A 144,179-nucleotide genomic window follows, 5' to 3' on the forward strand; every position below is an offset into this window, starting at 1 on the left:
TCCCCATTGTTAGTATAGCTGTATTACATTTTCAACATGGTGGATAGTGTGTGCAATTTGCAGTGAAGAGCATCTTCATTCATTTGTCTGAAACGTTTAGGTTCCATCTTGTCTTCTCGCAAGATAGAATTTCATTTGTTGCTCACGCGAGAGCGGTGTTCTTAGCAGACTCACCACGTCACTGACAAACGACGAAAGCCTTGCGTAGCACGTGGTTTACTGACGAAAATGGCAGATAGTAAACAGAGACAGGTGACAACAGGAGACGGGAGTGAAGACGTTAATAGTATTCCATACCCTTTACGATCGCGAACGGTAGGTTCCCGTGTGGAAACTGAACTAACCATGTCTGTAACAGGGGAAAGTGACCCTAAAGTCCAAATTCTTCCCGCTGCAGCTACAAATGACCTCGGTGCGTTAATGGAAATGCTGAAACAACAGTTTGACGCAGTAAATGAGACTATAAAAACACAAAATGAGACTGTTAACGCCCGATTAGATGCTGTAAGCGAATCAGTAAAAACACAAAATGAGACTATAAAAACACAAAATGAGACTGTTAACGCCCGATTAGATGCTGTAAGCGAATCATTAAAAACACAGCTAGGCACAATCAAAACAGATCTGCATAAAGAAATTACGGCTGAATTAAATACTCATTTGGGTGAGGTGCAAACTAAGATCAGTGATCAAATTCAGAAAATGCAGAAACAGGTGAAAAGTGAAATAGCTGAAGTATCTGGAACATTAAACACAAAAATTCAGGCAGCTACCAAAGAAATAAACTCAGTTAGAAATGCAGTATCTGACATTGAAGGTGTAATGGAGGATCTGTCGAGGCAGATAGACTCAATCAATATTGAAGAACAGGTTAAGAGCACCGTGAAAGCACACACGGAGGCATTGTCGGAACACTAAGGTGAATGGATAAAGGATAAAGATATTTTTATCGAAAAGAAGGTCAGGGAGGAGCTTAGGGAGACTGTCAAGGATGTAACTTATGAAATCTTAGCTGCTCCTGGTAAGTCTGGAGACACAGTGGTTTCTGAATTGGGACAGATTCGGAGGACACTTACACGGGATCTTCCCGAGTGGAAGCAGCAAGTAGTGGACGAAGTCAGAATGCTGAGAAACTGGGTAGAAAATCCGCACACACATACGCAAACTATAGGGAACAACTCTTTTGACGGTGACGAATGTCAGTCAACTCCTTATTGTTCACCGCCTGATTACATGCAAAACAACAGTCCTGTTGAGTCCCGAGTAGGGAAAATAAATGATCCGCCCACAATCGTGAGTTTAATGCAAGAGGAAAGTGTGATTAAGCATCGCACTTTTCCTGTTTTTCATCCGCAGAAGCGAGAAATACACCCCATCGTGTTCCTAAAGAATTTTTCCGGCATATTTCCCAGGAGCTGGACAGACAGACAGCGTATTCAGTTCGTCACTGGCTTTATTTCTGGTGATGCAGCATTATGGGGAACGGAAATGGTAGACACGTGTAGGAATTATGAAGAGTTTGAGAAAATGTTCTTGGCAAAATTTTGGAGTAATGGGGTACAGCAAAGATTAAGGAAGGAGGTGTATGGTGCGGAAATTTTCAATGAGAAGCATGGAAGTCTCCGGCGATACTTTGAGAAGTATCTAGCAAAAATTAAATTCTGGGATTCTCCGATTTCTTCCAAGGACGTAATTATGATTCTCAAAAGCAAACTCCCTGTGTCTATTAGAGAGAAATTAGTAAATGTGTCCGAAGAAGACACGGATGTATTCCTTTCTGTGCTGGATTCCTTAGATTTAATTAGCGAGGATGTGCGCTCCAAGGTTGGCAGCGGCAAATTCTTCCCTGGCAGCCAGCAGAATGCATCGCACGCGGACAACAATGCGCCCAAGGAGAGAGCGAGCTACTGCGACCGCTGCTACCAACCTGCCAGCGGTTATCAAAACGCAAACGGCAATAACTTTAAACGGAAGCAGAAAACCAATTACAGTAATCAGCAGAGATACCACCCAATTTACAACCACCAGGTACAACATCAGTACGGAAACCCACCCTTTAATTCTGCGCCTGAGCAGTATGGAAATTCTCCACAAACTAGTGGTAATTTTTCAAATGGGCCAGTGTACAATCAAAGTTATAGGTCGAAATATAGCAAGTGGCATGGGCAAGGCGGAGGCCACCCAGCACATCAGAACAACTTTTCACAGAATAGAGGACCGCGGAACAATTTTCAAACGGTACCAAATGCGAACTTTCCTTCACAAGGAAATGGTTTTGCCGGCAACCAAAAGATCGGGCGACATCAGCCTTCTCAAGTATTTTATTCACAGGTGAATGCACCCAGTGGATTTTACCCCTCTACACCGGCATTTGTACCACATAACCAGCACCAATATGAAACGGAACAAACACTTAAGGCCATGAATGACAAACAGGCTAAACATCCTGCGGAAAATTAGAGGCAGCACCTTTCAGCCTCCTAGAGGTCGCTGCCGGTTCCAGTGGGGGTACTAACGAATACTCTGATGCTGAGTACGTTAATGCGATACGGTACGACCATGAGACCGACTTACGAGATGACCTTGCACGTGACAAAGAAGCTCAAGACATTAACGACATTTATGATGAACAGGTCCAGGCTTCGATTAAGATTTCTATTGCCAACATTCCTTTCACAGCAGTTGTTGATACAGGAGCAAACATGAATGTCATGTCACCATGTCTCTTCAGACACGTGTCTTCTGTTTCAAAAGTTTTATCATTGCCGATTCAGGGCTGCTCCATATCGGGAGCGATTGGTCCATTGAAACAGAGAGTTAGTTTACAGACACAGCCTCAACTGCAGATAGCATCTGTTTTGGTTTCTTACCTCTTGCGTACTGGAAATTTCCTTGTGTGAACTGTTAATGATAAGTATTGTGTTGAACAGCGCACTGACTACATGGTAACGGCTACTACATGTCATCTTTAAGTATTAAATGCTATGTATGGAAAAATTGTTTATAGTGATGGACATGAACTGATATTTCTTCAACAAGCTGAAGCAGGAAATTGAGGTTGCACCAAGAATTTCAATTTAATTTTAAGTTAGTATTAAAAAAAAAAAAAGTGCTTGCGAGGCGATTGCCCGGAGCTATATAAATATGTAAAGGTGAGAAATGGAGAAGGATGCGTAAATAAGCACTTCTCTCAAGGTACAAGAAGATTTATAGATTTATTTTTAGTAATGTAAGTACTTGAAGTTCTGTTGTAAAAGCCCAAATTACCGGCTTAAAAAAAAGGGTACATGTTCAAACACTCCAGACAGTGGACAGGAGTAGAAGAAATAGCTTAAAGTTCAGTTAAAGCGTGCTGTTAAATGGAAAAACAAGTGGTAACCCGCATGTGTTCACGCAAGGAGACAATAAGCTGTAGTAAACTAAGTAAGGTGAAATACAGTACAAATGGAGGCAAACCATGAAGCATCAATAATGTAGCGTAAGTACTCCACGAGGCCATTAATTGCTATGAAAGTAAACTATTTCCCTGTGATCTGAGCCCAATGTAAAGAGTATATGAGGAATGTTAGCTGACGAATTGATTTCAGTAGAATCGAGGTACTAAATAACCACACAGCAAGCCCCCTGTATCATAAATAAGTCCAAGTAAAGATCTTCAGAAGATCTGTAGTGTAATCTAGCGACCATTCAATACCCTAATTGAAGGCTAATCTAAAGAACAAGCAATGCAGTGATATTTAAACTTAATATTGACTATAACCAGAGTAAGACGTAGAAGTAGCAAAGCTTGCTGTAATGAAAGACGTTGAAATTTATATATGTGCCTATGTTTATTATGATAATTTTATTTACATGCAGATTTTATTGTAAAAATGTCTCCTAAGACACTCCTCTTATGAAATCCATTTTCCTCGTGCCCGTTCCTTTTGATCCTGGTTCATTAACCCAGACCAAGGGTCGACTTGTAAAAGGCACGTGTGCTTCGAGGCAAAGCAGTGCTTATGAGAAATGAGACACGTAGCGTGATGAACTTCGCTAGCTTTGGTAATGTTTGTTATGGACCGGTTGCGTAAACCCAGTGAACTGTCGGTAATTCCATTCATGCAAAAAAATAGTAGACACGCGTTACCCTATTTTTTTTTAACAGAGAACGATTGCTGAGTACATGAGGCGAAGAGGGAGACCTATTGTTATCCAGTCTGCCCTCAAATTTATATATATATAAAAAAAAAAAAAAAAAAAAAGATTCAGCGTTAAATGCGTACTCGTTATGTAGTAGATATGCTGCGTGGCAGTAGAAAATGATCTTGGGTGCACTAAAGAATAAATGCAACGAGTGTTGCGAAACCTGTAGTTTTCATAATGAGGAGATGAGCACTTAAAAGAAAGTTTGGAAGAATATTTTTAGGTTCACTAGTGAAAGCAAATCTTGAGATATAAAGAGTCCATTCATAAAGCAGTTGTTCACTGGACTTAACAAAAGGAGTGACCATTAATTGTAAATATTAGCTCGTAAGTGATCTTTTGTAAATAGTAGAATATAAGTCTTTCTATACCAGTGGAGGAAACGTGCAAAATTGATTGTTTTGTAAATGAACTCCATCGGCGAAGGAACTAAGCACGAATGCTGTGTGAAGATGCACACTAAAGTGCGACGTGCATAATAAAAATAACTCTTCACTGTATATTAGTGGTAGTGTTGTACTGCAAGTGTAAAAAGAAGTCAAGGTTACGACCACAGGTGCAACGTAAAGTTCAGTGTTGTTCTAAGTGCAGCGACAGCTAAAACATTCGTCGTCACTTACCTGTGAGCCTCATGGGAGGCAGTTGACAGAGAAGTATGGAGGCAGCTTCAGTGTCCGGCTCCTCCGATGGAAAACGCGCGCGAGGTGTGTGTATCGATGCACTCGCGTGTTACGAAGTTCACAAAAAAAAAGGGAGCAATCGACGACCAGCAGCTCTGTTACAGCCTGAGCGCGAACGGATACTAAGTATTGGAGCTCACGCAACACTGTGCAGCCGCTGTGAGTGGCTGACGTGTGGGTGACGAAACAATCCGAACTTTAAACTGCTAACCGCCATGACTTCAATCGTACATACTGGAGGTAAGACATTTGTACACTTGTGTGACTACATTTTCATATGTAAATTAAACAATTTTCTTGAGTTGAAGTTAAGATGAGTGAGAAGTAGATTGTTAGATTACTCAGGCCTTAAAGCCATTAATACCGGCACTCCTGAACACTGCTAAAATGAATTATAATCCTGTCTCTTGATGGACAAAGAAAATGAATGTGCACTATAGGAAGACCCTAAACTCCAGACCAGTCCCGATCCTTAACAAATGTATCCAGTAGCTTGTAAGTCATACTAATAATTTTCCACTTCTTCTGTTTCATATTGTAAATAAAATCCCGGGAAGCCACTTGAATTCCTGGCACCACAATGGAAAGGACAGATGTACTGCATGATGAACGCCGTAGACAGCTAACACAGAAAGTGAAAGCATCACGAAGTGTAGTGCTACGTTATTAAACTGTAATTGAACCACAAGGAGTCAACAGATGCTCGAACATTGTCCACTCTAGTTTAGTGAAAATAAGCACTCACTGTACTTATGTATTAGTTGTTAAGCTCAAGAGAAAGTAATTCCTGAATTCTAACCCCTGAAGTGCGAAATGAACGTTCACTTATTGTTATAAGCAAATATGGACCAAACTTAAATATGCACATAAATGTTAATCTTGGTATTATGGAATGAAGTGACTGATGAACAAAGAATGAAAAACTTTATTTTGAAAAATGATAAATATCTGATATATGTTTATAAATGTAATTTCAATTTAAGTACATGGTACGCCAGTAACATTATGTAAATGTCACACCAAAAATCACGAATATCTCATGAGGACATGAGGATCGAGGTAATCCTTTGGCATTCCCTCTCTCCTCATGGGAGGCAATGAGATATTCGCTATTTTTGACTTCATTAAAACAGCAAATACGAGTAGTTAATACTTTCAGCCAGAAGGCAAATACTTGTTTGTAAATAATGATTAATGTATAATGAGGCGTCGCATAGCGACGGTGGAATTTTCTAGTGATGTAATTTGTCGTCTTTGGGCGGCAATAAAAACAGAAAAATACGGATAGATATACGATCCTTCACTGTATTGTTCGCGGGAGAACAAATGAAGCCTGGAGCGCTAAGAAGACTTGTACTGTTTTTCTCAAGTAAGACGGACGCAGATTTGTGGCGGTCTGATCTAATTATTTTTACTAAATAACTAAAAACGTGTTCCGTCTAAGTTTTGAGTGAAGTGTAGGAAGAAGAACTGTTGTAACTTACCGTGACGAAGCACGAGCGACTCAAGAGGACAATGGCTATATAAAAGAGCGCTCAATGGACATGATATGGACATAAAAATCTACCGTCATTGTTGTATTAAGCTTAAGGTACGATATATGTTTTAGTTATAATAAATATTTGTTCTGGGAATACTGAATCATTCAGCAGTGCTCATTTCTATTATCTCCTCAGTATTATTTTCATTTTAATTATGCATTTTGCTAATATTACAGACTCCAAGATCAGCAGTCCAATGTGCGTGTTACACTGATAAAAAGAAAACTGTTTTATCGTCTTCTTGCATCAGCTTTAATATTGAATTTCTCTTTTGTGTGATGTTACAGTTGTTTTTGCGCCCTTAAGAACTTTCTGGTCCCTTAGGAAATTGTTTTGTCATAACAATAACTTCACAATCGGGTATGATCGTATCTACGATCATGAAGTAATTAGAAAGACGATAACGCAATTTCTTAATCAATAGCACGCTAGTTGAGACTGCCTCAAGCCACGCGAAACTGCAAGTAGAAACTATTCACATCTCATAATGCAATATTTTATGACAATGGTCAATCCATGATTCTTACGCCAATTGCGATTGATAAAACAGTAAGCTAAATCTCAATTTCCAACTTTCCATTGAATAACAACATCACTTTTATTTTGTAACATAACAACCCTCGCGCCGATTATAACACCACGCTCAGACTTGCTCAAATCTCAATAACCCGCCATTGTAGCAGCAGTAACCGATCTAACAACTGCGCCAGACACTTGTTGTCTTATATAGGCGTTGCCGACCGTAGCGCCGTATTCTGGCTGTTAACATATATCTGTATTTGAATACGGGTGCCTATACCAGTTCGTTTTGCACTTCAGTGTAATTGCAGTATGCACAGGGTGTCACAGAATTCGTACTCTGCAATGTCTCAGGCGTCTTTCCTAAAAGCAGATCAAAAAAAGAGCACCACTTTGCGTTACAGTTTTATTTAATAAGCGCATGGAGATTCCAGCGAACTCCAGTGGCAGACGCTGCAGGAGAGGCTTGCTACATCACTGTATAGCCCTCTATTATAGTTCCACATGGAGGCCAACCGACAATCGTTCTTCCAGCGAAGTGTATGTGGCTGGAACGGGTAAAGGCAGAAGTGAGGCTGGTTGAGAAAGAACCTTCTGCCACACACGATAAGGTGGTTTCGGAGTATAGCTGCAGATGTACTACAAATTTAGTACCTTTCATTTTCATTCAAAGACGGTATATTATAATTATGTATAGTGATGTAATTCTTGTTCACTGCTGCCTATCTTATCAGCACAATCTGTAGGAGGTGTGTATGCAACACAAATCGTTTAAAGTATGTGGCAAAAGTTACTGTGTATTGTACTAGGTGTTCTGTCCCATTCACTTGCTTTCACAGACGGAATGCGATACTTGCTGCTGCTTGTCTAGTACTGCACCATCTCTAGAAGGAAGACAGGGTCCGTTCCGATATTAGCGATAAGAATAAATATACAAATTTCTTAAGGTTTTTGTCAGATTAGAACTGCGGACGACTATAACTGCGCCAGCCGCAGTGGCCAAGCGCTTCTAGGCGCTTCAGTCTGGAACCGCGCGACCGCTACGGTCGCAGATTCGAATCCTGTCGCGGGCATGGATGTGTGTGATGTCCTTAGGTTAGTTAGGTTTAAGTAGTTCTAAGTTCTAGGGGACTGATGACCTCAGAAGTACCGTAGTGCTGAGAGCCATTTGAACCATTTTACTATAACTGTGAGCCGCACAGTAATTCTTACCAGTTGTGGCCTGTGTTGCGAGAATGTACCCCAAGGAGTCTATTGTTGCTTAGGTTGCGTAATTTAACATTTTCTGTTTTCGTTTGTCTTTGCTTTTATACTCATTGTCAGAATTTTTCGTAAATAATATGAATAAATCTCTGCATACTTCCCCGTCTATCCTAAATTCGTACACCCTAAAGAAAAAAGAGAAGGATCAACTCGAAGCTATTGTCCAAATCAGGCGGAAATTGGAAGATGTTATGTACACGTACAGACAAACAAATGATTACAATTTCAGAAAAAAATGATGATTGCTTCAAGAGAAAAAGCTACACAAGTTGAGCAGTCGACTACGCTTTGGTCGACCTCTGGCTTGGCACTTATTGATACTGTTTTTGGAAGTCCTCCTAAAGGATATCGCGCCTTAATTCTGTCCAGTTATCGGGTTAGGTCGTCAAAACTTCAAGCCAGTTGGAGGGTCTACCCTTAATACTTGTAACTTTCTCAATTGGAGATAAAATCTGTGGCTTTCCTGGCGAAGGTCGGGTTTGGCAAGCAAGAAAAGAAGCATTAGAAACTCTCGATGAGTGCGGGTGGGCATTATCTTGCTGAAAAGTAAGCTCAGGTTAGGTGCCCTCGAGGGCTAACAAAGAGAGGAGCAGGATATCGGGGACGTAAAAGCTGTGCTCTAAGTGTGCTGCGGATGACACCCAAAGGGGTCCTGCTACCTAAAGGAATGCCACGCCACACCATTAGCTCTGGTTTTAGGGCCGTGCGGCTGGCGACAATCAAGTTGGTACCTCAATGCAGTCCGGGCCGTCTCCAGACACATCTTCGACCTTGAATATCATTGACTGGAGCAGAAGTGTCTTCAGTGGTTCGACCCCATGGCAGTTGTTCTTGACTGGAATTCAGGAATATTTACTTAGTATTTTTTGGTGAAGGAGTTTCGGAAAATCGTGTTTCATAACTCTGCTTTAGTGGCACAGGCTTCAGTGACTTCAAGGTTGTTATGGCGCAGTGATGATATTGATTGCGTCTTGCCACAGGGGTGCTTTATGTATGACCAGAATCTCTCTTGGTTTTCTGCCAGATTTCGAGACAGAGTTTCGTTGTGGGAATTATTTAAAGCATCTCACATTGAAGTTGTTGTTGTTGTGGTTTTCAGTCCTGAGTCTGGTTTGATGCAGCTCTCCATGCTAATCTATCCTGTGCAAGCTCTTTCATCTCCCAGTACCTACTACAACCTACATCCTTCTGAATCTGCTTAGTGTATTCATCTCTTGGTCTCCCTCTACGATTTTTAACCTCCACGCTGCCCTCCAATGCTAAACTTCTGATCCCTTGATGCCTCAGAACATGTCCTACCAACCGGTCCCTTCTTCTAGTCAACTTGTGCCACAAACATCTCTTCTCCCCAATCCTATTCAATACCTCCTCATTAGTTACGTGATCTACCGACCTAATCTTCAACATTCTTCTGTAGCACCACATTTCGAAAGCTTCTATTCTCTTCTTGTCCAAACTATTTATTGTCCATGTTTCACTTCCATACATGGCTACACTCCATACAAATACTTCCAGAAACGACTTCCTGACACTTAAATCTATACTCGATGTTAACAAATTTCTCTTCTTCAGAAACGCTTTCTTGCCAGTGCCAGTCTACATTTTATATCCTCTCTACTTCGACCATCATCAGTTATTTTGCTCGCCAAATAGCAAAATTCCTTTATTACTTTAAGTGTCTCATTTCCTAATCTAATTCCCTCAGCATCACCCGACCAAATTCGACTACATTCCATTATCCTCGTTTTACTTTTCTTGATGTTTATCATTTATCCTGTCTATTCCGTTCAACTGCTCTTCCAAGTCCTTTGCTGTCTCTGACAGAATTAAAATGTCATCGGCGAACTTCAAAGTTTTTATTTCTTCTCCTTGGATTTTAATACCTACTCCAAATTTTTCTTTTGTTTCCTTTACTGCTTGCTCAATATTCAGATTAAATAACATCGGGGAGAGACTACAACCCTGTCTCACTCCCTTCCCAACCACTGCTTCCCTGTCATGCCCCTCGACTCTTATCACTGCCATCTGGTTTCTGTACAAATTGTAAATGGCCTTTCGTTCCCTGTATTTTACCCCTGCCACCTGTAGAATTTGAAAGAGAGTATTCCAGTCAACATTGGCAAAGCTTTCTCTAAGTCTACAAATGCTAGAAAGGTAGGTTTGTCTTTCCTTAATCTTTCTTCTAAGATAATTCGTAAGGTCAGTATTGCCTCACGTGTTTCAACATTTCAAAGGAATCCAAACTGATCTTTCCCGACGTCGGCTTCTACCAGTTTTTCCATTCGTCTGTAAATACAGTAGTTCGCGTTAGTATTTTGCAGCTGTGGCTTATCAAACTGATAGCTCGGTAATTTTCACATCTGTCAACAACTGCTTTCTTTGGGATTGGAATTATTATATTCTTCTTGAAGTCTGAGGGTATTTCGCCTCTCTCGTACATCTTGCTCACCAGATGGTAGAGTTTTGTCAGGACTGGCTCTCCCAAGGCCGTCAGTAGTTCTAATGGAATGTTGTCTACTCCCGGGGCCTTGTTTCGACTCAGGTCTTTCAGTGCTTGTCAAACTCTTCACGCAGTATCGTATCTCCCATTTCATCTTCATCTACATCCTCTTCCATTTCCATAATATTGTCCTCAAGTACATCGCCCTTGTATAGACTCTGTTTATACTCCTTCCACCTTTCTGCTTTCCCTTCTTTGCTTAGAACTGGGTATCCATCTGAGCTCTTGATTAAATCATACAAGTGGCTCTCTTTTCTCCAATGTCTCTTTAATTTTCATGTTGGCTGTATCTATCTTACCCCTAGTGATATCCGCCTGTACATCCTTACATTTGTCCTCTAGCCATCCCTGCTTAGCCATTTTGCACTTCCTGTCCATTTCATTTTTGAGACGCTTGTATTCCTTTTTGCCTGCTTCATTTACTGCATTTTTGTATTTTCTCCTTTCATAAAATAAATTCAGTATCTCTTCTGTTACCCAAGGATTTCTACTAGCCCTCGTCTTTTTACCTACTTGATCCTTTGCTGCCTTCACTATTTCATTCCTCAAAGCTACCCATTCTTCTTCTACTGTATTTCTTTCTCCCATTCCTGTCAATTGTTCCCTTATGCTGTCCCTGAAACTCTGTACAACCTCTGGTTTAGTCAGTTTATCCAGGTCCCATCTCCTTAAATTCCCACCTTTTTGCAATTTTTCAGTTTTAATCTACAGATCATAACCAACAGATTGTGGTCAGAATCCACATCTGCCCCTGGAAATGTCCTACAATTTAAAACCTGATTCCGAAATCTCTGTCTTACCATTATATAATCTATCTGATACCTTTTAGTATCTCCAGGATTCTTCCATGTATACAACCTTCTTTTATGATTCTTGAACCAAGTGTTAACTATGATTAAGTTATGCCCTGTGCACAATTCTACCAGATGGCTTCCTCTTTCATTTCTTCGCCCCAATCCATATTCACCTACTATGTTTCCTTCTCTCCCTTTTCCTACTGTCGAATCCCAGTCACCCATGACTGTTAAATTTTCGTCTCCCTTCACTACCTGAATAATTTCGTTTAACTCATCACACATTTCTTCAATTTTTTCGTCATCTGCAGAGCTAGTTGGCATATAAACTTGTACTACTGTAGTAGGCATGGGATTCGTGTCTATCTTGGCCACTATCATACGTTCACTATGCTGTTTGTAGTAGCTTACCCGCACTCCTATATTTTTATTCATTATTAAACCTACTCCTGCATTACCCCTATTTGATTTTGTGTTTATAACCCTGTAGTCACCTGACCAGAAGTCTTGTTCCACCTGCCACCGAACTTCACTAATTCCCACTATATCTGACATTAACCTACCCATTTCCCTTTTTAAATTTTCTAACATACCTGCCCGATTAAGGGATCTGACATTCCACGACCCGATCCGAAGAATGCCAGTTTTCTTTCTCCTGATAACGACGTCCTCTTGAGTAGTCCCCGCCCGGAGATCCGAATACAGTAAAGCTTCATGCCCTCGGGAAAAATTACGGCTGTAGTTTCCCCTTGCTTTCAGCCGTTCGCAGTACCAGAACAGCAAGGCCGTTTTGGTTAGTGTTACAAGGGCAAATCAGTCAATCATCCAAACTGTTGCCCCTCCAACTACTGAAAAGGCTGCTGCTCCTCTTCAGGAACCACACGCTTGTCTGGCCTCTCAACAGATACCCCTCCGTTGTGGTTGCACCTACGGTACGGCTATCTGTACCGTTGAGGCACGCAAGCCTCCCCACCAACGGCAAGGTCCATGGTTCATGGGACGAGGCACATTGAAGTACGCACTATATTTCGAACTTCTGCAAAACTTTGCCAATCTTAGGGATTTGGCGTTCTTTTACATGTGGCATGCTATTTTGACTGCTTTTGCAACAGCGAGCTGACCCGCTTTGTGTACCGTGAAGAATCTGTAGCACCACTTATTAATTTATGTGGTATATATCTCTCAATTACTGTCGATACTATCTCTTTGAAGTCATTCCACAAGTTTTCACGCTTACATGGTCAGACTGTCTCTTAATAAGGCGTTAAGAGCATTATTATCATCTTTTTAAAATAGATATACTTTGCGTTTCTTTTTTATGGTTGTAGGAGTTACGGTATTCAGCCTAGCAGCTACTGGCATTGGTCGCTAATCCCTGTATTCGTCACGATATCCACTATTTGTGTAGGATTATTTGTTGCTAAGAGGTCAAATATGCTTTCGCAATCATTTACGCTTCGAGTGGGCTCATGAACTAATTGTTCAAAATAATTTTATGAGAAAGCATTCAGTACAATTTTGGATGAGGTTTTATGCCAGCCGCCGGCTTTAAATGTTTAATTTTTCCAGCATATCGAGGGTAGATTAAAGTCACCTCCAACTATAATTGTAAGAGTGGGGTACCAATTTGAAATGAGACTCAAGTTTTCTCTGAACTGTTCAGCAACTATAGCTTCTGAATCGCGGGGTCGGTAAAACAACCCTGTTAATAGTTTAGTCCGATTGTCATGTATAACCTCCACCCATACTATGTCACTACAAGGAAAACATCTTCTGACAGCAATAAATACTCCACTACAAATTGCATTTAATCTATCCTTTCTGTACAGTGTTAGATTGTTACAAAAAAATTTCTGATGAGTTAATTTCCGGCTTTATCGAGGCTTTCTGTACCTATAACTATTTGAGCTTCAGTGCTTTCTATTAGGGCTTGGAGCTCTGGTTCTTTCCCAACACAGCTACGACAATTTACAATTACAATACCGATCGTTTCTACAACTAACATACTGTCTTTTACCTGCCCACTTTGAGATGGACACCCTTTCTGTGGTTCCCTGAGGCCCTCTAACCTAAAAAACCACCCAGTCCCTTCCATAAAGTCCCCGCTACCCAAGTAGCCGCTTCCTGTGTGTAGTGGACTCCTGACCTATTAAGCGGAACCTGAAAACCAACCACCCGACGGCGTAAGTCTAGGAATATGCTGCCTACACGGTCACATAACCGCCTGAGTCTCTGATTCAGACCCTCCACTCAGCTCTGCACCGAAGGACCACAGTCGGTTCTATCGACGATGCTGCAGATCGGTGACATCCGCCTTAATTCGCAAGCAAGACTGGCAGCCCTTACCATTTCCGCTAGCCGCCCAGAACCAGAGAGAATTTCCTCCGATCCAAAGCGACATATGTCATTGGTAACGAGCCACCACCAGCGGTTGGCTGCTCCCTGTACTCTTCATGGCATCCGGAATCAGCCGTTCCGCATCCGGAATGACTCCCCCCGTTATGCACATGATGTACACACTAGCTTCCTTCCCCTATTAGGCAGCTATGTTCCTAGGAATCCCCATTACACGCCTAATGGTGGAGCTCCCAAATGCCGGCAAACCCACACTTTGTGAATGCCCAGATAAATGATGTGTATATAAATTTAAAAAAAAGGTGAAATGCGATCAGAAGGACTAAATACGTAGAAAAAAGCAGAGGGAATCTTTCAGCTGAAGGTTAGTGACAACAAACCGTCGCATACTTACGGCTTTCATATTGGCTTGCTGAAATCGTGTGTCGGCTAGCAACGTGTTGGATCACGGTGTGTGCCTTCCTCTGGAGACGTCTGCTCTTTTATACTCATTCGGCCGCTTTTACTGGCCTCAGAATGCTGATTCATTGCCACAATTCAAAGGCTGGAGGGGAAGTGCGCATTTGTTGCCATTGTGTGCTTTACTTTCCGCCTTCCCCGCTTCCCGGTACGGAGTCAGTTCCCGCGTTTCCGCATACCGGTACTCGTTGCTTAGGCCGAAATCTGAGCAGTATAACTGAAGGACGCCATACACTCTACTGCCGCATCGCAGAAAGAAGAACTATATAATGTGTGTGTCAATATGGAGGTGGCGCAGCACAGTAATAATGTTCACATCTGTACGATGTATGTATGGGTGATAATTTTGTGGTGTGGTGTGAGATAGTATGCCATAGATTTTCAGGCTCACATGCGGTTCCTCTTCGTCCAAATGTCTTGGCCCAAACTCGTCTAGGGGTTGAACCGGACGTGTCGTATTACACGCCCTAAATTAGAGACTTGTGACCCTTTGGTTAAGCCGGCCGCATTGGCCGAGCGGTTCTAGGCGAAACAGTATGGAATCGGGCGACCGCTACGGTCGCAGGTTCGAATCCTGCCTTGGGCATGGATGTGCGTGATGTCCTTAGGTTAGTTAGAAGTAGTTCTAAGTTCTAGTGGACTGATGACCGCAGCAGTTAAATCGCATAGCGCTCAGAGCCATTTGAACCAACCCTTTGGTTAAATTGTCTGGCTGATGGAAAGTTTGTGAAATACAAATTTAATAACAGTAATAATAATATTGGTAACTAATATTTACAACTAAATTAACGACCCTAAAATATGATGGCCACACAGTTACGATTTGGTTAGAATAATGTTCATTCAGAAAGCAAACTAATAGCGAAAGTGGTCGTATCTAGAGTTACAATTACACTCGAGTGTATAACCATTTGACACAGTTCCGTCAGTTTCAGTCTCATCGCGAAATACAAGTCCAATACTCTAACTCGCTAGCAACATGAAAAGTTTGAGCTTACAACAGACACGCGGCTGCTCACTGCTCAGAGACTAAGTCCCGGTTTAACACACAACGCGAAATTCTCTAAGTCGTTTCACTTCCTAGCTACCTAAAGACCGACCGTCCGCTTACACGTCTCCACCAGCAGTGTACCCTTTGGAGTCTAGACCAGGACTGTCCCACTGCCCTTCCCCGGCCGAGTCACCCCCGTGCCGATCACCGTTGCTCCACTGACTAGGGCAGTTCCCTTTCCTGAAGCCGTCCTTCTGATTGGCTACAGCTTATTGTACATTATTTTACATTAACTATTATGCACTAAATTTTACAAGAAATATTCTACTACCTAATGATTCAATAAGGGGTCATGCTGTCATCGTTCGATGTGTTTCATGTGGAGGAAATGAAGATATAATGCTTAACTGAAAGTACTGATAATTTAAAATTAACTATTCTTTTAGACAAATAAAGTTACAGAGTTGATATTTACAACATTTGTCATTTTAATGATGCCCTTCTATATGAAATGTGGATCTTTAAGATCGACCAAAACGTTCAGATTTTAGCATTCACGTCTTTCTTACAAAGCTGATTGATTTCACTTTAACGGTAAATTATAAACTATTATAGATATGATCAATATTCCAGTTTTATTGGGATCGCCATGAAAATTTATGAAGGGTGCAAGATTAAAATTACTGTGGCTTCGTGCCCTGAATTACTACATAATTAAATTGTTTTCATAAATGTTTCCGTTTATGGCTGATCTTAGGTGCGCCATATTTAACACTGCTACATCTCCTTGGCCACAAATTGCTTCTACGGGGTTTCCCTATGACAGAGGTTCTCGTCTGTCTCACTCCCACACTGCAGCACCTAGACCTCACTCAGAACAATAGATGCCTGTAAATTTCCCCGTCTGTTGGCGAATCTGCACTCTGCATGGTCTTGAACGACAGGGTTCGTTTCTCAATTCCTGAAGGCTGACTCTTTTAGCCATAGACTTATATGAGAACGAAATTCTCGTTAAGTCATAGTAGCCGCAGGAACTTGATACTCGACCTACGTTTCTTCAGCATCTAAATTCGCTCCACCCGATTATAAATTTCACAATGGAAGTGGAGAATGATGGTACTATATCTTTTCTTGATGTTTTCGTACGAAGGGAAGCAGATTTAACCTTGGGACACAGCATATACAGCAGGTCAACTCATACAGATCTATATCTGCCGGCCACAAGTTGCTATCATCCTGCACAATCCTGTAGTTAATTACGTACGTCAGTTCACGGAGCACTTGTGGTATCTGATCCTGAAAGTCTGTCGAACGAAATACAGCACTTGAAGACAGTGTTCGACAAAACGGTTAGTATGAGAGACACACACGTAATTCATTCAGACCCAAGCGAGTTCTATCCAAGGAGCGAATTGAAGATACTAATACACCCATCACTTTGGCCTTTCTGCAGTATACTACGGTATATTGATAAGTTTCACTTATGGACTGTCTGACAGCAACTGAATAAAACACAATTTTAGTGCCATACGCGTTTCGCCTTTATTTTCTGCAAGGCATCATCAGTGGCCTGGAATATGTACATGTGTTAGCTATTTTCTTTACATTTTTGTCACTGTGCCTATAGGTTATAAACAGTTCTGGTGGTTGGTATTTCTTATTAAGTAGTAGTGTTTTGAACTGTACTTACGGGTTGCGTAGACAGTTTCTTACATATTACGCTCCTGTTGCATTTTTGGTGTTGTTCTTCTTCCTACGAGCGCCAGTTTGCTGTTTTTTCCACATTCCACAGCACTATGCACTGAATGCTTGTTTTAATGCAATGTTTGGTTTCTGTTGCCGATTGTCAAATGTTTTTTGCCAAAGATCGAATATTACTGCCAAACTTATGAGTGTACTTATTGAAGTATCTGTGGTCTGTCCGTGTATTCGTTTGTGTGTGTGTGTGTGTGTGTGTGTGTGTGCGTGTATGTGTGTGTGTGTGTGTGTGTGTGTTTTCGTGTGGTATTAATTTAATTTCATTTAATTTTATTGTATTTAGTTATTTATTTTTGTTTTTGTCCTGTGTATATGTGTGTGTGTGTGTGTGTGTGTGTGTGTGTGTGTGTGTTTGGTGTGATATGTATTTTTTTGTGCTGTGTGTGTGTGTCTGTCTGTATTTTGGTGTTATGTAATTTTTTTTTTTTTTGGTGTTGCTGTGTGTGTGTGTGTGCGTGTGTGTGTGTGTGTGTGTGTGTGTGTGTGTGTGTGTGTGTGTGTGTCTGTCTGTCTGTCTGTATTTTGGTGTTATATATATATGTATATATTTTATGTTATCATTTCCTTTATTAAATGTAGTAGGGAGCCTGTGCTGATGTGTGTTTGTTCATTTATCACATGTTTGTTTTCTGCTATGGGTTTCTGGATGTGGAAGTTTTTTTGCATTTGTATAAGATGTTTGTCATGGTTGCTTATTCTCATTATTTTCATTTCTTGTTCCATGTTAGTAGGATGATTGTTGTAGTGTTTTAAATGCTCTGCAAATGTGGAATGGTTTGTTTCATACTTCCAACATCTGATATGTTCTTTGTATCTTGTTTCAAAATTCCTGCATGTCATGCCTATGTATACTGCATCACAACTTTGACATTCAAGTTTATATATTCCTTATTGTTGGAACTTGTCCCTCTTGGTAGCTGGCTGGCTTAGGTGTGATTGAAGGGTTTGCCCAGGCTTATATGCTACTTTGAAGCCCTGTCTTTTTAGGATGTTTGCAACTCTGTGTGTTAGTTTATGTGTGTAGGTCATGGTGTACCATCTGGTTCTTTTCTGTGTGGTGTTGTCATTGTGTGTGTTTGTTGAGTGTGTTTGTAAGTTTTCAGCTTGTGAGTTCTTTTGTATTGTGGAAATGTTGTGTTTGTTTTTTATTTGTGTTTTTATTTTTTGATTGAGCCTGTGTACCACATGTGTGTCATACCCGTTGTTCTTAGCTATTTGTATGATCGTGTTCATTTCTTGTTCATAGTTTCTGTTGCTGAGTGGGATTCTGTTTAATCTATGTAACATGTGTCTTAGTGCTGCAAGTTTCTGGCTTTGGGGGTGGTTGGATGTGGAATGTATTATTGTGTCCGTGGCTGTTGGTTTTCTAAAGATGTTAAATGTATGTTTTCCATTTTCTTTTTTAATTGTAATGTCAAGAAATTTTATTTGATTTTCTTTTTCTTTTTCAAGTGTGAATTTTATGTTCTTATGAGCATTGTTTATTTCTGAGTGGAGTTCATCTATTTTTTCACTTGGCTCGTCTACCAGACAAATAATGTCATCCATGTATCTGTGCCAATATATGATTTTGAAACTTTCCTTTGTGGTTATCTTATCAAATATCTGATTTTCAAGGTGACTGATGAAAATGTTTGCTAGTGTTCCTGATATTGGGGATCCCATGGGCAGTCCATCAGTTTGTAGATAATATTCTTCCTCAAACTGAAATTAATTTTGTTCAGTTGTCAGTCTCAGCATATCTGTTATTTCTTTTATTGCGTCTGTGGTGAGGTTGCTGTGGGATGAGAGATTTTGTTCTATGATTTCTATTGTTTCTGTGATAGGGATGGAGGTATACATATTTTCTATATCGAATGAAATCAGTGATGCTGTGTGTGGTATCTGTATGTTCTGTATGCTTTCTATTAGGTTTCCTGTGTTTATCACTGTTCTGTTGTTTTCTACTTTATAGTGGTTTGTAACTAACTTTTGGAGGTGTTTGGCTATGCGGTATGTTGGGGCTTTCTTGAAGTTGATAACAGGTCTCATTGGCGTTCCGTCTTTATGTACTTTCGGTTGGCTGCGGAGTGTTGGTGCTTGTGGGTTTTTCTGTGTTAAGTAGTATTTCTGTTTGTCTGTGAGTGTGTGTTCAATGTTTTTCAGTGTTCGTTTCACATTTGCCTGGAACCGTGTAGTTGGATCTGACTTCAGTTTTTGTATAGCGTTGGTGTTTATGTATTCCTTGGTTTTTGTGATGTATTGCTCTTTATCCATGAGTACTGTTACATTTCCCTTGTCTGCTCTTGTTATTAATACGTTGTTGTTTCTTAACTTTTGTTTTAACCTTTTCATAGTAGCTGCTTCTGTTTGGTTGTTCTTATTGTGTGTCGGCTGTGTTTGTTTTATTATGCCTTTTATTTCTTCTTTTACTAGTTCTCTTGTCAGTCCTATGTTTATTACACAATTATTTTGTTGTTCTTCACGTGTAAGGATGTGTTCGGTTTCTACTATGAGATTTTCTATGTATTGGACGTGTCAAGGAGTCACAGCTATTTAAGCTACATTTAATGATCATTAGCATTGATTACTAGATCCCTCCTCATAACAGCACAAAGGAATGTGAATTTAAACTCAAACATGTGCTATAGCTTGGTGAAGTTGATTTACAATACCTCACATTCTCTCGACAGGAAAAAATTATCGTAACAAAATTAGAGGTATATTGAAGTATTGAGATTTGGGAACGTATATCTGTGTCACACTAATCCTTGCTCTGAATGTTTAATCGCACAGGTTATGAGAACTTTGTCGAAGAGGTGGAGCAGCCTGGTGCTGACTTCCGAGTTTGGAACTGATCTGTGTTATTTTACGCTGCAGACTGGACAGTAGCAGGTCCCAGATTTTAAAGTCCCGCCACCTACAGCACCATACAAGCTTTAAAGTGTCGCTGTCAGGTTGCTGTTTTCGTCTCTTTCTACTGGTAGCGGGTCGGATACTGACTCTTCTCAATCTTGGCGTGCAGTACAGGGAAACTGTCCGACAGAATGGTCCTTCTCTGGCGGTTGTGATAATCAATTTTCCTCCCTGAATTGCTAAGACCTGAAGTCACGAATGTAGAAAATACTGACCTTTAACTAAATGCAAATTTTTGAAAGTTAATGTAAAAGTCACACATTCAGGCAAACCCAGCAGTTGCTTTAATTCATTTTGCCTCATATGACTCAAAAGGCCATTCAAGGAACTCAAAAACAACACAGAAAATTTAAGAAATTTCAAGTTTACATTCTATAATGCACACATTATCAGTCTGAAACACTTTTTACTTACAATAATCGTTTTACAACATTCATTTCTGTAGAACCAGAAGATGGTTTCATTGAATAAACACTGAATATTATATCTTCCTTAGAGATTTACTGGCAACTGGGTATCATGTACGGTCTCCAACACCAATGTCTATAACGAATCGTTTTCCACTTTCGTCCTTTGTGAGAATGTTAGTGTAGTCCTGAATGAGTTCGGCACCGATTACTGAAATGTTATTCATAAGAAGCATCTTCTTAAGTTTTTTAATTTCTTTAACGGGACTCATCTTTTCTCGTTGGAGGGCCTTTGTAGAGAAAATTGGTCTTGATCGAAAATTTTATGAAGAAATTTTTGTGACATGGGTTAAAAAAGTTGATAGTCAATATTTGTAAGAGAAGAAAGATAACTTTTGTGTATATTGCTCCTTGCCACTTGACTTTTTTTCTTAATCTTAGTCATTTTTTTATATTTCCAAGATAGCTGTGGCTATAACTGCCCTGAGTTTCTTTGGAGCATTGCCATCCAACAAAGCTAGGGCCACAGTTTCTGCACCTAAGTACCAGAAGCGGTTTTAGCGTTTTTTTGCATCTACCTTACTGATTACTGAATCAATATCGCTATAATTTATCAGTTACTCCCAGATGCGAAATTATGGTAATATGTCTTAATTGCTTCTACTGACTGAAACGATGCACTGACGCCCACGTGTCCAAGAAAAATAAATATCTTTGTTAATGAGTTCTTATACATGGCAGATAAGAGAAACTGATGTTGACACACATGTAACGAATGTATATATGGCCTGAGCCATCCACCTAGAATAACGTACAGCTCTGGAATGCGAAATGGTATCCCAGTCTTCAAAATACCGTCAAGGGAGATTATCCAGCTGTTGTTTTCCCGAGTGAACTTGGTTTTATAGAAAACCGAGACAAATACACCGTAAGTCATCAGGTCCTTCACTGGTACAGGTTATGCCAATTTTCTTGTCGACTTTCGACCAAATTACTCTACAGTTCTTGAAAAGATCGTGTATGGGCCGGAAATTGTCTTCATCAGTAAGATGAGAAAAGTCCTCAAGACCAATTCAGAAATGTGATGATGACGAGAGAGGTGTAACAAGTCTTACGTGAACAATTGCTAAATACTGGTAGTGCTACAATTTACTCATCCAGTATCACTTGCTGCTGTATCACTGCAAAGTTCCTGAATTTAGTCAGCTGTACCCCACCTTTCTGAGGCCTGGTGAAAAGTGTTGATTCCATCTCCTCCGGAAGCTGTTAGGATTTCAGGGAAGAGCAACAACTAGTCCATGGCCGGTGGGAGTGGCCGAGCGGTTCTAAGCGCTACTGTTTGGACCCGCGCGACCGCTACGGTCGCAGGTTCGAATCCTACCTCGGGCATGGATGTGTGTGATGTTCTTAGGTTAGTTAGGTTAAACTAGTTCTAAGTTCTAGGTGACTGATGACCTTAGAAGTTCAGTCCCCTAGTGCTCAGAGCCAATACTGCCAATCGATTTTGTTTTTTAACAGCTTTGGGCACGGGGAACAACTTTCCGTGGTAGTGCAGCACAAAATTTAAAATCAGACGATCGGATGTAACTATCACCACGAATTTCACTGACGGTACCGCGGTTATCTTTTTTTTTTGTTTTGTTTTAAGCGTTTAGGGCTAGGCTGCAGTATTCTCCAAAGCAGTAAAAGGAAGATGCACTTTCACTCCCATCTAGCTATTACAGCCATTTTTATTAACACTACTAATGTTTCACTAGTAATAAAATAATGGCATGTATTATATGTTAAGATGTGGACAAAAGTATTAAAGCTGGAGTTTTACAAATAAGTATCTTTAATAGCAAAACTTTACTTAATAATAATGATAATGAGAAACTGCGTAGCACAATTCACACAGTAAAAATTCAAAAGCTCGCGGTCGATGAGGGTCGCTTTGCAGTTGTTCGGTTGAGCTGAAATTTTGGACATAGCGTGTTTTTCATTGATTATAACAAGTAGAAGCGTAGATGATAAACAGTTCGAAAACTGAACAAACGGTTTCACCCTAAGTAGATGTGACAGCATGTCATGGCGCCGCCATGTACAGCAGAATTGTGGAGTACGTTGTTCAGTGTTGTACTAACAAGGGAAACTCCCCATCGCACGCCCATCAAATTTAATGGTAAGGTGGTCCAGTGAGCAGCCGAAGAAAATTTGAACACAGATCAAGCATGGAAACAGGAAGAAGGGGTACTGGACTGTGAAAAGAAAAGCAAGATAGAGAACGTGAACAGTCAAACGAGAAGAAGTGCAAATGTAGAGCAGCCTGTAACAGCGATGGAGTCGTGGTTAAGTGGTTACGGTGTAGGGGACCCAAGCGTGCGAGTAGTGATAAAACCTTTCTCGTGCCAATTTTTTTTTCGCTTTATTCAAATTTGTGTCTGCGTCGTGGTGTAAGATCCGTTTACAAAAGCCAGGTGTAAAGTGGAGACCTACAATGACGGTTGATTGTGCACAACTACCCCATTAGCAGCCGAAAGGAAGTGGCTTTCGAATGGAAACCGTAAACATTTCATGACAAGTTCACAACTCAACCGAATCCTCCAACGGAAAACAATTCTGGTGTTTTATAAACAGCATTAGTGACAGCACATATGCCATATGATAGGAATCTCTTACGGACGTACCTAATTTGAACGACTGGTATGTGAGTGAGATTTTCTCACTTCTTGCCCGATAAGGGTGTTCTTATGAATGTGCCTGTGATAACTCCCAAGGAAATGATGAAAACGTGATAGCTTATCACATAAGCTGCAACTAATGAACGTAACTCTTTCACAATCAGCGAGCTTCTCCGTGCTCTGTCAAAATATATATTATAACGTTTTTGAAACTGTGTTCCGTTTTGGAAGTCTTGACTCATGAATTCCTTTGTTGTAACGTAGGTTACACCCATTTATATGTTGTTTTCATTTCTGTGAGACGACAATGTGGTATCTTGCCTGTTCTCACTAGTCATGACATTTACATGCGACAGTAACGTATGCCTACCACATGACTCCTTTTCTATATCAAATGTATAGTATGACAACGGCCAAACTACAGAAAGAGAACAAACATTTCAATGACCGGACGGACAGTTCATAACCTTGTGAAAGAAAAAAGTTTACATCCATTAACGGCACGTGGAAGTTTTGAAACACGGCTGGTCCACTGGGTAGTCCAACACGGTGACCACTTACCCAACACACAGCTCATTTTTCAGGCTGTCCTTGGACCGTTCACTGTTTCTGTTTTGCTGTTTTTCACAGTTCAGTACACCTTCTTCCTGTTTTCACACTTGACCTGTGTTCAATTCGTGATGTGCTGTTCACTGGGCCATCTTACCACTAAACTTGAAGGGGGTTGAGATGGGGAGTTTCGCTTGTAAGAAGCGGAATGAGTAGTTCTCCGTTGCTAGGGTTGCCCACTTCGGCTAGAGTTGTTGTATGCAATCTGTTGTCGTTAATGTTTGCTTTCTCTTGTACGTACTGCCAAGCTGACTTCTGCGTGGTTTCGCAGTCGGTTTAGTAGAGCGTGTGCGTCTAGTTAATTTGGTATCACGTTTTCCGACAGTAATTTTCGATGGCTTGCCAGTGTTTTCGCATTGACGTGTGATTTGTGATTGGTGGTTCTTGGTTTTCTTTGTATGTTCACCGCTTGAAGTACTATTTATAATATTTGCCTTCTGTTTGGGCCACCGGTCGGACACCTTATGTGTTTCTAGTTGGTGCAATGCCTAGGGAAACAGGATTCGGCTCGTATGCGAGTGCTTTCACAGTGAAGTGTGGTTACTAACTTGGAACGTTAACTTTATATTTGTTTTATGTGTGAAACGTGTGGGAAGTCGTGGACCAATAATTAATTGGTCAGATGCTAAGTAGCACGAACTGTCAACTGAGATCTTTCAGCGGTGAAATTCAATGAATTCTTGTATTGATTTCTTGTATCTCTGATTGCAACATCCCTTATGTGTTTAGTGATGAATGAAATATACATGGAGCTAGGTACTAAATACTGCACTACTGAATGTGGAAGTGTTTCTGAGTCCTAGTTTCTCAGCTGTCACATTGCATACCTCTGTAGTTTTCCAGTCACCAAGGACTTTATAAAATCACCAGCATTCGTTGAATAAATATCAATGCACAGAGTGCCCTCACACTTAATAAGATCTTTAAGTTTTTTTTAAATCCGCTTGAAGCACGTCTAATGTTATGAAGTCAATTGTCTTATTGTACTGGTGTGTCACGTGTCCTCTGTGTGTTGTGCAGATTCATGTTTTATCTATTGTACGTCATTGATGAGTAACCCATACTACTATATAGCACAAGTTCTTGTTTATCATTGTTTCCAAAAATCTCCAAAAGTACTTAACTGATTCATTTCAGATTTGTGCACCGTACTCTAATGAACGTTAAGACGGGCAAAGGATGTGAAAAAGTTATCAGTAAAAATCAGGAAAAGTTCTTGACCATTTCAGCTCGAAAATACATAGACTACATATTTCATTTACGTATAAGAAGATGTCGAACAGTTCTCGACCCATTTAGTTGAATTTTAAATTTAATAAACATCAAGTCGGATCCCTTGCACAATTATAATTGAATGACAAAGACTACTATTTAATTATTAGCTTTTAGTTCATCAATCCTTGCGTTTTCCTTTAATGTTCTTGTGTGTTTGTTAAATAAACTGTTTCGATATTGTGAACGTAAGTTGAATAAAATTTTGTAAGTGTACTTTTTTCTAAATGCAATACGTCGCCTTCGGCGCAGTGTTGCCAAATGTTGATGGCCTATAAACTGCATTGTATTCTGATTCCTGGTTTCTGAATTTTCATCAGGAATTTAAAAATGGTTAGCTAATGATATTTTGACTAAAAAGAGAAATATTTGTAACCGTAGGTTAAATAGCTTACTGCAGCTCCTGTTATAATATTGAATTTTTAAAGTGATTTAAAGAAAAAGAGGTTATATGTTGATCTTTGGATAAATAGCTTCTTGTACGTGTGTGCTTAACATTTTGCGATAAAATCTGGTGCGGTTTCCCGGCAAATAAATTTATAGCTTTCAGTTTCCATTCAATTGATCACCCCCACCCTCACCTCTGGAACTCCGCCGTCAGTAGTATATGACGATAAACTATTGTTTTAAATATATCACCAAGGATAGTCAGCTTAAAACCGCACTATCGTTCGATTCACACATAATACAAGACATTGATATCTGAGCAGTTGTTTTATTACCATATAAAACCTAAAATGAAACATAGCACTGAATTCCAAAGTATTTCTCGAGGTGCTGAAATATTCAGTGTATTGGAAGGTATGTACATCGAGATGATTACAAGTAAACGATGACGCTCATGTGAATTTGGTGATTTCTGTGGGAGGGATAAACTTGGCCCACCAGTCTCTTAGTTTACGATCTTTGAATGTCTGTACAAAGATGCAATGCCTTACATTCTCCTTGTATTTTTCTCCCTGTCTCTGTTCCCTCCTACTTGTTACTCTCCTTCCCGATCCATTTCCCACCCTCCCACTAACCACTTCTCCCTTCTGTTTCTTCATGTTTTTCGCTCCATATCGATGTAGCCCTGTGAATCTACCTCACACTATTTTTCTCTCTCACTCTGGCCAGCGCTGTCATTTGACCGCTCCACTGTCTATCTTTCTTTCTTACCTCCCTCTCTCTCGCTTTGCGTTATCCATTCTTTTCTTGTTCTGCAACTCTCATTCTCTGCTTTTTGCACCTCTTACCTTTCTTCTCTCTGTCTCTCTCCCTGTTTATGTACCTACATGTGGCTGTGAGTACTATATACAAGTATACAAGCGCATTGATTGTGTTTGCCGTCTTTCCCAGTCTGGTCGTGCAAAGCAAGACTGGTGATGGTTTTTCATGGCTGTGTTGTTGGAGCATTGAGTGTTACCCCTCTATTAAGATCAGATTACGTGGTTCTGCAAAAAGTCGAGAAAAATAATGGATGTCACCTTAAACACGAATTCAATGAAAACTCTTTCACTATAAAGGCACAAACACAATTTTATTCACACAAAGTACATACATGCCTGCAGATAGGTTAATCCAGAATATATTATAAAAGGATATTTGAACTTACTACTGTAAGCAGAGGGAACAACAGCACTGGGGTCGACGTCACGGCATTAGATATAGCTGAGTTTATTGACAGACGGGAGTTCGCTGCTTGTTACAGGGCAGGGGGTGGTAGGTTCCGATGGGTACGTGAACAGGGGGGTAGGCAGTGTTGTTTATATTGACGTTGGGGTTGAAGCTGCCAACGCCGAAGTTCACCCTACCCACTCCAGAGTCGCTCGATGCACCTGGTGAAGGATAATGCTTGTTATTTACATTGACGTTGGGGTTGAAGCTCTTATCGCCGAAGTTCACATCCCCCACTCCGATATCGCGTCTCTCGTTAGGCTGATGTTGCTGGCGCTGCTGGCCGGTACTGCCGGTGCTGGGATTGGTGGGCACTGCAGTAGCAAAGCCGGCGGCTGCTGCGCCCAGGACCACCACGGCGAGCACCTGCGGAACAACAGGTAAAGGCTTAAAGCCGACTCACACCAGATATCAGTGAAGAAGGGACGGAACGCTAGGTGGGGTCACGGTCAGAATTTGGTCTGGCCATACTAGACGCAATGTGAGTTCAAAGTCACTTCACCTTACCACAATTATTGGAGAGGTCAAAGTAACGTTATGATATACTATCTGCGACACTAAAAGTCGTACTATAATATCAGAATTAAGGAATTGCCAGTGATAAAGTTTATTACTGCAAATGAAAACGTCATAAAGTATGATCAGCAAAGAATTTGCGTGGTAAATAGATCAAAATTGGAACAACAGGGCAAGTTTCTTCTGAACATTTCGAAACGATGACTTTACTTGCCAGAGAAAATATATATATATATATATATATATATATATATATATATATATAGTGCTATTCGTTGTATTTAGTTACTTATTTCTAAATAACAAATAACATCAAATACAAACGTAATATTCTCCTTCAAGAGAGACAAAATTTTCCACAGTTGAAAAAGTTATTTCATGGAAATTGGTTCATTCATTTACGTCCTTATTTGTAGACAATGCATATTCTGCCCAAGAGTAGCAAAACATAAATTAGTTTTCACTCTCAGCTATGTGGCGTCCCTTGTGCAAGAACACTCAATAGAAAAAAATATCGAAGCTTTCATGGGCCTTCTGTGCGTATCACAAAAAGCAAAGCAAGAGAATCGAATACAGTCTAAGAAGGTACAAAAACGAAAAGTTCACAGCTGTTGAGTTGAGAGAGTGCAGATAAAGTAAGGTAATTTACAATTTTAAAAGACGATGACGGCAATGCCAAAGCTCTCTTCCCGAGACATCTTGGCTCTAAGGTCCCGTCGGCCTGGTACTGTTCTATTGACTGCCTCAGTGAATCCTTTCATTTGAAATGCATAGTGGATATTACTGTCCTATCGTTCCCTACGAGAGCATTACATCAAGTGTGAATCTACGTTTACATAGCCTTCCACCATGTAGGAATACAACTCAGGGAAAATTCTAACTGTGTCTGGTTTTTTCTCATGAACAATATCTCTAAGCTACAATGCATTTAAAGAAATGCATAATGCAACCATCAATGGCTTTTCTAATGAGTGTATATTCTCCAGCAATCCGTTTAAGTGAAGAGATCATCTTTAAATCAAGGATTAACACCATATAAAGTAAAAGACACCTATTTAAACGTTTTCATTTGCACCATATGTTGCGAGTGTTTATATGTAAAACTTCGAATTAAAAACAGTTACTTTAGCGACCCCAAGAAACATATTCCTTTAACTTGATGTAGTGAAGACCTGTGACCTGAATTCAGTCTCATGACCGAATCTAAATCTCTGAGAATAAAAGCATATCACAGTAATTTTTGGACGTTCTGGGACACCGTACTAATGTCACTTTCTTCTAACCACGTTTTGCGTTTCAGAAATATACTCGGAGAGCCAAAGAAACTGGTATATCTATCTAATATCGCGTAGAGCCCCCGCGAGCACACAAAAGGGCAACAATACGACGTGGCATGGACTGGACTAACGTCTGAAGTAACGCTGGAGGGAACCGACACCATAAATTCTGCAGGGGTGTCTGTAAATCCATAAGACAACGAGGGGTTGTAGATCTCTTCTGAACAGCACGTTGCAAGGCAACAAAAATATGTTCGTGTCTGGGGAGTCTGGTTGACAACCGAGGTGTTTCAACTCAGAGGAGTGTCCCTCGAGCCAATCTGTAGTAGTTCTGGACATGTGAGGTGTCGCATTGGCCTGCTGGAATTGGCCAAGTCCGTCGGAACGCACAGTGGACTTGAATGGTTGCAGGTGGTCAGGCAGGATGCTTACTTACGTGTCACATGTCAGTGTTGTATCTAGACGTGTCAAGGATCCCATATCACTCCAACTGCACAAGCCCCACACCATTATAGACACTCCACCAGCTTTAACAGGTCCCTGCTGACATGCAGGTTCGACGGATTCATGAGGTTGTCTTCACAGAAGTATTAATTCATCAGCACGATACAATCTGAAACGAGACTCGTCCAACCAGGCAATATGTTCCCAGTCATCAACAGTCGAACGGAGGTGTAGATTGGCCTAGGCGATGCGTACAGCTCTCTGTCGTGCGGTCATCAAAGGTACACGAGTGGGCTTTCGGCTCCGAATGCCCTAATCGGAGATGCTCCGTTGAATGGTTCGCGCGCTGACACTTATTGATGGCCCACCAGCATTCAAATCTGCAGCAATTTGCGGAAGGGTTGCCCTTCAGTCACGTTGAGCGATTCTCTTCAGTCGTCATTGGCCCTGTGCTTGCAGAGTGTTTTTCCGGCCGCAGCTATGTCGGTGATTTGATGTTTTACCGGTTTCCTGATATTCGCGGTGCACTAGTGAAATGGTCGTACCGGCAAATCCCCAGTTTATCGCTACCTCGGAGATGCTCTGCCCCAACACCCGTGCGCCGATTATAACACCACGCTCAGACTTGCTCAAATCTCAATAAACCGCCATTGTAGCAGCAGTAACCGATCTAACAACTGCGCCAGACACTTGATGTCTTATATAGGCGTTGCCGACCGTAGCGCCGTATTCTGGCTGTTAACATATATCTGTATTTGAATACGCGTGCCTATACCAGTTCCTTTTGCACTTCAGTGTAATTACAGTACGCACAGGGTGTCACAGAATTCGTACTCTGCAATGTCTCAGGCGTCTTTCCTAAAAGCAGATCAAAAAAAGGGCACCACTTTGCGTTACAGTTTTATTTAATAAGCGCATGGAGATTCCAGCGAACTCCAGTGGCAGACGCTGCAGGAGAGACTTGCTACATCACTGTATAGCCTTCTATTATAGTTCCACATGGAGGCCTACCGACAGTCGTTCTTCCAGCGAAGTGTATGTGGCTGGAAGGGGGAAAGGCAGAAGTGAGGCTGGTTCAGAAAGAACCTTCTGTCACACACGATAAGGTGGTTTCGCAGTATAGCTGCAGATGTACTACATATTTAGTACTTTTCATTTTCATTCAAAGACGGTGTATTATAATTATATATAGTGATGTAATTCTTGTTCACTGCTGCCTATCTTATCTGCACAATCTGTATGAGGTGTGTATGCAACACAAATCGTTTAAAGTATGTGGCAAAAGTAACGCTGAATTGCGCTAGGTGTTCTGTCCCATTCACTTGCTTTCACAGATGGAATGCGATAATTGCTGCTGCTTGTCTAGTACTGCACCATCTCTAGGAGGAAGACTGGGTCCGTTCCGATATTAGCGATAAGAATAAATACACAAATTTCTTAAGGTTTTTGTCAGATTAGAACTGCGGACGATTATAACTGCGCCAGCCGCAGTGGCCGAGCGGTTCTAAGCGCTTCAGTCTCAAACCGCGCGACCGTTACGGTCGCAGATTCGAAACCTGTTGCGGGCATGGATGTGTGTGATGTCCTTAGGTTAGTTAGGTTTAAGTAGTTCTAAGTTCTAGGGGACTGATGACCTAAGATGTGAAGTCCCATAGTGCTCAGAGCCACTTGAACCATTTTACTATAACTGTGAGACGCACAGTAATTCTTACCAGTTGTGGCCTGTGCTCCGAGAATGTACCCCAAGGAGTCTATTGTTGCTTAGGTTGCGTTATTTAACTTTTTCTGTTTTATTTTGTATTTGCTTTTATACTCATTGTCAGAATTTTTCGTAAATAATATGAATAAATCTTCGCATACTTCCCCGTCTATCCTAAATTCGTACACCCTATGGAAAAAAGAGAAGGATCAACTCGAAGCTATTATCCAAATCAGGCGGAAATTGGAAAATGTTATGTACACGTAGAGACAAACAAATGATTACCATTTCAGAAAAAAATGATTGCTTCAAGAGAAAAAACTACAGAAGTTGAGCAGTCGACTACGCTTTGGTCGACCTCTGGCTTGGCACTTATTGATACAGTTTTTGGATGTCCTCCTAAAGGATATCGTGCCCTAATTCTGTCCAGTTAGCGGGTTAGGTCGTCAAAACCTCAAGCCAGTTGGAGGGTCTACCCTTAATACTTGTAACTTTCACAACTGGGGATGAAATCTGTGGCCTTCCTGGCGAAGGTCTGGTTTGGCAAGCAAGAAAAGAAGCATTAGAAACTCTCTATGAGTGCGGGTGGGCATTATCTTGCTGAAAAGTAAGCTCAGGTTCGGTGCCCTCGAGGGCTAACAAAGAGAGGAGCAGGATATCGGGGACGTAAAGTTGGGCTCTAAGGGTGCTGCGGATGACACCCAAAGGGGTCCTGCTACCAAAAGGAATGCTACGCCACACCATTAGCTCTGGTTTTAGGCCCGCGTAGCAGGCGACAGTCAAGTTGCTACTCCACCGCTGTCCGGAACGTCTCCAGACAGATCTTCGACCTTGAATCTCATTGACTGGAGCAAAACTGTCTTCAGTGGTTCGTCCCCATGGCAGATGTTCTTCACTGGAATTCAGGAATATTTACTTAGTATTTTTTGGTGAAAGAGTTTCGTAAAATCGTGTTGAATAACTCTGCTTTAGTGGCACTGGCGTCGGTGACTTCAAGGTTGTTATCGCGCAGTGATGTTATTGATTGCGTCTTGCCACAGGTGTGCTTTATGTATGACCAGAATCTCTTTGGGTTTTCTGCCAGATTTCGAGACAGAGTTTCGTTGTGGGAATTATTGAAAGCATCTCACATTAAAGTTGTTGTTGTTGTGGTTTTCAGTCCTGAGTCTGGTTTGATGCAGCTCTCCATGCTAATCTATCCTGTGCAAGTTCTTTCATCTCCCAATACCTACTGCAACCTACATCCTTCTGAATCTGCTTATTGTTTCCATCTCTTGGTCTCCCTCTACGATTTTTACCCTCCACGCTGCCCTCCAATGCTAAATTTGTGATCCCTTGATGCCTCAGAACATCAGAACATGTCCTAACAACCGGTCCCTTCATCTAGTCAAGTTGTGCCACAAACATCTCTTCTCCCCAATTCTATTCAATACCTCCTCATTAGTTACGTGATCTACCCACCTACTCTTCAACATTCTTTTGTAGCACAACATTTCGAAAGCTTCTATTCTCTTCTCGTCCAAATTATTTATTGTCCATGTTTCACTTCCATACATGGGTACACTCCATACAAATACTTTCAGAAATGACTTCCTGACACTTAAATCTATACTCGATGTTAACAAATTTCTCTTCTTCAGAAACGCTATCCTTGCCATTGCCAGTCTACATTTTATATCCTCCCTACTTCGACCTTCATCAGTTATTTTGCTCCCCAAATAGGAAACCTCGTTTACTACTTTAAGTGTCTCATTTCGTAATCTAATTCCCTCAGCATCACCCGACTTAATTCGACTACATTCCATTATCCTCGTTTTACTTTTGTTGATGTTTATCTTATATCCTCCTTTCAAGACACTGTCCATTCCGTTCAACTGCTCTTCCAAGTCCTTTGCTGTCTCTGACAGAATTACAATGTCATCGGCGAACCTCAAAGTTTTTATTTCTTCTCCCTGGATTTTAATACCTACTCCGAATTTTTCTTTTGTTTCCTTCGCTGCTTGCTCAATATACAGATTGAATAACATCGGGGAGAGGCTACAAGCCTGTCTCACTCCCTTCCCAACCACTGCTTCCCTTTCATGCCCCTTGACTCTTATAACTGCCATCTGGTTTCTGTACAAATTGTAAGTAGCCTTTGCTCCCTGTATTTTAGCCCTGCCACCTTTAGAATTAGAAAGAGAGTATTCCAGTCAACATTGTCAAAAGCTTTCTCTAAGTCTACAAATGCTAGAAACGTAGGTTTGCCTTTCCTTAATCTTTCTTCTAAGATAAGTCGTAAGGTCAGTATTGCCTCACGTGTTCCAACATTTCAAAGGAATCCAAACTGATCTTCCCCGACGTCGGCTTCACCAGTTTTCCCATTCGTCTGTAAATAATTCGCGTTAGTATTTTGCAGCTGTGGCTTATTAAACTGATAGTTCGGTAATTTTCACATCTGTCAACACCTGCTTTCTTTGGGATTAGAATTATTATATTCTTCTTGAAGTCTGAGGGTATTTCGCCTGTCTCGTACATCTTGCTCACCAGATGGTAGAGTTTTGTCAGGACTGGCTCTCCCAAGGCCGTCAGTAGTTCTAATGGAATGTTGTCTACTCCCGGGGCCTTGTTTCGACTCAGTTCTTTCAGTACTCTGTCAAACTCTTCACGCAGTATCGTATCTCCAATTTCATCTTCATCCACATCCTCTTCCATTTCCATAATATTGTCCTCAAGTACATCGATCTTGTATAGACCCTCTTTATACTCCTTCCACCTTTCTGCTTTCCCTTCTTTGCTTAGAACTGGGTTTCCATCTGAGCTCTTGATATTCATACAAGTGGCTCTCTTTTCTCCAAATGTCTCTTTAATTTTCCTGTGGGCTGTATCTATCTTACCCCTAGTGATATGCGCCTCTACATCCTTACATTTGTCCTCTACCCATCCCTGCTTAGCCATTTCGCACTTCCTGTCGATTTCTTTTTTGAGATGTTTGTATTCCTTTTTGCCTGCTTCATTTACTGCATTTTTGTATTTTCTCCTTTCAACAATTAAATTCAGTATCTATTCTGTTACCCAAGGATTTGTACTAGCCCTCGTGTTTTTACCTACTTGGTCCTCTGCTTCCTTCACTATTTCATTCCTCAAAGCTACCCATTCTTCTTCTACTGTATTTCTTTCCCCCATTACTGTCAATTGTTCCCTTATGCTGTCCCTGAAACTCTGTACAACCTCTGGTCTAGTCAGTTTATCCAGGTCCCATCTCCTTAAATTACCACCTTTTTGCAATTTTTCAGTTTTAATCTACAGGTCATAACCAATAGATTGAGGACAGAGTCCACATCTGCCCCTGGAAATGTCCTACAATTTAAAACCTAGTTCCGAAATCTCAGTCTTACCAATATATAATCTATCTGATGCCTTTTAGTATCTCCAGGATTCTTCCATGTATACAACCTTCTTTTATGATTCTTGAACTAAGTGTTAGCTATGATTAAGTTATGCTCTGTGCAAAATTTTACCAGACGGCTTCCTCTTTCATTTCTTAGCTCCAATCCATATTCACCTACTATGTTTCCTTCTCTCCCTTTTCCTACTGTCGAATTCCAGTCACCCATGACTATTAAATTTTCGCCTCCCTTCACTACCTGTATAATTTCTTTAATCTCATCATACATTTCTTCAATTTCTTCGTCATCTGCAGAGCTAGTTGGCATATAAACTTGTACTACTGTAGTAGGCATGGGCTTCGTGTCTATCTTGGCCACTATAATACGTTCACTATGCTGTCTGTAGTAGCGTACCCGCACTCCTATTTTTTTATTCATTATTAAACCTACTCCTGCATTACCCCTATTTGATTTTGTACTTATAACCCTGTTTTCACCCGACCAGAAGTCTTGCTCCTCCTGCCACCGAACTTCACCAATTCCCACTATATCTAACTTTAACGTATCCATTTCGCTTTTTAAATTTTCTAACCTACCTGCCCGATTAAGGGATCTGACATTCCACGCTCCGATCCGTGGAATGCCAGTTTTCTTTCTCCTGATAACAACGTCCTCTTGAGTAGTCCCCGCCCGGAGGATCGAATGGGGGACTATTTTACCACCGGAATATTTTACCCAAGAGGATGCCATCATCATTTAACCATAGAGTAAAGCTTCATGCCCTTGGGAAACATTACGGCTGTAGTTTCCCCTTGCTTTCAGCCGTTCGCAGTACCACAACAGCAAGGCCGTTTTGGTTAGTGTTACAAGGCCAGATCAGTCGATCATCCAGACCGTTGCCCCTGCAACTACTGAAAAGGCTGCTGCCCCTCTTCAGGAACCAAATGTTTGTCTGGCCTCTCAACAGATACCCCTCCGTTGCGGTTGCACCTACGGTACGGCTATCTGTATCGTTGAGGCACGCAAGCCTCCCCACCAACGGCAAGGTCCATGGTTCATGGGGGGAGGCACATTGAAGTACGCACTATATTTCGAACTTACAGCGATCTGACCCGCTTTGTGTACCGTGAGGAATCAGTACCATCACTTATTAATTTATGTGGTATATATATCTCTCAATTACTGTCGATACTATCTATTTGAATTCATTCCACAACTTTTCTACGCTTACATGGTCAGACTGTCTCTTAATAAGGCGTTAAGACCATTATTATCATCTTTTTAAAATAGATATACTTTGCGTTTCTTTTTTATGGTTGTAGGAGTTACGGTATTCAGCCTAGCAGCAACTGGCATTTTTCGCTAATCCCTGTATTCGTCACGATATCCACTATTTGTGTAGGATTATTTGTTGCTAAGAAGTCAAATATGCTTTCGCAATCATTTTCGCTTCGAGTGGGCTCATGAACTAATTGTTCAAAATAATTTTATGAGAAAGCATTCAGTACAATTTTGGATGAGGTTTTATGCCTGCCGCCGGCTTTAAATGTTTAATTTTTTCAGCATATCGAGGGTAGATTAAAGTCACCTCCAACTATAATTGTAAGAGTGGTGTACCTATTTGAAATGAGACTCAAGTTTTCTCTGAACTGTTCAGCAACTATAGCTTCTGAGTCGGAGGGTCGGTAAAACAACCCAGTTAATAGTTTATTCCGATTGTCAAGTATAACCTCCACCCATACTATGTCATTACAAGGAAAACATCTTCTGACAGCAATAATTACTCCACTACAAATTGCTTTTAATCTATCCTTTCTGTACACTGTTAGATTGTTACAAAAAAATTTCTGCTGAATTAATTTCCGGCTTTAGCGAGGCTTTCTGTACCTATAACTATTTGAACTTCAGTGCTTTCTATTAGGGCGTGGACCTCTGGTTCTTTCCCAACACAGCTACGACGATTGACAATTACAATACCGATCGTTTCTACAACTAACGTATTGTCTTTTACCTGCCCACTTTGAGATGGACGCCCTTTCTGTGGTTCCCTGAGGCCCTCTAACCTAAACAACCACCCAGTCCCTTCCATAAAGTCCCCGCTACCCATGTAGCCGCTTCCTGTGTGTAGTGGACTCCTGACCTATTAAGCGGAACCTGGAAACCCACCACCCGACGGCGCAAGTCTAGGAATCTGCTGCCTACACGGTCACATAACCGCCTGGGCCTGATTCAGACCCTCCACTCAGCTCTGCACCGAAGGACCACAGTCGGTTCTATCGACGATGCTGCAGATCGGTGAGATCCGCCTTAATCTAGCAAGCAAGACTGGCAGTCCTTGCCATTTCCGCTAGCCGCCCAGAACCAGAGAGAATCTCCTCCGATCCAAAGCGACATACGTCATTGGTAACGAGCCACCACCTGCAGTTGGCTGCTCCCTGTACTCTTCATGGCATCCGGAATCAGCCTTTCCGCATCCGGAATGACTCCCCCCGGTATGCACATGATGTACACACTAGCTTCCTTCCCCTATTAGGCAGCTATGTTCCTAGGAATCCCCATTACGCGCCTAATGGTGGAGCTCCCAAATGCCGGCAAACCCACACTTTGTGAATGCCCAGATAAATGATGTGTATATAAATTTAAAAAAAAGGTGAAATGCGATCAGAAGGACTAAATACGTAGAAGAAAACAGAGGGAATCCTTCAGCTGAAGGTTAGTAACAACAAACCGTCGCATACTTACGGCTTTCATATTGGCTTGCTGAAATTGTGTGTCGGCCAGGAACGTGTTGGATCACGGTGTGTGCCTTCCTCTGGAGACGTCTGCTCTTTTATACTCATTCGGCCGCTTGTACTGGCCTCAGAATGCTGATTCATTGCCACAATTCAAGGGCTGGAGGGGAAGCGTGCAGTTGTTGCCATTGTGTGCTTCACTTTCCGCCTTCCCCGCTTCCCGGTACGGAGTCAGTTCCCGCGTTTCCGCTTACCGGTACTCGTTGCTTAGGCCGAAATCTGAGCAGTATAACTGAAGGACGCCATACACTCTACTGCCGCATCGCAGAAAGAAGAACTATATAATGTGTGTGTCAATATGGAGGTGACGCAGCACAGTAATAATGTTCACATCTGTACGATGTATGTATGGGTGATAATTTTGTGGTGTGGTGTGAGATAGTATGCCATAGATTTTCAGGCTCACATGCGGTTCCTCTTCGTCCAAATGTCTTGGCCCAAACTCGTCTAGGGGTTGAACCGGACGTGTCGCATTACACGCCCTAAATTAGAGACTTGTGACCCTTTGGTTAAGCCGGCCGCAGTGGCCGAGCGGTTCTAGGCGAAACAGTATGGAATTGCGCGACCGCTACGGTCGCAGGTTCGAATCCTGCCTCGGCCATGGATGTGCGTGATGTCCTTAGGTTACTTAGGTTTAAGTAGTTCTGATTTCTAGGGGACTGATGACCGTAGCAGTTAAATCCCATAGCGCTCAGTGCCATTTTAACCAACCCTTTGGTTAAATTGTCTGGCTGATGGAAAGTTTGTGAAATACAAATTTAATAACAGTAATAATAATATTGGTAACTAATATTGACAACTAAATTAACGACCCATAAAATATGATGGCCACACAGTTACGATTTGGTTAGAATAACGTTCATTCAGAAAGCAAAGTAATAGAGAAAGTGGTCGTATCTAGAGTTACAATTACACTCGAGTGCATAACCATTTGACACAGTTCCGTCAGTTACAGTCTCATCGCGAAATACAAGTCCAATACTCTAACTCGCTAGCAACATGAAAAGTTTGAGCTTACAACAGACACGCGGCTGCTCACTGCTCAGAGACTAAGTCCCGGGTTAACACACAACGCGAAATTCTCTAAGTCGTTTCACTTCCTAGCTACCTAAACACGGACCGTCCGCTTTCACGTCTCCACCAGCAGTGTACCCTTTGGAGTCTAGACCAGGACTGTCCCACTGCCCTTCCCCGGCCGAGTCACCCCCGTGCCGATCACCGTTGCTCAACTGACTAGGGCAGTTCCCTTTCCTGAAGCCGTCCTTCTGATTGGCTACAGCTTATTCTACATTATTTTACATTAACTATTATGCACTAAATTTTACAAGAAATATTCAATAAGGGGTCATGCTGTCATCGTTCGTTGTGTTTGATGTGGAGGAAATGAAGATCTGATGCTTAACTGAAAATACTGATAATTTAAAATTAACTATTCCTTTAGACAAATAAAGTTACAGAGTTGATATTTACAACATTTGTCATTTCAATGATGCCCTTCTATATGAAATGTGGATCTTTAAGATCGACCAAAACGTTCAGATTTTAGCATTCACGTCTTTCTTACGATACTGGTTGATTTCACTTTAACGGTAAATTATAAACTATTATAGATATCATCAATATTCCAGTTTTATTGGGATCGCCATGAAAATATATGAAGGGTACTAGATTAAAATTACTGTGGCTTCATGCCCTGAATTACTGCATAGTTAAATTGTTTTCATAAATGTTTCCGTTTATGGCTGATCTTAGGTGCGCCATATTTAACACTGCTACATCTCCTTGGCCACAAATTGCTTCTACGGGGTTTCCCTATGACATAGGTTCTTGTCTGTCTCACTCCCACACTGCAGCACCTAGACCTCATTCAGAACAATAGATGCCTGTAAATTTCCCCGTCTCTTGGCGAATCTGCACTCTGCATGGTCTTGAACGACAGGGTTCGTTTCACAATTCCTGAAGGCTGACTCTTTTAGCCATAGACTTATATTAGAACGAAATTCTCGTTAACTCATAGTAGCCGCAGGAACTTGACACTCGACCTACGTTTCTTCAGCATCTAAATTCGCTCCACCCGATTATAAATTTCACAATGGAAGTGGAGAATGATGGTACTATATCCTTTCTTGATGTTTTCGTACGAAGGGAAGCAGATTTAACCTTGGGACACAGCATATACAGCAGGCCAACTCATACAGATCTCTATCTGCCGGCCACAAGTTTCTATAATCCTGCACAATCTTGTAGTTAATTACTTACGTCAGTTCACGGAGCACTTGTGGTATCTGATCCTGAAAGCCTGCCGAACGAAATACAGCACTTGAAGACAGTGTTCGACAAAACGGTTAGTATGAGAGACACACACGTAATTCATTCAGACCCAAGCGAGTTCTATCCAAGGAGCGAATTGAAGATACTAATACACCCATCACTTTGGCCTTTCTGCAGTATACTACGGTATATTGATAAGTTTCACTTATGGACTGTCTGACAGCAACTGAATAAAACACAATTTTAGTGCCATACGCGTTTCGCCTTTTTTTTCTGCAAGGCATCATCAGTGGCCTGGAATATGTACATGTGTTAGCTATTTTCTTTACATTTTTGTCACTGTGCCTATAGGTTATAAACAGTTCTAGTGGTTGGTATTTCCAATTAAGTAGTAATGTATTGAACTGTACTTACAGGTTGCGTAGACAGTTTCTTACATATTACGCTCCTGTTGCATTTTTGGTGTTGTTCTTCTTCCTATGAGCGCCAGTTTGCTGTTTTTTCCACATTCCACAGCACTATGCACTGAACGCTTGTTTTAATGCAATGTTTTGGTTTCTGTTGCCGATTGTCAAATGTTTTTTGCCAAAGATTGAATATTACTGCCAAACTTATGAGTGTAACTATTGAAGTATCTGTGGTCTGTCCGTGTATTCGTTTGTGTGTGTGTGTGTGTGTGTGTGTGTGTGTTTGGTGTGGTATTAATTTAATTTCATTTAATTTTATTGTAATTAGTTATTTATTTTTTTTGTCCTGTGTATGTGTGTGTGTGTGTGTGTGTGTTTTAGTGTGATATGTGTTTTTTTTGTGCTGTGTGTGTGTGTGTCTGTCTGTATTTTGGTGTTATATATATATGTATATATTTTATGTTATCATTTCCTTTATTAAATGTAGTAGGGAACCTGTGCTGATGTGTGTTTGTTCATTTATCACATGTTTGTTTTCTGCTATCGCTTTCTGGATGTGGAAGTTTTCTTGCATTTGTATAAGATGTTTGTCATGGTTGCTTATTCTCATTATTTTCATTTCTTGTTCCATGTTTGTAGGATGATGGTTGTAGTGTTTTAAATGCTCTGCAAATGTGGAATGGTTTGTTTCATACTTCCAACATCTGATATGTTCTTTGTATCTTGTTTCAAAATTCCTGCATGTCATGCCTATGTATACTGCATCACAACTTTGACATTCAAGTTTATATATTCCTGATTGTTGGAACTTGTCCCTCTTGGTAGCTGGCTGGCTTAGGTGTGATTGAAGGGTTTGCCCAGGCTTATATGCTATTTTGAAGCCCTGTCTCTTTAGGATGTTTGCAACTCTGTGTGTTAGTTTATGTGTGTAGGTCATGGTGTACCATCTGGTTCTTTTCTGTGTGGTGTTGTCATTGTGTGTGTTTGTTGAGTGTGTTTGTAAGTTTTCAGCTTGTGAGTTCTTTTGTATTGTGGAAATGTTGTGTTTGTTTTTTATTTGTGTTTTTATTTTTTGATTGAGCCTGTGTACCACATGTGTGTCATACCCGTTGTTCTTAGCTATTTGTATGATCGTGTTCATTTCTTGTTCATAGTTTCTCTTGCTGAGTAGGATTCTGTTTAATCTATGTAACATGTGTCTTAGTGCTGCAAGTTTCTGGCTTTGGGGGTGGTTGGATGTGGAATGTATTATTGTGTCCATGGCTGTTGGTTTTCTAAAGATGTGAAATGTATGTTTTCCATTTTCTTTTTTAATTGTAATGTCAAGAAAATTTATTTGATTTTCTTTTTCCATTTCAAGTGTGAATTTTATGTTCTTATGAGCTTTGTTTATTTCTGAATGGAGTTCATCTATTTTTTCACTTGGCTCGTCTACCAGACAAATAATGTCATCCACGTATCTGTACGAATATATGATTTTGAAACTTTCCTTTGTGGTTATCTTATCAAATATCTGATTTTCAAGGTGACTGATGAAAATGTTTGCTAGTGTTCCTGATATTGGGGATCCCATGGGCAGTCCATCAGTTTGTAGATAATATTCTTCCTCAAACTGAAAGTAGTTTTGTTCAGTTGTCAGTCTGAGCATATCTGTTATTTCTTTTATTGCGTCTGTGGTGAGGTTGCTGTGGGATGAGAGATTTTGTTCTATGATTTCTATTGTTTCTGTGATAGGGATGGAGGTATACATATTTTCTATATCGAATGAAATCAGTGATGCTGTGTGTGGTATCTGTATGCTTCCTATTAGGTTTCATATGTTTATCACTGTTCTGTTGTTTTCTACTTTATAGTGGTTTGTAACTAACTTTTGGAGGTGTTTGGCTATGCGGTATGTTGGGGCTTTCTTGAAGTTGATAACAGGTCTCATTGGCATTCCGTCTTTACGTACTTTCGGTTGGCTGCGGAGTGTTGGTGCTTGTGGGTTTTTCTGTGTTAAGTAGTATTTCTGTTTGTCTGTGAGTGTGTGTTCAATGTTTTTCAGTGTTCGTTTCACATTTGCCTGGAATCGTGTAGTTGGATCTGACTTCAGTTTCTGTATAGCGTTGGTGTTTATGTATTCCTTGGTTTTTGTGATGTATTGCTCTTTATCCATGAGTACTGTTACATTTCCCTTGTCTGCTTTTGTTATTAATACGTTGTTGTTTGTTAACTTTTGTTTTAACCTTTTCATAGTAGCTGCTTCTGTTTGGTTGTTCTTATTGTGTGTCTGCTGTGTTTGTTTTATTATGCATTTTATTTCTTCTTTTACTAGTTCTCTTGTCAGTCCTATGTTTATTACACAATTATTTTGTTGTTCTTCACGTGTAAGGATGTGTTCGGTTTCTACTATGAGATTTTCTATGTATTGGACGTGTCAAGGAGTCACAGCTATTTAAGCTACATTTAATGATCATTAGCATTGATTACCAGATCTCTCCTCATAACAGCACAAAGGAATGTGAATTTAAACTCAAACATGTGCTATAGCTTGGTGAAGTTGATTTACAATACCTCACATTCTCTCGACCAGGAAAAAATTATCGTAACAAAATTAGAGGTATATTGAAGTACTGAGATTTGAGAACGTATATCTGTGTAACACTAATCCTTGCTCTGAAAGTTTAGTCCTACAGGTTATGAGAACTTTGTCGAAGAGGTGGAGCAGACTGGTGCTGACTTCCGAGTTTGGAACTGATCTGTGTTATTCTACGCTACAGACTGGACAGTAGCAGGTTCCAGATTTTAAAGTCCCGCCACCTACAGCACCATACAAGCTCTAAAGTGTCGCTGTCAGGTGGCTGTTTTCGTCTCTTTCTACTGGTAGCGGGTCGGATACTGACTCTTCTCACTCTTGGCGTGCAGTACAGGGAAACTGTCCGACAGAATCGTCCTTCTCTGGCGGTTGTGATAGTGAATTTTCCTCCCTGAATTGCTAAGACCTGAAGTCACGAATGTAGAAACTACTGACCTTTAACTAAATGCAAATTTTTGAAAGTTAATGTAATAGTCACACATTCAGGCAAACCCAGCAGTTGCTTTAATTCATTTTGCCTCATATGACTCAAAAGGCCATTCAAGGAACTCAAAAACAACACAGAAAATTTAAGAAATTTCAAGTTTACATTCTATAATGCACACATTTTCAGTCTGAAACACTTTTTACTTACAATAATCGTTTTACAACATTCATTTCTGTAGAACCAGAAGATGGTTTCATTGAATAAACACTGAATATTATTTCTTCCTTAGAGATTTACTGGTAACTGGGTATCATGTACGGTCTCCAACAACAATGTCTATAACGAATCGTTTTCCACTTTCGTCCTTTGTGAGAATGTTAGTGTAGTCCTGAATGAGTTCGGCACCGATTACTGAAATGTTATTCATAAGAAGCATCTTCTTAAGTTTTTTAATTTCTTTAACGGGACTCATCTTTTCTCGTTGGAGGGCCTTTGTAGAGAAAATTGGTCTTGATCGAAAATTTTATGAAGAAATTTTTGTGACATGGGTTAAAAAAGTTGATAGTCAATATTTGTAAGAGAAGAAAGATAACTTTTGTGTATATTGCTCCTTGCCACTTGACTTTTTTTCTTAATCTTAGTCATTTTTTTATATTTCCAAGATAGCTGTGGCTATAACTGCCCTGAGTTTCTTTGGAGCATTGCCATCCAACAAAGCTAGGGCCACAGTTTCTGCACCTAAGTACCAGAAGCGGTTTTAGCGTTTTTTTGCATCTACCTTACTGATTACTGAATCAATATCGCTATAATTTATCAGTTACTCCCAGATGCGAAATTATGGTAATATGTCTTAATTGCTTCTACTGACTGAAACGATGCACTGACGCCCACGTGTCCAAGAAAAATAAATATCTTTGTTAATGAGTTCTTATACATGGCAGATAAGAGAAACTGATGTTGACACACATGTAACGAATGTATATATGGCCTGAGCCATCCACCTAGAATAACGTACAGCTCTGGAATGCGAAATGGTATCCCAGTCTTCAAAATACCGTCAAGGGAGATTATCCAGCTGTTGTTTTCCCGAGTGAACTTGGTTTTATAGAAAACCGAGACAAATACACCGTAAGTCATCAGGTCCTTCATTGGTACAGGTTATGCCATTTTTTTGTCGACTTTCGACCAAATTACTCTACAGTTCTTGAAAATATCGTGTATGGGCCGGAAATTGTCTTCATCAGTAAGATGAGAAAAGTCCTCAAGACCAATTCAGAAATGTGATGATGACGAGAGAGGTGTAACAAGTCTTACGTGAACAATTGCTAAATACTGGTAGTGCTACAATTTACTCATCCAGTATCACTTGCTGCTGTATCACTGCAAAGTTCCTCAATTTAGTCACCCGCACCCCACCTTTCTGAGGCCTGGTGAAAAGCGTTGATTCCATCTCCTCCGGAAGCTGTTAGGATTTCAGGGAAGAGCAACAACTAGTCCATGGCCGGTGGGAGTGGCCGAGCGGTTCTAAGCGCTACTGTTTGTACCCGCGCGACCGCTACGGTCGCAGGTTCGAATCCTACCTCGGGTATGGATGTGTGTGATGTTCTTAGGTTAGTTAGGTTTATCTAGTTCTAAGTTCTAGGTGACTGATGACCTTAGAAGTTCAGTCCCCTAGTGCTCAGAGCCAATACTGCCAATCGATTTTGTTTTTTAACACCTTTGGGCACGGGGAACAACTTTCCGTGGCAGTGCAGCACAAAATTTAAAATCAGACGATCGGATGTAACTATCACCACGAATTTCACTGACGGTACCGCAGTTATCTCTTTTTTTGTTTTGTTTTAAGCGTTTAGGGCTAGGCTGCAGTATTCTCCAAAGCAGTAAAAGGAAGATGCACTTTCACTCCCATCTAGCTATTACAGCCATTTTTATTAACACTACTAATGTTTCACTAGTAATAAAATAATGGCATGTATTATATGTTAAGATGTGGACAAAAGTATTAAAGCTGGAGTTTTACAAATAAGTATCTTTAATAGCAAAACTTTACTTAATAATAATGATAATGAGAAACTGCGTAGCACAATTCACACAGTAAAAATTCAAAAGCTCGCGGTCGATGAGGGTCGCTTTGCAGTTGTTCGGTTGAGCTGAAATTTTGGACATAGCGTGTTTTTCATTGATTATAACAAGTAGAAGCGTAGATGATAAACAGTTCGAAAACTGAACAAACGGTTTCACCCTAAGTAGATGTGACAGCATGTCATGGCGCCGCCTTGTACAGCAGAATTGTGGAGTACGTTGTTCAGTGTTGTACTAACAAGGGAAACTCCCCATCGCACGCCCATCAAATTTAATGGTAAGGTGGTCCAGTGAACAGCCCAAGAAAATTTGAACACAGATCAAGCATGGAAACAGGAAGAAGGGGTACTGGACTGTGAAAAGAAATGCAAGATAGAGAACGTGAACAGTCAAACGAGAAGAAGTGCAAATGTAGAGCAGCCTGTAACAGCGATGGAGTCGTGGTTAAGTGGTTACGGTGTAGGGGACCCAAGCGTGCGAGTAGCGATAAAACCTTTCTCGTGCCAATTTTTTTTTTTCGCTTTATTCAAATTTGTGTCTGCGTCGTGGTGTAAGATCCGTTTACAAAAGGCAGGTGTAAGGTGGAGACCTACAATGACGGTTGATTGTGCACAACTACCCCATTAGCAGCCGAAAGGAAGTGGCTTTCGAATGGAAACCGTAAACATTTCATGACAAGTTCACAACTCAACCGAATCCTCCAACGGAAAACAATTCTGGTGTTTTAAAAACGGCATTAGTGACAGCACATATGCCATATGATAGGAATCTCTTACGGGCGCACCTAATTTGAACGACTGGTATGTGAGTGAGATTTTCTCACTTCTTGCCCGATAAGGGTGTTCTTATGAATGTGCCTGTGATAACTCCCAAGGAAATGATGAAAACGTGATAGCTTATCACATAAGCTGCAACTAATGAACGTAACTCTTTCACAATCAGTCAGCTTCTCCGTGCTCTGTCAAAATATATATTACAACGTTTTTGAAACTGTGTTCCGTTTTGGAAGTCTTGACTCATGAATTCCTTTGTTGTAACGTAGGTTACATCCATTTATATGTTGTTTTCATTTCTGTGAGACGACAATGAGGTATCTCGCCTGTTCTCACTAGTCATGACATTTACATGCGACAGTAACGTATGCCTACCACATGACTCCTTTTCTATAACAAATGTACAGTATGACAACGGCCAAACTACAGAAAGAGAACAAACATTTCAATGACCGGTCGGACAGTTCATAACCTTGTGAAAGAAAAAAGTTCACATCCATTAACGGCACGTGGAAGTTTTGAAACATGGCTGGTCCACTGGGTAGTCCAACACGGTGACCACTTACCCAACACACAGCTCATTTTTCAGGCTGTACTTGGACCGTTCAATGTTTCTGTTTTGCTGCTTTTCACAGTTCAGTACACCTTCTTCCTGTTTTAACGCTTGATCTGTGTTCAGTTCGTGACGTGCTGTTCACTGGGCCATCATACCACTAAACTTGAAGGGGGTTGAGATGGGGAGTTTCGCTTGTAAGAAGCGGAATGAGTAGTTCTCCGTTGGTAAGGTTGCCCACTTCGGCTAGAGTTGTTGTACGCAATGAGTTGTCGTTAGTGTTTGCTTTCTCTTGTACGTACTGCCAAGCTGACTTCTGCGTGGTTTCGCAGTCGGTTTAGTAGAGCATGTGCGTCTAGTTAATTTGCTATCTCGTTTTCAGACAGTAATTTTCGATGGCTTGCCTGTGTTTTCGCATTGACGTGTGATTTGTGATTGGTGGTTCTTGGTTTTCTTTGTATGTTCACCGCTGGAAGTACTATTTATAATATTTGGCTTCTGTTTGGGCCACCGGTCGGACACGTTATGTGTTTCTAGTTGGTACCATGCCTAGGGAAACAGGATTCGGCTCGTATGCGAGTGCTTTCACAGTGAAGTGTGGTTCACTAACTTGGAACGTTAACTTTATATTTGTTTTATGTGTGAAACGTGTGGGAAGTCGTGGACCAATAATTAATTGGTCAGATGCTAAGTAGAACCAACTGTCAACTGAGATCTTTCAGCGGTGAAATTCAATGAATTCTTGTATTGATTTCTTGTATCTCTGATTGCAACATCCCTTATGTGTTTAGTGATGAATGAAATATACATGGAGCTAGGTACTACATACTGCACTACTGAATGTGGAAGTGTTTCTAAGTCCTAGTTTCTCAGCTGTCACATTGCATACCTCTGTGGTCTTCCAGTCACCAAGGACTTTATAAAATCGCCAGCATTCGTTGAATAAATATCAATTCACAGAGTGCCCTCACACTTAATAAGATCTTTAAGTTTTTTAAATCCGCTTGAAGCACGTCTAATGTTATGAAGTCAATTGTCTCATTGTACTGGTGTGTCACGTGTCCTCTGTGTGTGTGCAGATTCATGTTTTATCTATTGTACGTCATTGATGAGTAACCCATACTACTATATAGCACAAGTTGTTGTTTATCATTGTTTCCAAAAATCTCCAAAAGTACTTAACTGATTCATTTCAGATTTGTGCACCGTACTCTAATGAACGTTAAGACGGGCAAAGGATGTGAAAAAGTTATCAGTAAAAATCAGGAAAAGTTCTTGACCAATTCAGCTCGAAAATACATAGACTACATATTTCATTTACGTATAAGAAGATGTTGAACAGTTCTCGACCCATTTAGTTGAATTTTAAATTTAATAAACATCAAGTCGGATCCCTTGCACAATTATAATTGAATGACAAAGACTACTATTAAATTATTAGCTTTTAGTTCATCAATCCTTGCGTTTTCCTTTAATGTTCTTATGTGTTTGTTAAATAAATTGTTTCGATATTGTGAACGTAAGTTGAATAAAAATTTGTAAGTGTACTTTTTTCTAAATGCAATAAGTCGCCTTCGGCGCAGTGTTGCCAAATGTTGATGGTCTATAAACTGCATTGTATTCTGATTCCTGGTTTCTGAATTTTCATCAGGAATTTAAAAATGGTTAGCTAATGATATTGTGACTAAAAAGAGAAATATTTGTAACCGTAGGTTAAATCGCTTTCTGCAGCTCCTGTTATAATATTGAATTTTTTAAGTGATTTAAAGAAAAACAGGATATAAGTTGATCTTTGGATTAATAGCTTCTTGTACGTGTGTGCTTAACATTTTGCGATAAAATCTGGTGCGATTTCCCAGCAAATAAATTTATAGCTTTCAGTTTCCATTCAATTGATCACCCCCACCCCCCACCTCTGGAACTCCGCCGTCAGTAGTATATGACGATAAGCTATTGTTTTAAATATATTACCAAGGATAGTCAGCTTAAAACCGCACTATCGTTCGATTCACACATAATACAAGACATTGATATCTGAGCAGTTGTTTTATTACCATATAAAACCTAAAATGAAACATAGCACTGAATTCCAAAGTATTTCTCGAGGTGCTGAAATATTCAGTGTATTGGAAGGTATGTACATCGAGATGATTACAAGTAAACGATGACGCTCATGTGAATTTGGTGATTTCTGTGGGAGGGATAAACTTGGCCCACCAGTCTCTTAGTTTACGATCTTTGAATGTCTGTACAAAGACGCAATGCCTTACATTCTCCTTGTATTTTTCTCCCTGTCTCTGTTCCCTCCTACTTGTTACTCTCCTTCTCGATCCATTTCCCACCCTCCCACTAACCACTTCTCCCTTCTGTTTCTTCATGTTTTTCGTTCCATATCGATGTAGCCCTGTGAATCTACCTCACACTATTTTTCTCTCTCACTCTGGCCAGCGCTGTCATTTGACCGCTCCACTGTCTATCTTTCTTTCTTACCTCCCTCTCTCTCGCTTTGCGTTATCCATTCTTTTCTTGTTCTGCAACTTTCATTCTCTGCTTTTTGCACCTCTTACCTTTCTTCTCTCTGTCTCTCTCCCTGTTTATGTACCTACATGTGGCTGTAAGTACTATATACAAGTATACAAGCGCATTGATTGTGTTTGCCGTCTTTCCCAGTCTGGTCGTGCAAAGCAAGACTGGTGATGGTTTTTCATGGCTGTGTTGTTGGAGCATTGAGTGTTACTCCTCTATTAAGATCAGATTACGTGGTTCTGCAAAAAGTCGATAAAAATAATGGTTGTCATCTTAAACACGAATTCAATGAAAACTCTTTCACTATAAAGGCCCATACACAATTTTATTCACACAAAATACATACATGCCTGCAGATAGGTAAATCCGGAATATATTATACAAGGATATGTGAACTTACTACTGTAAGCAGAGGGAACAACAGCACAGGGATCGACGTCACGGCATTAGATATAGCTGAGTTTATTGACAGACGGGAGTTCGCTGCTTGTTACAGGGCAGAGGGTGGTAGGTTCCGATGGGTACGTGAACAGGGGGGTAGGCAGTGTTGTTTACATTGACGTTGGGGTTGAAGCTGCCAACGCCGAAGTTCACCCTACCCACTCCAGAGTCGCTCGATGCACCTGGTGAAGGATAATGCTTGTTATTTACATTGACGTTGGGGTTGAAGCTCTCACTGCCGAAGTTCACATCCCCCACTCCGATATCGCGTCTCTCGTTAGGCTGGTGTTGCTGGCGCAGCTGGCTGGTACTGCCGGTGCTGGGATTGGTGGGCACTGCAGTAGCAAAGGCGGCGGCTGCCGCGCCCAGGACCACCACGGCGAGCACCTGCGGAACAACAAGTACAGGCTAAAAGCCGACTCACACCAGATATCAGTGAAGAAGGGACGGAACGCTGGGTGGGGTCACGGTCAGAATTTGGTCTGGCCGTACTAGACGCAATGTGAGCTCAAAGTCACTTCACCTTACCACAATTATTGGAGAGGTCAAAGTAACGTTATGATATACTATCTGCGACACTAAAAGTCGTACTATAATATCAGAATTAAGGAATTGCCAGTGATAAAGTTTATTACTGCAAATGAAAACGTCATAAAGTATGATCAGCAAAGAATTTGCATGGTAAATTGATCAAAATTGGAACAACAGGGCAAGTTTCTTCTGAACATATCGAAACGATGACATTTACTTGCCAGAGAAAATATATATATATATATATATATTTATATATATATATATATATATATGTATATATAGTGCTATTCGTTGTATTTAGTTACTTATTTCTAAATAACAAATAACATCAAATAAAAATGTAATATTCTCCTTCAAGAGAGACAAAATTTTCCACAGTTGAAAAAGTTATTTCATGGAAATTGGTTCATTCATTTACGTCCTTATTTGTAGACAATGCATATTCTGTCCAAGAGTAGCAAAACATAAATTAGTTTTCACTCTCAGCTATGTGGCGTCCCTTGTGCAAGAACACTCAATAGAAAAAAATATCGAAGCTTTCATGGGCCTTCTGTGCGTATCACAAAAAGCAAAGCAAGGGAATCGAATACAGTCTAAGAAGGTACAAAAACGAAAAGTTCACAGCTGTTGAGTTGAGAGAGTGCAGATAAAGTAAGGTAATTTATAATTTTAAAAGACGATGACGGCAATGCCAAAGCTCTCTTCCCGAGACATCTTGGCTCTAAGGTCCCGTCGGCCTGGTACGGTTCTATTGACTGCCTCAGTGAATCCTTTCATTTGAAATGCATAGTGGAAATTACTGTCCTATCGTTCCCTACCAGAGCATTCCATCAAGTGTGAATCTACGTTTACATAGTCTTCCACCATGTAGGAATACAACTCAGTGAAAATTCTAACTGTGTCTGTTTTTTTCTCATGAACAATATCTCGAAGCTACAATGCATTTAAAGAAATGCATAATGCAACCATCAATGGCTTTTCTAATGAGTGTATATTCTCCAGCAATCCGTTTAAGTGAAGAAATCATCTTTAAATCAAGGATTAACACCATATAAAGTAAAAGACACTTATTTAAACGTTTTCATTTGCACCATATGTTGCGAGTGTTTATATGTAAAACTTTGAACTGAAAACAGTTACTTTAGCGACCCCAAGAAACATATTCCTTTAACTTGATGTAGTACAGACCTGTGACCTGAATTCAGTCTCATGACCGAATCTAAATCTCTGAGAATAAAAGCATATCACAGTAACTTTTGGACGTTCTGGGACACCGTACTAATGTTCACTTTCTTCTAACCACGTTTTGCGTTTCACAAATATACTCGGAGAGCCAAAGAAACTGGTATATCTATCTAACATCGCGTAGAGCCCCCGCGAGCACACAGAAGGGCCACAATACGACGTGGCATGGACTGGACTAACGTCTGAAGTAACGCTGGAGGGAACCGACACAATAAATTCTGCAGCGGTGTCTGTAAATCCATAAGACAACGAGGGGTTGTAGATCTCTTCTGAACAGCACGTTGCAAGGCAACAAAAATATGTTCGTGTCTGGGGAGTCTGGTTGACAACCGAGGTGTTTCAACTCAGAGGAGTGTCCCTCGAGCCAATCTGTAGTAGTTCTGGACATGTGAGGTGTCGCATTGGCCTGCTGGAATTGGCCAAGTCCGTCGGAACGCACAGTGGACTTGAATGGTTGCAGGTGGTCAGGCAGGATGCTTACTTACGTGTCACATGTCAGTGTTGTATCTAGACGTGTCAGGGATCCCATATCACTCCAACTGCACAAGCCCCACACCATTATAGACACTCCACCAGCTTTAACAGGTCCCTGCTGACATGCAGGTTCGACGGATTCATGAGGTTGTCTTCACAGAAGTATTAATTCATCAGCACGATACAATCTGAAACGAGACTCGTCCAACCAGGCAATATGTTCCCAGTCATCAACAGTCGAACGGAGGTGTTGATTGGCCTAGGCGATGCGTACAGTTCTCTGTCGTGCGGTCATCAAAGGTACACGAGTGGGCTTTCGGCTCCGAATGCCCTAATCGGAGATGCTCCGTTGAATGGTTCGCGCGCTGACACTTATTGATGGCCCAGCATTCAAATCTGCAGCAATTTGCGGAAGGGTTGCCCTTCAGTCACGTTGAGCGATTCTCTTCAGTCGTCATTGGCCCTGTGCTTGCAGAGTGTTTTTCCGGCCGCAGCTATGTCGGTGATTTGATGTTTTACCGGTTTCCTGATATTCGCGGTGCACTAGTGAAATGGTCGTACCGGCAAATCCCCAGTTTATCGCTACCTCGGAGATGCTCTGCCCCAACACCCGTGCGCCGATTATAACACCACGCTCAGACTTGCTCAAATCTCAATAACCCGCCATTGTAGCAGCAGTAACCGATCTAACAACTGCGCCAGACACTTGATGTCTTATATAGGCGTTGCCGACCGTAGCGCCGTATTCTGGCTGTTAACATATATCTGTATTTGAATACGCGTGCCTATACCAGTTCCTTTTGCACTTCAGTGTAATTACAGTACGCACAGGGTGTCACAGAATTCGTACTCTGCAATGTCTCAGGCGTCTTTCCTAAAAGCAGATCAAAAAAAGGGCACCACTTTGCGTTACAGTTTTATTTAATAAGCGCATGGAGATTCCAGCGAACTCCAGTGGCAGACGCTGCAGGAGAGACTTGCTACATCACTGTATAGCCTTCTATTATAGTTCCACATGGAGGCCTACCGACAGTCGTTCTTCCAGCGAAGTGTATGTGGCTGGAAGGGGGAAAGGCAGAAGTGAGGCTGGTTCAGAAAGAACCTTCTGTCACACACGATAAGGTGGTTTCGCAGTATAGCTGCAGATGTACTACATATTTAGTACTTTTCATTTTCATTCAAAGACGGTGTATTATAATTATATATAGTGATGTAATTCTTGTTCACTGCTGCCTATCTTATCTGCACAATCTGTATGAGGTGTGTATGCAACACAAATCGTTTAAAGTATGTGGCAAAAGTAACGGTGAATTGCACTAGGTGTTCTGTCCCATTCACTTGCTTTCACAGATGGAATGCGATAATTGCTGCTGCTTGTCTAGTACTGCACCATCTCTAGGAGGAAGACTGGGTCCGTTCCGATATTAGCGATAAGAATAAATACACTAATTTCTTAAGGTTTTTGTCAGATTAGAACTGCGGACGACTATAACTGCGCCAGCCGCAGTGGCCGAGCGGTTCTAAGCGCTTCAGTCTCAAACCGCGCGACCGTTACGGTCGCAGATTCGAATCCTGTTGCGGGCATGGATGTGTGTGATGTCCTTAGGTTAGTTAGGTTTAAGTAGTTCTAAGTTCTAGGGGACTGATGACCTAAGATGTGAAGTCCCATAGTGCTCAGAGCCACTTGAACCATTTTACTATAACTGTGAGCCGCACAGTAATTCTTACCAGTTGTGGCCTGTGCTCCGAGAATGTACCCCAAGGAGTCTATTGTTGCTTAGGTTGCGTTATTTAACTTTTTCTGTTTTATTTTGTATTTGCTTTTATACTCATTGTCAGAATTTTTCGTAAATAATATGAATAAATCTTCGCATACTTCAGCGTCTATCCTAAATTCGTACACCCTATGGAAAAAAGAGAAGGATCAACTCGAAGCTATTATCCAAATCAGGCGGAAATTGGAAGATGTTATGTACACGTAGAGACAAACAAATGATTACCATTTCAGAAAAAAATGATTGCTTCAAGAGAAAAAACTACAGAAGTTGAGCAGTCGACTACGCTTTGGTCGACCTCTGGCTTGGCACTTATTGATACAGTTTTTGGATTTCCTCCTAAAGGATATCGTGCCCTAATTCTGTCCAGTTAGCGGGTTAGGTCGTCAAAACCTCAAGCCAGTTGGAGGGTCTACCCTTAATACTTGTAACTTTCACAACTGGGGATGAAATCTGTGGCCTTCCTGGCGAAGGTCGGGTTTGGCAAGCAAGAAAAGAAGCATTAGAAACTCTCTATGAGTGCGGGTGGGCATTATCTTGCTGAAAAGTAAGCTCAGGTTCGGTGCCCTCGAGGGCTAACAAAGAGAGGAGCAGGATATCGGGGACGTAAAGTTGGGCTCTAAGGGTGCTGCGGATGACACCCAAAGGGGTCCTGCTACCAAAAGGAATGCTACGCCACACCATTAGCTCTGGTTTTAGGGCCGCGTAGCAGGCGACAGTCAAGTTGCTACTCCACCGCTGTCCGGAACGTCTCCAGACAGATCTTCGACCTTGAATCTCATTGACTGGAGCAGAACTGTCTTCAGTGGTTCGTCCCCATGGCAGACGTTCTTCACTGGAATTCAGGAATATTTACTTAGTATTTTTTGGTGAAAGAGTTTCGTAAAATCGTGTTTAATAACTCTGCTTTAGTGGCACTGGCGTCGGTGACTTCAAGGTTGTTATCGCGCAGTGATGATATTGATTGCGTCTTGCCACAGGTGTGCTTTATGTATGACCAGAATCTCTTTGGGTTTTCTGCCAGATTTCGAGACAGAGTTTCGTTGTGGGAATTATTGAAAGCATCTCACATTGAAGTTGTTGTTGTTGCGGTTTTCAGTCCTGAGTCTGGTTTGATGCAGCTCTCCATGCTAATCTATCCTGTGCAAGTTCTTTCATCTCCCAATACCTACTGCAACCTACATCCTTCTGAATCTGCTTATTGTTTCCATCTCTTGGTCTCCCTCTACGATTTTTACCCTCCACGCTGCCCTCCAATGCTAAATTTGTGATCCCTTGATGCCTCAGAACATCAGAACATGTCCTAACAACCGGTCCCTTCATCTAGTCAAGTTGTGCCACAAACATCTCTTCTCCCCAATTCTATTCAATACCTCCTCATTAGTTACGTGATCTACCCACCTACTCTTCAACATTCTTTTGTAGCACAACATTTCGAAAGCTTCTATTCTCTTCTCGTCCAAACTATTTATTGTCCATGTTTCACTTCCATACATGGCTACACTCCATACAAATACTTTCAGAAATGACTTCCTGACACTTAAATCTATACTCGATGTTAACAAATTTCTCTTCTTCAGAAACGCTATCCTTGCCATTGCCAGTCTACATTTTATATCCTCTCTACTTCGACCTTCATCAGTTATTTTGCTCCCCAAATAGCAAACCTCCTTTACTACTTTAAGTGTCTCATTTCGTAATCTAATTCCCTCAGCATCACCCGACTTAATTCGACTACATTCCATTATCCTCGTTTTACTTTTGTTGATGTTTATCTTATATCCTCCTTTCAAGACACTGTCCATTCCGTTCAACTGCTCTTCCAAGTCCTTTGCTGTCTCTGACAGAATTACAATGTCATCGGCGAACCTCAAAGTTTTTATTTCTTCTCCCTGGATTTTAATACCTACTCCGAATTTTTCTTTTGTTTCCTTTACTGCTTGCTCAATATACAGATTGAATAACATCGGGGAGAGGCTACAAGCCTGTCTCACTCCCTTCCCAACCACTGCTTCCCTTTCATGCCCCTTGACTCTTATAACTGCCATCTGGTTTCTGTACAAATTGTAAGTAGCCTTTCGCTCCCTGTATTTTACCCCTGCCACCTTTAGAATTTGAAAGAGAGTATTCCAGTCAACATTGTCAAAAGCTTTCTCTAAGTCTACAAATGCTAGAAACGTAGGTTTGCCTTTCCTTAATCTTTCTTCTAAGATAAGTCGTAAGGTCAGTATTGCCTCACGTGTTCCAACATTTCAAAGGAATCCAAACTGATCTTCCCCGACGTCGGCTTCACCAGTTTTCCCATTCGTCTGTAAATAATTCGCGTTAGTATTTTGCAGCTGTGGCTTATTAAACTGATAGTTCGGTAATTTTCACATCTGTCAACACCTGCTTTCTTGGGTATTAGAATTATTATATTCTTCTTGAAGTCAGAAGGTATTTCGCCTGTCTCGTACATCTTGCTCACCAGATGGTAGAGTTTTGTCAGGACTGGCTCTCCCAAGGCCGTCAGTAGTTCTAATGGAATGTTGTCTACTCCCGGGGCCTTATTTCGACTCAGTTCTTTCAGTACTCTGTCAAACTCTTCACGCAGTATCGTATCTCCAATTTCATCTTCATCCACATTCTCTTCCATTTCCATAATATTGTCCTCAAGTACATCGATCTTGTATAGACCCTCTTTATACTCCTTCCACCTTTCTGCTTTCCCTTCTTTGCTTAGAACTGGGTTTCCATCTGAGCTCTTGATATTCATACAAGTGGCTCTCTTTTCTCCAAATGTCTCTTTAATTTTCCTGTGGGCTGTATCTATCTTACCCCTAGTGATATGCGCCTCTACATCCTTACATTTGTCCTCTACCCATCCCTGCTTAGCCATTTCGCACTTCCTGTCGATTTCTTTTTTGAGATGTTTGTATTCCTTTTTGCCTGCTTCATTTACTGCATTTTTGTATTTTCTCCTTTCATCAATTAAATTCAGTATCTATTCTGTTACCCAAGGATTTGTACTAGCCCTCGTGTTTTTACCTACTTGGTCCTCTGCTTCCTTCACTATTTCATTCCTCAAAGCTACCCATTCTTCTTCTACTGTATTTCTTTCCCCCATTACTGTCAATTGTTCCCTTATGCTGTCCCTGAAACTCTGTACAACCTCTGGTCTAGTCAGTTTATCCAGGTCCCATCTCCTTAAATTACCACCTTTTTGCAATTTTTCAGTTTTAATCTACAGGTCATAACCAATAGATTGAGGACAGAGTCCACATCTGCCCCTGGAAATGTCCTACAATTTAAAACCTAGTTCCGAAATCTCAAATTATATAATCTATCTGATACCTTTTAGTATCTCCAGGATTCTTCCATGTATACAACCATCTTTTATGATTCTTGAACCAAGTGTTAGCTATGATTAAGTTATGCTCTGTGCAAAATTTTACCAGACGGCTTCCTCTTTCATTTCTTAGCTCCAATCCATATTCACCTACTATGTTTCCTTCTCTCCCTTTTCCTACTGTCGAATTCCAGTCACCCATGACTATTAAATTTTCGCCTCCCTTCACTACCTGTATAATTTCTTTAATCTCATCATACATTTCTTCAATTTCTTCGTCAGCTGCAGAGCTAGTTGGCATATAAACTTGTACTACTGTAGTAGGCATGGGCTTCGTGTCTATCTTGGCCACTATAATACGTTCACTATGCTGTCCGTAGTAGCGTACCCGCACTCCTATTTTTTTATTCATTATTAAACCTACTCCTGCATTACCCCTATTTGATTTTGTACTTATAACCCTGTTTTCACCCGACCAGAAGTCTTGCTCCTCCTGCCACCGAACTTCACCAATTCCCACTATATCTAACTTTAACGTATCCATTTCGCTTTTTAAATTTTCTAACCTACCTGCCCGATTAAGGGATCTGACATTCCACGCTCCGATCCGTGGAATGCCAGTTTTCTTTCTCCTGATAACAACGTCCTCTTGAGTAGTCCCCGCCCGGAGGATCGAATGGGGGACTATTTTACCACCGGAATATTTTACCCAAGAGGACGCCATCATCATTTAACCATAGAGTAAAGCTTCATGCCCTTGGGAAAAATTACGGCTGTAGTTTCCCCTTGCTTTCAGCCGTTCGCAGTACCACAACAGCAAGGCCGTTTTGGTTAGTGTTACAAGGCCATATCAGTCGATCATCCAGACCGTTGCCCCTGCAACTACTGAAAAGGCTGCTGCCCCTCTTCAGGAACCAAATGTTTGTCTAGCCTCTCAACAGATACCCCTCCGTTGCGGTTGCACCTACGGTACGGCTATCTGTATCGTTGAGGCACGCAAGCCTCCCCACCAACGGCAAGGTCCATGGTTCATGGTGGGAGGCACATTGAAGTACGCACTATATTTCGAACTTACAGCGATCTGACCCGCTTTGTGTACCGTGAGGAATCAGTACCATCACTTATTAATTTATGTGGTATATATATCTCTCAATTACTGTCGATACTATCTATTTGAATTCATTCCACAACTTTTCTACGCTTACATGGTCAGACTGTCTCTTAATAAGGCGTTAAGACCATTATTATCATCTTTTTAAAATAGATATACTTTGCGTTTCTTTTTTATGGTTGTAGGAGTTACGGTATTCAGCCTAGCCGCAACTGGCATTTTTCGCTAATCCCTGTATTCGTCACGATATCCACTATTTGTGTAGGATTATTTGTTGCTAAGAAGTCAAATATGCTTTCGCAATCATTTTCGCTTCGAGTGGGCTCATGAACTAATTGTTCAAAATAATTTTATGACAAAGCATTCAGTACAATTTTGGATGAGGTTTTATGCCTGCCGCCGGCTTTAAATGTTTAATTTTTCCAGCATATCGAGGGTAGATTAAAGTCACCTCCAACTATAATTGTAAGAGTGGTGTACCTATTTGAAATGAGACTCAAGTTTTCTCTGAACTGTTCAGCAACTATAGCTTCTGAGTCGGAGGGTCGGTAAAACAACCCAGTTAATAGTTTATTCCGATTGTCAAGTATAACCTCCACCCATAGTATGTCATTACAAGGAAAACATCTTCTGACAGCAATAATTACTCCACTACAAATTGCATTTAATCTATCCTTTCTCTACACTGTTAGATTGTTATAAAAAAAATTTCTGCTGAGTTTATTTCCGGCTTTAGCGAGGTTTTCTGTACCTATAACTATTTGAAATTCAGTGCTTTCTATTAGGGCGTGGAGCTCTGGTTCTTTCCCAACACAGCTACGACAATTTACAATTACAATACCGATCGTTTCTACAACTAACGTACTGTGTTTTACCTGCCCACTTTGAGATGGACGCTCTTTCTGTGGTTCCCTGAGGCCCTCTAACCTAAACAACCACCCAGTCCCTTCCATAAAGTCCCCGCTACCCATGTAGCCGTTTCCTGTGTGTAGTGGACTCCTGACCTATTAAGCGGAACCTGGAAACCAACCACCCGACGGCGCAAGTCTAGGAATCAGCTGCCTACACGGTCACATAACCGCCTGAGCCTCTGATTCAGACCCTCCACTCAGCTCTGCACCGAAGGACCACAGCCGGTTCTATCGACGATGCTGCAGATCGGTGAGATCCTCCTTAATCTCGCAAGCAAGACTGGCAGTCCTTACCATTTCCGCTAGCCGCCCAGAACCAGAGAGAATTTCCTCCGATCCAAAGCGACATACGTCATTGGTAACGAGCCACCACCTGCAGTTGGCTGCTCCCTGTACTCTTCATGGCATCCGGAATCAGCCTTTCCGCATCCGGAATGACTCCCCCCGGTATGCACATGAAGTACACACTAGCTTCCTTCCCCTATTAGGCAGCTATTTTCCTAGGAATCCCCATTACGCGCCTAATGTTGGAGCTCCCAACTACCGGCAAACCCACACTCTGTGAATGCGCAGATAAATGATGTGTATATAAATTTAAAAAAAGGGTGAAATGCAATCAGAAGGACTAAATACGTAGAAGAAAGCAGAGGGAATCCTTCAGCTGAAGGTTAGTAACAACAAACCGTCGCATACTTACGGCTTTCATATTGGCTTGCTGAAATTGTGTGTCGGCTAGGAACGTGTTGGATCACGGTGTGTGCCTTCCTCTGGAGACGTCTGCTCTTTTATACTCATTCGGCCGCTTGTACTGGCCTCAGAATGCTGATTCATTGCCCCAATTCAAGGGCTGGAGGGGAAGCGTGCAGTTGTTGCCATTGTGTGCTTCACTTTCCGCCTTCCCCGCTTCCCGGTACGTAGTCAGTTCCCGCGTTTCCGCATACCGGTACTCGTTGCTTAGGCCGAAATCTGAGCGGTATAACTGACGGACGCCATACACTCTACTGCCGCATCGCAGAAAGAAGAACTATATAATGTGTGTGTCAATAGGGAGGTGGCGAGGCACAGTAATAATGTTCACATCTGTACGATGTGTGTATGGATGATAATTTTGTGGTGTGGTGTGAGATAGTATGCCATAGATTTTCAGGCTCACATGCGGTTCCTCTTCGTCCAAATGTCTTGGCCCAAACTCGTCTAGGGGTTGAACCGGACGTGTCGCATTACACGCCCTAAATTAGAGACTTGTGACCCTTTGGTTAAGCCGGCCGCAGTGGCCGAGCGGTTCTAGGCGATACAGTATGGAATCGCGCGACCGCTACGGTCGCAGGTTCGAATCCTGCCTTGGGCATGGATGTGCGTGATGTCCTTAGGTTAGTTAGGTTTAAGTAGTTCTAAGTTCTAGTGGACTGATGACCGCAGCAGTTAAATCCCATAGCGCTCAGAGCCATTTGAACCAACCCTTTGGTTAAATTGTCCGGCTGATGGAAAGTTTGAAAAATACAAATTTAATAACAGTAATAATAATATTGGTAACTAATATTGACAACTAAATTAACGACCCATAAAATATGATGGACACACAGTTACGATTTGGTTAGAATAACGTTCATTCAGAAAGCAAAGTAATAGCGAAAGTGGTCGTATCTAGAGTTACAATTACACTCGAGTGCATAACCATTTGACACAGTTCCGTCAGTTACAGTCTCATCGCGAAATACAAGTCCAATACTCTAACTCGCTAGCAACATGAAAAGTTTGAGCTTACAACAGACACGCGGCTGCTCACTGCTCAGAGACTAAGTCCCGGGTTAACACACAACGCGAAATTCTCTAAGTCGTTTCACTTCCTAGCTACCTAAACACGGACCGTCCGCTTTCACGTCTCCACCAGCAGTGTACCCTTTGGAGTCTAGACCAGGACTGTCCCACTGCCCTTCCCCGGCCGAGTCACCCCCGTGCCGATCACCGTTGCTCAACTGACTAGGGCAGTTCCCTTTCCTGAAGCCGTCCTTCTGATTGGCTACAGCTTATTCTACATTATTTTACATTAACTATTATGCACTAAATTTTACAAGAAATATTCAATAAGGGGTCATGCTGTCATCGTTCGTTGTGTTTGATGTGGAGGAAATGAAGATCTGATGCTTAACTGAAAATACTGATAATTTAAAATTAACTATTCCTTTAGACAAATAAAGTTACAGAGTTGATATTTACAACATTTGTCATTTTCATGATGCCCTTCTATATGAAATGTGGATCTTTAAGATCGACCAAAACGTTCAGATTTTAGCATTCACGTCTTTCTTACGAAACTGGTTGATTTCACTTTAACGGTAAATTATAAACTATTATAGATATGATCAATATTCCAGTTTTATTGGGATCGCCATGAAAATATATGAAGGGTACTAGATTAAAATTACTGTGGCTTCATGCCCTGAATTACTGCATAGTTAAGTTGTTTTCATAAATGTTTCCGTTTATGGCTGATCTTAGGTGCGCCATATTTAACACTGCTACATCTCCTTGGCCACAAATTGCTTCTACGGGGTTTCCCTATGACATAGGTTCTCGTCTGTCTCACTCCCACACTGCAGCACCTAGACCTCATTCAGAACAATAGATGCCTGTAAATTTCCCCGTCTCTTGGCGAATCTGCACTCTGCATGGTCTTGAACGACAGGGTTCGTTTCACAATTCCTGAAGGCTGACTCTTTTAGCCATAGACTTATATGAGAACGAAATTCTCGTTAACTCATAGTAGCCGCAGGAACTTGACACTCGACCTACGTTTCTTCAGCATCTAAATTCGCTCCACCCGATTATAAATTTCACAATGGAAGTGGAGAATGATGGTACTATATCCTTTCTTGATGTTTTCGTACGAAGGGAAGCAGATTTAACCTTGGGACACAGCATATACAGCAGGCCAACTCATACAGATCTCTATCTGCCGGCCACAAGTTGCTATCATCCTGCACAATCCTGTAGTTAATTACGTACGTCAGTTCACGGAGCACTTGTGGTATCTGATCCTGAAAGTCTGCCGAACGAAATACAGCACTTGAAGACAGTGTTCGACAAAACGGTTAGTATGAGAGACACACACGTAATTCATTCAGACCCAAGCGAGTTCTATCCAAGGAGCGAATTGAAGATACTAATACACCCATCACTTTGGTCTTTCTTCAGTATACTAAGGTATATTGATAAGTTTCACTTATGGACTGTCTGACAGCAACTGAATAAAACACAATTTTAGTGCCATACGCGTTTCGCCTTTATTTTCTGCAAGGCATCATCAGTGGCCTGGAATATGTACATGTGTTAGCTATTTTCTTTACATTTTTGTCATTGTGCCTATAGGTTATAAACAGTTCTGGTGGTTGATATTTCCTATTAAGTAGTAATGTTTTGAACTGTACTTACAGGTTGCGTAGACAGTTTCTTACATATTACGCTCCTGTTGCATTTTTGGTGTTGTTCTTCTTCCTATGAGCGCCAGTTTGCTGTTTTTTCCACATTCCACAGCACTATGCACTGAACGCTTGTTTTAATGCAATGTTTTGGTTTCTGTTGCCGATTGTCAATTGTTTTTTGCCAAAGATCGAATATTACTGCCAAACTTATGAGTGTAACTATTGAAGTATCTGTGGTCTGTCCGTGTATTCGTTGTGTGTGTGTGTGTGTGTGTGTGTGTGTGTGTGTGTGTGTGTGTGTGTGTGTGTGTGTGTGTGTGTGTTTGGTGTGGTATTAATTTAATTTCATTTAATTTTATTGTAATTAGTTATTTATTTTTTTTTTGTCCTGTGTATGTGTGTGTGTGTGTGTGTGTTTTAGTGTGATATGTATTTTTTTGTGCTGTGTGTGTGTGTGTGTCTGTCTGTATTTTGGTGTTATATATATATGTATATATTTTATGTTATCATTTCCTTTATTAAATGTAGTAGGGAGCCTGTGCTGATGTGTGTTTGTTCATTTATCACATGTTTGTTTTCTGCTATCGCTTTCTGGATGTGGAAGTTTTCTTGCATTTGTATAAGATGTTTGTCATGGTTGCTTATTCTCATTATTTTCATTTCTTGTTCCATGTTTGTAGGATGATGGTTGTAGTGTTTTAAATGCTCTGCATGTGGAATGGTTTGTTTCATACTTCCAACATCTGATATGTTCTTTGTATCTTGTTTCAAAATTCCTGCATGTCATGCCTATGTATACTGCATCACAACTTTGACATTCAAGTTTATATATTCCTGATTGTTGGAACTTGTCCCTCTTGGTAGCTGGCTGGCTTAGGTGTGATTGAAGGGTTTGCCCAGGCTTATATGCTATTTTGAAGCCCTGTCTCTTTAGGATGTTTGCAACTCTGTGTGTTAGTTTATGTGTGTAGGTCATGGTGTACCATCTGGTTCTTTTCTGTGTGGTGTTGTCATTGTGTGTGTTTGTTGAGTGTGTTTGTAAGTTTTCAGCTTGTGAGTTCTTTTGTATTGTGGAAATGTTGTGTTTGTTTTTTATTTGTGTTTTTATTTTTTGATTGAGCCTGTGTACCACATGTGTGTCATACCCGTTGTTCTTAGCTATTTGTATGATCGTGTTCATTTCTTGTTCATAGTTTCTCTTGCTGAGTGGGATTCTGTTTAATCTATGTAACATGTGTCTTAGTGCTGCAAGTTTCTGGCTTTGGGGGTGGTTGGATGTGGAATGTATAACTGTGTCCGTGGCTGTTGGTTTTCTAAAGATGTGAAATGTATGTTTTCCATTTTCTTTTTTAATTGTAATGTCAAGAAAATTTATTTGATTTTCTTTTTCTATTTCAAGTGTGAATTTTATGTTCTTATGAGCTTTGTTTATTTCTGAATGGAGTTCATCTATTTTTTCACTTGGCTCGTCTACCAGACAAATAATGTCATCCACGTATCTGTACCAATATATGATTTTGAAACTTTCCTTTGTGGTTATCTTATCAAATATCTGATTTTCAAGGTGACTGATGAAAATGTTTGCTAGTGTTCCTGATATTGGGGATCCCATGGGCAGTCCATCAGTTTGTAGATAATATTCTTCCTCAAACTGAAAGTAGTTTTGTTCAGTTGTCAGTCTGAGCATATCTGTTATTTCTTTTATTGCGTCTGTGGTGAGGTTGCTGTGGGATGAGAGATTTTGTTCTATGATTTCTATTGTTTCTGTGATAGGGATGGAGGTATACATATTTTCTATATCGAATGAAATCAGTGATGCTGTGTGTGGTATCTGTATGCTTTCTATTAGGTTTCATATGTTTATCACTGTTCTGTTGTTTTCTACTTTATAGTGGTTTGTAACTAACTTTTGGAGGTGTTTGGCTATGCGGTATGTTGGGGCTTTCTTGAAGTTGATAACAGGTCTCATTGGCATTCCGTCTTTATGTACTTTCGGTTGGCTGCGGAGTGTTGGTGCTTGTGGGTTTTTCTGTGTTAAGTAGTATTTCTGTTTGTCTGTGAGTGTGTGTTCAATGTTTTTCAGTGTTCGTTTCACATTTGCCTGGAATCGTGTAGTTGGATCTGACTTCAGTTTCTGTATAGCGTTGGTGTTTATGTATTCCTTGGTTTTTGTGATGTATTGCTCTTTATCCATGAGTACTGTTACATTTCCCTTGTCTGCTTTTGTTATTAATACGTTGTTGTTTGAAACTTCCTGGCAGATTAAAACTGTGTGCCCGACCGAGACTCGAACTCGGGACCTTTGCCTTTCGCGGGCAAGTGCTCTACCATCTGAGCTACCGAAGCACGACTCACGCCCGGTACTCACAGCTTTACTTCTGCCAGTATCTCGTCTCCTACCTTCCAAACTTTACAGAAGCTCTCCTGCGAACCCGTGAGTACCGGGCGTGAGTCGTGCTTCGGTAGCTCAGATGGTAGAGCACTTGCCCCCGAAAGGCAAAGGTCCCGAGTTCGAGTCTCGGTCGGGCACACAGTTTTAATCTGTCAGGAAGTTTCATATCAGCGCACACTCCGCTGCAGAGTGAAAATCTCATTCTGGAAACATCCCCCAGGCTGTAGCTAAGCCATGTCTCCGCTTTATCCTTTCTTTCAGGAGTGCTAGTTCTGCAAGTTTCGCAGGAGAGCTTCTGTAAAGTTTGGAAGGTAGGAGACGAGATACTGGCAGAAGTAAAGCTGTGAGTACTGGTGAGTCGTGCTTCGGTAGCTCAGATGGTAGAGCACTTGCCCGCGAAAGGCAAAGGTCCCGAGTTCGAGTCTCGGTCGGGCACACAGTTTTAATCTGCCAGGAAGTTTCATATCAGCGCACACTCCGCTGCAGAGTGAAAATCTCATTCTGGAAACATCCCCCAGGCTGTGGCTAAGCCATGTCTCCGCTTTATCCTTTCTTTCAGGAGTGCTAGTTCTGCAAGGTTCGCAGGAGAGCTTCTGTAAAGTTTGGAAGGTAGGAGACGAGATACTGGCAGAAGTAAAGCTGTGAGTACCGGGCGTGAGTCGTGCTTCGGTAGCTCAGATGGTAGAGCACTTGCCCGCGAAAGGCAAAGGTCCCGAGTTCGAGTCTCGGTCGGGCACACAGTTTTAATCTGCCAGGAAGTTTCATATCAGCGCACACTCCGCTGCAGAGTGAAAATCTCATTCTGGAAACATCCCCCAGACTGTGGCTAAGCCATGTCTCCGCTTTATCCTTTCTTTCAGGAGTGCTAGTTCTGCAAGGTTCGCAGGAGAGCTTCTGTAAAGTTTGGAAGGTAGGAGACGAGATACTGGCAGAAGTAAAGCTGTGAGTACCGGGCGTGAGTCGTGCTTCGGTAGCTCAGATGGTAGAGCACTTGCCCGCGAAAGGCAAAGGTCCCGAGTTCGAGTCTCGGTCGGGCACACAGTTTTAATCTGCCAGGAAGTTTCATATCAGCGCACACTCCGCTGCAGAGTGAAAATCTCATTCTGGAAACATCCCCCAGGCTGTGGCTAAGCCATGTCTCCGCTTTATCCTTTCTTTCAGGAGTGCTAGTTCTGCAAGGTTCGCAGGAGAGCTTCTGTAAAGTTTGGAAGGTAGGAGACGAGATACTGGCAGAAGTAAAGCTGTGAGTACCGGGCGTGAGTCGTGCTTCGGTAGCTCAGATGGTAGAGCACTTGCCCGCGAAAGGCAAAGGTCCCGAGTTCGAGTCTCGGTCGGGCACACAGTTTTAATCTGCCAGGAAGTTTCATATCAGCGCACACTCCGCTGCAGAGTGAAAATCTCATTCTGGAAACATCCCCCAGGCTGTGGCTAAGCCATGTCTCCGCTTTATCCTTTCTTTCAGGAGTGCTAGTTCTGCAAGGTTCGCAGGAGAGCTTCTGTAAAGTTTGGAAGGTAGGAGACGAGATACTGGCAGAAGTAAAGCTGTGAGTACCGGGCGTGAGTCGTGCTTCGGTAGCTCAGATGGTAGAGCACTTGCCTGCGAAAGGCAAAGGTCCCGAGTTCGAGTCTCGGTCGGGCACACAGTTTTAATCTGCCAGGAAGTTTCATATCAGCGCACACTCCGCTGCAGAGTGAAAATCTCATTCTGGAAACATCCCCCAGGCTGTGGCTAAGCCATGTCTCCGCTTTATCCTTTCTTTCAGGAGTGCTAGTTCTGCAAGGTTCGCAGGAGAGCTTCTGTAAAGTTTGGAAGGTAGGAGACGAGATACTGGCAGAAGTAAAGCTGTGAGTACCGGGCGTGAGTCGTGCTTCGGTAGCTCAGATGGTAGAGCACTTGCCCGCGAAAGGCAAAGGTCCCGAGTTCGAGTCTCGGTCGGGCACACAGTTTTAATCTGCCAGGAAGTTTCATATCAGCGCACACTCCGCTGCAGAGTGAAAATCTCATTCTGGAAACATCCCCCAGGCTGTGGCTAAGCCATGTCTCCGCTTTATCCTTTCTTTCAGGAGTGCTAGTTCTGCAAGGTTCGCAGGAGAGCTTCTGTAAAGTTTGGAAGGTAGGAGACGAGATACTGGCAGAAGTAAAGCTGTGAGTACCGGGCGTGAGTCGTGCTTCGGTAGCTCAGATGGTAGAGCACTTGCCCGCGAAAGGCAAAGGTCCCGAGTTCGAGTCTCGGTCGGGCACACAGTTTTAATCTGCCAGGAAGTTTCATATCAGCGCACACTCCGCTGCAGAGTGAAAATCTCATTCTGGAGACGTTGTTGTTTGTTAACTTTTGTTTTAACCTTTTCATAGTAGCTGCTTCTGTTTGGTTGTTCTTATTGTGTGTCTGCTGTGTTTGTTTTATTATGCATTTTATTTCTTCTTTTACTAGTTCTCTTGTCAGTGCTATGTTTATTACACAATTATTTTGTTGTTCTTCACGTGTAAGGATGTGTTCGGTTTCTACTATGAGATTTTCTATGTATTGGACGTGTCAAGGAGTCACAGCTATTTAAGGTACATTTAATGATCATTAGCATTGATTACCAGATCCCTCCTCATAACAGCACAAAGGAATGTGAATTTAAACTCAATCATGTGCTATAGCTTGGTGAAGTTGATTTACAATATCTCACATTCTCTCGACCAGGAAAAAATTATCGTAACAAAATTAGAGGTATATTGAAGTACTGAGATTTGAGAACGTATATCTGTGTAACACTAATCCTTGCTCTGAAAGTTTAGTCCCACAGGTTATGAGAACTTTGTCGAAGAGGTGGAGCAGACTGGTGCTGACTTCCGAGTTTGGAACTGATCTGTGTTATTCTACGCTACAGACTGGACAGTAGCAGGTTCCAGATTTTAAAGTCCCGCCACCTACAGCACCATACAAGCTCTAAAGTGTCGCTGTCAGGTGGCTGTTTTCGTCTCTTTCTACTGGTAGCGGGTCGGATACTGACTCTTCTCACTCTTGGCGTGCAGTACAGGGAAACTGTCCGACAGAATCGTCCTTCTCTGGCGGTTGTGATAGTGAATTTTCCTCCCTGAATTGCTAAGACCTGAAGTCACGAATGTAGAAACTACTGACCTTTAACTAAATGCAAATTTTTGAAAGTTAATGTAATAGTCACACATTCAGGCAAACCCAGCAGTTGCTTTAATTCATTTTGCCTCATATGACTCAAAAGGCCATTCAAGGAACTCAAAAACAACACAGAAAATTTAAGAAATTTCAAGTTTACATTCTATAATGCACACATTTTCAGTCTGAAACACTTTTTACTTACAATAATCGTTTTACAACATTCATTTCTGTAGAACCAGAAGATGGTTTCATTGAATAAACACTGGATATTATTTCTTCCTTAGAGATTTACTGGCAACTGGGTATCATGTACGGTCTCCAACAACAATGTCTATAACGAATCGTTTCCCACTTTCGTCCTTTGTGAGAATGTTAGTGTAGTCCTGAATGAGTTCGGCACCGATTACTGAAAAGTTATTCATAAGAAGCATCTTCTTAAGTTTTTTAATTTCTTTAACGGGACTCATCTTTTCTCGTTGGAGGGCCTTTGTAGAGAAAATCGGTCTTGATCGAAAATTTTATGAAGAAATTTTTGTGACATGGGTTAAAAAAGTTGATAGTCAATATTTGTAAGAGAAGAAAGATAACTTTTGTGTATATTGCTCCTTGCCACTTGACTTTTTTTCTTAATCTTAGTCATTTTTTTGTATTTCCAAGATAGCTGTGGCTATAACTGCCCTGAGTTTCTTTGGAGCATTGCCATCCAACAAAGCTAGGGCGACAGTTTCTGCACCTAAGTACCAGAAGCGGTTTTAGCGTTTTTTTGCATCTACCTTACTGATTACTGAATCAATATCGCTATAATTTATCAGTTACTCCTAGATACGAAATTATGGTAATATGTCTTAATTGCTTCTACTGACTGAAACGATGCACTGACGTCCACGTGTCCAAGAAAAATAAATATATTTGTTAATGAGTTCTTATACATGGCAGATAAGAGAAACTAATGTTGACACACATGTAACGAATGTATATATGGCCTGAGCCATCCACCTAGAATAACGTACAGCTCTGGAATGCGAAATGGTATCCCATTCTTCAAAATACCGTCAAGGGAGATTATCCAGCTGTTGTTTTGCCGAGTGAACTTGGTTTTATAGAAAACCGAGACAAATACACCGTAAGTCATCAGGTCCTTCATTGGTACAGGTTAAGCCAATTTTCTTGTCGTCTTTCGACCAAATTACTCTACAGTTCTTGAAAAGATCGTGTATGGGCCGGAAATTGTCTTCATCAGTAAGATGAGATAAGTCCTCAAGACCAATTCAGAAATGTGATGATGACGAGAGAGGTGTAACAAGTCTTACGTGAACAATTGCTAAATACTGGTAGTGCTACAATTTACTCATCCAATATCACTTGCTGCTGTATCACTGCAAAGTTCCTGAATTTAGTCACCCGTACCCCACCTTTCTGATGCCTGGTGAAAAGCGTTGATTCCATCTCCTCCGGAAGCTGTTAGGATTTCAGGGAAGCCCAACAACTAATCCATGGCCGGTGGGAGTGGCCGAGCGGTTCTAAGCGCTACTGTTTGGACCCGCGCGACCGCTACGGTCGTACGTTTGAATCCAACCTCTGGCATGGATGTGTGTGATGTTCTTAGGTTAGTTAGGTTTAACTAGTTCTAAGTTCAAGGGGACTGATGACCTTAGAAGTTCAGTCCAGTAGTGCTCAGAGCCAATACTGCCAATCGATTTTGTTTTTTAACACCTTTGGGCACGGGGAACAACTTTCCGTGGCAGTGCAGCACGAAATTTAAAATCAGACGATCGGATGTAACTATCACCACGAATTTCACTGACGGTACCGCAGTTATCTCTTTTTTTGTTTTGTTTTAAGCGTTTAGGGCTAGGCTGCAGTATTCTCCAAAGCAGTAAAAGGAAGATGCACTTTCACTCCCACCTAGCTATTACAGCCATTGTTATTAACACTACTAATGTTTCACTAGTAATAAAATAATGGCATGTATTATATGTTAAGATGTGGACAAAAGTATTAAAGCTGGAGTTTTACAAATAAGTATCCTTAATAGTAAAACTTTACTTAATAATAATGATAATGAGAAACTGCGTAGCAAAATTCACACAGTAAAAATTCAAAATCTCGCGGTCGATGAGGGTCGTTTTGTAGTTGTTCGGTTGAGCTGAAATTTTGGACATAGCGTGTTTTTCATTGATTATAACAAGTAGAAGCGTAGATGATAAACAGTTCGAAAACTGAACAAACGGTTTCACCCTAAGTAGATGTGACAGCATCTCATGGCGCCGCCATGTACAGCAGAATTGTGTAGTACGTTGTTCAGTGTTGTACTAACAAGGGAAACTCCCCATCGCACGCCCATCAAATTTAATGGTAAGGTGGTCCAGTGAACAGCCCAAGAAAATTTGAACACAGATCAAGCATGGAAATAGGAAGAAGGGGTACTGAACTGTGAAAAGAAATGCAAGATAGAGAACGTGAACAGTCAAACGAGAAGAAGTGCAAATGTAGAGCAGCCTGTAACAGCGATGGAGTCGTGGTTAAGTGGTTACGGTGTAGGGGACCCAAGCGTGCGAGTAGCGATAAAACCTTTCTCGTGCCAATTTTTTTTTTTTTCGCTTTATTCAAATTTGTGTCTGCGTCGTGGAGTAAGATCCGTTTACAAAAGCCAGGTGTAAGGTGGAGACCTACAATGACGGTTGATTGTGCACAACTACCCCATTAGCAGCCGAAAGGAAGTGGCTTTCGAATGGAAACCGTAAACATTTCATGACAAGTTCACAACTCAGCCGAATCCTCCAACGGAAAACAATTCTGGTGTTTTATAAACGGCATTAGTGACAGCACATATGCCATTTGATAGGAATCTCTTACGGACGCACCTATTTTGAACGACTCGTATGTGAATGTGATTTTCTCACTTCTTGCCCGATAAGGGTGTTCTTATGAATGTGCCTGTGATAACTCCCAAGGAAATGATGAAAACGTGATAGCTTATCACATAAGCTCCAACTAATGAACGTAACTCTTTCACAATCAGTCAGCTTCTCCGTGCTCTGTCAAAATATATATTATAACGTTTTTGAAACTGTGTTCCGTGTTGGAAGTCTTGACTCATGAATTCCTTTGTTGTAACGTAGGTTACATCCATTTATATGTTGTTATCATTTCTGTGAGACGACAATGTGGTATCTCGCCTGTTCTCACTAGTCATGACATTTTCATGCGACAGTAACGTATGCCTACCACATGACTCCTTTTCTATAACAAATGTATTGTATGACAACGGCCAAACTACAGAAAGAGAACAAACATTTCAATGACAGGACAGGACAGTTCATAACCTTGTGAAAGAAAAAAGTTCACACCCATTAACGGCACGTGGAAGCTTGGAAACACGGCTGGTCCACTGGGTAGTCCAACACGGTGACCACTTACCCAACACACAGCTCATTTTTCAGGCTGTCCTTGGACCGTTCAATGTTTCTGTTTTGCTGTTTTTCACAGTTCAGTACACCTTCTTCCTGTTTTAACGCTTGATCTGTGTTCAGTTCGTGACGTGCTGTTCACTGGGCCATGTTACCACTAAACTTGAAGGGGGTTGAGATGGGGAGTTTCGCTTGTAAGAAGCGGAATGAGTAGTTCTCCGTTGGTAAGGTTGCCCACTTCGGCTAGAGTTGTTGTATGCAATGAGTTGTCGTTAGTGTTTGCTTTCTCTTGTACGTACTGCCAAGCTGACGTCTGCGTGGTTTCGCAGTCGGTTTAGTAGAGCATGTGCGTCTAGTTAATTTGGTATCACGTTTTCAGACAGTAATTTTCGATGGCTTGCCAGTGTTTTCGCATTGACGTGTGATTTGTGATTGGTGGTACTTGGTTTTCTTTGTATGTTCACCGCTTGAAGTACTATTTATAATATTTGCCTTCTGTTTGGGCCACCGGTCGGACACCTTATGTGTTTCTAGTTGGTACCATGCCTAGGGAAACAGGATTCGGCTAATATGCGAGTGCTTTCACAGTGAAGTGTGGTTCACTAACTTGGAACGTTAACTTTATATTTGTTTTATGTGTGAAACGTGTGGGAAGTCGTGGACCAATAATTAATTGGTCAGATGCTAAGTGGCACCAACTGTCAACTGAGATCTTTCAGCGGTGAAATTCAATGAATTCTTGTATTGATTTCTTGTATCTCTGATTGCAACATCCATTATGTGTTTAGTGATGAATGAAATATACATGGAGCTAGGTACTAAATACTGCACTACTGAATGTGGAAGTGTTTCTGAGTCCTAGTTTCTCAGCTGTCACATTGCATAACTCTGTGGTCTTCCAGTCACCAAGGACTTTATAAAATCGCCAGCATTCGTTGAATAAATATCAATGCACAGAGTGCCCTCACACTTAATAAGATCTTTAAGTTTTTTGAATCCGCTTGAAGCACGTCTAATGTTATGAAGTCAATTGTCTTATTGTACTGGTGTGTCACGTGTCCTCTGTGTGTTGTGCAGATTCATGTTTTATCTATTGTACGTCATTGATGAGTAACCCATACTACTATATAGCACAAGTTGTTGTTTATCATTGTTTCCAAAAATCTCCAAAAGTACTTAACTGATTCATTTCAGATTTGTGCACCGTACTCTAATGAACGTTAAGACGGACAAAGGATGTGAAAAAGTTATCAGTAAAAATCAGGAAAAGTTCTTGACCAATTCAGTTCGAAAATACATAGACTACATATTTCATTTACGTATAAAAAGATGTCGAACAGTTCTCGACCCATTTAGTTGAATTTTAAATTTAATAAACATCAAGTCGGACCCCTTGCACAATTATAATTGAATGACAAAGACTACTATTTAATTATTAGCTTTTAGTTCATCAATCCTTGCGTTTTCCTTTAATGTTCTTGTGTGTTTGTTAAATAAACTGTTTCGATATTGTGAACGTAAGTTGAATAAAATTTTGTAAGTGTACTTTTTTCCAAATGCAATACGTCGCCTTCGGCGCAGTGTTGCCAAATGTTGATGGTCTATAAACTGCATTGTATTCTGATTCCTGGTTTCTGAATTTTCATCAGGAATTTAAAAATTGTTAGCTAATGATATTTTGACTAAAAAGAGAAATATTTGTAACCGTAGGTTAAATCGCTTTCTGCAGCTCCTGTTATAATATTGAATTTTTAAAGTGATTTAAAGAAAAAGAGGTTATATGTTGATCTTTGGATTAATAGCTTCTTGTACGTATGTGCTTAACATTTTGCGATAAAATCTGGTGCGATTTCCCGGCAAATAAATTTATAGCTTTCAGTTTCCATTCAATTGATCACCCCCACCCCCCACCTCTGGAACTCCGCCGTCAGTAGTATATGACGATAAACTATTGTTTTAAATATATTACCAAGGATAGTCAGCTTAAAACCGCACTATCGTTCGATTCACACATAATACAAGACATTGATATCTGAGCAGTTGTTTTATTACCATATAAAACCTAAAATGAAACATAGCACTGAATTCCAAAGTATTTCTCGAGGTGCTGAAATATTCAGTGTATTGGAAGGTATGTACATCGAGATGATTACAAGTAAACGATGACGCTCATGTGAATTTGGTGATTTCTGTGGGAGGGATAAACTTGGCCCACCAGTCTCTTAGTTTACGATCTTTGAATGTCTGCACAAAGATGCAATGCCTTACATTCTCCTTGTATTTTTCTCCCTGTCTCTGTTCCCTCCTACTTGTTACTCTCCTTCCCGATCCATTTCCCACCCTCCCACTAACCACTTCTCCCTTCTGTTTCTTCATGTTTTTCGTTCCATATCGATGTAGCCCTGTGAATCTACCTCACACTATTTTTCTCTCTCACTCTGGCCAGCGCTGTCATTTGACCGCTCCACTGTCTATCTTTCTTTCTTACCTCCCTCTCTCTCGCTTTGCGTTATCCATTCTTTTCTTGTTCTGCAACTCTCATTCTCTGCTTTTTGCACCTCTTACCTTTCTTCTCTCTGTCTCTCACCCTGTTTATGTACCTACATGTGGCTGTGAGTACTATATACAAGTATACAAGCGCATTGATTGTGTTTACCGTCTTTCCCAGTCTGGTCGTGCAAAGCAAGACTGGTGATGGTTTTTCATGGCTGTGTAGTTACAGCATTGAGTGTTACTCCTCTATTAAGATCAGATTACGTGGTTCTGCAAAAAGTCGAGAAAAATAATGGATGTCATCTTAAACACGAATTCAATGAAAACTCTTTCACTATAAAGGCACAGACACAATTTTATTCACACAAAGTACATACATGCCTGCAGATAGGTAAATCCGGAATATATTATACAAGGATATGTGAACTTACTACTGTAAGCAGAGGGGACAACAGCACAGGGGTCGACGTCACGGCATTAGATATAGCTGAGTTTATTGACAGACGGGAGTTCGCTGCTTGTTACAGGGCAGAGGGTGGTAGGTTCCGATGGGTACGTGAGCAGGGGGGTAGGCAGTGTTGTTTACATTGACGTTGGGGTTGAAGCTGCCAACGCCGAAGTTCACCCTACCCACTCCAGAGTCGCTCGATGCACCTGGTGAAGGATAATGCTTGTTATTTACATTGACGTTGGGGTTGAAGCTCTTATCGCCGAAGTTCACATCCCCCACTCCGATATCGCGTCTCTCGTTAGGCTGATGTTGCTGGCGCTGCTGGCCGGTACTGCCGGTGCTGGGATTGGTGGGCACTGCAGTAGCAAAGCCGGCGGCTGCTGCGCCCAGGACCACCACGGCGAGCACCTGCGGAACAACGGGTAAAGGCTTAAAGCCGACTCACACCAGATATCAGTGAAGAAGGGACGGAACGCTAGGTGGGGTCACGGTCAGAATTTGGTCTGGCCATACTAGACGCAATGTGAGCTCAAAGTCACTTCACCTTACCACAATTATTGGAGAGGTCAAAGTAACGTTATGATATACTATCTGCGACACTAAAAGTCGTACTATAATATCAGAGTTAAGGAATTGCCAGTGATAAAGTTTATTACTGCAAATGAAAACGTCAGAAAGTATGATCAGCAAAGAATTTGCATGGTAAATTGATCAAAAGTTGGAACAACAGGGCAAGTTTCTTCTGAACATTTCGAAACGATAACATTTACTTGCCAGAGAATATATATATATATATATATATATATATATATAGAGTTATTCGTTGTATTAAGTTACTTATTTCTAAATAACAAATAACATCAAATACAAATGTAATATTCTCCTTCAAGAGAGATAAAATTTTCCACAGTTGAAAAAGTTATTTCATGGAAATTGGTTCATTCATTTACGTCCTTATTTGTAGACAATGCATATTCTGTCCAAGAGTAGCAAAACATAAATTTGTTTTCACTCTGAGCTATGTGGCGTCCCTTGTGCAAGAACACTCAATAGAAAAAAATATCGAAGCTTTCATGGGCCTTCTGTGCGTATCACAAAAAGCAAAGCAAGAGAATCGAATACAGTCTAAGAAGGTACAAAAACGAAAAGTTCACAGCTGTTCAGTTGAGAGAGTGCAGATAAAGTAAGGTAATTCATAATTTTAAAAGACGATGACGGCAATGCCAAAGCTCTCTTCTCGAGACATCGTGGCTCTAAGGTCCCGTCAGCCTGGTACGGTTCTATTGACTGCCTCAGTGAATCCTTTCATTTGAAATGCATAGTGGAAATTACTGTCCTATCGTTCCCTACCAGAGCATTCCATCAAGTGTCAATCTACGTTTACATAGCCGTCCACCATGTAGTAATACAACTCAGTGAAAATTCTAACTGTGTCTGGTTTTTTCTCATGAACAATATCTCGAAGCTACAATGCATTTAAAGAAATGCATAATGCAACCATCAATGGCTTTTCTAATGAGTGTATGTTCTCCAGCAATCCGTTTAAGTGAAGAGATCATCTTTAAATCAAGGATTAACACCATATAAAGTAAAAGACACTTATTTAAACGTTTTCATTTGCACCATATGTTGCGACTGTTTATATGTAAAACTTTGAACTGAAAACAGTTACTTTAGCGACCCCAAGAAACATATTCCTTTAACTTGATGTAGTGCAGACCTGTGACCTGAATTCAGTCTCATGACCGAATCTAAATCTCTGAGAATAAAATCATATCACAGTAACTTTTGGACGTTCTGGGACACCGTACTAATGTTCACTTTCTTCTAACCACGTTTTGCGTTTCAGAAATATACTCGGAGAGCCAAAGAAACTGGTAAATCTATCTAACATCGCGTAGAGCCCCCACGAGCACACAGAAAGGCCACAATACGACGTGGCATGGACTGGACTAACGTCTGAAGTAACGCTGGAGGGAACCGACACCATAAATTCTGCAGGGGTGTCTGTAAATCCATAAGACAACGAGGGGTTGCGGATCTCTTCTGAACAGCACGTTGCAAGGCAACAAAAATATGTTCGTGTCTGGGGAGTCTGGTTGACAACCGAGGTGTTTCAACTCAGAGGAGTGTCCCTCGAGCCAATCTGTAGTAATTCTGGACATGTGAGGTGTCGCATTGGCCTGCTGGAATTGGCCAAGTCCGTCGGAACGCACAGTGGACATTAATGGTTGCAGGTGGTCAGGCAGGATGCTTACCTACGTGTCAAATGTCAGGGATCCCATATCACTCCAACTGCACAAGCCCCACGCCATTATAGACACTCCACCAGCTTTAACAGGTCCCTGCTGACATGCAGGTTCGACGGATTCATGAGGTTGTCTTCACAGAAGTATACATTCATCAGCACGATAAAATCTGAAACGAGACTCGTCCAACCAGGCAATACATTCCCAGTCATCAACAGTCGAACGGAGGTGTAGATTGGCCTAGGCGATGCGTACAGCTCTCTGTCGTGCGGTCATCAAAGGTACACGAGTGGGCTTTCGGCTCCGAATGCCCTAATCGGAGATGCTCCGTTGAATGGTTCGCGCGCTGACACTTATTGATGGCCCAGCATTCAAATCTGCAGCAATTTGCGGAAGGGTTGCCCTTCAGTCACGTTGAGCGATTCCCTTCAGTCGTCATTGGCCCTGTGCTTGCAGAGTGTTTTTCCGGCCGCAGCTATGTCGGAGATTTGATGTTTTACCGGTTTCCTGATATTCGCGGTGCACTAGTGAAATGGTCGTACCGGCAAATCCCCAGTTTATCGCTACCTTCTATTATAGTTCCACATGGAGGCCTACCGACAGTCGTTCTTCCAGCGAAGTGTATGTGGCTGGAACGGGGAAAGGCAGAAGTGAGGCTGGTTCAGAAAGAACCTTCTGCCACACACGATAAGGTGGTTTCGCAGTATAGCTGCAGATGTACTACATATTTAGTACTTTTCATTTTCATTCAAAGACGGTGTATTATAATTATATATAGTGATGTAATTCTTGTTCACTGCTGCCTATCTTATCTGCACAATCTGTATGAGGTGTGTATGCAACACAAATCGTTTAAAGTATGTGGCAAAAGTAACGGTGAATTGCACTAGGTGTTCTGTCCCATTCACTTGCTTTCACAGATGGAATGCGATAATTGCTGCTGCTTGTCTAGTACTGCACCATCTCTAGGAGGAAGACTGGGTCCGTTCCGATATTAGCGATAAGAATAAATACACTAATTTCTTAAGGTTTTTGTCAGATTAGAACTGTGGACGTCTATAACTGCGCCAGCCGCAGTGGCCGAGCGGTTCTAAGCGCTTCAGTCTGAAACCGCGCGACTGCTACGGTCGCAGATTCGAATCCTGTTGCGGGCATGGATGTGTGTGATGTCCTTAGGTTAGTTAGGTTTAAGTAGTTCTAAGTTCTATGGGACTGATGACCTAAGATGTGAAGTCCCATAGTGCTCAGAGCCACTTGAACCATTTTACTATAACTGTGAGCCGCACAGTAATTCTTACCAGTTGTGGCCTGTGCTCCGAGAATGTACCCAAAGGAGTCTATTGTTGCTTAGATTGCGTTATTTAACTTTTTCTGTTTTAGTTTGTATTTGCTTTTATTCGCATTGTCAGAATGTTTCGTAAATAATATGAATAAATCTTCGCATACTTCAGCGTCTATCCTAAATTCGTACACCCTATGGAAAAAAGAGAAGGATCAACTCGAAGCTATTATCCAAATCAGGCGGAAATTGGAAGATGTTATGTACACGTAGAGACAAACAAATGATTACCATTTCAGAAAAAAAAAAGATTGCTTCAAGAGATAAAACTACAGAAGTTGAGCAGTCGACTACGCTTTGGTCGACCTCTGGCTTGGCACTTATTGATACAGTTTTGGGATATCCTCCTAAAGGATATCGTGCCCTAATTCTGTCAAGTTATCGGGTTAGGTCGTCAAAACCTCAAGCCAGTTGGAGGGTCTACCCTTAATACCTGTAACTTTCTCAACTGGGGATGAAATCTGTGGCCTTCCTGGCGAAGGTCGGGTTTGGCAAGCAAGAAAAGAAGCATTAGAAACTCTCTATGAGTGCGGGTGGGCATTATCTTGCTGAAAAGTAAGCTCAGGTTCGGTGCCCTCGAGGGCTAACAAAGAGAGGAGCAGGATATCGGGGACGTAAAGTTGTGCTCTAAGGGTGCTGCGGATGACACCAAAAGGGGTCCTGCTACCAAAAGGAATGCTACGCCACACCATTAGCTCTGGTTTTAGGGCCGCGTAGCAGGCGACAGTCAAGTTGCTACTCCACCGCTGTCCGGAACGTCTCCAGACAGATCTTCGACCTTGAATCTCATTGACTGGAGCAGAACTGTCTTCAGTGGTTCGTCCCCATGGCAGATGTTCTTCACTGGAAATCAGGAATATTTACTTAGTTTTTTTTGGTGAAAGAGTTTCGGAAAATCGTGTTTAATAACTCTGCTTTAGTGGCACTGGCGTCGGTGACTTCAAGGTTGTTATCGCGCAGTGATGATATTGATTGCGTTTTGCACAGGTGTGCTTTATGTATGACCAGAATCTCTTTGGGTTTTCTGCCGGATTTCAAGACAGAGTTTCGTTGTGAGAATTATTGAAAGCATCTCACATCGAAGTTGTTGTTGTTGTGGTTTTCAGTCCTGAGTCTGGTTTGATGCAGCTCTCCATGCTAATCTATCCTGTGCAAGTTCTTTCATCTCCCAATACCTACTGCAACCTACATCCTTCTGAATCTGCTTATTGTTTTCATCTCTTGGTCTCCCTCTACGATTTTTATCCTCCACGCTGCCCTCCAATGCTAAATTTCTGATCCCTTGATGCCTCAGAACATCAGAACATGTCCTAACAACCGGTCCCTTCATCTAGTCAAGTTGTGCCACAAACATCTCTTCTCCCCAATTCTTTTCAATACCTCCTCATTAGTTACGTGATCTACCCACCTACTCTTCAACATTCTTTTGTAGCACAACATTTCGAAAGCTTCTATTCTCTTCTTGTCCAAACTATTTATTGTCCATGTTTCACTTCCATACATGGCTACACTCCATACAAATACTTTCAGAAATGACTTCCTGACACTTAAATCTATACTCGATGTTAACAAATTTCTCTTCTTCAGAAACGCTGTCCTTGCCATTGTTAGTCTACATTTTATATCCTCTCTACTTCGACCATCATCAGTTATTTTGCTCCCCAAATAGCAAACCTCCTTTACTACTTTAAGTGTCTCATTTCGTAATCTAATTCCCTCAGCATCACCCGACTTAATTCGACTACATTCCATTATCCTCGTTTTACTTTTGTTGATGATTATCTTTTATCCTCCTTTCAAGACACTGTCCATTCCGTTCAACTGCTCTTCCAAGTCCTTTGCTGTCTCTGACAGAATTACAATGTCATCGGCGAACCTCAAAGTTTTTATTTCTTCTCCCTGGATTTTAATACCTACTCCAAATTTTTCTTTTGTTTCCTTTACTGCTTGCTCAATATAAAGATTGAATAACATCGGGGAGAGGCTACAATCCTGTCTCACTCCCTTCCCAACCACTGCTTCCCTTTCATGCCCCTTGACTCTTATAACTGCCATCTGGTTTCTGTACAAATTGTAAGTAGCCTTTCGCTCCCTGTATTTTACCCCTGCCACCTTTAGAATTAGAAAGAGAGTATTCCAGTCAACATTGTCAAAAACTTTCTCTAAGTCTACAAATGCTAGAAACGTAGGTTTGCCTTTCCTTAATCTTTCTTCTAAGATAAGTCGTAAGGTCAGTATTGCCTCACGTGTTCCAACATTTCAAAGGAATCCAAACTGATCTTCCCCGACGTCGGCTTCACCAGTTTTCCCATTCGTCTGTAAATAATTCGCGTTAGTATTTTGCAGCTGTGGCTTATTAAACTGATAGTTCGGTAATTTTCACATCTGTCAACACCTGCTTTCTTTGGGGTTAGAATTATTATATTCTTCTTGAAGTCTGAGGGTATTTCGCCTGTCTCGTACATCTTGCTCACCAGATGGTAGAGTTTTGTCAGGACTGGCTCTCCCAAGGCCGTCAGTAGTTCTAATGGAAAGTTGTCTACTCCCGGGGCCTTGTTTCGACTCAGGTCTTTCAGAACTCTGTCAAACTCTTCACGCAGTATCGTATCTCCCATTTCATCTTCATCCACATCCTCTTCCATTTCCATAATATTGTCCTCTAGTACATCGCCCTTGTATAGACCCTCTTTATACTCCTTCCACCTTTCTGCTTTCCCTTCTTTGCTTAGAACTGGGTTTCCATCTGAGCTCTTGATATTCATACAAGTGGCTCTCTTTTCTCCAAGTGTCTCTTTAATTTTCCTGTAGGCTGTATCTATCTTACCCCTAGTGATATGCGCCTCTACATCCTTACATTTGTCCTCTACCCATCCCTGCTTAGCCATTTTGCACTTCCCGTCGATTTCTTTTTTGAGACGTTTGTATTCCTTTTTGCCTGCTTCATTTACTGCATTTTTGTATTTTCTTCTTTCATCAATTAAATTCAGTATCTCTTCTGTTACCCAAGGATTTGTACTAGCCTCATGTTTTTACCTACTTGGTCCTCTGCTTCCTTCACTATTTCATTCCTCAAAGCTACCCATTCTTCTTCTACTGTATTTCTTTCCCCCATTACTGTCAATTGTTCCCTTATGCTGTCCCTGAAACTCTGTACAACCTCTGGTCTAGTCAGTTTATCCAGGTCCCATCTCCTTAAATTACCACCTTTTTGCAATTTTTCAGTTTTAATCTACAGGTCATAACCAATAGTTTGAGGACAGAGTCCACATCTGCCCCTGGAAATGTCCTACAATTTAAAACCTAGTTCCGAAATCTCAGTCTTACCAATATATAATCTATCTGATGCCTTTTAGTATCTCCAGGATTCTTCCATGTATACAACCTTCTTTTATGATTCTTGAACTAAGTGTTAGCTATGATTAAGTTATGCTCTGTGCAAAATTTTACCAGACGGCTTCCTCTTTCATTTCTTAGCTCCAATCCATATTCACCATCTATGTTTCCTTCTCTCCCTTTTCCTACTGTCGAATTCCAGTCACCCATGACTATTAAATTTTCGCCTCCCTTCACTACCTGTATAATTTCTTTAATCTCATCACACATTTCTTCAATTTCTTCGTCATCTGCAGAGCTAGTTGGCATATAAACTTGTACTACTGTAGTAGGCATGGGCTTCGTGTCTATCTTGGCCACTATAATACGTTCACTATGCTGTCTGTAGTAGCTTACCCGCACTCCTATTTTTTTATTCATTATTAAACCTACTCCTGCATTACCCCTATTTGATTCTGTACTTATAACCCTGTATTCACCTGACCAGAAATCTTGCTCCTCCTGCCACCGAACTTCACCAATTCCCACAATATCTAACTTTAACGTATCCATTTCCCTTTTTAAATTTTCTAACCTACCTGCCCGATTAAGGGATCTGACATTCCACGCTCCGATCCGTGGAATGCCAGTTTTCTTTCTCCTGATAACAACGTCCTCTTGAGTAGTCCCCGCCCGGAGGATCGAATGGGGGACTATTTTACCACCGGAATATTTTACCCAAGAGGACGCCATCATCATTTAACCATAGAGTAAAGCTTTATGCCCTTGGGAAAAATTACGGCTGTAGTTTCCCCTTGCTTTCAGCCGTTCGCAGTACCACAACAGCAAGGCCGTTTTGGTTAGTGTTACAAGGCCAGATCAGTCAATCATCCAGACCGTTGCCCCTGCAACTACTGAAAAGGCTGCTGCCCCTCTTCAGGAACCACATGTTTGTCTGGCCTCTCAAAAGATACCCCTCCGTTGTGGTTGCACCTACGGTACGGCTATTTGTATCGTTGAGGCACGCAAGCCTCCCCACCAACGGCAAGGTCCATGGTTCATGGTGGGAGGCACATTGAAGTACGCACTATATTTCGAACTTACAGCGATCTGATCCGCTTTGTGTACCGTGAGGAATCAGTACCATCACTTATTAATTTATGTGGTATATATCTCTCAATTACTGTCGATACTATCTCTTTGAATTCATTCCACAACTTTTCTACGCTTACATGGTCAGACTGTCTCTTAATAAGGCGTTAAGATCATTATTATCATATTTTTAAAATAGATATACTTTGCGTTTCTTTTTTATGTTTGTAGGAGTTACGGTATTCAGCCTAGCAGCTACTGGCATATTTCGCTAATCCCTGTTTTCGTCAAGATATCCACTATTTGTGTATGATTATTTGTTGCTAAGAAGTCAAATATGCTTTCGCAATCATTTTCGCTTCGAGTGGGCTCATGAACTAATTGTTCAAAATAATTTTATGAGAAAGCATTCAGTACAATTTTGGATGAGGTTTTATGCCTGCCGCCGGCTTTAAATGTTTAATTTTTTCAGCATATCGAGGGTAGATTAAAGTCACCTCCAACTATAATTGTAAGAGTGGTGTACCTATTTGAAATGAGACTCAAGTTTTCTCTGAACTGTTCAGCAACTATAGCTTCTGAGTCGGAGGGTCGGTAAAACAACCCAGTTAATAGTTTATTCCGATTGTCAAGTATAACCTCCACCCATACTATGTCACTACAAGGAGAACATCTTCTGACAGCAATAAATACTCCGCCACAAATTGCATTTAATCTATCCTTTCTGTACACTGTTAGATTGTTATAAAAAAAATTTCTGCTGAGTTTATTTCCGGCTTTAGCGAGGTTTTCTGTACCTATAACTATTTGAAATTCAGTGCTTTCTATTAGGGCGTGGAGCTCTGGTTCTTTCCCAACACAGCTACGACAATTTACAATTACAATACCGATCGTTTCTACAACTAACGTACTGTGTTTTACCTGCCCACTTTGAGATGGACGCTCTTTCTGTGGTTCCCTGAGGCCCTCTAACCTAAACAACCACCCAGTCCCTTCCATAAAGTCCCCGCTACCCATGTAGCCGTTTCCTGTGTGTAGTGGACTCCTGACCTATTAAGCGGAACCTGGAAACCAACCACCCGACGGCGCAAGTCTAGGAATCAGCTGCCTACACGGTCACATAACCGCCTGAGCCTCTGATTCAGACCCTCCACTCAGCTCTGCACCGAAGGACCACAGTCGGTTTTATAGACGATGCTGCAGATCGGTGAGATCCGCCTTAATCTCGCAAGCAAGACTGGCAGTCCTTTCCATTTCCGCTAGCCGCCCAGAACCAGAGAGAATCTCCTCCGATCCAAAGCGACATACGTCATTGGTAACGAGCCACCACCTGCAGTTGGCTGCTCCCTGTACTCTTCATGGCATCCGGAATCAGCCTTTCCGCATCCGGAATGACTCCACCCGGTATGCACATGAAGTACACACTAGCTTCCTTCCCCTATTAGGCAGCTATGTTCCTAGGAATCCCCATTACGCGCCTAATGGTGGAGCTCCCAAATGCCGGCAAACCCACACTTTGTGAATGCCCAGATAAATGATGTGTATATAAATTTAAAAAAAAGGTGAAATGCGATCAGAAGGACTAAATACGTAGAAAAAAGCAGAGGGAATCTTTCAGCTGAAGGTTAGTAACAACAAACCGTCGCATACTTACGGCTTTCATATTGGCTTGCTGAAATTGTGTGTCGGCTAGGAACGTGTTGGATCACGGTGTGTGCCTTCCTCTGGAGACGTCTGCTCTTTTATACTCATTCGGCCGCTTGTACTGGCCTCAGAATGCTGATTCATTGCCCCAATTCAAGGGCTGGAGGGGAAGCGTGCAGTTGTTGCCATTGTGTGCTTCACTTTCCGCCTTCCCCGCTTCCCGGTACGGAGTCAGTTCCCGCGTTTCCGCATACCGGTACTCGTTGCTTAGGCCGAAATCTGAGCGGTATAACTGACGGACGCCATACACTCTACTGCCGCATCGCAGAAAGAAGAACTATATAATGTGTGTGTCAATAGGGAGGTGGCGAGGCACAGTAATAATGTTCACATCTGTACGATGTGTGTATGGATGATAATTTTGTGGTGTGGTGTGAGATAGTATGCCATAGATTTTCAGGCTCACATGCGGTTCCTCTTCGTCCAAATGTCTTGGCCCAAACTCGTCTAGGGGTTGAACCGGACGTGTCGCATTACACGCCCTAAATTAGAGACTTGTGACCCTTTGGTTAAGCCGGCCGCAGTGGCCGAGCGGTTCTAGGCGATACAGTCTGGAATCGCGCGACCGCTACGGTCGCAGGTTCGAATCCTGCCTCGGGCATGGATGTGCGTGATGTCCTTAGGTTACTTAGGTTTAAGTAGTTCTGATTTCTAGGGGACTGATGACCGTAGCAGTTAAATCCCATAGCGCTCAGTGCCATTTGAACCAACCCTTTGGTTAAATTGTCTGGCTGATGGAAAGTTTGAAAAATACAAATTTAATAACAGTAATAATAATATTGGTAACTAATATTGACAACTAAATTAACGACCCATGAAATATGATGGCCACACAGTTACGATTTGGTTAGAATAATGTTCATTCAGAAAGCAAACTAATAGCGAAAGTGGTCGTATCTAGAGTTACAATTACACTCGAGTGCATAACCATTTGACACAGTTCCGTCAGTTTCAGTTTCATCGCGAAATACAAGTCCAATACTCTAACTCGCTAGCAACATGAAAAGTTTGAGCTTACAACAGACACGCGGCTGCTCACTGCTCAGAGACTAAGTCCCGGTTTAACACACAACGCGAAATTCTCTAAGTCGTTTCACTTGCTAGCTACCTAAAGACCGACCGTCCGCTTTCACGTCTCCACCAGCAGTGTACCCTTTGGAGTCTAGACCAGGACTGTCCCTCTGCCCGTCCCCGGCCGAGTCACTCCCGTGCCGATCACCGTTGCTCAACTGACTAGGGCAGTTCCCTTTCCTGAAGCCGTCCTTCTGATTGGCTACAGCTTATTGTACATTATTTTACATTAACTATTATGCACTAAATTTTACAAGAAATATTCTACTACCTAATGATTCAATAAGGGGTCATGCTGTCATCGTTCGATGTGTTTCATGTGGAGGAAATGAAGATATGATGCTTAACTGAAAGTACTGATAATTTAAAATTAACTATTCTTTTAGACAAATAAAGTTACAGAGTTGATATTTACAACATTTGTCATTTTAATGATGCCCTTCTATATGAAATGTGGATCTTTCAGATCGACCAAAACGTTCAGATTTTAGCATTCACGTCTTTCTTACAAAACTGGTTGATTTCACTTTAACGGTAAATAATAAACTATTCTAGACATGATCAATATTCCAGTTTAATTGGGATCGCCATGAAAATTTATGTAGGGTACTAGATTAAAATTACTGTGGCTTCATGCCCTGAATTACTACATAATTAAATTGTTTTCATAAATGTTTCCGTTTATGGCTGATCTTAGGTGCGCCATATTTAACACTGCTACATCTCCTTGGCCACAAATTGCTTCCACGGGGTTTCCCTATGACATAGGTTCTCGTCTGTCTCACTCCCACACTGCAGCACCTAGACCTCATTCAGAACAATAGATGCCTGTATATTTCCCCGTGTCTTGGCGAATCTGCACTCTGAATGGTCTTGAACGACAGGGTTTGTTTAACAATTCCTGAAGGCTGACTCTTTTAGCCATATACTTACATGAGAACGAAATTCTCGTTAACTCATAGTAGCCACAGGAACTTGATACTCTACCTACGTTTCTTCAGCATCTAAATTCGCTCCACCCGGTTGCAAATTTCACAATGGAAGTGGAGAATGATGGTACTATATCTTTTCTTGATGTTTTCGTACGAAGGGAAGCAGATTTAACCTTGGGACACAGCATATACAGCAGGCCAACTCATACAGATCTCTATCTGCCGGCCACAAGTTGCTATCATCCTGCACAATCATGTAGTTAATTACTTACGTCAGTTCACGGAGCACTTGTGGTATCTGATCCTGATAGTCTGTCGAGCGAAATACAACACTTGAAGACAGTGTTCGACAAAACGGTTAGTATGGGAGACACACACGTAATTCATTCAGACCCAAGCGAGTTCTATCCAAGGAGCGAATTGAAGATACTAATACACCCATTACTTTGGCCTTTCTGCAGTATTTTGGTGCCATGTCGTCCAGAATCGGATGAGTCGTCGGAAATATGACACTAAGTATGTTTTTCTACTTTCTACCAAACTTAGGAACCTATTGAGTTCGGTTATGGATGATCGTGGCTTCAGGAAACGTGGTGTGCACAAGATTCCTGGTACACGTGGGGCTCCGTATATGGGCCAGACGTGTCGCACAGTATAAGAACGCTGCAATGAACATCAGCGTCATTGACATGTACGGTTCGCAATTCGTGGTCGTGTGATAGCGTTCTCGCTTCCCACGCCCGGGTTCCCGGCTTTCTCTGCCTCGTGATGACTGGGTGTTGTGTGATGTCCTTAGGTTAGTTAGGTTTAAGTAGTTCTAAGTTCTAGGGGACTGATGACCATAGATGTTAAGTCCCATAGTGCTCAGAGCCATTTGAACAATTTTTGACATGCACGCCAACCGGAAAAGTCAGCAATTCCAAAACACTGTCTGTATACAGGACAATGCATGATTTATGAAACGCATTAAAGAAGCAGTACGTGTGTGAACAGCTGATAATCTCATCAACAGGGATGTGGGATTTCAGCTGAGCATAGCCGGGAACCCTGCTTTGTTGCTATTAAATCAAGACGAGAAAATCAAGATTTTTTCGATAACAATCCAGTCATAACATTGGTGTAGTATGGTTTTTTAGATGAGTGACGTCTGGCCGCACTGCCGCAAACATAGTGTGGACTGCACGTGCAAGAGGGCCGCTCTGCGACTTTGGGCAGAGGGCGTTCGAGTATGGCGCCGTCTATATGCAAATCATTGTGCATGTGTGATTTACGCGGCTGCACATTCTTCGTGGGCGTATCCTATATACTGGGACGTCGACGAGCGAATACCGTCAGTCGCACCTAGCCACCAGGAAGATTCAACCACCTGAAGGTGACGGACAGTTGCTCCGAGGAAATATTGTGGAATTTGCACAACGTCATCCAGCTGCAAACCCGTGTAGACTATTTAGAAGGTGCAACATTTCTACTAAACAACTAATTTCCACTCTGCAGTATTGCGTGCGCTGATATGAAATGTTGTAGCAGATTAAAACAGTCTGTGAGGCTGTACTGGAACTTGGGATCTCTACTATTCGTGGGCAAGTTCTCTCGACAGTACTCCTCTTACCTCAAAAATCTCCTCTCCATTACACAGTTTGAATGTGCCGGGAAGTTTCATTTCTATTACTCTCTCAGCAGTCGAGACACATGTGACGATTCACACAACCTTTCTTTGTATAAGCACAATGTACTCCCTTACTTATGACTGATATGGAAACCGAACGCTTGAGGATTTCTGAAGTATGACCGGTACAACAAGATTCCCTGCAATTGGGTGGTATGCTGCTTCTATTCAGCAGTTTGTCATGGGTACTACTCAACTACGTAACCATCCATTTCAAATATTTACACAGCGTTACTCCGATCTATCTGTGTCGCATTACAAACTCTAGATGTAGGTCTGTTCGGAAGGTAGAATCTGATAGGTCGCGAACAGAAGGTTTACACAAATGTGTTGGCCGGTGTCTCTATTGTGCTTATCGATCGCGTCATGTCGCTATTTTCAGGTTTGAGCCCTCAGGTGAGCACGTTAAGATGCCTAGCTAGTGTATATAGCGTCTCCCGCCGAGACGTTTCGCCTAATTTGATGCAACCCCCCCCCCCCCGTAACGTTCCCATAATGCATTGCCTTGCTCGTGACAATTGTCGGCCTCACACTACAGGGGCAATGAAGATGGCTCTGCAGCGTTTTCGATGGAAAGTGTTTGGTCACCCAGCATATAGCTTTAACTTACCTCCCTCGGCATTTCATCTCTTCTCACATGATCCGCTGGATATGAAGACAATATTCTGGCACAGACAACGAGCTGCTAACTAGGGTAGAGAAGTGGCAGAAAGCACTGGCTGCAATCTTCTGTGGCGGCGGAGGTGGAAAGTCGATACAACGCTACGACATATGCCTAAGTCGAAGCGGCGACCATGTAGAACTAGAAGAAGTAACAAGCTCTTGTAAATAAAATGTTTATGATTTTCACCATGGTTTCCATTTCGTGTCTGATAGGCACAAATTTTTCGAATAGCCGTCGTAGTTATAATTCAATAATCAAATTGCCTTCCATCGACGGAAAATCTCCCTGTTATTTTTTCCTAGCACAGAAAGTAATAACGGCTACATTATGTAATATATGATTATTTGTGTCTCTCTGCATTAAGAGAATTTACTTATAAACAGCTTCTTTGACTGTAAAATTCCTGATATTGTAATTGTAATTTTAGTTGTCTATTAACATGTGAATATATTACTATTAGAAGCCGGTTACACTTTACTGTGGCTTACCAACTAGTGCTTCAATGTCGATAGAGGATTCTTGTTCCAGGATAACCTACAATATCCAGTCTGTCGAGGAATTTCCGTTCCCGTAGGAAACCTTGTTAGGTATCACCTAGGAACATGTCTTTAGATGGTGATTAATTTCTACTGAAACGAAAGGTTTCAAGAGTCTAGGAACGCTAAATCAGCCTTCTTTCCTCTATGTATGGCGCACGTAAATTGAGCCGCTGGAGGTTAACACGATCAACAATTTCGCAACCCGTGTTGCTCTCCGTAAGGAAGTCTATTTTGTTCCACGTAATTCACGACCTTTACCCTCACAATAAATTAAAGAATGTTGCGACAAGTATAATATGTGAGCAGTCTAAGGCAACAATTCTGTGCATCAATTCTACACCCGCTCTGCAGATATGAAAGACCTGTAACGGAAAACATATGTCTCCTTCAGAAATCCTGGAATATTATTGTCAAGAGCGTAGCTAACTGAACTTCGCAAGTCTCATTGAAGCCTTGTTCGTGATCGAGTTTAAGGTATTTAAGGTGCTTTTACCTATGACTAGCATTGATTAATTTTTCCCTCATCAGAGCAATACTGTGGAATCTTAATTTAAGCTTAAAGTCTGCATCATCTGAGGAAAGTGATTTACTATGCCTTCATCCAAGTCGGCAGCAGAAATTTATGATTAAAAAGCTAGTGATGCAATGCAGTACACAGAAGCTGATGTGAAAACAGATATCTGTGTGAAGTCAGTCCTTTCGCTGGATGTCCCTTATTACTTCTTTGACCCTTGGTTCGATTTTTTACTGTGGAAAATGGCTAGTTGTGTCATGGATGAGAGTGCATTTTAAGCTTTAGACTGCAGAAGTCGGTTCTAAGGTAGGTGAAAGGAGAGGGTACCGTCCGCGATAACAGGATGTCAAATAAAGCAATGAGGTGTTCGAAGCAACCTTCATCTTGAAGACAGTATTAATAAGTATTAATATTGCATTGTGATTTAATTGGTCTTAACGTGACAGTCAAATGATTCCTCTGGCACGTTATACATCTCTGGTGACAGAAAATGTCGTTTTCAAACTATCCATCTACGTAATGAATTAAAAGGCAGTGGCAGATATCGTCATTTCTGTATGCATTTCTCCAGATGCCACGGCGAAACTTCACTCAGGGAGACGAAACGCATCAGTATAAAAGAGAAATTGTGTTCATCCGTCAACTTATGACGATACGTTAGGTTGAAATATGACAATTTCAGACGACGTCGCAAGAGGAACGTCAAAAAAGTAAAAGAAGGCTATTGGAGAGTAGTGGAATTAAATCAATCATTACTGAGGAAAGTAGACTAGGAAATGCAATGTTGAAAAGAGTCAAGAAGCTAACTATTTTGGCATAAGAAAAAGGTGTAAAATATCGATTGGCAACAGCAAAAAGACTAATTTCGAACGGGTGAATATCACGACATCGAGTATACGAGGGTTGTCCGGAAAGTAAGTTCCGATCGATCGGTATATGAAAACCAAAGCAAAAATCAGAAACATTTTATTTCCAAGAGCTACATATCCAGATATTTCTCTACAAACTTGCCGCTCCGATTTAGACGTTTGTCGGAGCGTTATACCAAAGTTCCAACACCATCGTCATACAAAGCAGCCGCCTGCGCTTTCCGATTGTATTATATTTTATGGTATTGTAATTATTTATTGTTCCGTGGGACCAAATTTAGGAGAGGTCTCCATGGTCATGGGACAAGTCAATACATGATATTATAACACGATAGTAGAAACAGATAAAATGAAATATAAAAAACATATTCAGGCGATAAGTCGTAAGTTTAAATAAAGAAAATCAACAATGTAACACTGGAATTTGCTTAATTTTTTAGCTCTTCCAGGAGCTCCTCGACAGAATAGAAGGAGTGAGCCATTAGGAAACTCTTCAGTTTCGACTTGAAAGAGTTTGGGCTACTGCTAAGATTTTTGAGTTCTTGTGGTAGCTTATTGAAAATGGATGCAGCAGAATACTGCACTCCTTTCTGCACAAGAGTCACGGAAGTGCATTCCACATGCAGATTTGATTTCTGCATAGTATTAACTGAGTGAAAGCTGCTAACTCTTGGGAATAGGCTAATATTGCTAACAACAAACGACATTAAAGAAAATATATACTATGAGGGCAATGTCAGAATTCCCAGACTAATGAATAGGGGTCGACTAGAGGTTCTCGAACTTACACCACATATAGCTCGAACAGCCCGTTTTTGAGCCAAAAATACCCTTTATGAATCAAAAGAATCACCACAAAAAATAATACCATACGACCTGAAAATATGCGAAGTAGACTACTTTTCGTGTTGAACTGTCACTTATTTCAGATACTGTTCTAATGGTAAATAAAGCAGCATTTAGTTTCTGAACAAGATCATGGACATGGGCGTTCCACAAGAGCTTACTATCTATCCGAACGCCTAGGAACTTGAACTGATCGGTCTCGCTTATAATATGGCCATTCTGTCTGATCAAAATATCGGTTCTTGTTGAATTGTGAGTTAGAAACTGTAAAAACTGAGTCTTACTGTGATTTAGCATCAAATTATTTTCCACAAGTCATGAACTTATTTCATGAACTACATTTTTTGATACTGTTTCAATATTACACAAAAGATCCTTCACTACCAAGCTGGTGTCATCAGCAAACAGAAATATTTTGAATCACCTGTAATACTAGAAGGCATATTATTTATATAAATAAGAAACAACAGTGGCCCCAGCACCGACCCTTGGGGAACGCCCCACTTAACAGTGCCCCATTGGGACTGAACGACACTACCATTCTCAGTATTGCGGAGACTTACCCTCTGCTCTCTATTCTTAGAGTAAGAGGCGAACCAATTGTAAGCTACTCCCCTTACTCCATAATGGTCCAACTTCTGCAGTAATATTTTGTGGTCAACACAGTCAAAGGCCTTCGTTAAATCAAAGAAAACACCTAGCGTTCGCAACCTTTTATTTAATCCGTCCAAAACCTCACAGAGAAAAGAGATTATAGCATTTTCAGTTGTTAAACCATTTCTAAAACCAAACTGTACATTTGACAGCAAATTATGTGAATTTAAATGCTCCAGTAACCTTGTATATACAGCCTTCTCGATAACTTTAGCAAATACCGATGGCATAGAAACAGGTCTAAAATTGTCAACATTATCCCTGTCTCCCTTTTTATAAAGTGGCTTCACTACCGAGTACTTTAAACGGTCAGGAAACAAGGAAAAGTTACAGATATGGCTAAGTACTGGGCTAACATACATAGAACAATACTTCAGTATCCTGCTAGATACCCCGTCATATCCATGAGAGTTCTTGGTCTTTAGTGATTTAATTATTAACTCAATCTTCCTCTTGTCAGTATCGTGGAGGAGCATTGCAGGTAACAGTCTCGGAACACTTTTTTCTAAGAGCGCTATATGATTCCGTGTTGAGGCTAGGTTCCAATTTAGTTCACCTGCTATATTCGGAAAGTGATTGTTAAATACTGTACATATATGCGACTTATCAGTAACACGGACATTCCCACTACGCACTGATTCTATATCCTCGACCTGTCTCTGCAGACCAGCCACTTCCTTTACGACTAACCCTATGGTTTTAATTCTATCCTGAGACCTAGCTATTCTATCTGCATACCACATACTTTTTGCCTTCCTAATAACATTTTTAAGCACGTTACAATACTGTTTGTAATGGGCTGCTGCATTTAGATTTTGACTGTTTCTAACGTTTTGATATAATTGCCACTTTGTTCTACAAGATATTCTTATCCCTCTAGTCAGCCACCCAGGCTGCCTGTTGGTGCTAGTACCCTGTTTTGAACGTTCTAATGGAAAGCAACTTTCAAAGAGCACGAGAAAAGTCTTGAGAAAAGCATTATATTTATCGTCTACTGTATCAGCGCTATAAACATCTTGCCACTCTTGTTCCTTGATAAGGTTTACAAAGGTCTCTACAGCAACTGGATCAGCTTTCCTAAACAGTTGATGACTATATTTAACATGTGTTGCAGCACAAAAATCTTTTAGAGTTAAAATTTGTGCATCATGATCGGAAAGGCAATTCACCTTTTTGCTGACTGAATGCCCTTCTAGTAATGAGGAATTAACAAAAATGTTGTCTATCCTTGTTCTACTGTTCCCTTGTATTCTCATTGGAAAGAATACGGTTTGCATAAGATTATATGAATTAAGGAGGTCTACCAGCATCCTTTTCCTTGCACAATCACTTATTCAATTAATATTGAAGTCTCCACATATAACTAACTTTTTTGTATTTCCTATAAAGTGAATCAAGAACCTCCTCTAGATTTAGCAAAAATGTTGTGAAATCGGAGTCTGGGAATCTATAAATAACAGCCGTTAGATGTTTAGCTCCATTAAATTTAACCACACCTGCACAACATTCAAACACCTTTTCAGTGCAGTATTTTGAAATATCAATTGACTCAAATAGGATGCCGTTTTTCACATACATGGCTAATCCCCCACACAGCAAATAGCTCCTAGAAAAGTTGCCAGCCAACCTGTATCCTGGAAAAGGAAGCCTCTAAATTATCTCCTTATTTAAGAAGTGTTCAGATACACTAATAATTTCAGAGTCAACATCTATAAGCAATTCACTAATTTTATCTCTAATACCTTGTACATTTTGATCAAATATACTAATTCCCTCATTACTCGGATACATAAGCTTTGCCAAAAGTGGTTCCTTTGTTAGACAGAGAGATAATTCTTATAAATAACATAAACATTTTTGCTGTGAACTTATTTTATATCATCGATCCTGCGCTGCTGACCAGACACTTCCTTCACAACTGACCATATGGTCTTCACTGCCCCTGCAGAGTGCGGCTGAGAATTGCCATGAAGAAGGAAGTGCGTTGCAGTTGTGTTAGGTGGGCTGCATTCATTAAGGTGAAGCCTCTCAGAGTGGCCTTCTACTTGGCGGGAGACATCGTTGTTCTAGGCACCTTTACTCGCTCGCAGTGCGCTCACAGCTGAAAAGAGTCTTGTTGCGATAGACGGTCATACTAGATACACTACCCAACACGTCTGTGCAAAGCTTCATCAGGTTTTCACTGTGGTGTCCATTTCGCGACCGATCGGAACTTACTTTCTGGACAACTGTTGCAAATTCAAATTTCACAGAGTCCTTTCTTAAAGTATTGTTCTAGCGTGTACTATAATGAGAAGGAGCGTATACGACATCCAGGTGAGACATGAAAAGAATAGGAACTTTCCAAATGTGGTGCAGTAAGAAAATAGAGAAGATTACATTGGTAGATCGAGTAAGTAATGATGAGACACTGATGGATATTGGAGGGAGGGAGGCATACGCTTATGGGGTCAATTGATAAGACACATTTTCAGGGATCCAGGAGTAGCAAATATTTTAGAGGGAAGTAAGCCTGGAATAGATAGTGTTGCTCTAAATGAACATCAGCTGTATGCAGTTATGCAGAGGCGAGGAGAATTCTAACGGACTGACTAGTGTGTGAGCTGCATTAAACTAATCTTCAGAATGTAGACTACAAGCAAAGTTTAACTGTGTACAAATCTGTTACAAGCTACGTTTTGAATGTCCTAGCGATATTCTTGCAAGATTTTGCTTGTGAACACGTAAATTACTTTAAAATAAATGTAAACAATAAATATAGTCTTATTGTACCAGCTTTTAGTTCACGTTTCGAATAAATATTTTACCGTCGACATTCGCCTGCAAACACCGCTGAACAAATCTCAACGTATAGCTGATACAACTTGATTGTTGCTGAGTATGTAAATAAAAGCGGTTTACACATAAATAAAACACTGTATACCGTCTGTGCTGAGGTCTTATGCATAGTCAACAACATTAAGAAAAATTCCAGCTTTACTCAAATTTCCGTATAAGTCTTATAAAACCATCGCCACGGAAAAGGATAATGGTACTAAATGATTAAATGTAAATCTTTATGCCCCTAATCATTTAACTAAGTTTTCTTTTTCTATTTAAGTTATTGACCTTTAGGTCATTATGCATACGGCTATCTATGTTAATTTTTAATTCTCAGCAGTTAAGTTAAACACTGGCTAACAGGTTTTTTTGATGGCATTAAGTATGTAGCATAATATCTATATCAAGAGTTGGGACAAGATAAAGTTCAATAATTTATGCAGAATCTTGCGTTCAAGAAATATCCTATTGAATCAAATCCTTATTATCGTATGTTATGCACAGGTGTAATACACATCTTCTTGGCACAGAAACGTCTGTTGTAAAGTGTTTCACGTATCTAAATAGATTTGCAAGGAGACATTATCTTTGTGTACGAGTGTGTATGCATGTATGTGTATCTAGTCGTGGCAACAGTAGTACTAGTCCTGTCAGTGTTGGTATGGTATCTCAGAAAAATACGGCAGTTACTGTGATATTGAAAACCATATTATTCGACACAGTCAAGGCAGTAGTGATAAAAACATGTAGGTACGCCCCTGCTAGCGCGTTGTCACCTTGCAGCGCAGACAGGAAAGTGAACGAGGAAAATGTCTCGTCAGGGTCGGACGCGACGACTTCGCAATGACCTCATTAGAAGTACCGAAAACGAGAAGGAAGAGAGTTAACACGTAATTGCAACCTGGAGGAGGTGGGAGGAAATCAGCAATGCCCTTTCGAATTTATCTTAAGCAGTTTAGGGGAGTCACAGGAAGTCTCAGATTGGATGACCAGCCGGGAATTCCAACTTCGACGCTCCAAAATACAAGTCCAATGTCTCAGCCCTGTATAACACTGCTTGGATGAGTGTATGTAAGAAACGAAAGGATATGGGTCCTGTCATACCCTTGCATGCATTACGTCTGTTACATCTCGGTGCTTTATTCGGCCACTTAATATGCTTGCGGCCAGATAAGATATGGTAATTGACAGAAATCGTGAGACCCATCCCCTTCTCATTATGCTGAGCTGCACAACTTCACTGTACGCTTGAAACAGCAAAACAAGCAATCGAACGATGTGCTTCCGACATATTGTCCGCAAGAGTGAAGCCAGAATACTACACGAACATTGTGAGACTGTTTTAGATTATGTGGGAGACTGTATTGCCGCTGGTTTATTTACGTCTTAAATTTATCTGAAGTGTTCAGTAAAGAAACGAAAAAGCGCTGTTTAGTATGCACCGTACTGATACATGAATTCCAGCATAGCATGATAACATTACGAAAAACGTCTTATTCAATAAAATATAGTATCCTAAATTGTCAAAAATTAGTAGGATATACGGAAGTAGCGCTACGGGACTAATTTGAGAGTATGTAATTGTACGAGCATTGGTTGATGCATTACAAAGTCCAGTTAACACATCATTTAGTGTCATAATTAAGTCAATAAAATTGACAGAAGCGGGAAAAGTAGGTACTAGCAAGTATGCAGTTCATGAAGTTTCTTACCTTCAGCTCTACAGGTTACAGAAGAATGGTAGTGAAAAAAATAATCGTAGAAAAGTTGATTTAGGATTTATTCACTAATTATGACCTCACAATAAAACAATAACATCAAAACCATGAAATAAATATAATGTTATTGTTCTTCTTTGTACTTCATAATGTAATGAAATTCCTTTAGTAAAGGAAAAAGAAATAAATGTAAGCATCTATTACTCTTCGTTGAATAAAACGGTTTTCTTTTCACTCTTGAGAAGAAATGGAAGCCTTTTTGGGATCACTGGAGGGAAGGTGACGTTATTTTAGAGAACAGGCGTCTGAAGCTGACTGCCGGACGATTCTACTGCCTCTAACATACACTGCTCGTAAGAAGGACCATGAAGAAAAGATACGAGAAATTAGGGCTCTTAGATGTGTTCGCTCATAGGCGTATTCGCTCTGTTCGCGAGAGGAAGAGGAAAGAAAATGACCAGTACCCTCTGTCACGTACTGTACAGTGGCTTGCGGAGTACCTATATAAATGTAAATGTAAATGTAAATGTAGATGTAGATGTAGATACGCGCTGCAGTTAGGATGCTTCTATGAGGGATGTCACAATGTTCGTAGCTGCTAAAGTCTCCTCCATGAGTGATTCAATAAGAATCTTGTTCGCGAGCAAAATGGTTTCGAAATCTTCATTACGCAGCGTGACAGACCACAGCCACAGGCTATAAACATGATTTTCAGAGCGTTAGGAATTGCTACGGCTCGCCCACATGTCATTAGCAACAGTTTCAAGGGACTATTTGACCGTGTCACAATAGCCCTGGTTGAAATGTACTCCGAGCCCATCAAATCTATCGACTTCTCCTTAGCGGCGCGGAACGTTGCCTTCTCAGTATAGCGTCCCCAGTGAAATAATGCGAAGAGACTAAAAGAAACGGTATTTATAAAAAAGATACAGTTAAAAATTGAATAATATACATTTTTCTCATGTACCCATATTATAACAATTTTTCTGTATAAGTTTCGAGGGCAAAGAAATATAACAAAATGATCTAAAGAGACGACAAGATACCCTCTTTTGTTAATTTTTTTGTCGTTTTCACTTCTTCTCTTGTCTTGGTTGCTTGTAGACGGTCATCTTGCGATTGCTGGCAAATGTAAGCATATTTGTACTACTTAAGCAAATAATATATTGATTTAATATTATTGTTCATTTTTAATATGTAAGAGGTGATCCCGATATCATGTCCGCCTTCTTTTGAATTAACCTGCATTCGAGTAATTTACAGTTCATCAATCGTAGCGGCCGATGCAGCCAACGACGCCATTACGTGATGATATTAACTTATAAAAAATTAGCGGAAGCGAAAAACTCGCCCGCTATTAACATAATATACATTTTTCTCCACAGCCGCCCGACGTTGCATAAAATACGTAGCTTTAAGATTCTTATTTTCAGTACAACAGCCGAGAGCCAGAGCCAGGACTCCGACTACAATGCAATGGTTAACGGAGGTAAGAAGAAATACTCTCGCGCGTGTGTGGGCCGCAATTGTAATTAATAACTAAAAATTTTTTGCTTTAAAGTGAGCTGACTAGCCGAGGAAATTAATATGAAAAGTTTATTCCATAGTTCAACTTACATGTGCATGCTTTAAGATTCAGTGAGTCTAACGTTCATTAACGTAAAAAGTAATTTATACTGAAGATTAATATTGTTAAAAAAAGGGAGAACTTCACAAAAGCATTTAATTGTAAATCAAAATAAAATGAAATATCATTTTATTAAGGCCCACCACATAAGTCGGCAACAATCAAAATAACAATAATAATAATATATTAAATTACGACGGCCGACGGACGCGAGATCAGTTTCGTACATCGCGAATGGGGCTTCCAGAGTGACACTATCCGCCTCTTGGAGTAGTTCTTCGATTTTGCTTAGCATCACGCTACCAGCCTAATCCTCGACGTTTTGTTTGTAATATGCGTAGGCACACTCCATAATCCCCTTCCGAGTATCTACTCACTTGCCAGAGCCCTTTATAACTTCAGTGATTAGTTGAGCGTTTCGTCGTCTTGTGAAGTGCAAAACATTATACAGCGATACCCTTTCTTCAGATGGGCATATTTTGCTAGAGACCGTAAAATGACCCTAGAGAGCTGCTTCCGCCACATGTCACTGATTTTAGCTTTAAAATGCTTGATCTTTGCTTTTGCTGCAGCCATAGATCCTGAGACGAGAGAAAAAGACAGAGATCGACTGTTTCAGTCGACTTAGAGGCACGTTGGTGGCAGCGACGCAGCCACCTTCAGGCGCATGATGAGCATTAGAAATCCTCAGTGGGAATTGTCATCATCTCCGACGTGTTCGTTTAAAAAGCAGCAGTCACTGTTCAATACATTCATAGCATGGTGACTTTCAGCTTTGCAATTACAATCACTGTCGACCAAAGTAGATTCAGTCTGGTCATTTTGTCCATATTTAAAGAGGGAGGTATAGTTAATTATCCTCCTACTGGCCTACTTCGTTAAGAGGTACATCATTATGTACTTTATTTCATTAGGAATGTGCTTCTATGTACTCAGTGTGGTTTACTTCTGTTTATATCCAATGTCACTTTTGAGTCACTACAAGCAATCTGTATCACTTATCTTTTCGAGGTATGGCCTTTGGAAGCCTTTTAATGACAGACATACGAGCAGCGCCTATACTCATCATATTTAAATATGTTCCTACGCCATTTAGAATTACTGTATGTTGTATATAAGGTTAATGGAACGATAATTACGGGGCGAGGTGGTGCTTTGGTTGACACTCTGGAATCGTATTCGGAAGGACAGCAGGGCGAATCAGCCTTTACAAGCCCAGACTCAGATTTTAAGTGGGTTCAGTAATGGCGCTTGAGGCAGACGTCAGGATGATTCCTTAGAAACACATGCATCCTATACCAGTCGCTACTCTTCCCCAAAATGAGTTTTTGTTCCGCCTCTAACTACATGTTGGTAAATGGGACGGTAAACTCAAATATTCCTTCCGTCTTTTGAAAATGACACTGAATACTTCAAGAAAGAGTACGTGGGCTGTAAATTTGCGTCAGCGGCTTTCTCAGTGATTGTATTTCTCCTGACTTTAGTAAGTTACGTATCGTCTGCTACTGATCAGTTCTTCCAGTTAAGACAGCGAAATGCCGCAGTGAGACATGTGAACTTTCAGTGTGGTGCTGAGTCAAAGTTATACCTTGTGTCCCCATATAGCAGCTAGAGAAGATAATTCGGATTTATGAAGAAGAAATAAGGATCTGAATTTGTACCATGCCTCTCACAATTTTGGAATCTTAAAACTTATCTTTGCGTTAGAGAGAGAGAGTTTTCTCTTCACATAATATATTATATTTGACTATTGATTAAAAGACAAATGCAAAATTTTGCATTTGATTTTGCTGCGAATATGGTATTTTAGGAGTACATCAAACATCAAGTGAAAAGATTAAACAAAGAATGGAGAGTCATTGCAGCGAATAGGCTGTAGAGAAACTTGTAAATCCTTGCCATGAGCAGGACATGGCACTACGGATATATTTACAACACTAAGAGTGTATATATAGTTATCTTAGCCCTGAAAGGGAGAAATAACGACCGACCAGCTTTATAGGTCAGTCTCCCTAACGTTCGTCTCTTGCTCCACTCTAGACAATAATATAATCACGAATATTAATAAATTCTTGCTAGTAAGATGTTTCCCAACTATTTAGCATTTAATTACGAAAAACCGCACAATTAAAACACAGCTCCCATTTTCACCCTCTATATTTGTTCGACAGCATAAGCAGGTAAATAGACAGGCTTCGTCTTCCTAGCTCAGCAAAAGGCGTTAAATTATGTCACGTCGTCGAGTGACAATCAAAATTGACTCTGTTACGTTTACAGATGCGTTGTTGTCAAGCGGAGTAATTGGATGATGAAACGAGTTCGCTATAATCCAGCGAATGTTCAACAAAAGATGCGTAATATGAACACAAACGTTTTTACTAGTCCCTGTTAGTACTTTCTACCTGAATAACAACTCAATAGCATTTGATTGCATTTCGGTGGTAAACGCATGGGGTCTTGACGTGCCATTTATGTGCTGTATCTAGGTTCAAACACTATAAACCGATATGAAATGAAACTATCTCGTAAAATACGTTGTACAGAGGCCACATAGAAGACTTATTTTTGTTGAGAGACTCCTGCTGGGATCTTGACATGTCAGTGTATGAGTTTATACGTCTGTGTAGCAAAGACCCTCCGGTAATGTTATGAGAATCTAATGTAGTTCTCACGTAACTCTTCGAATAGGTCTTTGATATGTAATTTGCAACAATATGCTGCCTGTATCATACGCCTCGTGTAGGGACAACGAAAGAAAATGAACGGAGGTTAGGGTCTGCATCGATGCGAAGACAGGGAGCTTTTTATCCGCCGTTACATACAAGATGAGATTCTGAAATTAAGTTAAAAATCTGATTGTGAAGTACCCTTAAAGATGCAGTGTATAGTGACTTTTGTTGCATACATGTACGTGTAGACGTAGGAGGAGATTTAAGTGGGAGGTGTGTTGGGGGAGTTGTTAGACTAGAACGTGAAACATGATGGTAGATTAAAAGCTTAAGCTGGACTGAAATTTGAACGCAGATACTAGCCTTTCATGATCAGCGCTTATACAGAAACTTTCAGACAAGTCTCAGTACATGGCCTCAAATCTTCAATTCTGCCTGGTCCTCTTTTCTATTTCCCAGTTTTCATAGAACCTTTCTTACGTAGCTCACTTGAAGTGCACTCTTAGGGGACAATATTCTGTGCACCAATGGGTTCAATACAGCGAGTGTCAATGTAAGATGAGCGCTGAAGGGGGATAAGGAATGTATGGATCGTTTGTTATCACCATTGGTGTGGTAAGTATTCGGACATTAAACGTCTGAAAGATGAAAGCTGACGTTAGAAGAGTAAGAAGAGTGACTTTTTTAAATAATTGAAGAAAATTACAAAAGTGTTTTCCACAGAAACTCTACAGTCAGAAGGACTGTCTAAACAAAAGAAGAGGAATTCCCTAAGCTGAACACCAAACCGTGTGCATACATATGGCATTAATGTTGGCCAGCTGACTGTGTGCGATCCGATTGCAGTTTTCAGTTTAGTTCGCAACACATCACAATAGTTCTCACTGTTCGCAGATTTGCTTCTTGGGGTGAAATGAATGGCTACTACACCTTCCGTGTCCCAGAACAGTATTAGCGCATTCTTACAAGTTGATGGCTGACGTTTAAGTTTTTTTAACTTCTCGTGATGATGAGTGTTTTCAAACGATGTTCGCTGCCTTACTTTCTGGTTCATGATGATGTGCCCATGATTTCTCAGCAGTAACCATTTGCCATAAAAATCCATCGGCCTTTCGACTATAACAGGACATACGTGTACGAAAGGTGTCCATCCTTTGCGCCTTATTCTGCACTGATAATTCTTTCGGGACCAACCCCGCACATATGTCATCGCCCGCGCTTCTGTATTTGAAGAGTGAGTGTACTAATGTGTGCAAACTTAGCTTACCACTTAGCGCGCAAATGGACAAAACATCTGAACTGTTTTCTCGAGCCCAGGGTCTCAAATAGACATTCTAAATAAATATGAACTTGGCCCTGTAAGGCGGATCATAACAAAAGTCATTAAAAATGCTGCTGTCTTGTAACTAGAATGCATGGATTAATAAAAGTGAAAGTTTGGGATCTATCCTAGAAAGCCAAAACAGTGCGACCGAACCGCCGAATCTTTCCATCAGTAAATGGGGTATGTTCTCAACTGACTCGGTTGTTTTAACCCCCTCCACTGACGGAATGACCCACTTCCTAATTCCGTATATATAAAGCCAATACGGACTTGTAGCTGTCACGCCTTTGCGCTTACTGCTACGTATTTAAACTGTAAATAGCTCAGTCCTAATGGTAAGAGGTAGTAGTGAATTCACGTTGTTAATCTTTGAATACAGCACAGCTGCCACAAGCTCAGCTCACTTTTACTCCACTCCTACCCTCGCCATTGCACCACATTAATTAGGTGCTGCATGGACCTTGCTAAATTCAATTGCGTATACATTTTTGACCGTTACTCGCCAGTGTTTACCTAATGATTAGTACACTCCTAACCAGACTATTTCCGAAAGAGCTGTGATGATTGAACGGGTTCGATCCACGGCCTACGGTGCCCTACAGTTCACACGGTAACACTGCCTACTTGACCCACTTAACTTGGTAGTGAGCTTATGTATCCAATCACCACTGCTAGCAGCAGTGGATAATCCTATCAGCAAGACGAGAGCAGCAGACTTACCGTCGAATCCTCCTGAAAATACTTATAACTACGGTCGCCAGCTCTGAAGGAGCAAAAGAATAAATCAATTTTTTGGCTCGTTTCAAAGTGAAACGGCTTGAGTTGAATTTAAACTTAATTCTGAATATTACTATTTCTGATCATTCTAGGTGATTCTACAAAGCAAATACTCTCCCAATTTCTGTGAGTTGGCTTGGTAATTACCACGAAGACGATTTATGCAACTTAGGTTAACAAAATTCTATCCTTCAACTTATTTAATGATTTTGGATATTACTCTTTGGACAATTGATATAGAATTGGTTAAGTGACTTTACTTGAAAGGTTACTCAGAAAAATTTAAGTAACTATAAATATGCGACTCATTCTGGTGTGACCATTGCTCTTTTCAACATTCTTATACGCTAAAGTATTCTACAACCAAAAGAATTGTACATGAAAGAGGCGATGGTGACCTCAGTCTGATTTCACTATACTATGTTTGAGGTTACTACACTTTACAATGAACAACATGCGTCGTCATTTTACTCATTACTATATGCTGTCCTCTGCACTTGCATAAAAGATAACTGGTATTCTCCTTTCACAAGTATACAAAGTTCGACTTAACAATTGCAAGCAGTCTTGCCTTGGGTAGACGTGTTGGTGCTGGTGGTGAGATGCATGTGGCTAACGCAGCTCTTCACGCCTCATGCCCTTAATGGCGGCTGGAACTACGAGCTGTAGCATTCGTATAAGCTACTGCACGTCCGCCATAAAATCTGGGCGCAGGAACTCTTACAATCAGCCCCAGTGGCGTAGAGACGGATTCGACAACCATTCCTCGCGTTCTACTCCACAGACGGCGACGATATTCGCCTCTTCGCTGTTGCACAATCACTTTTGCGTGAGCACAGTTACGCACGTCCGATCACGTCAACACTCCCCAGGCCATTCCATTGTTCATTCCCTGTGTCTCCAGCTACCTCTAGCTATGCTCGTATCACCAAGAGTGGGGGCGTTCCCCTACCACCTTTTCACCGAAATCATTTAGTATTTAAGAATAATTATATTTATTACCCTGGAGTTAATACCAGTCATAATAATTTACTACTAGCACTTTATAACATTAAATCATACAGTAATAACTTATAATTACCAAGAAAAAGAATATATTTGACTCCGAGAGCTTAGTGCATTGTCTGACAGGTAGCGCTAATTCCCAGTTTCGCCAATTGATGGCATCAGGGTGCACTCCCTGGCAGTCTCACACCAGCGCGCCCGTTTCCAACGCACGGGCTCCAAATTACTGTCAGCCCACCATCATTTCAGTTCCGTTACACATGCCCCACTTCTTATTGAAGTATCTAACAGTGATAATTCAATAAGAAGTCTCTCCTATAATGAATCTAAAATTTTCGTTAAGCTTTTTACCAAGGGTTTTCCCTTTCTTACTGATACACCTCGATACTTATATTACATATTTAAAATTAAACACCAATTCTTTCTCTCTTTCCTGCTAAACATTACATAAATGATTTACATATATTCTTTCCAATTTTCTTACTTCTAAACACAGTACACTTTAAACATTTTTTTTTTACAAATATTTTAAATACACTTCTTTTATCTCAGGCAAGTAAAACACACTTTATGCGGCTATTACTTTATTGCCCGTCCTTTTCACTTTACCTCCTCACTTTTCTACCTCTTCCACAACACTTATTTACACATCTATTAAGGCTTTCTTAGAAGCTCAGTCTTTCCCAGTCTGTTTAGTGTCTACTTAAACTAGAAGTTTCATTAGAATACTGCTACATATTTTAGTGAACATTTACCTTTCACATAGAACAAAAGAAACAAAACTATTTATATATTGGTTTACTTTAATATTTATTTATATATTTATTTTCAATCTGGTAGAATTCGTGGTTCATACCTTTTGAGATCCACTATGTTTCTTACTCCCAGGCGTTTTCCTGTCAATGGGTACTCTAAATAATAAGCATTCACACAGGGTATGGACACTATTTTAAATGGTCCATTATATATATATATATTTAAATTTGCTGATCTCGTTATTAATTTCACTTGACTTTTCATTTGTTTTTACAAGAATGTGATCACCTATTATGAATTTAGGATTCCTTACTTTTTCGTGATGACGACGAATTCTCGCGTCTGCTTGTTTTTTCATCTTGTCTTTTACTAAGTTCTTTTTACTATCATAATCTAATTCAACTCTATCTGGAAATTCTAGTAGGTCTTCTACTAGACTTTTACTTCTCATCTATTTCAGGATTTCTTCTGGAGTAAATCCAGTGCTCTCGTTTGTTAATGAATTCATGATTTCTTCGAATTCAGTCACATACATGCCCCACTTCTTGTGGTTACTATGGCAGTACGTCCTAAATAACCGACCTATCTCACGCATATATCTTTCTGCCGGATTTCTTGATGGGTGATAAGCTGAGATATGTACCACTTCTACCTGTTTCTCAGTTATCCCATCCTTCCACATTTTTGAGCAAAACTGAACACCATTATCTGATAGTATTCTCTTTGGCTTCCCTACTTTCACAAAATAATCACACACCATTTTATCATACACAGCTCTGGCAGTAGCTTTTCTCAAGGGATATAGTTTTATATACTTTGAGAAAAGTTCAACTGCTACAAATATGTACACAAAACCCCCCATGGTTTTCGGTAATGGTCCAAAGATATCTACTGCTACTATTTCTAATACTTCTTCAGGTTTTATTGATTGCATGGGCCCTTGATTAGTTGCATTTGTTACTTTCGCCTTTTGGCATAGATCACAAGATCTTATCCTCTGTGCTACCCTTCGTGCCATGTTGTTAAAGGTAATGCATTCATCTAACTTATCGGTACACTTCCGTGCACCACAATGGCCATATGCCAAGTGAACATAATCTATCAGCACTTCTGTGTGTTGTTCCGGCCAACATACTCTCCACTTCCCTGGATTATTTAATCTTTGAAGATACAGTACACCTTTATGTATTTTATATGAAGCCCTTATGTTAGTCACGTCCGGATTGTCAAACTTGACCTTTACCGACTTGAGTGCATCATCATCACTTTGATATCTTCGCATATTCCGACATATTTCCCTAATTTTTTCTCTTCCTTTCGCTTTTTTGAAGTAATTCACCTCAAAACATCTTCCCTATTCTTTACACTTTCTAGTGTCTCACATCCTTCCGGTAATCTCGACAAAGCATCCGGTACTGCATGTTCTTTCCCTTTAACATACTTGATCTCTATATCAAATTGTTGTAAAAACAGCGCCCACCTGGTCAACCTGTTATGTAACAATCTGCAGTCCTTCAAAAATATTAAAGCTTTGTGGTCTGTATGGACCACAGTCTTATGTCCCCATAAGAAAAGTTGAAATTTCCTAAAACCCCATACTATAGCTAAAGCGTCCTTTTCTGAAACCATATAGTTTCTTTCGTACTTAGACATGGTTCTACTCGCAAATGCTATTTGTCTATGAGTTTTTCCCCATCTATCATTACCTCCTGAAATATGGATACTCCCAATCCATAATGTGAACTATCTGTTGCCATGTGGAATGGTTCACACAGGTCAGGGTGCCATAACTTTATGTTTTTAGCCAAATTGTCTTTTAGCCGGTTGAATACTGTTTCACATTCCTCAGTCCACATATACACACTGTTCTTCTTAAGTAGATTGTTCAGATGTGGGCTATTGAACACCTGATCATCCACATACTTACGATAAAAGGAACAAAGTCCTATAAACGACTTTAGTTGTTTTTTATTCTTGGGAGCTGGACAATTTCTTATTGCTTTGACTTTATCGGGATCCTTTTCAATTCCCTCTGGTGTTACTATGTGACCTAAAAACTTTATTCCTTTCTTCACAAACTCGCATTTTTTCAGGTTCAGGGTTATTCCTCCTTTAATTAAAGCTTTGAACACCCTGTCGCATAACTCCATGTGCTCTTCCCATGTCCTTGTAGCAATTAACAAATCATCTACATAAACCGTGATTAGCGAACTAAGTTCACTCCCTAAAATTTTGTCTAAAGCCCGAATGAAAACTGAAACGGAAGTATTTAGGCCAAATGGTACCACTGTGAAATGGTAGCATTTGCCATTGAATAAAAATGCCATGTACTTCCTAGACTCCTCACTTAATGGGACTTGCCAGTATCCTGCAGTTAGGTCTAAACTAGTCATGTACTTTACACCATTAAACTTCTGCAATAAATTATCTATGTTCTCTGGACGATCCAACTCCCTCTTCACTACTTTATTCAGAGTACGAGCATCTATCACTATTCGTACACTTCCATCCTTCTTACCTACTATCACCAGTGGGTTATTATATGGGCTAGAACTCCGTTCAATGACCCCACATGAAACCATTTTACCTATTTCTTTTTGAACTGCTTCTTTCTTAGACAAGGGTACATTATATGGTGGTTTAAAGAAAGGTTCATGCTCCTCTACCTCCATGCAGTACTCATAATTTATCACTCGTCCCGGTTTGTCCGAAAATACCTCCAGATTTTCTTTCAGAATTTGCCATAGATCCCCCCTTTGGGCATCAGATAGTCCTTCCGTTTTATCCACTACATTTCGAAGGAGTGTCTCCTTATTTCCATCTTCAACTATCTGCCTCACCAGAAACCAATCGAATTTTTGACCTATTCCTCAATCATGATCATCTGTAAATTCTACCCATCTCAGCTGGTTCTCTTCCATTACTCTAGATGATTCAAATGGTATTTCTAATACCGCACTATCAACTTTACAAACTATTATCCCTTTGACACAATCTATAATTACTTTCTGTTTTATTAACCAGTCAATGCCTAAAATGATCTCGGCACTGAGCTCTGGAACTACTAAAAATGCATTCGAAAATTGCTTGTTTTTTATCTTAAATTCCATCATCACTTGATGTTTAACAGGTTTTCTACATTTCCCTGTCGCCCCTATCACTTTAACGCCTGTTACTGGCATCATGACTACTCCTCGTTGCTCTTCGATCATCTCAAAAAATGCGTGCGAAATAGCACTTATTTGAGCACCCGTATCCAACAATACATATAAATCGTACCCACATACATTAATGGGCAGGATTGTTTGCTTCCTATTGTCCTCTTTCATACTTTCTTTATCTTCCCATAATAAATCCTTTTCCACCGCCAAGTCTTGCCATATTATTTTTCCGGTTTTTATACTGACCATTCCATCTGGAGGTTTCTTTCTCCTTTTCATCCTAAATTCTTTCACCATTTTTTCCAATAGTCCTTCGTCTAGGCTCTTTAATGCCATCTCGTTCTCATTCGAATCTGCCATGCCGGAACTCTCGGTTGCGGGATCGGAAACTTCCTCTACTTCTTTTTCTCCCTGGATGCTTTCTGATGATTCTGACGATAATTCCTCCTCCTTAGAAATATGACCTTCTTCGGATTCAAATAATTCTTGCAAATTATAATCCATTTCTCTACTTTCCTTTTGTCGGATAGTGCATTCGCCAATCATTATTTTCCCCTACTAATGGAATTCCAGTCTCACTCAACTCATTTGCTTCAGTACTACAGGGATCACAACACTCTTTCTCTTGGTTAGATACACTTTCTCTAATTTCTTTTAAAGAATCTTCATCACAGTCATGTACTCTTGCTGTTACTAGGTACACATCATAATCGGTATGGCTCTCTAACACTGTCATATTCGGGTCCAAACTAATCACTTGAGTGGAAGATCTTTCTAATTTTGCTGGCTGGCTTTTGAGCTGACGTACATATTCTGCATGCGAGGTAATTTCTGAATCGGCATGCGTCTCTGCACTATGCCCCTTTTTCTTATCCACCCTTCCCTCTTTAATTACTTCTCGATGCGATTCGTCGACTATTCGTACGAACCTTTTACCATAAGTCACATCACTCCTACCTTGCCCCTGCCTCTCTGCACAGTTGCCATCCCTACCGACAAACAATGCCTTCTCTGACTCTTCCTTCATCAATTCGTCACTCTGACCTCGAATTGTACTTATTTCATTCACGTGAGCCTTCACATCCGACCGATATTCTTTTCCTACTTCATTTCCCTTAATAATTCCTCCCTCCTCTCTCTCCTCTGTTTGTATCCCTGCATTATACTTCGCAAAGTTTCGTTTCTGTAACTGCGCTTCAGGCGAACGACGCACTATCCTACTATAGTACTGACTACTCCGATCTTCCCTATATTTGGGCCTTTTCTATCTTTCCGCGCGCGTTAGGCCCTTGACCTGCGCGGTATTTAGTTTTCCTGATTTTGATAGAGCATCCCGTTTCCCTGATAGTGTCCTCTCCCTCGCTGAGAGTTACCTCCTCGACCTCTTCCTCTCATCATGTTAATTTGCGGTTCATTCCTACCACCTTTTACTATTCCATTCTGATTTCTGAAACCTCGAAATTCTCTAGTTTCACGCCACCTATCTTCATTCTCGATTTTTTCTAAAAATTCATCGAATGTTCGATGAGTGCCTCCTACATAACGCTTTGAATCGTCAGGTAGCTTTTTCCACAACTCCCACACTATCTCCGATTCTGATCTACGATCTTTAAGATACTCCAAACGCTTGAACCATCCTTCACAGTATTCTTTCATGAGCCCACGCCCATGTTCTGGCATTCTGGCGACAACGAATTCTCTCCACAACCTATCTCTCTGTTGTGTGCTCCAGAATTCCTCAAGGAACTTTTCTTTGAAGTCTGTAAACTTCAAATTGTCGATATCCAAATTCAGTCCCCAACGTTTAGCATGACCTGCTAAAGCGTTTATTACTAAATTAATTTTTTCTTTATCCGACATGTCTGTTGGTAAGACACGTTCACAATTTTTTATAAAATCCATAGGATGCCATCCACCTTGTTTCTTTTGAGGATCGTATTTTTCCTCCCTACTCAGTATTTCCGATTTTTGCATTACCGATGGGATACCACTACAGTTAAGAAACGTCTGATTCTGAACTTGCTGACTTAACAATTTTATCTCATTACGCAGTGTATTTTCCTGCTCCTGCACACATGCATCAAAACTCAACATGGTATTGCGCAGTGTTTCAATATCAGCTGCCGTTTCTTTAACAATCTCTTTCTTTACAACTGGTACTATCACCTGTAATTTACTTTCAATTATCGCTTCTAATTTTTCACTAACCAAAGGTTCCACTGATTTATCTATTCTCTGAATTTCGGTATCAAATCTTTTCTCTATTTCTGTGACTTTTCTCTGAACATTTGTTATTTCAGCCCTAATGCTATTTACTGATTTGTTTACCTCTGTGATACGCTGGCTTTGCGTATTCAAAATATGTAAATTGGCTTTTACTTTACCAGATAGGTTTTCATCTAATTGGGATATATGACTAGCCATTTCTGCTTTCAAACTAGCATTCCCTTCTCGAATTTGCGCCATCATCCTATTTAACAAACTTGTTAATTCCATATCCTCTCCCTTGTGACTTGCATCCACAGATACATTGGGTTCACTTTTCACTACCTTTGGTTTCACTTCCCATTCCTCCTGTCTTGTGGGTGTGGATTCATCTATAAGATTTTCCAACCCTACAACAGTATCTATGGTCCCTAATTCTGGGTCTGACCTTGTAATGTTTTCGTCTTGTTTGTTACTATTCGACTCCATCTTATGCTGCTGTATTTCGTGCCTAATAGAAATGTTTATTAAACCAAGTATTACTTGTTTAACTCCTACTATTGGACTTTCTTTTGCTGCTTTGCAGGTTGTCGTCTTGAACTTACCAATTGTGGTATATTTGTCTACAACAGAATTTTAAATTTAAAATTTTCTTGAAACTACAAGTTTATATAAAACACTTTTATTGCAGCCATTATTCTACAAACTTGGTAAGTCTTGTCACGGTCACCACATGCGACCGAACTGCCGAATCTTTCCATCAGTAAATGGGGTATGTTCTCAACTGACTCGGTTGTTTTAACCCCCTCCACTGATGGAATGACCCGCTTCCTAATTCCGTATGTATAAAGCCAATACGGACTTGTAGTTGTCACGCCTTTGCGCTTACTGCTACGTATTTAAACCGTAAATAGCTCAGTCCTAATGGTAAGAGGTAGTAGTGAATTCACGTTGTTAATCTCTGAATACAGCACAGCTGCCACAAGCTCAGCTCACTTTTACTCCACTCCTACCCTCGCCATTGCACCACATTAATTAGGTGCTGCATGGACCTTGCTAAATTCACTTGCGTATACATTTTTGACCGTTACTCGCCAGTATTTACCTAATGATTAGTACACTCCTAACCAGACTATTTCCGAAAGAGCTGTGATGATTGAACGGGTTCGGTCCACGGCCTACAGTGCCCTACAGTTCACACGGTAACACTGCCTACCTGACCCACTTAACTTGGTAGTGAGCTTATGTATCCAATCACCACTGCTAGCAGCAGTGGATAATCCTATCAGCAAGACGAGAGCAGCAGACTTACCGTCGAATCCTCCTGAAAATACTTATAACTACGGTCGCCAGCTCTGAAGGAGCAAAAGAATAAATCAATTTTTTGGCTCATTTCAAAGTGAAACGGCTTGAGTTGAATTTAAACTTAATTCTGAATATTACTATTTCTGATCATTCTAGGTGATTCTACAAAGCAAATACTCTCCCAATTTCTGTGAGTTGGCTTGGTAATTACCACCAAGACAATTTATGCAACTTAGGTTAACAAAATTCTATCCTTCAACTTATTTAATGATTTTGGATATTACTCTTTGGACAATTGATATAGAATTAGTTAAGTGACTTTACTTGAAAGGTTACTCAGAAAAATTTAAGTAACTATAAATATGCGACTCATTCTGGTGTGACCATTGCTCTTTTCAACATTCTTATACGCTAAAGTATTCTACAACCAAAAGAATTGTACATGAAAGAGGCGATGGTGGCCTCAGTCTGATTTCACTATACTATGTTTGAGGTTACTACACTTTACAATGAACAACATGCGTCGTAATTTTACACATTACTATATTCTGTCCTCTGCACTTGCATAAAAGAAAACTGTTATTCTCCTTTTACAAGTATAAAAGGCCGGCCGAAGTGGCCGTGCGGTTAAAGGCGCTGCAGTCTGAAACCGCAAGACCGCTACGGTCGCAGGGTCGAATCCTGCCTTGGGCATGGATGTTTGTGATGTCCCTAGGTTAGTTAGGTTTAACTAGTTCTAAGTTCTAGGGGACTAATGACCTCAGCAGTTGAGTCCCATAGTGCTCAGAGCCATTTTGAACAAGTATAAAAAGTTCGACATAACAATTGCAAGCTGTCTTGCCTTGGGTAGACGTGTCGGTGCTGGTGGTGAGATGCATGTGGCTAACGCAGCTCTTCACGCCTCATGCCCTTAATGGCGGCTGGAACTACGAGCTGTAGCACTCGTATAAGCTACTGCACGTTCGCCATAAAATCTGGGCGCAGGAACTCTTACAATCAGCCCCAGTGGCATAGAGACGGCTTCGACAACCATTCGTCCCGTTCTACTCCACAGACGGCGACGATATTCGCCTCTTCGCTGTTGCACAATCACTTTTGCGTGAGCACAGTTACGCACGTCCGATCACGTCAACACTCCCCAGGCCATTCCATTGTTCAGTCCCTGTGTCTCCAGCTACCTCTAGCTATGCTCGTATCACCAAGAGTGGGGGCGTTCCCCTACCACCTTTTCACCGAAATCATTTAGTATTTAAGAATATTTATATTTATTACCCTAGAGTTCATGCCAGTCATAATAATTTACTACTAGCGCTTTATAACATTAAATCATACAGTAATAACTTATAATTACCAAGAAAAAGAATACATTTGACTCTGAGAGCTTAGTGCATTGTCTGACAGGTAGCGCTAATTCCCAGTTTCGCCAATAGATGGCATCAGGGTGCGCTACCTGGCAGTCTCACACCAGCGCGCCCGTTTCCGAGGCACGGGCTCCAAATTACTGTCAGCCCACCATCATTTCAGTTCCGTTACAACAGCTATTCCCTTTTTTATTCTGCATATAATTTATCAATTATACTTTCAGTGGTCAAGTGATACACAACCATCATGCTCACTTACTTTGGCACTCAATAGCAAAATATTTAACTCTTGGACATATTGATTTGACGATTATTAAATCGTTATCTCAACATACGAAAAATTTTTAGCACAGGAAAGAATGATCAAAAATTTTCATCAGTTCATTTAGATCTACGTTGTCGTAGCTGGTCAATGCACTGAGTAGCTTGAAAATAAATTTACTTTTTGAACCAATGAAAAAACTCTCATGTATTCAATGGGAGGGTAGGTTAATATCCTAGCTTTTCATATTCAGTGATCAAAGCTTATACAAGTTGCAGTGTGATCTAATGCACAATGTTAATTTTCCAAGCGGCATTGGCAATGGTGTTGTCTCTGCTGGATCTGAAACGTTAATTCCCTACTCTGGCCTTGACTGAATTTATTCAGTCTCAACTTTGCTGCGTTCCATAGAACGTTAATTTTTCCCTAGTCGAAATAAGGGCTATTGCACACTCACGAAGGGTTTGAGCAATGTGCACAATTTCTTTGCCCCTGAAAGCTCCCGCAAGAATAACTTTCTACCTCTTGGCTATCTGTCGCCATTTTACATGAAGCGTATTATCCTCACTTTGCAGAAAGTAAAGCTCTCAATGCCCTCGCTATTTTCCACACACTTGAGCAGTCTGCTGAAAGACGAGAGAGAGATCTCATTTTTAGGCCTCAAAATGCTTTTAGAAAATGGGTAACTCTCCACCGTGTCATGTCTGTGTCGCCCAGTGTGGCTTCAGCCAGTCACCGTCTCGCTATAGGTGAATTTTATTTTCTAAGATGGCAAGAACTATGGCTCTTACATGCAGTCATTAAAGATCACCTAATTCATGTTGAGCGAACAGCAGGGCTGAACAAAAAAGAATAATGTATTGTTCTGGTCATATCCCTTTCTGCACTGAAGCTCGCCATTTTCTTGTTAAATAGGGTTTTCTGATGTCATTAAGCACTTGCTCTGTTCGTCTCCAAAATGCGTTTCACTTTGACTTGTATCTTCATGCCCCTGCCCATATATTGGTAGATATTGTTTTGTTAGTTTTCGGTACATGAGATTAACTGCAATTGACCTATGTTGATATAATGTAACTATTACTTTCTGAGGGTCTTATACTGTATCGTACTTCATTATGGTTGAAGCTCATGTAAGGTCCGTAAAATCCGGACGCCTCACACAAACTTTCCGAAAATTTAACGTGTTATGTAACATGGAATACCTGAACCGAGGCTGATATATAAGTACTGGCGATTCTTTCTACAGTGAATCATCTGTTTTCTGTCACCACACAGTCAAGGACTTCCAAATTGTCCTGACTTGTTGACTTCTTCAGCCTATACGATCTTTCCTTATCACATAGAGAAAACCTTCACTTTCTGAAGGGCTCTATCCATTCTTAGATGTTGCTTCGGGATAAACAGCTGTCACCATACTGCACTTACATTCGATGAATAATTAATTACCTCAGGTTAATACCTTCTAAAAACAAAAATTGAATCACCGTACTCATTCCCTTCTTGGTTTAGATCGACAGTGGTGCTACCATATTTCACAGTCTGCTACAGTACTACTACTAACACAGGAATAAGAGGGACACTTTGTACAGAACTGTTTACAGACGACAGTACTTCAGACCCGGATACTAGCAGTGTTACCAAACCCTTCAGCGAGAAATTGCTTAAGTCCCTCTATTTTTTCATTCCCTAATACATTTATTTACGTTTAGAGTTAACTGACAGAAACTGCATCATTCTTCAATCCTCTGCAGGTCATTCTGAAAATCGATATGCCTCCAGGCATTGCAAGTTGTTACAGAATACCACATTATCTGTGAACAGTCAAAGTGTTTCTGAATCTTTCTATTATTTCATTCATGTACATTGTATACAATGAGGGTACTATGACACTTCCTTGTGGTAATTTCGAAATTACCTTTACATCTGCCGAATTTGTCCGTCTAAGAGCATTTGTTGAGTTCCATCCGCAAGGAAGTTGTAGAAATTGGTGGTAATGTCTTATGTAACCAAACTGCTGATTTCATCTAATGGTTCAAATGGTTCTGAGCACTATAGGACTCAACTGCTGTGGTCATCAGTCCCCTAGAACTCAGAACTACTTAAACCTAACTAACCTAAGGACATCACACGCATCCATGCCCGAGGCAGGATTCGAACCTGCGACCGTAGTAGTCGCACGGTTCCGGACTGCGCGCCTAGAACCGCGAGACCACCGCGGCCGGCTGATTTCATCTGTCCCTAAGCCTACACACTACTTAATCTGACTTAAACTAACTTAAACTAACTTACCCATGCCCGAGAGGGAACATGAACCTCTGACGTGGGGAGCCACATGGACTGTGACAAAGCGCAAAGAAGTTTTGAATCCAATTACAGTCAGATGTCTTCTTGAAGTCATGGAACGTGGAATCAGCCAGAGAGTCGTTCTCTACAGAGATTGGATCTCATGGAGGAAATGAGCTAGCTCAGTTTCGCAAGATCTCTGTTCGCCAATCCCCAGTTGATTCTTATGAAGTAGATTATGATCCCCCTAAACGTCGTAATCCTTGAGCATTGCCGCCCACGGTGGTCTCGCGGTTCTAGGCGCGCAGTCCGGAACCGTGCGACTGCTACGGTCGCAGGTTCGAATCCTGCCTCGGGCATGGATGTGTGTGATGTCCTTAGGTTAGTTAGGTTTAAGTAGTTCTAAGTTCTAGGGGACTGATGACCACAGCAGTTGAGTCCCATAGTGCTCAGAGCCATTTGAACCATTTTTGAACCTTGAGCATTAAACATGTTCCATAATTGTACAATTGGTTGTCGTCAGCATTACAGATCTGCCCTGTGGCCCTTATTGAGAGCAGGAATAAGCTGCACATCTCTCCAGTTGCTACGTGCCCTTAGTTGCTCCAGCGATCTGTAGTATACTTCTGCTAGAAGGTAAGTTCTTTACGATCTTTGGAGAATCTTGTAGGTATCTCCTAGATATTTTACAGTAGACAATGTTTCCAGCAGTCTTAATCAATGATGTAGTTGTACAGTAGAGGACTTCTTCTGCTATGTAAGTGCAACATGTTACATTTCTTTGCCTTGAAGAACAATGAGACAATACGATGACGAGCCAAAACATTATAACCACCTGTTTAATAATGACCTGGCCTAACATCGAATCGGCCACGTGTAACAAAGCATGCGACGGATTCGACAGGCAAAACGTTTCTATTGATCCGCTGTGAAAGCTCAGTGATTCTCTGCGCACTGCAATCGCAACTGACAGGTCGTGTGAAGTGGACCTCCAGGTTCAATTATGGCCCTTCAACGGTGAGCTACCCAACACTTGTTCTCATCAGCAGCGTTGTACTCTCTCGTCAAACTAACCACTGAATATCCTGTGTTATGCAGTGGGGAATCCCTCGAGCTCTACATTTTGTGATGAGACGTGGTCCTCCAATATTATATGGCCTACTCGAAATTTCACCACAGCAGAGTTCCCTTTATCAGAAGCACTAATATCAGTGGATTTCGGCATTTGGAGCCCTTATATTCGCTACATTGACTGGCCATACGCCACTCTTCCCCTTATAATCTTTGTTTACTGCGTCAAGTGCCCACAACACCGGCAAGAGGCATTCAATATCGTCATCGTAAGTGGTCATAATGCTTTGGCTCATAAATATATGTTAACTTTGATTACGTTCCGGGACAACTATTTGTCACTGCACCGCTCATTAATCGTCCTCAGATCATTTTCAGATCAATGCAGTCTCTTGGCTTTGCTACTTTTATGTAGACAATCGCATCGTCTGGGAACAGGGCTTATTCTTAGGTTGTATACATGAAAGTACGAGCATCAGAAGATTGTAGGGATTTTGCAAAGGACCTGAGGAGGATTGATGATTGGTACAGGGACTGACAGTTGTCTCTGTATGCAATTGAATGTGACATACTGCCAAATTCTTTCTGAACGTAAATAAATGTAAATTTTTGCGAATACATAGGACCAATAACCAAGATAGGGACTATTTTCAGGAACATACGAGTGACTCGATGATTTTACCCTGAATAGCAAAGCAGTCTGTTCTACTGTATGACGAACGCTCATCGGAGATGGATCTAACAATAGGTGTTCCCCAACGAAGCATAATAGCACCACTACTGTTCTCAATGTATAAAAGTAGTGTTTATCAGACCATATCAGCAGCATTATAAATTAATTTGCTGACGACGCGGTTGTCTACGGGAATAGACGTCAGTCTATCGTGAGAAATAGCATTTCTTGGACAAGCTTTCCATTTAGTGTACTGATTGGCTGATCTCATTAAATAAGTATAAGTGGAAGATAACAAAAGAAAGTTCTCCCTTCTCTGCGATCACTGGATTAGCAGTGGCTTTCCAAAGTATTTCACAGGGGATAAATACATAGAGGTACTACTAAGAAGCAATCTGAGGTGGAACGAGAGTAGTAGGACAGGAGGTTTGAAAAGTTATGCTTTTTGAATTGTTTCTGCATAAATGCAATCCATCAGTAAAGAAAACCCGCTCACAACTCCAGTTTGGCTAACTGTAAAGTTGTGGTCCATAGTTTTTGCTGCCTCAGTCGTATGCTGATGAGCCAAAACATTATGACCACCTGGTTAATAGTGTAGCGATAAGAGGTAGATGTCACTGTATTAAAACTCAGCAAGAACTTTCCAAGCGATTTATTGTTTCCAACTACAGTGCCCTCGTTTCTCTTAGTCTGCATCACATTGCTGAGAAAGCACTCCAGCGGCCCGTGCAACACAATGCTGTGTCATGCCAGCCTTGGACAGCCGCGAAATTATGACGGTGTCAGGATGCGCCAACAGTTGGCTCAGTGGTCTGCATCCCTGCTGACTCAGTGCTGTTTGGAGTGAGGCGCAGGTGGCCAACTGCTGCTTCTTCTCGCCGGCGTGGCTGAGATCGCGGCGACGACAAGCGCCAGTGATCTGGCGTCCGAATCTGCGGCCCTCGCTTCGCGATGCCACCGGCGTGTGTTAGAAGCCTGGACGACTGCCCACAGTAGCGAGCCGTGGAGCGGCCTGCCGCTGGTTGGGTGGCTACGGACCACGCGTCGGCCTCAGGTGGTCGAACCAACGACCCACTATGGACTGGAACGCTGGTGCCCCATCTGCTGCTGTGTGTAGCCGATGGTGTGACATGCCCCACCACAAAGGAGAGCTGCCACACTTGAATGAATCTCGCTAGAAAATGGCACCTATTTATACTCAGCTGTGCGTCTCTGTTTTGCCAAGCACGCCACTTCGCGTCACGTACTCATAACACGCTAGGTGCACCAGTGTGCCCCTTCTCCCGTCGACTTGTGACATGCAAAATACCTAGGTATACTCTTTAACCATCTGTAGATTTTTTAGGCACAATGGCAATGCCCACTCCCCAGCAACTATTACTATGCTCGATAATACCGTCCGGAAGCTGCTGATCAATCAAATCCTCCACAATCGGCTGCAAATACCTCGGTATCTGTATGGTTTACGGTAAACAGATGATTCATTCCCTGTTGGTATCCTTTGTTGAACTAATGGAGTTGCTGGTAACGGCCATTGTGGAAAAAACAAATCCTTAAATTCCCACAATAATTCTTCCATATGCTCTCTTTCTCCTTCTTTCAAATGCTTAATTTTGTCACCCAATACAGTTCTATCGGCTGTTTGTGGTTGATCGCTTCGCTTACCTCTCGAACACCAGTCTTCGACATCTGGCACATCCAGATTTGCTACTAAAACTCCTTTCCTCAAATGCGCGTCTACAGCGCTAAAATTATCCACGTTCACAGGAACTACTTGCCCGTCGTTCCTCTCCTGTACGCGTACAACACTACGTTTCACAAAACAAACCAGTGAACCCAAATCTTCATTATCCTCCAGTGGTTTCATAACACATACCGTACCCACATGTGGATTCGACTCCACACTTACCCAAAGCGACTTCCCGCTACTACAAGACACAAACTCATGCAAATTAAGCCCTACCTCTAATGTATGTGGTTCAATTGGTTTGTTCATTACGCTGAACGCCCCTCGCGACAACTCTGCATTGACAACAGTTTCCCCTAGCTGAAATAACGTTCCACCAAGTTCCACTGTTCGTTGTCCAAGGTCGATTTTCGCATGATGTTGTTGCAAGAAATCCATTCCTAGAATCACGGCGTAGCCCTCGCTTACCCATGGTACTACCTCCATGCATGCATTAAATCGGAATTTCTCTATTCGAAAGTCAACTGTCACCGACCCCAAAGGTGTGACCTCATTATCCCCCACTCCAAGCAACCTATAATGTGGTGGGTCTAACTTCCTTATTTTCTTAGTAGCCACTGACGCTTGCGCCCCTATCTCCAACAAAAGTTCCTACGGATACTACCACTGAACGTTCCACCTCAGCATATTTATTCGTAACACTAAAATTAAATGGGAGCTACCTTAGGTGGGTCCTGGGCCTCCTCTGCTGTTTAAAGATTCTCCACCTCTCCTATCTCTACTTCTCCATCATCCCTGCTGCCGATTTCCACCCCTTCCTCCATTCTTTGGTGACTGAGTACATTTCCTCTGCACATGTCCCATACGACCACACTTACTACATTCTATACCTGCTGTAAACATTGTTTGCCTCTTGCGTACCCCTGTTGCCACGTCTATTTCCTAACATTGAATTGGCAGCTGAATGGCCAAGTACAATTTTTTTGGAGTCCATTCACGCACTTTCTGTCACATATGCGCCGGTAACCCTCTCAAAAATACATCAAGTGCCCTCCGCTCGGCCTCCTGCAACAGAACACTACTCGCTTCATCGCTCTCATCCATCTTGTAAGTATACTCATTAATTTCCCTTATCCTGTCTGCTAATTTCTCCATCGTCTCCCCCTGTCTATTTGCCATTGTACTTAACCTCTCTCTAAAGTAGAGAGCGCTGTTCTGTTTCTTGTACCTTTGTAAAAGGCCTCCTTCAACGGTTTAAACTGTTCTGCCTTCCGTAAGGCCTCAGAACACCTTTTATATGTCTTTGCTTCACCTATTAATCTAATCTTGGCTACGTGTAACAACTGTTCATCAGACCAACAATTCATCACAGCTGAAATTTCCAAGTCCTCCAGAAACTAACGTACATCGTTAAATGCGTTTCCAGGAAACGGAATAATCAGACTTGCGGCAGCTGGATCGATCTCCATACTAGGCAACAACGACTGATCCGATGCGGTTTCACTTCTCAACTGGATATTGTCTGCTGTCAATTGTTTTATATTTTCCATCAAAATCCGCACCGCTTCTGGTTCCGACACAACCTGCATCCCTGACTCTGCCGTTGTGTTGCTTTCTTTCCCAGTTATTCCCAAAACAAAACATTTAAGTACAAAAATAACCTTTCTCCCTACACCTCAGTATCATCATACTTGTTAACATCACATACAAACCAATACAATGCCACGAGAAATAATAATAAACCTTACTGCCCCAAATACACTGACACATACTCTGAAAACAAACAATACTATTCCCACTTATAACATCTAAAATGTGGGTTGTCAGGAGCCATACTCAAAATCACAGAAAGGCAAGAAAACGTCCAATACTGAAAAGAAAACTGGTCAAAACTCACCATATCTTGTGAATGTGAGGCGGGCAGTGGGCTTGAATGTCATACTGTACAGACAGAACTCCGTCGTCAGGCCACGAGTGGCCTACCGGGACCATCCGACCGCCGAGTCATCCTCAGTGGAGGATGGGGATAGAAGGGTCGTGGGGTCAGCACACCGCTCTCCTGGTCGTTATGATGGCATTCTTGACCGAAGCCGCTACTAATCGGTCGAGTAGCTCCTCAATTGGCATCATGAGGCTGAGCACACCCCGGAAAATGGCAACAGCGCACGGCGGCCTGGATGGTCACCCATCCAAGTGCCGACCACGTCCGACAGCGCTTAACCTCGGTGATCTCACGGGAACCGGTGTATCCACTTTGGCAAGACCGTTGCCCCATACTATACAGACAACGTTCGCAATTCTGACACCAAATGTAGTGGTGTCAGACGCCAAATCTTGTGGAATGAGGTAAAAGGCACCGTATTAAAACTTCGTGAGAACTTTCCAAGTGATTTATTGTTTTCCACTACAGTGCCCTCGTTCCTCTTGGTCTGCATCTTAGAGCTCCGCAAATGCTGAGGTAGCACCCCAGTTGCCCGTGCAACGCAATCATGTATCGTGCTGGCCTTGGACAGCCACAGAATTGTGACAGTGTCAGGATGCGCTGACAGTTGGCTCAGTGGTCTGCATCCCTGCCAACTGAGCGCTGCTCGGTGTGAGCCGCAGGCGGCCAGCTGCTTCTTCTTCTCACCATCGTGGGCTGAGATCGCGGCCACGATAAGCGCCCGTGATCCGCGTTAGCGAGCTGTGGAGCGGCCTGCCGCTGGCTGGCTGGCTACGGATCTCGTGTCAGGCGTTCAAACCAACGACCCACTGTGGACTGAAACGCTGGTGCCCCATCTGCTGCTGTGTGTAGCAAGTGGTGTGACATGCCCCGACGTACAGGAGAGCTGCTACACTTGAATGAATCTCGGTAGAAAACGGCACCTATTTATACTCGGCTGTGCGCCTCTGTTTTCCCAAGTGCGCCGCTTAGCGTCACGTACTCATAACATGCTAGGCTGGCCAGTGGGCCCCTTCTGCCTGCGACTTGTGACATGCAAAACAGCTACGTATACTTTTTCGTACATCAGGGAGGCACACCTAGTGAGTACGTGACTGGCGACCACGGGGCCCCGAGCTGAGTCCTGGCATTGCTTCCACTTACTTATGCCAGGCTCCTCACTTTTATTTTTCCTATCTGGCCACCCTCGGCCAGCTCTTGTTCTTTTCCGACCCTGACGCTATTAGGTTTCGAGGGCTAGTGGTCTTTCATTTTCCAACCTATACTTCTCATGCAGCGTCTGACCCGGAGCGGGCGGCTGAAAAAGGCGTCTGTATCCCATGTTAGGGGCGGCATCCAGAGCTGCGGAAGGCAACGGAATACCACCGCAGATTATCTTCCCTGCATAATGCAGTCTCCATTTTATGCACAAAAAATGGCTTCCTCTCATCTTAAATCAGTGTCCGGAGGTAAAATAGTCCCCCATTTGGATCTCCAGGGGGGGACAACTTGAAAGGAGGAAAAAAATCAAAACGAGAGTTGGTACCTGAAATATCAGAACTCTGCTACAAGCAGGAGAACTAGAAAACCTTAAAAGAGAGATGGAAAAGAATCATATGGACCTCGTAGGAGTTGCTGAGGTAAGATGGAATGGACATGGAGAGTTGCAGTCAGATGAATATGTATTCTACTACTCAGGAGAAAAAATAAAAGGAATTAATGGAGTAGGAATGATTATGACAAAGGAATTGGCTAAATGTATGGAATATGTAGACTATGCAGATGACCGGGTTATTGGTGTAAGGCTGAAAGGAGCAAAAAAGACTTACTGATTGTCTAGGTGTATATGCCAACTTCAGAACATGATGATCAAATTGTAGAGGAAACGTACAATGTAATAAAGAGAATAATGAACGAAAATAAAAAATGCTGCAAAATTGTAATGGGAGACTGGAACGCTATTGTGGGAGAAGGGAAAGAGGGAAACATAGTAGGCAGTCATGGTCTTGGAAAGAGAAATGACAGAGGTGAGTGGTTAATTGACTTCTGCAGGGAAAGGCAGCAGATAGCGGCAAACACATGGTTCAAGAACCGTAAGAGGAGGCTCTACACTTTGAAATCACCAGGGGATAAATACAGAAACCAAATCGATTTTATACTGGTAGAAACAAGATACAGGAATGGAATCAAGAAGGTGCACACATTTCCAGGTGCAGATATTAATAGTGACCACAACTTACTTATGGCAGGAATAGAAATAAGAATGAAAAAACTGAAAAAGGCGACAATGGTGAAGAAGTGGGATTTAGAGAAGATAAGGTCCAACAAAGAACAAATTACAGAAATGCTGTCTCGGGACTTTTTAAACACATTACGAGACAAAGAAGCACCTGATAATGCCAACGAGTACTGGAATATGCTGAAAGAAGGAATCATTAAAGCAGGACAGCCAAATATAGGATATGTAAAAGGGAAAAGGTCAAAAAAACCATGGGCCACACAAGATATGATTTCCAAGATGGAGGAGAGAAGAAAATTGAAAAACAAGAATACTGAAGATGCAAGAAAGATATACCGAAGGTTGGGAAAGGAGTGAGACAGGGTTGTAGCCTCTCCCCGATGTTATTCAATCTGTATATTGAGCAAGCAGTAAAAGAAACAAAAGAAAAATTCGGAGTAGGTATTAAAATTCATGGAGAAGAAGTAAAAACTTTGAGGTTCGCCGATGACATTGTAATTCTGTCAGAGACAGCAAAGGACTTGGAAGAGCAGTTGAACGGAATGGACAGTGTCTTGAAAGGAGAATATAAGATGAACATCAACAAAAGCAAAACGAGGATAGTGGAATGTAGTCAAATTAAATCGGGTGATGCTGAGGGGATTAGATTAGGAAATGAGACACTTAAAGTAGTAAAGGAGTTTTGCTATTTAGGGAGTAAAATAACTGATGATGGTCGAAGTAGAGAGGATATAAAATGTAGACTGGCAATGGCAAGGAAATCGTTTCTGAAGAAGAGAAATTTGTTAACATCAAGTATAGATTTAAGTGTCAGGAAGTCGTTTCTGAAAGTATTTGTATGGAGTGTAGCCATGTATGGAAGTGAAACATGGACGATAACCAGTTTGGACAAGAAGCTTTCGAAATGTGGTGCTACAGAAGAATGCTGAAGATAAGGTGGGTAGATCACGTAACTAATGAGGAGGTATTGAATAGGATTGGGGAGAAGAGAAGTTTGTGGCACAACTTGACTAGAAGAAGGGATCGGTTGGTAGGACATGTTTTGAGGCATCAAGGGATCACAAATTTAGTATTGGAGGGCAGCGTGGTGGGTAAAAATCGTAGAGGGAGACCAAGAGATGAATACACTAAGCAGATTCAGAAGGATGTAGGTTGCAGAAGGTACTGGGAGATGAAGAAGCTGGCACAGGATAGAGTAGCATGGAGAGCTGCATCAGACCAGTCTCAGGACTGAAGACCACAACAACAACAAATAACGAACTGCGAAGAGAAACAGAGCAGGCTAGGAAAAAATGGCTAAAAGAGAAATGTGATGAAATTGAAGAACTGGACAGCACGGGAAGATACGACTTACTATACAATAGAGTAAAGACTATGAAATGGGAAAAAAACAGAGCAGGAAGTGCTACTATGGAAATTTTCAGTAAAGACGAAGAAGTAGTGTAAAAAGATCGTGACGATGTCCTCCAGAGATGGGAAGAATATATAAAAGAGCTATATGACACAAATAGCAAACCAGAAACTCTGGAACTTGAATCATACGACAGTGTAAGTAATGAAGAGAGAGGACCGACCATCATAATGGAAGAGGTAAAGTCTGCCATTGCTGCAATGAAAAATGGCAAAGCAGTAGGTACAGATACAATACCGGGATGAATACTAAAATGCTTGAACCACAATGGAATAAGAGAATTATTGAGGTTATGTAATAAAATATATGACAGTGGTGAATGGCCTGAGGACTTTTTGACAACAGTAATGATTCCATTACCGAAAAAACAAGGAACCAAGAAATGCAGCGAGCACAGGACAATCAGCTTCATTTCACATTCAGCCAAAGTAGTGTTAAGAATAATTAATAGAAGACTTGAAAAAGTAATAGAGGAGAATCTCGGCGAGGAGCAGTTTGGCTTTAGACGGAATACGAGCACCAGAGATGCAACAGGGCTCCTACGAATCTTGGGAGAAAGGTTTATTGAACAAGAAAGAGACCTATATACGTGCTTCATCGATTTAGAGAAGGCATTTGACAGTGTGGTTGGGGCCAGGTTGGCGACTATTATGAGGGAAAAGAGAGTAGACTGGAAAACCAGAAGACTTATAAACTCATTATACCTTCAAACTGGATCAGACTAGGAAAAGGAGTAAGACAAGGATGCTGTTTATCACCTACTCTTTTCAACCTGTACTTGGAAAATAGACTGACCAATGCTCATTAGATGACAAAGGAGTAGAAATTGGAGGAAGAAGAGTAGGGTGCTTGAGATTTGCTGATGACATGGTCCTTCTAGCCACAGGGGAAAAAGAATTACAGGATTTGGTGGACACCATTGCATCTAACGCAAAAAATATGGAATGAAAATTAACACAAATAAAACAAAAATATTGGCAATAGGAGGAAATAAGGAAATAAAAAATTTTCTGAATGGAGAAACACTAGAACAGGTGCAAAATTTTAAGTATCTTGGAAGGAGGATAGACACCAACTGGAAGTGCACCACAGAAATTAAAACAAGGATAGCAATGGCAAAATTGGCGTTTTATAAGAAAAGGAGAATCTTCTGCAGCGGTATGGACAGAGAACTCAGAAAGAGACTCATAAAATGTCTTGTATGGAGTGTTCTTCTACATGGCGCTGAAACATTGACTATGAGGAAAAAAGACAGAGAAAGGCTGGAGGCTTTTGAGGTCTGGACATGGCGGAAGATGGAAAGAATATGTTGGATGGACAGAGTAAAAAATGAAGAGGTACTGAGAAGAGTGGGGGAGAAAAGACAGTTACTAGATGTAATAAGGAGAAGAAAAAGAAATTGGATTGGGCATATATTAAGAAAGAACGGCGGTCTGATAAAAACAGTTTTAGAAGGTTATGTGGAACGGAAAAGAAAGCGAGGAAGGAAGAGATTCCAGATACTGGATGACATGATGGTCGGTACAACATACAGCAGCCTTAAGAAGGAAGCAATGGATCGCAGAAAATGGAGAGGCGAAGGACCTGCTAATATAGCAGATAACTGATGATGATGATGATATTTTTTGGGCAATTTGACGGCCCTGTGGCCTCTATTCTACTTCACAACTGTTGGTATGATTAACTCACTGCAGTCCAGCCCACACCTGGCTGTAACTTGTGCTCAGAATATCGCACAAAACTAACTTTCCCTATCATAAACGGTGGTGCCGCTACAATAGCTTGACTGTCCGTCTTTGGAACGAAATACAGCACTGATTATACGAATCAGCGAACCAACTGTTTGTTGGTAAGTTTGTGGAGGTATGTAACATTTGATGCCTGCTCAGAGGTCGTGTAATAAAGGGCCGCTGATGTGCGTTCGCAGTGATGGCGCCTGATAGCGGCCCTGATGGACCGCATAGATTTTACATCAGCAGAGTTTGGTCGCCGAGACATCAATGTGAGTTCACTATAATGTTACGCACAGCACAGTAGCATGGTTCTGGCTTCGAGATACGGACAATTATACAGCTGTATTACGTCGGCATCGGGGAAGACATGAAGCGTTAGATGATGCACGTGGTGCATAGCTGTCAGCGTGTCTTCGATTAGTACCACATGTCCCATGCAAGCGCAGGAGAATACTGCTCCCAAAAGCCTGTGTCCGTGGCGCACTGCACGTTTCTAGTCGCCGTTCACCACGATGACGGCATTTGTGGAGAGGAATATCCACCTAGTGCAGGGAAAATGTGATTCATCCAAAGAGCCGACACGTTTCCTTCGATCGATGGTCGAATTCCGATGGTCTCGTGCACACTGCAATGTAATTAACGATGTCACGGGTCAACATGTGGACACACTGAGGTGATCTGCAGCGAACCTCCATGTTCCTGAATGTACAATGAATGGTGAGCTCCGAAACACACATGCGTGCACCAACATTGTGCTCATTAGGTAGAGATGCCCTAGATCATCACCTATCGTACTTTACAGAGAGGACAAGCCTCCGAAACCCACGTTCTCTGAAGAGTCATGCACATATAACCACACACCGCTTAGTGGTAGTTTCGATGTCCTTCTACCTCTTTCTGTAGATACTCACGACAGTTGTAGGTAAACATTCGCCCTGCATTTGCAGCCCATATCTTCGCTAGGGTGATGCCCCTAGTCTGCTCCACTTAAATGCTTTTGTCACTGTGTCACGCGCCGCCAGGCGACATCCAACATCGTGGTAGCAGTGGTCATAATGTTTCGGCTTATCGGTGTATATGCCGCGTAGACACCAGGGCATTACGTTAAGATGCATTGGGGCACGTACTGACTGCAGTTATACTTACTGTCTAATCGCAAATATCCTCTGCCGTCCCTGAGGATAATACATGGAAATGGTTCAAATGGCTCTGAGAACTATGGGACTTAACATCTATGGTCAGCAGTCCTCTAGAACTTAGAACTACTTAAACTTAACTAACCTAAGGACGTCACACAACACCCAGTCATCACGAGGCAGAGAAAATCCCTGACCCCGCCGGGAATCGAACCCGGGAACCCGGGCGCGGGAAGCGAGAACGCTACCGCACGACCACGTGCTGCGGATGATTATACATGGAGATGTAGACTCTATTTGTGTATGACCAGCACTGCTACCACCCACTGCTCATTTAGTGGTAAGAGCGGTTGGAGACTCATGTGGAAAAAAGTGGCTCATGGGAACTCGGTGGGTTCAGTTGACCACTCGTCAGCCTTTGGGTGTTAGTCATTCATTGCTCATTCCTATAGCATGCGCCCTGTTTAAAAAATTACGTACGACCGATCTCACGTCAACATGGCGTCGAGGGTAAGTGCAGCTTACAATGACTTCGAATTAAATGTGTATATACAGATATCATATTTTTGCCGTGTGAATCACACCTTTTTTAACTTCATACCGGTGAAACATAATGGAGATGGTGACTTATACCATCGAAAAATAATTCAATGCATTCGCCAAGTACTTCATAAAAATTAGAGTAGACTAACGTACTAGAAATTACAAAGAAATGCGTAGCAGAGCGCTGTCATCATTTTACTATATCGCAAGTTCTTTCGCATTATACTCTTGCTGTTTCTACTTCTGCATGCGAGCAATCATTCTCTTATTTTTATCAGCACGATCTCTACGGAATTAGAATCTCAAGAATATTCGTAGAGTCTGCTGTGCATAAGGATTCTCTATGTTCCCTAAGCAAGTACCAGGTGAGATCAATAGCGTCGTTATTTATGTACCACTTAATAATTTGCAACATTTCTATTAGACGGTTTTCATTTTGGACTATAGTGTGCGCTTGTATGAAATTTCCTCATAAATTTGAATTCACAGGAAATCTAAACTGGGACGTCCACTTTTCGCAAAGCAAGTCCACTGGCCATTACTTCCTACCTAACTTCCGTTCAAAATGGTTCAAATGGCTCTGAGCACTATGGGACTCAACTTCTTAGGTCATTAGTTCAAATGGCTCTGAGCACTATGGGACTCAACTGCTGTGGTCATAAGTCCCCTAGAACTTAGAACTACTTAAACCTAACTAACCTAAGGACATCACACACATCCATGCCCGAGGCAGGATTCGAACCTGCGACCAGAGCGGTCGTGCGGTTCCAGACTGAAGCGCCTTTAACCGCGCGGCCACTCCGGCCGGCTACGTCATTAGTCCCCTAGAACTTAGAACTAGTTAAACCTAACTAACCTAAGGACATCACACACATCCATGCCCGAGACAGGATTCGAACCTGCGACGGTAGCGGCCTCGCGGTTCCAGACTGCAGCGCCTAGAACCGCACGGCCACTTCTGTGGCTTAACTTCCGTACTCCAAGGTTTTAATGCTAGTACAGCACACGGTTTAAATCACTCAGGAGGTTTCAGTTCTATCACACTCTTTCAGCAGTCAAACAATAAGTGACGAGTCACACAATCTTTCTTCATTTATACTCCAAAGTCCTCTGTTTGTTTGAACAGGTATCGGATCCATACACCTGAGCACTACTCACTTACTTTTATAGATTTACTGCAGTCTTCTATCGCGCTGTCAGCGAGTTGTAACTTGCCACTTGCCATAGCTGCTACCGAGCTCATGTGATGAGCACAATCTTAGCATTTCCGTTGCATTACATAGTTATAAATTATTAATTAAAATGTCTTGTATAAGGTGGAAAGCCTACATCCAAATTTTATTTGCATGCACAGGAAGTAAAAGTGTTGCAATGTACAAAAGATTACTATTTATTATTTTTTTGCAGAAAGATTCTGTTGCCAATCTACGCACCACACTCATGTTTTACCAAGATATGATGGCATACTACTTCAGTTTGTATTGAATGGAATTTCCATCTAGATAATTACCTTTGTCTGTGAAGAGAATGGTATTGTAACTAAACCACGTATTACGTTATTAATGAAGAACATTCTTTCTCTTAGAATTGAGTTTCACTCCCATGGGGCCTACGAGACAGTGGTTCAGTGTCCATCGATTAATCTCCGTCCAGGACAGCGTACGATATCCAAATTTTCGTGGAAATTTCGTTCTACACTATAACATACTTAGATGTTATCACTGGAGGCGTCTAATTTACATTTGTGGAATAGATTTTCAATAATCTAGAAAGACTAAATCAGTCTACTTTTCTCGGTCAATGAGACTGAGGCAGCTTGATTGGCACGCTGTCGACACTTGCGCAACCCACGTTGCTATCCAAGAGGAAATCCCTTTTACTGACGTTATGTCGGAATTATTGAACTCAGTACATGCTAAAATCTGCTGCTGAAACGTGAACTTTCCCAATGACGGGGAATGTACCTCTTCGCAAGTGAGTCGTGAGAAATTGATTTCAAGAGCGAAGTTAACTTGGTCCACAGATATTTAAGTTGCATTAGTATTGATTACTAGATCCCTCGTCATAGTAGCACTATGTAATACGAATTTAAACTTAACGTGTACGTCAGCTTAGAGAAGTTGATTCACTATACCTGAGATTCTCTGGACAGAAAAAACGTATCATAAGAAAAACAGAGGTATACTGAAATACTGAGATATGGAAACATACTTCTGTGTAACGTTAGTGCTTGCTCTGAACGTTTAATACCACAGGTTACGAGAACTTTGTCGAAGAGGTGGAGCAGAGTGATCCTGACGTCCGAGTTTGGGAACTGCTCTGTCTTTTTCTACGCTGCAGACCATGCAGCGGCAGGTTCCAGATTTTAAAATCCCGCCACCTACAGCACGCGGCAAGCTCTAAAGGGTCGCAGTCTGGTGGCTGTTTTCGTCTCTTTCTACTGGGAGACTGAGTCTTCTCACGCTTGGCATGCAGTACAGCAGGATTCTCTGACAGAATGGTGCTTCTCTGGCGGTTGTGGTGATTGATTCTCCCCCCTGAATTGCTAAGACCTGAAGTCACGTATGTAGAAATAACTGACATTTACCTAAACGTAAATTTTTCAAAGTTAGAATTTTGCTTCCCCCATCCCCAGTTTGGTTCCAGTTGACATAAAAAGAGCTTGTAAAAAATTGCATTTCCATCAAACGCCTTGCACCTGGTACACAGCATTCGCAAGACCTACTTCCGTTAAAACGCGTTGTACACGTGTTCTTCCTCATATGCACTCTTTCGTAAGAGTGCAAAGTAATAGTATGTCACGCATTCTGGGGTTGGGGTTGGGTTGGGTTGCTTAGGGGAGGAGACCAGACAGCGAGGTCGTCGGTCTCGTCGGATTAGGGAAGGACGAGGAAGGAAGTCGGCCGTGTTCTTTCAAAGGAACCATCCCGGCATTTGCCTGGAGCGATTTAGGGAAATCACGGAAAACGTAAATCAGGATGACCGGACGCGGTATTGAAACGTCGTCCTCCCGAATGCGAGTCCAGTGTGCTAACCACTGGGCCACTTCTCTCGGTCTACATGCTGGCAGACCTAGCAGTTGCTTAAAACATTTTGCCCCATATTACTCAAAAGGTCGTGTGAGAAACTCAAATAATAAACACAGGAGATTTACGAAATATCAAGTTTATATCCAACAATGGAAACATTTTCAATTTGAAACAATTTTTTACTTACAAAAATAATTTTACAATATTAATTTCTGTAGAATTAAAAGATAATTTGATGAATGAACACTGAGCAATATTTCTTCCTAAGAGATTTTCTGGCAACTGGGTATTTTGTGTGGTCTCCAACAACAATCTGTAAAACGAATCGCTTCCCAGTTTCCTCTTTTTGCGAGAATGTTGCTGTAGTCCTGAATGAGTTCGGCACCCATTTCTGCAACAATATTTGTAACAAGCATCTTTCAAATTTTTGAATTGCTCTTTTGTAATGGGACTCATCTTTTCATGTTGGAGAGTTTTTGTAGAGAAAATCGGCATTGATAGAAAATTTTCTGTATAAAGTTTGCCGGCCGGTGTGGCCGAGCGGTTCTAGGCGCTACAGTCTGGAACCGTGCGACCACTGCGGTCGCAGGTTCGAATCCTGCCTCGGGCATGGATGTGTTTGATGTCCTTAGGTTAGTTTGGTTTAAGTAGTTCTAAGTTCTGGGGGACTGATGACCTCAGATGTTAAGTCCCATAGTGCTCAGAGCCATTTGAACCATTTTGTAGTAATAAAAGTTTCTCGGGTTTCCAGCCACGTCAAGTGGTTTAAAATCGACGAGCTATCGGCCGAATACTCGTCGGCCATTGTCAGGCCGTGACTGTCTTCCGGTTGCTGCTGCCGTCCTTATGAAGACGTGCTGCCTTCCGTGACGTCACTGGTACCCGCTCCGGCACCATATATGGTAAATTAGTTTGCGCTGTGGGGCTGCTGCGCCTGCTTCAACCTTCCGATGGCCGGGTCCGACTCTGTGCTTAGCTGCAGGCCGCCGTCTCAATTGAGCATGTTGTCACAAATTTTTATCTCGAGCCTTTCTTTAATTACGCTATCCCAAAAACTGTTAGTCAGTGTGATAATAGATGACCGTTTCCTAATGCATTATCTGACCGCTGATTTCTCTCGGTACCGTTGACGAAAACATCTCTCATGTTCGACACATCGCTCTTCAATGGTACACACAGTCTGTCCGATGTAGAACTGTCCACACCCACATGCTATTTTCTATACTTCTGGTGTTCTGAGTCCTACATCGTTTATCACAGGATTCAAGAGTTGTCGAATTTTTGCTGGAGCCCTCAGAACCGAATCGAGTTTATGCCTCATTACGAGTTGGCTTATCTTTCCTGTTATTGAGCCACAGAACGGCAAGAACGCAACCTTCCTCGAGTCCTCTTCAGAGTCTTTCTGCTTACGTATTTTCGGATAGATAGCTTGCGAAATCTGGCGGTTGTTGTAGCCGTTTTCCTTGAATACTTTCCGCAAGTGGCTCAGATCCTTCGACAAGTTTTCAGAACCTGAGACGGCTTCGGCTCGATGCACGAAGGTCCTCAGTACAGAACTTTTCTACGACGGTTGGTGGTAGCTGTTAGCGTGCAGATATCGGTCTGGGGGAGTGGGTTCCTGGTAAACGCTGTGCCTGAGACAACCATTTGCTTTGCGACGCACGAGGGCATCAAGAAACGGCAAGGCACCACCTGTCTCTATCTCCATCGTGAACTTGATGTTGTCATGGATGGCGTTGATGGGGTCCAGGAATTCTCCCAGCTTTTCACGTCCATAAGACCAGACAACGGACTTGTCGTCGACGTAACGATAAAAGCAAGTAGGCTTTTCAGGAGCCGTGTCCACGGCGATGGTTTCGAAGTACTCCATCAATTTCTTGAAAGGTTTTATGTCTGGGCTGCAAGTTGTCTCCCTCAGTGAGTCGAGAAAGGTCCTCAGGACCTACACAGAAATGTAATGATGGCGCGGGAGGTAAAGCAAGTCACCGCTGAACAGTTGTTCTAGATTCGTAGAGCTACCATTTAATCATCCTGAGTACCTGATTTTTGTCGGATATACTCAACTTTTCTGATGCGCGGTGAACAGCCATGGCTTGATTATTTCCAGAAGCTGTTAGGATCTCAGGGACGCACAACAACTGTCCATGCCTTGAAAGGTTGCGAATATCGCCAGTCTATCTTCATTTTCTACACCTTTGAGCACTGGAAGCAAATTTCCGTTCACGTGTAACACGGGCAATAATACTGTTTAATAATAGTGATAATGAGAAACTGCGTAGCAAAATTTCAAAATCTCGCGGTCGGTGAGGATCGTATTGTAGATGTTCGACTGAGCAGAGGTGTTACACTTGCCGTTTCTTTCATTCATTATAACAAATAGGGGCGTATAACCTTAACAATTTGAATACCAAACAGACGTGGTCACTATGTGACAGCATGGCGACGTCTTGTGCAGCGGAGTGGAATAGCATACAATTCGGAATTCTACTAATTCCTCATCGAAGCCTCTCACATTTAGTGGTTAGAGGGCCTAGTGGACAGCCTGTCAAAAACTGAACAAAGATCAAGCATGAATGCCACGCGGGATTAGCCGAACGGTCTAGGGCGCTGCAGTCATGGACAGTGCGGCTGGTCCCAGCGGAGGTTCGAGTCTTCCCTCGGGCATGGGTGTGTGTGTTTGTCCTTAGGATAATTTAGGTTAAGTAATGTGTAAGCTTAGGGACTGATGCCCTTAGCAGTTAAGTCCCATAAGATTTCACACACATCTGAACATTTGAACATCAAGCATGAAAACAGGAAGAAGGTGTACTGGACTGTAAAAGAAAAGCAAAATAGAAATAGTGAACTGTCTAAGGAGAAAAAGTACGGTATAGAGCAGACTGTAACAGAAATAGCGTCGTAGTTAAGTCGTTACTGTTTTGGGCATCCAAGTGAGTGAGCGGTGATCACACCTTCCTTGTGCCAAAATATTTTTCATTTTGCTTTCTTCAAATATGTGTCTGTGTCATGGTGTAACGTCCGTTTGCAACAGTGAATGGTAGGGTAAGGCCCAATAATGCCAGTTGACTGTGCACAACTCGTCTATTAGCAACAGAAAAGAAATAGATTTCGTATGGGAACCGGAAACGTTTAATGACAAGGCGACAAGCCGTCGAATCCTCCACCAGAAAACATGTCTAATGTATCATACGTGGCAATACTGACATTACGTGTTTAGATTAGATTTACTTTCATTCCAATTGATCCGTAGCGAGGAGGTCCTCCAGGATGTAGAACATGTCAGAAAAACAACAATACATGACAAATATTTACAACTCAAACAAATAAGCTACTGTACCATTCCACAGGTCCCAAGTGGCATGGTCGTCATTTTTTAATAAGCGCTATATGAAAGAATCATTTTACAAATACTAATGCACTGAATTTAAAACAAAAAGTTTTTTATTTATATATAAGGTAATAAACGTGTAATACAACTACTAAATACCTATTTACAATGAACACATTACTGCACTGAACTGGTGCAGAAGTTAGATTGTACTTACACACACACACTTATTTACAATGAACACATTTCTGCACTGAAATTGGTTCTACTGAGAAATTCATCAATGGAGTAGGAGTTGACCGCCAATAAATCCTTTAGGCTTGTTTTAAACTGAATTTCATTGGTTGTTAAGCTTTTTATGGCTGCTGGCAAGTTATGGAAAATGAGTGTCCCTGAATAACGCACACCTTTTTCTACAAGACTAAGTGGCTTTAAATCCTTGTGAAGGTTATTCTTATTTCTAATATTGATTCCATGAATTGAGCTGTTGCTTTGAAAAAGTGAAATATTTTTAATGACAAATTTTATTAAGGAATAAATATATTGGGAAGCAGTAGTTAGTATCCCTAGTTCCCTAAACAGTCTTCTGGAGGATATTCTTGAGTTCACGCCACATATAACTCTTACTGCACGTTTTTGTGCCCGGAAAACTTTAGCTTGGCTTGATGAATTACAGAACCTTCAACATCGCAGCGCGTCAGCAATCGTTGGTTAATGTATTAAAAAACTAGAAACCCGCCTCGATTGCGAAAAAACCACCTAGTGTTAACCTAGGTTTCGGCGTAGATAACTACACCTTTTTAAGAACAATAAAACCCACAACTGCCTAAGAAGACCTTAGTCAATGATTAAAAGAACATCATAGCTACACATTTATAAACGAAAAAAAGGAAAACACAAACAGTACATATGTACAGAGTCTAAACCACTAATTAACTTAATGGTGTAACCTCCACCTCACACCGGCCTATGTTCGGTGGGCCATGAGCCGCCATTAAGTTAAATAGTGGTTTAGACTTTGTACATATGTACTGTTTGTGTTTCCATTTTTCTTTCGTTTATAAATGTATACCTATGGTGTTCTTTTAATCATTGGCAAAGGTCTTCTTAGGCACTTGTGGGTTTTATTGTTCTGAAGAAGGTGTAATTGTCAACGCCGAAACCTAGGTTAACACTAGGTGCTTTTTTCGCAATCGAGACGGGTTTCTAGTTTTTTAATATATTGATGAATTACCCCAAAAAATAATCCCATATGACATTATGGAATGAAAGGAAGCATAGTATGCCAGCTTTTTCATTTTTATATCCCCTATATCTGCCACAATTCGCATTACAAATAGAGATTTGTTAAGACGCTTCAGCAATTCCATGTTGTGTCATATGGTAGGAATTTCTGGTCGACGCCCCTAATTTGTACGACATGTAATTGAATAAGGTGTGCCTCGTTGGCCGAGGTAGGTGTTAGTGTGAATGTGCAAGTGATCACTTCCAAGGAAATGATGATAACATAATAGTTTCTCACCTAAGCTGCAACAAAGGAACGCAACAGTTTCACAATCACACAGTTATTCTGTACTCTGTAGAGACATACTTTTTTAACGTTTTTGAAGTTGCATTACGTTTTCTAAATGATGACTCTTGGATTCCTCTGTTTTAACATAGTTCACACTCATTTCTGTTAGACCTCTATGTGGTATCTCGCCTGCTCTCAGTATTCATGACATATACTTGGGACAGTAGCGTATCCCTATCACATGACTCATAATCTATAAGAAATGTATAGTATGACAACTGCCAAGACTAGAGAGAGAGAACAAACATTTCGTAATGTGAAGAAAAAAGAGTTAACGCCCCGAGCGAGTTTCGAACATCGCTTACCCACTTGGCAGTCCAACACCATGACCACATCCCTACGAGGACATCGCTATCTGAAGCTGCTATTTGTCATATATCGTGTTCTGGGTCTGTTCAGTGTTTCTATTTTCCTTTTTTCCACAGTTCAGTACACCTTCTTCCTGTTTTCATGCTTGATCTGTCTTCAGTTTTTGATGGGCTGTTTACTGGACCATCTTACCACTAAATCTGAAGGGGTTGCGATGTGGAGTTTCGCTTGTAAGAAGCGGAATGATCAGCTCTGCATTGCTGAGGGGCTGCGCACGTTGGCTGGAATTTTTGTATTCTATGAGTTGTCGTTAGAGACTGTTTCCTGTTGTATGGACCGGCAAGCTGACTACTGGGTGATTTCGTAATGGGTTTAGTAGAGCGTGTGCGTCTAGTTAATTTGATATCACTCATTCAGAGAGTGGTTTACGATCGCTTGCGAGCGTATCCGCATTTACGTGTGACTGGCGATTAGCGGCTTTTGGGTTTTCCTTGCACGCTAACCGCTTGAATTATAATTTACTAAAATTTGCCTGATGTTTTGGCCACCGCTCGGGCACCTCGTGTGTTCCTTGTCGGCAAAACGCATAGGAAAACAGGGTTTGGCTCGTATGTGTGTGTGCTTTCACAGTGACGCTTGGTTACTAATTAGGGACGTTAATTTTATGTTTTTCTTGTGTGTGAAAGGTGTGGGAAATCAGGGGCCAATAATTTATTGGTCTGATGCTTTTTACCATCAATGATTAACTGAGATCTTTCAGTGGTGGAATAAATTGGAATCTTGTATCGATTTCTTGTATCTGTGGTTGATCCCTCCACGTAGTGAGTTTAGCGATGAATGAAATGCACAGAGCTAGGTACAACGTAGTGTGCAACAGGAGCTGAAAATTTTTCTGAGTTTCTTTTCTCAGCTGTCACATCGCATACCTCTGCGGTCTTCCATTCACCATGGACTTTATATTACATTGCCAGAAATCGTTGAATAAATATAAGAGCATTAACTCACACAGAGGGCCCTCACACTTAACAAGTTCGATATTTATTCATCTGCGATATACACTTCAAGAATATTAAGCTTTTTAAAACCGGTTAGAGCCCGTCTAATTTTATTAAGTCAATTGTCTTATTGTGTTGGGGTTTCATGTGTCCTCTGTTTGTTGCGCAGTTTTATTAGACATAGTTTTCATATTTTATCTATTGTACTACTTGAGACGCCCTGCTAAACCCGCAGAACAAATTGGTTCAAATGGCTCTGAGCACTATGGGACTTAACTTCTGTGGTCATCAGTCCCCTAGAACTTAAAACTACTTAAACCTAACTAACCTAAGGACATCACACACATCCATGCCCGAGGCAGAATTCGAACCTGCGACTGTAGCAGTCGCGCGGTTCCGGACTGAGAGCCTTAACTGCGAGACCACCGCGGCCGGTCCCGCAGAACAGGACAGGTAGTTTAAATTGTGGATAGAGGTCAAATTAAGCGGCTGTCAGCTACACTCGAACATACCACTTTATTTATTTAACCAAACATTACAAGAGCCAAGAAAAATTAAAAAAAAAAAAAAACAGGGCGTTACTGTTTGGAACTTAATAACCAGCTGAATACGCCATACAATCTCATGCTCAAAATCAAAATAAATTTTTAAATGGCCAAAGGCCATACCTTAAAACAGTTCATTATTAGGATGAAGGCCCAAACAATCTGTCACCTTAAGAGCAAAACAACTTTAATTCAAAATCGGCTGACTACTGCATAACACAAGTCATTGTTCATAATTGTTTCCAAAAATCTCGAAAAGTACTTAACTGACTTATTTCAGATTTGTGCGCGGTACCCCAGTGAACGTTTGGATGGGCAAAGGATACGAAAAGGTTACCAATAACAATCTCGGAAAGTTCTTCACCAATTTAGTTCGAAAGTACGTAGACTACATATTTGACTGTATGTATATAAAATTATTAGCAAAAATTTCTAAAGTTTTCGATCAATTTGGTTCAAATTTATATTTAATAAACTTCAAATCGAATCGAACTCTCATTTATAATTGAATAACAAGACTATTATTTAAATAAAAATCTTCACCTCATAAGTCCTTGCGTTTTCCTTTAATATGCTTGTGCATTTTTGAAATAAATGGTTTTGTTATCATGGACATACACTGAATGATAATTTTATTAGTGTATTATTCTCTAAAAGCAATAAGTCGAATTCTGCGCAATCTTGACAAACTGTGATTGTATATAAATTATGTTGCCTTCTGATTCATGCTAGCTCTGTTTTCGTGTTTCTGAATTTTCATCAGGAATTTAACAGCTAACGATCTCTTGGTTAAAAAGAAAAATATTCGTAACTGTTGGTTAAAACATCATCTGAGTCTCGTATTATGATTCTGAAGTTTTCTTCAGTGTTTTAAATGAAAAAAGTTGTATGTTGATATTTGGATTAAGAGTTCTTTTATTGTGTGCTAAACATTTATCAATAAAATTTTGTGCGTTATTCCTGCCCAATAAATTTATAATTTGCAGTTTTCATTCCATTCCACCCCTCTCTCATTAGTATGATAAGCCACTTGTTTTAAATATATTATCAAGGATAGCTTTAGATCGCAGTATCGTTCGATTTACATATAATGCAAGATATTGCTGTCTGGAAAGTTGTTTTAGATCCATATGAAATTTAAAAAAAGAAACATAGTGCCATCTTCCGAAGTATATCTCGAGGTGCTGTAATACTCCGTATATTGAGATAGTTACAAGTAAACGAAAACGCTCATGTGATTTGGTAATTCATGTGGCAGGTATAAACGTTGAGACTAGATAATGTGTGTGAAATCTTATGGGACTTAACTGCTAAGGTCATCAGTCCCTAAGCTTACACACTACTTAACCTAAATTATCCTAAGGACAAACACACACACCCATGCCCGAGGGAGGACTCGAACCTCCGCCGGGACCAGCCGCACTTGAGACTAGAATCTCGTTTCCAGTCCACTTTCAGGAAACATCAGTCTCTCAGCTTACGATTTTTTAATGTCTCTGTACAAAGATATACTGCTTTACAATTTCTCTATATTTCTAACTTTTTTTGCTTTACCCTCCTACTTGTTAGTCTCCTTTCCCATTTCTCCCACTAACCATTTCTCCCCTTCTACTTTATCATGTTTTTCGTTCTATATTGCTGTGGCCCTGCGCATCTCTCTCAGACTGCTTTTTTCTCTCTCTCACGCCTGCGCTGCCATTCGAAGACTCCTTCTCAGTCAGTCATTGTTAGCTTCCTCCCTATCGCTTTCCGTTATCCACTCTTTTCTTCTTGTGTAACCCTCTGATTTTTGCATATCTTACCTCTCTCCCACTTCTCTTTCTCTCTGTTTGCTTCTGTACGTACATGTTGCTGTGGTCAGCATATACACGCACACATGGCGTATAATGTGCATTCCAAGTTTCCCTGTTTGCCTGTGTTAAGCAAGACTGGTGATGGTTACTTATTGTAATGTTATTGGATCCATTGAGAATTTTAAGGTTAGATTACGTGGTTCTGCAAAACGTCGATAAAAAAAGGATGAATGTAAACTTAGACACGAATTCAGTTAAAAATCTTTCACTATCACGGCACAGACACAATTTTATTCACAAAAACTGGATACAAGCAGTATACAGTATAAATAGACTCGTGTGATGGATAGTCTGTGAACTCTGTACTGTGGGTTCAGGTAGACACTGTAAACAGAACGACAGCACAGGGGTAGACGTCAAGGGATTAGATATAGCTGGGTTTATTGACAGAGGGTAGTTCGCTGCTTGTTGCAGGGCAGAGGGCGGTAGGTTCCAATTGGTATGTGCCCAGAGGGGTAGGCGGTGTTGTTTACATTGACATCGGGGTTGAAGCTACCGACGCCGAAGTTCACCCTACCCACTCCAGAGTCGCTCGATGCGCCTGGTGAAGGATAGTGCTTGTTATTTACATTGACCTTGGGGTTGAAGCTCTCACCGCCGAAGTTCACATCCCCCACTCCGATATCGCGTCTCTCGTTAGGCTGGTGTTGCTGGCGCTGCTGTCCGGTACTGCCGGTGCTGGGATTGGTGGGCACTGCAGTAGGAAAGGCGGCGGCTGCCGCGCCCAGGACCACCACGGCGAGCACCTGCGGATCAACAGGTACAGGCTTAAAGCCGACTCACACCGGATGTCAGAGTAAAAGGGACGGAACGCTAGGTGAGGTCACGGTCAGAATTTGGTCTGATCACGCTAGACGCAATGTGAGCTCAAAGTCACTTCACCTTACCCCAGTGTGGGGAGGTCAAAGTAAAGTTATGAGATACTATCTGTGACACAAAAAGTCGTAGTGTAAAATCAGAACAAAGGGGCAACCAGTAGTAATGTTTATTACCGTCAAAAGAAAGCTTTATAATGTATGATCTATTTATAGTTTGTATGGTAAACTGATCAAAATTGGAACATCAGGGGAAATTTCGTCCGAACGTTTCGAAACGGCTACATTTACTCGCCAGTGAAAATATATATACCTGTAAAATCATTCAACAATATAAGCCATATTTGAGGCTGTTTACCCTGTTCATTGTACTTAGTTACTTATTTCTAAATACCAAATGACGTAAAATACGAACATACTTTCTCCTTCACTGGAGACGAGTTTTTCACGATCGGAAAAGGTTATTTCATGAATATTATTTCGTATCTTCTCTGAGGAAACATGTATTTTCACTCTCGGCTACTTGGCCTTCTTTGTACAAGAACACTCATAGAAAAAACATCAAAGGCGTCATGGAACATTTGCGCTGCATCACAAAAGCAAAGCAAGAGAATCCAATATAGATTCAGATGAAGCAAAAACACGAAGCTCAGAGCTGTAAGAGAGTGCAGCAAAAGTAAGTTAATTTATGATGTTAGCAGACGACGGCGGCAACGTCAAAACTCTCTTCCCGGTACATCTTGACTCTAATGCCCTGTCCGTCCCGTACTGTACTACTGACTGCCTGAATGAAGCCTTACATTTGAAAAACATTGTGGAAATTACAGACCAATCGCTCAGTACCAGAGCATTCCATCAAGTGTGAATCTACGTTTACCGTAGCCTTCCTTCATGTAGAAATGCCACTCAGTGAAAACTATTCTTCTGACTGTTTTTTTTTCTCATGAACAGTATTTTAAAGCTTCAGTGCATTTAAAGAAATGCATAATGCAACCATTAACGGCTTTTGTAATAACTGTTTATTCTCCAGCAATCGGTTTCAATGAAGCAATCGTCTCAAATAACGAATTAACTCTGTATGAAGTTAAAAGAAAGTTATGTTAACATTTTCATTTGCAGCATGCATTGCGAATGTTTTTGTGTTTAACGTTGAAACAGTAAACAATTACTTAATCGATGCCATAGATCATTCCTTTACATTGAAGCAATGTCTATCAATGACCTGAATTCAGTCTCATGACTGAACCTAATTTTCTGAGAGTAAAAGCATATCACGATAGCTCTTTGTCATACTGGAGCACCATACTAACGTTCAATTTCTGCTCATCACATTGTGATTTTCAGAATTATAATTGCACTATGCATAGAGTGTCACAGAAATCGTACACTGTCATAAACCAGGCGTCTTTCCTAATTCTGTATTCAAAATGGTTCAAATGGCTCTGAGCACTGTGGGACTTAATATCTGAGGTCATCAGTCCCCTAGAACTTAGAACTACTCAAACCTAACTAACCTAAGGACATCACACCCATCCATGCCCGAGGCAGGATTCGAGCCTGCGACCGTAGCGGTCGCGCGGTTCCAGGCTGAAGCACCTAGAACCACTCGGACACCAAGGCCGGCTTCTGTATTACAAACATAAATCTGTGGTACACAAACCAAGTAGTCAATGTAAATTTGAAAACTGAATATATCACAGAATAATGTAGATAGAGAGGTACAAATTGACACACATGCTTGGAATGACATGGGGTTTTATTAGAACCGAAAAACTACAAAAGTTCCAAAAATGTCCGACAGATGGCGCTTCATCTGATCAGAATAGCAATAATTAGCATAACAAACTAAGACAAAGCAAAGATGATGTTCTTTATAGGAAATGCTCAATATGTCCACCATCATTCCTCAACAATAGCTGTAGTCCAGAAATAATGTTGTGAACAGGACTGTAAAGCATGTCCGGAGCTATAACGAGGCATTGACATCGGACGTTGTCTTTCAGCATTCCTAGAGATGTCGGTCGATCACGATACACTTGCGACTTCAGGTAACCCCAAAGCCAATAATCGCACGGACTGAGGTCTGGGGACTGGGAGGCCAAGCATGACGAAAGTGGCTGCTGAGCACACGATCATCACCGAACGACGCGCGCAAGAGATCTTTCACGCGTCTAGCAATATGGGGTGGAGCGCCATCCTGCATAAACATCGTACGTTCCAGCAGGTGTTTATCAGCCAGGCTGGGGATGATGCGATTCTGTAACATATCGGCGTACCTCTCACCCGTCACGGTAGCAGTTACAAAATCAGAATCACGCATTTCCTCGAAGAAACATGCCCCGATAACGGTAGATATGGTAAATCCAACCCATACCGTGATTTTCTCGTCGTGCAATGGAGTTTGCACGACAGTTCTAGGATTTTCGGTAGCCCAAATTCTGCAGTTGTGAGCGTTGACAGACCCTAGGAGCGTGAAATGAGCTTCGTCGGTCCACAACAAGTTACTCAACTAATCGTCATCTTCCACCATGTTTTGAAACGCCCACACCGCAAATGCCCTCTGCTTCACTAAATCGCCAGGTAACAGTTCATGATGCCGATGGATTTTGTACGGATAGCATCGGACGGTACGCCTCAGTGCCAACCAAACAGTAGTGTATGGAATGCCGGTGCGACGTGCGACTACACAAGCGCTGACTCCCCCGTGCATGGACGAACCCGCTACAGTCTCCATTTCTTCCTGAACTGTTTCAGCAGCATTACGCCTTGTACTCGGTCGGCCACTACGGGGTCTATCGCCTAAACAACCCGGGGCTTCGAACTTCTAAATCATTCTCGCCACAGCTGCATTTGTCAACGGACCTTTACCCGTTCGAATCCCCTTCCTATGGCGATAGGATCGTAACGCTGAACTAGCACATTCCCCATTCTGATAATACAGGTTCACCAAAAGCGCCTTTTCAGGTAACGTCAACATGCTGCGACTGCTGGCGCATCTGATTCTATCTCTCATTACAGCTCCTATCATACACGATCGTCTTGCGTAGTCACTGACGTTTTGCTGTCCAGCGCCATCTGTCCTACATTTTGTGAACTTTGTTTGTTTTGGTTCTAATAAAACCCCATGCCGTTCCAAGCATGTGTGTAAATTTTTACCTCTCTATCTACATTATTCCGTGGCTTATTAAGTTTTCAAATTTATACTGACTTTTTGATCACCCGGTATATCTCTATCAACATGTATGGAGCGATCTGAAGTTTAACGACCATATAAAGTTAATAGCGAGCAAGGAAGGTAACACACTAAGATCCATTAGAGGAATGCTTAGGAAATATGGCCCATCAACAAAGGAAATAGATTCGGAGACACTCGTTCGGCCAATACTTGAGTACTGCTCGTCAGTATGGGATCCGTACCAAATTGACAGAGGAAATAGAGAAGATAAAAAGAAGCAGCTCTTTGTGGTACGGGTTCATTTAATAAGCGCAAAAGCATTATGGAGATCTTTAGGGAACACCAGTGGCAGACGCTGCAGGAGAGGTGTGCTGCATCGCTGTATAGCCTCCTATTATAGTTCCACATATCTAGTGAGAAGACCATCAGGATAAAGTTGGAGAGATGGGAGCCCGCACGGAGGCCTACCGACAATCATTCTTCCCCCGAAGTGTATGTGACTGGAGAGGGTAAAGGCGGTATTCACCTGGAACGCAAAGAACACTCTGCTACATACCGTAAGGCGGTTGCGGAGTGTAGCAGCAGATGTACTACATATTTAGTACCTTTCATATTCATTCAGAGACGAATACTATAATTATGTATAATGATGTCATTCTTGTTCACTACTGCGTAAGATATTATAAGCCTAATTTTACCTACTCAACTGTAAGAGGTGTCTATGCAACATAAATCATTTAGAAATATATGGTGAAGCTTACTGTGTATTGTACTAGACGGTTTGTCCCATTCATTTGCATTCACAGTGGCATGCGATAATAGCTACTGCTTGTTCAGCACTGAATAATCTCTGTGTGGGGGGGTTTGGTTGGATCAAAAATGGCTCTGAGCACTATGGGACTTAACTTCTAAGGTCATCAGTCCCCTAGAACTTAGAACTATTGAAACCTAACAAGCCTAAGGACATCGCACACATCCATCCTTGAGGCAGGACTCGAACCTGTGACCGTAGCGGTCGCGCGGTTCCAGACTGTAGCGCCTAGAACCGCTCGGCCATGCCGGCTGGCGGGGAGGGTTAATAGGGTCCTATCCGATATTATATAGAATACATAGAAAGAAAGATCCCTTATCATTTAGCTACAATATAGCAGGTCAGCAACTGTAAGCAGTTAATTCCATAGATCATCTGGGAGTAGGCAATAGGAGTGTTTTAAAATGGAACGATCATATCAAGTTGATTGTCGGTAAAGCAGGTTCCAGACTGAGATTCATTGAAAGAATCCTAAGGAAATACAATCCAGAAACAAAGGAAGCAGGTTAGAGTACACTTGTTGGCCACTGCTTGAAAACTGCTCACCAGTGTGGGATCCATACCAGACAGGTTTGATACGAGAGAGAGAGAAGATCCAACGGCGAGCAGAGCGCTTCGTTAGAGGATCATTTAGTAATCGCGAAAGCGTTACGGAGATGATAGATAAACTCCAGTAGAAGACTCTGCAGGAGAGACGCTCAGTAGCTCGGTACGGGCTTTTGTTGAAGTTTCGAGAACATATCTTCACCGAGGAGTCAAGCAGTATATTGCTCCCTCCTACGTATATCTTGCGAAGAGACCATGAGGATACAATCAGAGACATCAGAGCCCACACAGAGGCATACCGACAATCCATCTTTCCACGAACAATACGAGACTGGAATGGAAGGGAGAACTGATAGAGGTACTCAAGGTACCCTCTGCCACGCAACGTCAGGTGGCTTGCGGACTATGGATGTAGATGTAGATGTAGATATTAGCGATAAGAATGAATATACACCTTTGTTAGGCTTTCTGGCAGATTAGAACTGCGGGCGACTACAAATGTTGGCCGCACAGTAATTCGTACCCGTTTTGGCTTGTGTTGCGAAAATTTACCCCAAGGAATGTATTGTGGCTGAGTTTGGATTATTTGACATTTACTATTTTCGATGATATTTTTTTTATACGCATTGTCAGACTCGTTCATACAATCATATGAATAAATACTTTTTACATCCCCTACTATTGTAAATTCATACA

The 144,179-nt window shown here is 41.4% G+C and overlaps 3 protein-coding genes across 5 annotated transcripts in view; all 3 read right to left on the minus strand.

Annotated features, from left to right (window-relative positions):
• Nucleotides 1–26,386: 26,386 nt before the first annotated feature.
• On the minus strand, nt 26,387–58,840 carry LOC124711866. 3 transcript variants are annotated; one of them, XM_047242105.1, is made up of 2 exons: nt 58,771–58,821; nt 26,387–26,910 (listed from the first exon to the last, which is right to left on the minus strand). In XM_047242105.1, the coding sequence occupies exons 1-2, from the start codon at nt 58,777–58,779 to the stop codon at nt 26,545–26,547; spliced, it is 375 nt and encodes a 124-aa protein (XP_047098061.1). In that variant the 5' UTR covers nt 58,780–58,821; the 3' UTR covers nt 26,387–26,544. The 3 variants fall into 3 exon arrangements, with proteins under 3 accessions (XP_047098061.1, XP_047098060.1, XP_047098059.1); XM_047242104.1 differs by lacking the exon at nt 58,771–58,821 and adding an exon at nt 36,591–36,661; XM_047242103.1 differs by lacking the exon at nt 26,387–26,910 and adding an exon at nt 48,600–49,082 and having other exon boundaries at nt 58,771–58,840.
• A 14,410-nt stretch (nt 58,841–73,250) lies between these two features.
• LOC124711951 lies at nt 73,251–83,078 on the minus strand. The gene is made up of 2 exons (XM_047242220.1): nt 83,013–83,078; nt 73,251–73,774 (listed from the first exon to the last, which is right to left on the minus strand). Exons 1-2 carry the CDS (start codon nt 83,019–83,021, stop codon nt 73,409–73,411), a joined length of 375 nt encoding a protein of 124 aa, XP_047098176.1. The 5' UTR covers nt 83,022–83,078; the 3' UTR covers nt 73,251–73,408.
• Nucleotides 83,079–138,347: 55,269 nt separating this feature from the next.
• The window catches only part of LOC124712002, a 9,978-nt gene continuing 4,146 nt past the window's right edge, over nt 138,348–144,179 (minus strand). The window contains exon 2 of the mRNA XM_047242290.1: nt 138,348–138,882. Within this exon, the coding sequence (XP_047098246.1) occupies nt 138,517–138,882 (366 nt within the window). The 3' untranslated portion in view covers nt 138,348–138,516. The remainder of the gene's footprint in view (nt 138,883–144,179) is intronic.

The sequence above is a fragment of the Schistocerca piceifrons genome, chromosome 8 (assembly GCF_021461385.2).
Source record: "Schistocerca piceifrons isolate TAMUIC-IGC-003096 chromosome 8, iqSchPice1.1, whole genome shotgun sequence".
Classification (NCBI taxonomy): Eukaryota; Metazoa; Arthropoda; class Insecta; order Orthoptera; family Acrididae; genus Schistocerca; species Schistocerca piceifrons.